Here is a 144,179-nt window from a genome sequence, read left to right as displayed (position 1 = left end):
CTTGCCCAGACTTTTTAGGGTCAATTGGTGCTGCAGAGCAATGATGGATTATCCAGGGAGGTGTGAATAGTGTCGGGAAACGTGACCAATCCTGGTGGGAACTCATTATTTATTTTTGCTCAAGTAGCTTTTTGCTGTGGGTTTGGCATAGTGTTTGGAATTTACACAAGTAAAGTGCTATTACAATGGGAAGGGGATCTGGCAACTTAAAAAAAAAAAAACAACAACCAAAGTTTGCAGAGAAATTGTGTAAAAGTTTATATCTGAATCCTAAGAAGAAACAATCAACAAAAAAGTTTAAAAAGTCATCATGACCTGGGATTAATTTGGTTAACTGCTTACTACAGTTATCAATTACTAGGTGACATGGGTAGACATGATCACTTCAAATTTTATAATAACTTCTATAAGAATTGAACTGAAGTATAAAAGAGTTATCCTAGATTTTGAGGAGTGGAGGGATTTTACTCATCAAGAGGACATTTAAAGGGAACATGATACAAGGCCACAGCAATCCTGTGGTAAGAAGAATAGTGGTTCCAAAGATGTCCACACCCTGATCTCTGTAACCTACGAATATGGTGGCTTGCATGGCAAAAAGAACTTTAGAGATGTGATTGAAACTACAGCGCTTAAGATGGGGAGATTAGTCTGTATTATCCAGGTGGGCTCAATCTAGTCACGTGAGTCTTTAAAATCAGAGAACCATTTCTAGCTGGGGTTGGTCAGCAGGTACTGTGATTAGAACAAGGGTTAGAGAACAAGGGTTAGAGAAAGGCAACTTGCTGGCTGTGAAGATGGAGGAGGGACTCAAGAACCAAGAAGTGTGGGAGGCCTCTGCAAGATGAAGAAAGCAAGGGGACAGATTCTCCCCTAGAGTCTCCAGAAAGAAACACAGCCCTGCCAACACCTTGGTTTTAGCCCAGTGAGATCTGTGTTGGACTTCTGACCTACAAAACTGTAAGAGAATACGTTTATGTTGTTTAAAACCACTAAGTTTGTCATAATTTATGATGGCAGCCTTGGAAAACTAAGGCAAATTATTTAGTAAATGTGTTTTGAAAGAATGAAATTAGTCTAAGGCATTTGTGAGAAGATCATATAAACAGGCTTCTTTTGTCTGGGCTGGTACTTAAATATGCTTGTTATTAGTGATTCAGTTTTAAACTAACTCACTGAACACTTACTCTGTAGTAGACACTTTTCTTCTTGTACTAAATTCTCACAATCAATGATATCATTACTATTAGTGGATGACATAATCTTTCCAAAGTCATACACTTAGTAAGTGAAGAAGTTGAGTTTTGAATCTGGGAAGCTGTAGAACTTATTGTTGAGTTACTACGATGGTGGTTCCCACACTTAGCTGCATATTAAAATCACCTGGGGAATTTTTATAAATCCCAATGTCCAGAACATGTCAATTAAATCTGAATGTTCAAGTTTGGAGCCAGGCAACAGTACTTTTTAAAGATCTCTTGTGATTCCAACATGTAGTGACAGTTGGGAGTCACTGCATTTGGTGTACTCTCTCTCAAGCTACAATATAACTTCCTTCTTCCATCTCACAGAAAAAAAATTAAAACTCAGTTTAAAATTACAATTTAGATTAAGTCTAACTCTAAATTGGTGGCTTTATCATTGTTAGTATGCCCACTGTCATTAGTTGGATAAAAGGGCAGTTGTTAGTTAATCCAAAGACAACAGTGGCATTGATTTTGCATGTAGACACAATCTGGATTGTCAGTCAAAATCATGGAAGGCCAGGAGTGGGGAAACCTTTCCCAAAATCAGACAGAGGAGAGAGAAACAAAGATCTTTATCTGGTATCTACAGCCAGAGCGAATGAAGAGCTGCCAGATGAGATCGGCAATCAAATTGCCTGTCTGGACATTTGTCACCACTTTTGTTAAAAGTCTGTGCCTTTATGTGTCTTCAGCATCCGTCGGAAGCAGCTCTGCTCTCCCACTAAGATTGGCACCATGCCTGAGAGCGTCCCCTACGTTGCCGTCACTGCCTTCCTGGCGCCACGCTGGATAGCTCCTCCGGGGTCGCCAGTGTCATCAGCCGTGTAGCGTCCCCCTTCTGGTCAGGAAACAGACTGTAAATCGGGGCACTGAGGGAAGTTTGGCTACAATCATCTGGCTGTCATGGTGGCACATGACCGTTCCTCCCTTTAAATGGCATTTCCATAAGGTGCAGCACCCGGACGTCCCCTTGGTCAGGACAGGCCCGCTCTGTTTCTTAATCTGCCGCAAAACTTCTTGACTTTCTCAATTAGTTTTGCAAACAGAAATCGGTTCGGCAGTTTTCAACTGGAAACAGGTGTTGACGGTGGTGACCAAATCTTCGATTCAGGTTCCCTCTCCCCTTTGCCAGTCTTTCCACGGGAGTAATGAGCAGGCCTGTGTTGGACGGAGCAGATGCACATCTCCACGTGGGCCAGAGCTTTTGCTTCAAATCACACAGATGACAGTCATAAATTAAAATGCACTTCTGTCTCACTGGTAGTAATTGCAGACCCCAGTACATCATCTTCCTGTATCTGCTAAGCCATGAACTTGCTTCAGCCAGGATTACTTCAGGATTCCTAATTGAATATAAGGCAGTCTTTTTGGTTTGAGTTTTCCCAACTGGCTATATGCTTTTTGTAATTTCACTAGAGTGTTGCCAACACTCTACTCCAATGTGGGCTATGTAGATGTGGAAGTAAAACAGCAAATCAAAAGAAGGAAAGAAGCAACTTCATAAATTTTGCATGATGAGCATTGCTGGTTTTTTTCTTGGATTTACTCCTCTTAGTAAATATTACAAGTTATAATTTGATTTTATCTTTATTGATCCTTATTTACTTTCTGGGTATTTATTTATTTATTTATTTATTATTTATTTTTTTAAATTTATTTATTCAACAGAGATAGAGACAGCCAGCGAGAGAGAGAACACAAGCAGGGGGAGTGGGAGAGGAAGAAGCAGGCTCATAGCAGAGGAGCCTGATGGGGGGCTCGATCCCATAACGCCGGGATCACGCCCTGAGCGGAAGGCAGACGCTTAACCGCTGTGCCACCCAGGCGCCCCTACTTTCTGGGTTTTTAAAATTGGTCAAGAAAGAAGTTTGGAGTTAAGAGAAATTACTCCTAAAGAGATTACAGCCTAGATGGAATAGAGACCTTATTGTTTATTTAGTGGATTCATATAGTATAAATAGGCAGACGTACCAGTCAAGAAGTAATCTTGGGGCAACTGCATAAAATGCTATTTTCTCACCACACAACACTGTCCTGGAATAAGGACTGCAGCCTTCTTTGAGTTTTAAAGATGGCTGAAACCGTCTTTAAAAATCACTGAGAATTGAAATATTTCATAAGTCATAAATTCTTTAATACAAAATAAATACTTAAACTAGGGAAACCAGGACTGTTTTCTGAGAATTCCCTTCTACATTTTCCTTGTGGTTAATTTCAAATTTCCATTTTCTCAAAACTGATTTATATTTTACACAGTTGCTAAGTGCTATTGCATACTTTGCAATTTTCAAGGAGTTATATGGATCTTCTCTTCCTTGAAGATAACTTTGCCTATAGACAGCCACGCACACACAAATACAAATTTATCAGCCAATATCAGTAAATGACTAAAGCCCCGAGGAAACTACTGAAAATTAAACTTGGTTATAGTACAATGGTATCTGCAATGTATTGGCTACTTATCCATGTTTATAAATAGGACACAAAGAGCTTAATTTTATCATAATTGAAGAGCAATTTTGAGAAAGTCATGTAATTTAATGGTTTAACTGTCTTTTATTGCTGTATGTAAATGGACTAAATAACAGCAGTAAATGTTGAACACATCTAATGCACTACAATTTCTTTGGAACACAATTTTAATTTCAAATTATGTTTAACGCTTTTGTACATATCACAGGTCTCTTTTTTAAAGCTTATCACATGGGATTGATTTATTTGAGGAAACTGGCATTTGGGAAAAATAGAGAAGTACGGTGGGTCATTTGGAAATCTGACCAGATATGTTTTAAAAAGCGAGTCATTTATTTTTAAATAATCTTTTCCTTCCATTGCTTTGAACCTGACTGGTATCTTCCTGTGCTATATATTTAGATCTCTGAATAAGACAACTTTTTCCAATTGCATTGTGTTACTTGGCCTCAAGCATTTCCTTTTTCTTTTGTATAGTTGGGCCTACAGGGAGATGTTGATGCATAAGACACAAAGTATGTATAGGTTAGGCCATTTTTTCCCTTCAAAACGATTCACTAACTGGCATTCTTTGAGTCTGTTCTTGGTGTTGGCTTTAGGACCAACCTATCTTCCTGTATGAAATAATGTTCAGTGAAGGGAGGGAGAAAATGCTGTTCTCTTTGTGTCCCATCTGATTTCAGAATGTTCCAATTAAGGTATAGACATGAAGGTCAGATAAACAGGTTAAAAAGTAAAAAGTTCTTTTGGGAGGCAGAGTTAGAAGGCTCTGATGAGATTTTAAGATAGGAGTACTAGAAATAAGCCAGGCTGTCTAACCTGCGTTTTCATGAATCGCCATCAATGATGGAGAAACATTACTCTAAAGCAGACTCATTCATGAAATTTATAAATCTTAGAAGGAGAGTACTCAAAGTATATGGTACACACAACAATATACTTCGAACTCATGAAATTTTATTTTTTAAGAAGTTCAGTTTTGTGCTCACAGGAGGACTACAGACAAAATTGAGAAAACATGGAACAAGCATGCTTTTAGGTTAAAAAAATCTACAAATCTACCAAAATAAAATTATTAAAATTCTACCATAATAAAATTATTAAAATTTTCCAGCACATAATTATTAATGCTCCAAGGAAAAGTCTTGTTTTTCCTTCAACTTTCACTTTCTCAGGGTGAAGTTTTCTCTTACCCTCCAACAACTTCTCCCCCAGGTTGGATGGTTAAATGAATAGATCCCATTCATTTATTTGTGAATTCATCCTAACGGTGTGCCAGACTTGATGGATTTAATGGTAGACCAAACAGCAATAGAACTCAAAGGCTTATGAGAAGGACAAAGAGTAAACAAATACTTATATAATTATAATAAATTCCTAAATGGAGACTGGAAGGCTGGAGTAAGAAAGGGACTTCCTTCTTTCTTTTGTTTCCTGGTTCCTGTCAAGATGAACCCAGGTCCTTGAGGTTGGCTGCAGCAGTCAGTAACCAAATGGCTCCAATTTGCCATTTTTCCAACATTCACAGAACAAGCTTCATCTTCTCCTACCAGTGGCTCTCCTCAGAGGACTGCATCCCAGCTCTTTTGCCCTCTCTGCTAAACTTCTGAGTTTTAATAATTCTAATCTCTTCCCTTCTTTCCCCAGCCCTGGTTGTGCCAGTTGCTTCCTGTAATTTTGACTTCTGTGAGGCCTTGGTGTTCCCATTTGCCTGATTTTCAGTTCCCCCATACCCAATTAACAATCTTTGTATCAAATTCTCTCTGTTAAAATAATTTGTATGAGATCTGACCGAAATTTATCTCATACAGTTATCAAAACTCTAACATTCATCACATGTACATCTTTTTTTTTTCCCCTAAAGACGTATGTTGGATATGTTGGTAACATATTCACATGTCCAGGATATCTGGAATGGTATTCAATTAAAGAAAAAAAAGTCTAATGAATAAGCCAGACACTATGGCAGGCTTTGGGAGATTAATACTGAATTTATGAGTCAGTGGAACAGATGGTAATATAAACAATTGGCTATGGAACAACTCAAGAATTGTAGGTATGAAAGGTGTTTCTAAGGCCATGCCAGCCTGATGGTAAAGACAACTTAACTGACAATGGAAAACACATTACTCTTAACCTTGCTTTCCTTACAAACTTTATCTATTAACTTAGATCCCCTTTCTGGCTTCAGGTTGGTGAAGTCTAAAAACAAATATTAAATCCTAACCAAAAAACAGGAGTAGTATTGTAAATAGGAAATGAAACAGGTAAGTGAACCTGATACATTTAAAGAGCATTAGGACAGCCACCTAAATGAATGTTGGAGATTCATAGTGACTTTGTTATGCCTTGGTGTTCGGGCATTTTGGAATAGTTGACAACCACTTTGTCCACCCCAATACTGCTGGTCTGCGTCGATGCCCCAGTTTTGCTGCAGCATTGTACTCTTTAGCATTAACGACTGGGCCTCTACTCTGTATTTCCCCTTCCAATTTCAGAGTTTTGAGTTCAGTGCTAGTTTCTGGTCCCTTATAGTCAGTCTTACTTGGTCATAACTAATTGGATAAGCTCTCTGATACCATCTTCATAGGAATATACAGTATCACATTATGCTTAATTCATAGTAAAACATCAGTTGGTGATAAGTGCTATAAAATAAAGCAGAATAAGAGTGCACTATTTTTAATAGAATGCTTGGTCAAGTTCTGATTGATAAGGGGTCAGGTGGGCAGAGACTTAAATTAGATGCACAGGCAAGCCACAAAGATCAAGTGAAAGAATATTCCAGGTAGGCGCACTTGTGTGGCTCAGTTGTTAAGTGTCTGCTTTTGGCTCAGGGCCTGATCCCAGGGTTCTGGAATAGAGCCCCGCATTGGGCTCCCTGCTCCGCTGGGAGCCTGCTTCTTCCTCTCCCACTCCCCCTGCTTGTGTTCCTTCTCTCGCTGGCTGTCTCTCTCTGTCAAATGAATAAATAAAATCTTAAAAAAAAAAAAAGAGTATTCCAGGTAGATGGAATAGCAAATGCAAAGGCCTAAAGTAGACACAGTTTTGGCCTATCTGAGAAAGTACAAGCTGAAGTGGAGTTGAAGTGGAATGAGTGAGGGATCAGTGATAGGAGATACTAAAAAGGTAGGCAGAGGGAGGTGACACAGGCTACTGCGGGTTGTCATAAGAACTTTGGATACTCTGGTCAGTGTCGTAAAAAGCCACTGGTGAGTTTTGAGCAGGAAAGTAATGTGATCTACATATTTTTTTAGAGGACAACTCTGATTTCTATGTGGAGAATGAACTGTTGATCCCTTAAGACCAGGTAGAATGTCATTGTCATGGCATTCCCGACAGGGATAATGACAGTTTGCAGTAAGGTGGTTCACAAAGCTGTTGAGAAGTGGTTGGACCTGAGATACATTTGATGGGTCAGCTGGCTGACTTTGTCAATGGTTTATATGTGAGGGCCAGGAACAGCTGAACAATTGATTGAACAATGTGCCGATTACTGAGATGAAGAAACCTGTTAGGGGAACAGAATATCTACGTGTATTGTGTCGGGGAACCATATGTTGTGTTTGAGATGCTTATCTGATATTCAAGTGAAAATGTCATCAGGCTGTTAGATATTGGAGTTGAATGAGCAGTGGGGAGTTTGGACTAGAGATATAAACGTAGATACCATTAGGTTGCCATTCACAGATTATCTAGGAGATCAGTGTAGAGAGGGAGGAAAGGGGACAAAGATGGACTCCGGGGTCACTAACATTTAGAAGCCAGGAGGAGGAGGAGGGATCAGCAATGGAGACTAAAAGGAGGGTTAAGAGAGCAGTTATTATTTTTTTTAATGGTACATAAATGTATGCATAATTTTATGCTGATGAAAATGATTTGGAAAAGAAGGGAAATTGATGATGCAGAAGAAATAAGTAAAAATGATAAGAACAAAGTCCCTGAATAGGCAGGTGGGTATAAAATGTGGTGCACGTACGTAGGGGCTTGCCCTGGAAGGTCCTGGACACTGATCCATTGTAAGGTGATGGAGAGAAGGACGTACAAGTACAGATGTAAGGAGGTCAGGAGATTTAGTGATGGGAGGAGAGGTCCTAGGACGAAGATGATAAAACCACCCAAAACAGGCAAGTGTTCCTATTTTTTGTTACTGGGGGGTGGCAGTCAAGGGTGCGTAGTTCCAAATGAGCACATGCCACATAGCATCAGAAAAACTGATATTTCTCCCATGAAGGAAGATTTCCTCACAGTTTATCCATACAGTTGGGAAGAGTTACATGTCCCCTGCCTTAGAAGAGGCATCATCCCCTTGCAGATATGTTGGGTGGGCCAGTGTGAGACAGGCATGGGAGCCGGTGGCACAGTGACTGCAGGGACAGTGAGTGTCATCTGCCCTGGGCGCAGCAACGACAGAAAACTTAAAAACAATAAGACTCACTTGGTTTTCATTATAACCATGTGCGGGCAATTCTAGACGTCAGTAACAAAATACTTCTCTCTCTTAAAAAAAATTCTTTTGGGTTAAGTTCTAAACAATTGTAAGGGTGACTTTCAATAATATATATGTAAGCTTCAAATTAGCACATTTTTATTGCTTGTCCTTTAATAAACATTGTTTTCGACGTGGAAGTTCGTTTGGAAATCTCCCAGTGACACAGTCTGTTTTCCTACATAGGACTCAGAGCTGCTTGTTTGGAGAAGTTTGTGGAGGATTCGGAATGTTCAGGAATGATTCTGTGTCTTCAATTCCTAGGGCACTACACATTCCTGTGTTTTAAACTGTGGATTTGGAGTAAATATTGATACACAGAGGGATAGAACTTGAATGATTTCAATTCCATCAGCCTATGCAACCCTTTGGATTTTTAAATCTGTGTTGAAAACGTGAAACGTGAGCTGCAAAGTTTTTCATTGGGAGGCAAATTTTAGTTCATATATGAAATATTTCATTGTGATTGAATAATACCTTTAAAATTCAATTTAACTCAGGCTCCTGGGTGGCTCAGTTGGTTAAGCGTTTGTCTTCGCCCCAGGTCATGATCTCCGGGTACTGGGATGGAGCCCTGCGTCTGGCTCTCTGCTCAGTGGGGAGTCTGCTTCTCCCTCTCCTCTCAGCTTGTGCTCTCTCTCACTGTCTCTGTCACTATCTCTGTCTCTCTCTCTCTCAAATAAATAAATAAATAAATCTAAAATTCAATTCAACTCTTTAAACTTGTTTTAAAACTAAAGAACAATAAAAAAAAAAACCAATGTTACATCTGTGGTACACTTTAGTACTTACCTAAATTGTATTTTTTACAGATGTTTCAGTTTTATTAAAATCTACTCATTAGTTACTGGACAATTGCATCCATAATTTGTATATACAATTTTTGATAAAACTTTCTGTCTACAATTCTTTTCTGAGCATTATTATTAGTTTCATTTCTTGATTATTCCTGAAAACAATTTTGTCATAGAAAAGAGGGGATGTTAAAAAAAAAAAAAAAAGATCTGCTCTGGGTGTCCTATATGCTAGATTTGCCACTAAGCAGTGCATTTCCTTTAGTAGAATAGAGATGTATGTTTTTGTCATTATATGTGGTGTGTTCCCATGGAAGATTTAGAATCAGGTTGCTCAAGCACTTCAAATTTTGGTGGAGAGAGCAGAATACTTGTATTTGGAAAACTAGGTGCTGGAGATTCACCAGCAGCATTGCTGTTTTAGTTTGTTACAGGGCATATTATAGTGAGTTTTATGTCTAGCACACTCTCAAAGGCCAAATGCTAAAACAGAGAGAGAATCTTTGGAATCATGCAGATCTGTGCTTGATTCTAAGCCCCATCTCTTCCAAGCTGGGTCATTTTGAACAACTGAATTTCCTCAGTTTCCTTTCCTATCAACATGTAAATAAAATAGATCCATCTCAGAGGACTGTGAAAATGGGATATTCTGTAAGGGGAAGCACTTAGCTGATGCTCAGTCCATAGGACATGCCTGGGAAATATTTTCTTTTCCTTTACTTCTTTTAAACACTCCATTCAGTTATGACCTCATTCTTTGCACAAATTTTCATTAGCTGGACACTTTCCTTGTATTTTGTGCTGATTTTTAAGCCCTAAGGAGGTTTTAAGTACATTTGCTAATAAGTTGTGGTATGTGGCATCAGTTTCTTAATGCCTTGGTTAAAGTTTCCACAAATTATTTATTGACTGACTTAGAGATACAATAAACGGGAAGCATTGATTTTTACTGTATTAAACATGCATATAGCTGTCAAGTATAAATGGAATCTTTCAGCCTCAAGATTGGAGGCCTGGGGAAGGCATGGGGAATGCAGGGTGCAGGGGTGGGTGGTAAGTGGGGATTAAACAAAAGTCGATCCATTGTAACAATTTTATATCACTCTCATCCTAGGGAAGATTTGTATTGGTGGCCCTGAAGCAGAAAGCTCTGTATCCCATTACCAGCCAATGAGTCATTCAGTCTCCCACAGATCCAAATAAAGTTTTACAGAATACCCTATGGCATGCCTTTCAAAATATATGAATGCCATAAAATATATCATTTATTTTACCATATGAACTGACTCTGTCCCTTTTTCACCATTTGGGATAGCAATCTCACCATGTGTTTTTGGCTCTTAGGTTATCATCAGATATATTGGAGTTCTCTGAGTTTTTCCATTCTTAGTCCCCATGGTATTTTCAGGAGTTTTATAACTTGGTTGTAAAAATTCACTCTAAACTGAAACTTGGCAAACAATATATTAATCTGGGAAGTTAATTTCTTTTATAAAGTCCAGAATCTGTTTAGCCCCTCTTTTGAGTTTTCAGAGACCTTGGAAAAATAAAGTGAGCAATTAAAGATTTTTGTATCTTAAAAAAAAATGTAATGGCATTTTTTCCAAAATCCCCTCAACCCTATTTTTACAGGTGAACAGCTTATATTATGGACTGAGTTCTGATATATTTTGAATCAGATTTTTTTTTGGGGGGGGGCATAGTGAAATAGAGTAATTAAAAAAGGAAATAGGCTGAGCCTACCCTTTACGTCACTGGAATAATAAAATATATTTAGAGACTGGAAGCTTTCTGAATTTATGAAAAGGTGTAAGATGTTAATATCATTGGATGCGCACGAACCTACAAATAAATCAGTAAGAAGCATCACTTAAAATACACGGCGTGCCCTCAGTCTTGTAAGAATTACCAAACGGTGCTGAAATTTCTGTTTGAAGTCGATTTATTGGACTTTGGGAGTGACATTGCCACTCGGCAGTGCCAGCAAGTGTGAATTAGACTTGCACATCCTCCTGGCACCAGTGATGCTGTTTCCACGTCCTTCCTTTCCGCAGGATAAAACTCTGGGATCAACTGTCCCAACAAGCTGATAGGCTAGATGGAACCTGCACTCACCACCTCCTCACCACAAAGACTGGCGCAGGGACAAAAGAAGCTTAACGAAGACAAAGGACGAAACAAAGGAGCATTTAAAATGAGGCCTTACTGGCTTTCAAATACCTCCAGGTGTATTTTACTGAGACTATGTGAATGAGAATTCAACTATAGTCTCTAGAATTAGACAGAACTGATGGCTACTGCTAGTCTTGGGGGCAGAAGGGAAGCTCCTTATCTTTGCAAGTTTCACTTTGCTTATTCCTTAAAGTAGAAACAGTAACAGTGCACACTTCTTTGGGCTCTAGTAAGGCTTAAAATAGGCAAATATACATAATACAATAGCAGAATGATTAGGAGGCAGTAATTAATACTAGTTTTTGTTACTGTTAAAACTGTTCAATTTTTTGGTTGATTTTATGAAGTACATTTCATTATTATTGCCCTTACCATTTTACAGATGAGAAATATTCAGGTTCAAAGTGGGTTTTGTGCAAGATCTCAGCTGGTAAATGTGCTTTGCTTGGTCTCAAATCTAGGTTTCCTGACAATAAACCTAGTACCTATTTGAAGGAAACTTTCTTACTCAAAAAGTCAGATAAGTAATTGTTTCATAGAGAACGTAAATGTTTTTTTATATTGATATTAATATACTGATGTGCAGGTATCAATGTGTTTACTGAGTAGAGTTTCAGTAGAGTTTCTGCCTTCGGCTCAGGTCATGATCTCAGGGTCCTGGGATTGAGCCCCATGTTGGGCTCTCTGCTCAACTGGGGAGTCTGCTTCTCCCTCTTGCTCTCCCCCACCCCTCAAATAATAAATAAAGTCTTTAAAAAAAAAAAAGAATGAAGCTGGGTTCATCAGATTAGTGGTAGATGCAGTGGGACATAGTAGTATGTCCAGATCCCCCTTCAAGACTGATGACACATTCTGGAAGAGTCTTGTACCTCTCCTTGGCAACGGAGGATTCCTCTCCCCGCAATGATTCTTAGATAAAAAGAGCTGCTTTGCCCAACGTTTCCCCCCCTTCCTGGGAGTTCCTCTGTCCAATGACTGGTTGATGTTGGGTCTTAAAGGCCTGGCCCTTTGCCTCTAGTTTGAGATAATGTTGATATGCTATCCAGCTTCAGAGCTCCTGCAGGACTGGCTGAGGCCCCTGGTGCAAAAGCAATAGAGTTCAGCTTCTCCCTCTGCCCAGCCCATCCTACTTCCCTCACTTCCTTACAAGTGATGTTCCACTGAGTGCTCCCAATAAACCTCCTACTGCAGATCTGCATCTGAGGGTCTGTTTCCTGGGAATCCCAACCTAAGGCTGTAGCCATGCACAAAAGAGCTAAGAGGCTTATCAGACAGCCTGAGGAGAATGAGCAGCTTTACCCTGACAGAGAAAGTGAGAGAGGAGGAGTCAGAGAAAAGGCAATGTGAATGAATGAATTTGAGTAGGGGCTGTGGAGTGCCATACAGAGAGGCAGAAGAAAAAACAGACCAAATAAGATGGGTTAGAGAAGCTGAGCGTGTATCACCATAATATTTTGTCATGTGATGGTCAGAGTTCAGTATGACACTGGGCTAAGTTTTTATAAAATAATATATTCCTTGGGTGGCAGCTTGATAAACCCAGAATTGGAGGTCAGGCAGCTATAGGCCTGGACTTTGGGAATGGTCACACAAGTGGCTTTTCAGTGATGCCCCGATAGGCAGTGTGACCCCTGTATGAGGTGCGGCAATTAGTGAAACTCCCCTCTGTAGCAGCAAGGGCCAGATGGTGCTCACACCACAGTGATGGGCTGATATACCAGGCACAGCATGGGGTCAACCTTCATACCAAATAGGGCAGAGTCAGGAGGCAATTAGAAGGGTGCCAGAAAGGAAGAGTAAGGGAAGGGTCCCAGCCTCAGACTAAATGAGGTAAGGGACTAAAAAAGGAGCTTAGGCACATGGCAGGGATCCAGGTGCAGAAACTGGATCATAATCAGGTCCATTGTCTGACAAATTCAGCAAGAATGGCTGGATTCTGAGTCTGTGAGAGCTAGACTAGAGTGATTTTAATTCAGTCTATATGCTGACATCTCCTAAATCTCTATGTTTAGCTCCAATAACTTTCTTTTTAACCTCTAGACTCATGTCTACACTGGACATTTTCATGTGAATGCTTTGTCAGAAATTCATATTAAACATGTACAAAACACATTTTTTTAAAAAAGATTTTATTTATTTAACAGAGAGAGACAGCCAGCGAGAGAGGGAACACAAGCAGGGGGAGTGGGAGAGGAAGAAGCAGGCTCCTAGCAGAGAAGCCTGATGTGGGGCTCGAACCCAGAACGCTGGGATCACACCCTGAGCTGAAGGCAGACACTTAACAACTGTGCCACCCAGGTGCCCCAAAACACATTTTCTTGTCCAAGCTTTACCATCCAATTCCTACCCTTGGTTAATTGCATTACTATCTTCTGGTTACACTATTTGTTCCTGTCAACATTATATAAATTGAACATAGTCAGCCTCATGAAAAAGGTCTGGATGAGGAAATTTTGGATTCTAGTGTAGGACTTAAAAGCAGAAGGAGATATGGATGTTCCTAGTTTGCCTCCAGTCCATCCCTAAGCTTTCCTGCTTTAGTTTCCAGCCAATAACCATGAGCCATTGTCACCACAGTCTCCACATCAATGCAGAGTGTGTGTTTCTGCCTCTTAGTATCTGGACTTGACCCTCAAACCCTCGAGACCATAGTAGGTGAGGCCTCTGTGTCTTCAGTCCTCTGTTTTCTTAAGTTCTGTGAATTAGTTTTACTTTGACATATTTGATCACACAAACTAAGGGGAAAGTGCTGGAGGAAAAATGTGTTGCATTTTATTGAACCTCAAACTACTCAAAAATCATTTGATGATCTCTTTGAATAGGGCAATGTTTAACTCAGTGGAGTTAAAGATAATGTAAGTAGTGGATCACTTGGCAATTGTTTCCTTAGCTTTTGTAGTGGATGAGAGGCACCATTTATCAGTGTTTCCCAATTGATTAAGTTGAAGGGCAGTGTTGATGGCAGGGAGACTCCTTAGCCTGTCACTCTGCCAGGAAGAACGTTGAGCACAAGAAAAGCCAGAGTTCCCACTGGGCTAAACTTGAGAAGTGGCTCACGGTTATCTTTTATTTATTCATTTATTTGCTAAATACCTATCAACTCTGTGCCTTTGGTGACTCTAGTCTTCCTATTTTTAATCTTTTCTCCCACATCTTCTCAAGTACTCACTGTTCTTATGTTTCTTTTTTCTCTACTGCCAACAAAATCTTCTCTCAGTTTTTTTTTTCACACACACTAACTTTGTAAGCAACTAAGATGTGATCTTTCTGTGGCAACATTGCAATTAACTTTGCAATCCAAAATCTTAAGGTACAAAATGAATTATGTGTCAATCATTGTGAGCTCAGGACATCTGGGCCTTCCTAGTCCCCCTGAAATCATATTACTTAACTGATCTATACAGTAGGCTGGCCTTAGGCCCTCATGTCCAAAGAAAAAGGCAAAGCAGAAATGGAGTACTATAGAATGAAATATGTTGGATGAGACCAGCAAAGAAATTCTCACTAAGCAGGTGGCTGTGTAGAGTAGAGTAGCATGATTCGGGGTTTGACAGAGCAGACCTTGGGGCTCAGGTGTGAAACTGGTTGTGGAGGCCAGCTATGACCTTCAGCAAACTGTAAGCCTTAATTTCTTAGTTGCACAATGAGAGTAATAACAGTACATGGCTTAGAGTTGTGAGGCTATATGATATACTCTACGCACAGCACTTAAAGGACAGGGCTGCAATACCATTACTCAAACATTCGTGAGGATGAAGAGAGGGAAAAAGGAAAAAAAAATGAAGAAAGAATAGAAGTAAGAAGAGAAAGGGAAGGGGAAGAACTTACATGTGATTGGTCCTTGAGATAATTCTATTTATGTTTCTAAAGCAAGATTGGTTACCATGTACACTTCCTTGTTTGGGCTGTTTAGCACTGCTCAGTATCGCTACTTCTCTCCAGCCCAGACTGGCATATCCTGGAGTGGCAGCAATGACCATATACTGCCTCCAAGATTCCATTCTCATCCCTGACTTTGCCTTGAAGCAAGGAAGGGACCCTTGTAATTCCTTTTGTTTCCTATCTTTTCTTTTTCTCCAAATTTTATGGAGGTTTGGCTAGCAAGACCTGAAACAAAAACTGGGTTCTTTAACTTCTTCTTGAACATAATCGTTCTCCCATTCTTTTATTTAACAATTATGTATTGAAAATCCATATGTAACAGGCACTAAGGGCTAAAGATTCAGTAGTTAACATTAACATGTAAGCCTGCTAGTAGAGCTTAAAATCCAAAGGTTCACATGAAAAAGATATTTAATATTATTAGTCATTAGGGAAATGCAAGTTAAATATAATGACTGACCACTATATACCTACTAGAATGGTAAAAAATAATAAATCACCATCATCATCACTGAAAATGCAAAGTGCCGGAGCAACTGGAACACTTGGTGAGAATGCAAAATAGTTTGCCATTTTGGAAAACAGCATAGCAATTTCTTTTGAAGTTACAAACATATATTTACATATGACCCATCACGTCCAATCCTAGTTTAAAAGCCCCCAGTACACCTGCATCCTGGTCACATGCTTTCAGGTAGTTTCTTTCCACATTGTACGAGAGTTAGTTTGTGTGACCAATGGCATGTGGCAGAACTGATGGCATGTGACTTCTAAGATTAGGTAATAAAAGACTATGACTTCTGTCTTGGTCTTTGTCTCTTTAATCACTCTTTGTAGGACATCATCTGCCACAGAGATGTCCATGAGGACACCTAGGCAGTCTATGAAGAAGCCCACCTGATGATGAACTAAGTATATGACTAATAACCAGCAAGGACCTTCCAACATTCACACATTAGCTTCGGAAGTGCGTCCTCCTCCAGTCTAGCTGTCAGACGACTACAGCCATACTGAGAGCTTGACTGCATTCTCAGAAGACGGCCTGAGCCAGGACCACTCAACTAAACCTCTCCTGGATTCCTTACCTATAGAAACTGTGAAGCACAACTTCATGAAGTATTGCCAAAATGTTACTCCAAAGGAACACTTTAAAAATCGTTTAAAATCGCCTTGAAATGCCATGACAGTGGACACAGCTGCTTCAGAAGCCCTGTCAGTCCTCACACAGCATTTTACCTATATCAGAGTCAGAAAAAACCAAACGGGATCACAGCTCACACTTCCTTGCAGAGATGATCAGGATCTTGCTATCCATCCTTGTACCTCAGTCATTGCCATGTGACTTCTCTGGTCACCCATCATTAGCAAAATCCACCCTTATCCTGCCCTGATCTAATCACCTTGGTCTCTCCTCCTTCCTAAACCCTACTACTCTGACCTGTGGGGCATCTGTTCTTTGTTCAACCTGTCCTATCCTCAAATTTTTCCTAGAACTAGCTTTCCTTGATTACTCAGCTCTAACTGAAGCTTGGCTCTCTCTTGAGGCTACTACTTTCCTGTAGCCTTCTTGGGACAAGTCTGGTTTTATCTCTCATGCTCTCATAACTCTGGGGCAGTGAGGTTGGTGTTGTTCTTACTCACTATTGCTGTTTTCAGACCATTATGACCTCTCTTTCTTCTTTCCTTCCTCCCCCTCCCTCTCTCTTTCTCTCCCCCTCTCCCTGTCTGTCTGTCTCTCACTTTCTCACCTGCATGCATACACATGTTGCTCCACTTAGGTGTATGGCATGTATAACATCCTCTTCCCAGACTCACTGCTTGCATCTACTGACCCCTAGTCACTTCATTTGTCAAAAGCCTTAGTTCCTGGCTCAGAATAATTTCCTCTTCTCTAGATTCTGTGATTATTTTTGGTGACTTGAGCATCCATTTAGATAAACTGCCTAATACCCTTTGTTCTTTGATCTGCTCACATGTGGTCTCGCCTCATCTACCCAGAGCCACACTTGAAAGTATTCCACTTTTGAAATGATGATTTCAAAACACCCCACTCTCTGATGAACTTTTTATTTTCCCCATCATGTATTCAACTTCTCACAAGGTTGTATTCTGTGACAGCATTGAGACTTCCAATCCATCGTCATCTATCCTTTTCTTTCTATCCACTAGCCTCCCCCTTGCTCTACTTCCCTTGTGGTCTGCCCAGTTTCCATAGTCCATCATCATGGTTGCTCACTGAAAATGCCCTCAGAACACTTGACATCTTCTTCTTCTGTCATTCCGCTGATAAAACTCCAACGCTGGATGAATTCTCCTATGAGTTGCCTCAATGCCAATATGTGAGAAGGTTAAATTTGCTGGAAAAAATATTACAACTGAGTGGAATATTTTCAGTTTAAATTTATAATTTAATTTTCTGTCAACATTTAACAACTATTTATTCAGCACCTGTTTTATTTATGCCACCTATTATTTTAGATATCGGAGAACAAAAAGGAGCACCAAATGTAAGATCCTGCCATCATGGATCTTGCACGGTAGTCATTGTTCTCTTTCTTCATTTCCAACATCCTCCTTGAATCATTGCAATTGGACTTTTTACTCCCTAATTTCTCTGGTCAGCAAGTCTCATGTTGTTAAATCCAGAGGACATTTCTTCGGCCTCAATATTGTTACCATGAGGACAGTGTTTTTCCAGCTCCCATTCTCCTCCTGCTGTTGCTGCTGCTGCTTCTGTTGTTCACATTCTTCTGCCTCTCCTTTCACCCTACAGGCTATGCCATCTCAGTCTTCCTGGTGATTTCTGCCTTATCTGGTACCATCCTCTCTATCTGCACTCTCTCAGTAGATGACCTTGTTTATTTCTCTGCATTTAAATGCCATCTCTATAGTGATGACTTCTAAATTTATGTCTTTAGCCAGGACTGTTCTCCTGATATCCAGATTCTCATATGCTACTTAACGTATCTGGTTGGGTCGTTCACAGATATCTCACACTTGACATGTCAAAACAGAACCTCTTCCTCTCTAAAATCTGTGCTTTCTTTCTTTGCCAGTCATTCCTGCCTTAGAAGATTGTACTATAGTTCACTTATGCAAGCCAGAAAACCATACCCATAATTCTGTAGCTATGGCTCTGTCTGGTCCCCCACCTATCCCACTCCCCTTTCTCTTTAAAGTCCAACCATCCTACATTTTTTCCGCTTCCTCAAACTCACAAATTCTTTCTGACTCAGGGACTTTTGCGTATGCCATTTCTTCTATTTGGAGTATTCTTTCTTCTACTCAGAAATGGCCATTGAATGCCCAAGGAGAAGATAGATTTCAGATTTAAAATGCTCCACAAGGCCTACATATTCCTTTTTATCTCAAGTACTGTGAGTGTATGTATTTGCATTTATTGATTCTTATGCCATATGTGAATGATTTTTATGGTGACTGTTGTCTCCTTCTAACCCTTGGTTGTGGTTACATGTGGACTGAACATACCCATTTGGACCCATGTTGGACGAACATCTAGTTAGATCTCCTCTAGTAAGTGGAAACAAGTTAAGTTTTTAGCAGTGTTTATAGTCTCCTCACTTAGTACAGGCATAAGTTGGAGATCCCAAAATGATGGAGGTTAGTTTTTAATACCATGGAATTAATATTAAACAAAGCTGATGAATAAAAAGAGTGACATCTCTAGAATAGTTAAAATCTTTAAAATGCTTTTCCCAAGGACTCTGTATCCCATATTGTATTCTTCCTGCATGGAACATCATTGGTTTTTGACAATGCTGCTCTGTAATAACGTGCAGTGCAACAATAAATTTCTTTGTGTGACTAAAAGCTGCCTGAAAGGCTTTGTAGTCATTCAACCCATCATTCTTCATAAACTTCCGCATTGCAATTCCATTTGTTTCTTGGTTATTTTGTACAGTTTCCCTTTAGTGAATGTCTGTCGACTTCTTTGCATCTGGATCCAATTAGAGACCACTCTTTATGTGAATCTAATTATCTGTCCCAACATGTGCTCAGCAGAGACACACTTATTAATAAAAGTTTGAAGGTGGCTTTCCATGTTCAAATTACTTTGTACTTTTATTAGGCAATCCTCAATAACTTGAATTCCAGCCCTAATCCTGACTCTGGCTTTTAGACATTGAGAAAACTGGGGCACCAGCAAGAAGAGTAAATTTGTTCTTATAAATGGGCCAGATCCAGTACAATCAAACAGGGCTGACTTGATTCCTCTGTGATATAATTTCAGGGGTACAAGGGAGGATCTTTGTTCAAAAATGTTCTTTGCCTTGATGGTTTAATCAGTTTTTGCTGCTTTACCACTACCTCTCCCCCAAAACCAAAAAGGGGGTAGATTTAAGCTTATATGTTGCTGTGGGTTTTTGCTAAATTTTGACTGCCACATTTCTATCTTCTTTCTTTTTGCTAACAAAACTCACATTTCCTTTTGGAGAATCACTCCTTTTACCATCCTGGGCAAGGTAAGGGTGGAGGTCCATACTCACCTCCAGGGGTGGCACATGGGACTTAAGTCTGCCCACTTAAGATTTCTTGTGTTTGTCTAGTGATTGGTTTAGTAATGAGGACACATTCTGCACTGTTCTAGTGAGAAAAAGTAAAGTCTTGAGTCTTGGGGAACAGCTACCAGAAAACAACATTGAACTTGAGAAGACATATGCTAAGATACTGGAACCACTCCCCACCCCCCCACCCCCTACCCCCTGTACATGATCAGTGCTATCAGAGAATGCAACCAACACAGAGGAAGCAAAGCTGCAAGAAGAAGAAAGAGAGAAACCATGTCTTGGTGCCACTATTTGAACTCCTGGATTGATCCAAACCTAATGTACCACTATCATTTTAACTTTTAAAATATGTGAATCAAAATATTCCCCTTATGTTTAAGAAGGTTTAGTTTAGGTTACTGTTGATTGCAACTGAAGGACTCTTAATTGACACATGGATTATTCACATTCTAATTTTCATTGTTAGGTTTTTTTTTTTTTTAATTAAGATTTGACACTGGGGAATTGAAGGAAAGAGCAAGATAGTATGGATGTATAAGCAAAAGTGGAAATAAATCTAGTGACAGGATAAAGGGAGTGAATGGAAACCCCTGAGATTCAGATTTAAAACTTAAAGTCTAAGGCTATATTATAGGCTGAACTGTGTCCTCCCAAATTCATATGTTAAAGCCCTAACCCTCAGTATCTCAGAATGTGACTTTATTTGAAGATAGGACATTTAAAGAGGTAATTAATTTAAAATAAGTCCATTAGGGTAGACCCTAATCCAATCTGACTAGTGTTCTTATAAGAGAAGGAAATTTGGACATATAAAGAGACTCCAGGGGTACGCATGAACAAAGAAAAGACCATGTGAGGACAAAGCAAAGAGGTGGTCATCTACGAGCCACGGAGAAAAATCTCAGAAACCAAACCTGCTGACACTTTGAACTTGGACTTCCAGACTTCCGAATGTTGTTTAAGTACCCAGTCTCTGGTATTTTGTCATGGCAGCCCTAGCAAACGAATACAGGATACATCTCATATTTACTGTTTACTTCAGAAGTGGACTTTAAATTCAAGAGTAAATGCAATTTTGGGGGTTGGGGGGTTGCCAATTACTTAAAAAGGTGCATCTATTATGTGAAAGAATATGGAGTAATTATGGTAGAGTGGGCATTCCCAAATATAAGACAAAATTCTGGAATACATAACATTTACAGTCATTTGGGACTTAAGCCATTTACACATGAAACAAAACAAAACAAAATAGACACAAATCAAGAAATGGTAAATGAATAATACAAACATGGGTATTCTTTCAATGTTCAGGAAGTGGAGAGGATCACTTCAAACTGGAAAGGCTAGAAAAATCTTTGCTAGAGAGGTGTCATTTGAATTGGGTCTCAATCAGAAGAGGTTTTAGTTAAGAGCTAAGAGAAGACATTCTAGGCAAGGAAAATTTCACTAAAATAAGAAAGTCCAAAAGATGTTTGGGGAATAGGAATAAACCAGTGAGGCTTGAACAGAGGGTTCTATAGAGAGTCATAGAAAAATAAGCCTAGGAAAGGAGCGTAGAGGCAGAATATACAGAATTTGTCAGATAAATTAATTTGGATTTTTTTCTTGAAGGCAAAAAATGGGAAGCCATTGATGGTTTTGCAGCAAGGAAGTGTTGATAAAAGGTCTGTTTGTCGAAGACTTCTCTTTTGGCATCCCAGAGGAGGGTGTTCGAAGGAATTCAAGGTGAGAGACTAGAGGCAGGGGATAAGCAGTATTGACTGTGGTCTACCTAGGAGAATGGTCTACCTTAACTCTCACCTAGACATATGTGCCCAAGTGTAACTTTTAGATTGATTTGCCTCAGGCAATGTGAACAGCATATTAACCCTTTCTAAACATATTCTAGATTCTCTTTTAAATGCTAAGTAAGTCCTTGTTCAGCTAACTTGTACATGAGACTTTGCAAATCCTAATAATAATATACTTTCTTGAAATAAGATCTTTATATTCTTCTGTTACTAATTCCCCCTGGTGCCCTTGCATAAAATGCATGAAATCTCCTCATTATTGCTTAAATGCCCTTGCCGATATAAAACTATTTATTTCATTGTGGGAATTTCCTTCAAACACCTGTTCTTCTTTTTTTTTAATCTACAAATTCTCTTTAGTTCAAGGTTATCCTTCCTTTTTTTTCTTTTCTTTTTTTCCTACTTTCTTTTCTTTCTTTCTTTTTTTTTTTTTTTTTTGGAAACAAGTATTCAGCCCACTGAAACAGTTTTCTCAGAGTCCACTGAGGAATGTACTGATCTGCTTTCTCTTTCCAGATGTGATTTAATTGTTTAACATAAAGACATATGCTGAGATTTAGGAAGAACTCCCTCCAGAACTCAGTATTATCATTATGTGCCAATTTAAAACCATCAATGATCAACCAGAGATCTTTTCTGCCCTTCAATTAAAATATACTAGATGGGCAGGATACGGTAAACCAGATGCAATAATTAAGAGAATAGTTTAACTGTTCATATTGCACATTGCTGTTTGCTACAGCATGACCATTAAACAAAAAGTAAAGCCAAGAAGGGTTGTAGGGCCTCATAAAAATTCCATTTGGCTTGGAAATACAGTACCATTTTACATTAATGTTAAACACTCCAAGAGATAATTACACAGTCATGAGTCAATTGTGTCAAATAATTAAATACAGGAAATGGATCAATGAAAAAAAGTCCCCCTCCTTGACTTCAACATTTTCTAAACAAATTAAAGAAAAAAAATATTCACAACCTGTATAAAAGAAGTCTTTTTGGAAGCCTGATCCCTTGGGAACTGCAGGTGGCAACAGGGAAAAGATATTAATTAGTATTACATTCCACATACACCAGAAACCATTTCTTTTGGCAGCTCCAAGATTTTGCAACAAGATCAATTATCTAGGAAAAGTAATTATTTGGCAAATTCATTAAGTGATATCAAAGGATTGCAAGCATTTATTAAATTGTATGGTGAGATAAGTTATTACTTTCTATTTAGGTGATTATGGTAAATTATTCCATGAAAATCTAATGGAAGACTTTCTGATTATACAGTATATAACAGTATAATTCTCCAGCTAATTATTTCTGAAGATAATCATATTGCCAAATATTCCATTTTTGAGTATTTATCTTGAAAATATTCATTACTTCACTTTGAAAATTTTCTTCTCTTACCCCTCCATTTCTTTCTTCCTCTGCAGAATAAAGATGTCTTTTTGCTATCTAGTTTGTTAATGACAAACTACTCTGTTTTGGAGTGGATGCATAGAAGTTTAAACACATTTGTGATATTCCTCTTACGAGGGACAGAGGTATCTAACTTCTCTTTGATAGCAGGTAGTTAAGCCCATTAAAATCTCTTTTCTTTGGGGTTTTTAAAGGTCCCTGAAATGAGAGTAGCTCAGAATTCCCTTGTCTCCAATTAAGTTGTTGAGGAAAAAGGTAACCAGGGTTCTCCTAAGAGCCTGATGTTCAGGGCAAGAACTAGCTGTTAACTTAATGAACCAATCAAAGGAATTTATAAAAAGGTGGCAGGCATGGGGGAACAAGAAAAGCAACTGAAAAGGGAATTAATCAGTTACTTGAAAATCAAAAAAGTGAATTAAATCAAATCTACTGAACTTCTAAGAAGTGATAATTTCATTTGAGTTGAATCTGACCTTAGTTTTTGAGGATTTTATAATAAAGAATTATGTACTCAGCTTCTGCTGGCTTTCTACCAGGGAGTTAAATCCCAAACCTTAAGGGTTAGAAAAGTCCTTTTCACCTCAATTATGTGTGATTCATACATTAATATTTGTACTGTCTGTTGACTTCCATTGTTTTCTTTTATAGAAAGAACATTTTAATCTAGATCAGCAACTCAACCATGTTAATGAGCCACTTGGAAGAGAGCCCAGAATCATGTAGGATGAAGAGGCACTCCTATTAGGAACTTTCCCAGTTAGGGTAATAGGCAGTATGATCCAGTGATGAGTTATACATAATGCACAGTCCCATTCTTACAATACAATTCCACAGAAACCAACAGGACCATATTCAGAGAGTGTGGATTTTCCTAATGCATTGTGAAAGCTTCTGGCAAAGATTATAAATTTATAGCATGGCACCATAGCTGGGGTCAGTTGCTATTAAGTATTATCATGAAAAGACCATCTTGTTGGAGGATAAAACAAGATTCCCTTCTATTCTCTAGTTCAGTTTATTGTCCTTCATCGTAGACATATGGTTACCCAGTCATCCTTCCATAATAATTCTGCTAGGCCTTATGGCCAGAATGGGGCTGACACCCTCAGCCCATTCTCCAGGGGTGGGCACATGACGCAAGTCAGGCCAATCAGAATCCTGCTAGGGCTTCTCTGAGCTCTTAGTAACACAGACTCACTATTTTTCAGTGAACTTGAGCTGTAAGAATGCTGTGGCCATCTTGTTGCTACATAAAGAGAGCCGTTTGGGGAAAGGAGTCCAATAGAATGAAGCAAGCAAAAAGGAGAGGAACCGGAAACAAGAGCCTGATGACACTGAACTCTAGAATCATGTTTGAATCCAGCTCATCATTTCAACTTTCTAGTGTTTTGAGCTAATGATTTTCCTTCTTTGGTTAGGTTTTTGTCATATGCATCCTAAAGGATTCTAAAACAATTTTTCAAACAAGGAACATTAATAATAGTGTTTGAGACAGGGTTATCTGTTTCTAGCTTTAAAGGACAAAACATGACTTCAGACTGCTTCCAAGGTTTCCAGTGAGTGCTAAATGCTAGTAGGGTGACAGATTCAGATTGTAGATCATTCTAGAATATGTGTCTCCTATAGCTGCCTGAGAAAATCCCCAGAGATTCTGGTTAAGTATACCCGGAGTAGGGCCAGCTCAGCTCATTTCTAATGAGCTCCCCAGATCTAGACAATGGTACTGATAAATGATAGACTGAGAAAGAAGAATTATATCATAGGATTGTATTTACTATAAAGGAGGGACTGTGTGAACAGTTCAAAGACCCTTTAAAACACAGGATGATGATAATTAATGCCATGGTAGAGGGTTTTTCTGAATTATCTCCCCACTGTTTCATTAGAATAATAGTGTATAGAGTTTGAAATGAGTTTAGAATCTTTTCATCCTAACTTCTATGTGGTGCATTAATTTACCCCATTATATCCCTATTAAGATATCATTTAGCTTTTGCTTGAACACCTCTATCAATATTTATTATCTCCAAAAATATCTCACTCCATTTGGGAAAGATTTTATTAGAAAGTTTGCCCTCATACCGAACAGATTTTTATTGCTGGTTAACTTTAACCTATTATACTAACTTAATGAGTTACAGAATAAGTCAACTTTCTCTTTCATATGATACATGTTTAAGTATTTGAGGACATCTAACAGGGCCTGACAGCTTTCTTTCCTTTTGGGTATTTTTTTTTAGTTCTTTCAACCATGACACTTACGCCGTAGCTTTCCCAAATGTTTTTATCCTGGTTGCTATTTTCTGAATGTCCTTCAATTTATTAATTCTTCTCCAGAAGTATGCTTAGAAACAAATAGTACTCTTGAGATGCAGTCTTAAAGCAGAGAAAGAAATTCTAATATCTTCCCTGATTCTGGACATTAGACTTCAATTTATGCAGTTTAAAATAACTTACTAACATGTTTCGGCAGCTTCATGACAGACTTAATTTGTTTTGAATTTGTACTTAACTAAGGCTAATGGCTGAAGCACTGTTGGATCCTTCACTCTGGTTGTCCCTTTGAGAAATTTTTGATACAATTAGGCTTACTAGGCTTGTCAGGATCTCCCTAAATAGCACAGTATATTACTAGACACCATCTGAAGTTTTGTAAGTCACTGATCACGAAAAGAGTGGCCGTATAATTTATCATCCAAATTGCAGTCCGTTTTCAGTGTGTTAAGAGTAATTATTAATAATTACTCTGGTGTAAATAGGAATTGACCCAGCCAAACTGGGATTATGGTTCCCCTAACTGTAGGGGAATTAGAACTCATATTTACACATGCTTTAATTTAAAGGAGAATGATCAAACTTAGCAGTTTGAAACTTTTGTTAACGACTACTAAAAATCTCAATAGTATGACTTTATTTACTTGACCATGATTTTAGTAGAACTGTTTTAGAATTTTTTCAATTATTCTCCTTTACTATGGGTGAGTTTAAAGGATGCTTTCTTTGACCCAGATTTCCAGGTTGGCTAACCTTCTTTCCTTCAGAGCAATATACGCTCTAAGCCAGAATCTCCAGTTTCCAGCAAGCTTTTCCAGACATCCCTTTTCCTCCCCTTGGTGCCCCCCCCCCCCCCCCGTTATCTCATGGAGTGTTGTTTCCTCCCCTGTGAAATAGTCTGGCCAGTTGAGGTCACTTGGCAAACATTTAATTAGCAATCATCAGCTGAATGCTGTGTGTCTGGGCTCCACCCATGGTCTCCAAGCTAAAGATGTGAAGAATTCCAAATCCTCCTAAAATCCCCTTTGGGTGTAACAAGGAAGAGCCTGTAGGCTGAAAGCCAACTTGTCCTTACCTCAACTCAATGCTCATCATCCACTTGGGAACAGGCAGTTTTAAAACAAAACAAACAAAAAGCACAATCCAACTCTCTCCAAATAAACTTTGTAAAGTATCAGATTAAAAAAAAAAACCTTTTGTGCTTTTCTTTGCTTATTACCCTTCCTCTCTGGATGCTGCATATGGGTTGTTTCCTGCCTTGTAGTCAGAGCCAGACTTTAGGCTTGTGTGAAACTTCAGAGGTTGAAAAGAGCATGCTTTTGGGTGGAGTTGAGGGTTAGGAAGGGAAATGGAGAGTAGGGGTGGCTTTGAAGTCAGATTCCTGTTTTCCCTACTCTGCTTGGTGTTTTGCAGCAGTGTCTTACTGATTGTAAATATCTTCTGAAAACTTGTTTATAAGAAGTAAGCTAGATTTGTGGGTCACTTTCAAATTAGAATTCATAAAAATGTTACATAAAATGTAATTTATTCCACACCATGGAAGGGAATATCCTGTTTCTGTTTCTCTTCTTTGGCACTCCAAAGACATCAAGGAAAACACATGATCTACAGGATCTTCTCAAACCCTATTTCTAAGACTATGGAGATGCATACCAGAAAAGACTAAAATTTGAACATTAATTCTTTTATTTGAAAAACCATAGACTTCCTATTGAAGAATCTGATTAACAGGAAGATAAGCTCAAAATATTTACTTGTTGTTTGATTTATTTTAAGTGCACCAAATACTTAAGAGCTCCTAAAGTCATGTATAAAGTACAAGTGATGCAGTAAAACTCAGCCAGAAGTCTGTCCTGCATGAAGCCAGACCCAAGAGATTTAATCTTATCTACATTTCTCCCAAAGTGAACACACTGGAACTAAATCTGGGTTTTCAGGAAGTCATAAAAAAAAAAAAAAAAAAAAAAAAAGCAAAAATCATAGCAATACAGTCTGCATGGTAACACTGGCTCTCTGGCTCCAATCCCAGGTCATGTTTTCCTAAATGCCCAGTTATCAGGATGGCTCTTGCTATATCTGTTATATCATCCCCATACACCTCCTTTGATACAAGCAAGGCCAAATGTCTTCCACTGCCAACATAGGTGATGCTATTATTCCATCATTGACAAAGCTATTCCTGAGAGATGTATTTTACAGTAGAAACTAAATGGATTTTTTAGATTCTAAACACAGACTGTCTTTGATGGTTAAAAAATAGCCAAGAAATGTCCCATATCTCACCTGAGAAAGCTATTGTCTTAGTAGGTCACACAGAGCCTCAAGTTCAAAACATTAATGGGATGGGGTGAGCAGAGAGTTAGTATGCTAACTCCCCATATTCAACTCCCCAGACCTATACACATACAAGGGGAATATGCGTAGACTTGAAAAATGCTGGCTACTTTTGGACAGATACTATGAAGCACTTCATGACTCAACTAGATTTTAAGGAGTCCGTACCTCATGGATAATAATGCGTTTTCTCAGTTAGACCACTTGAGCCCTCTGAGTGATGAATTTAAACATAGGTGAGTTTTCAAATACATTTTAGTTTCTCAATTTTGGCAGTTTTCTTCATTTCTTTATTACTATTCAGTGATCGTAAAAGTAGAGTTGGTATAGAAAAACTTTACCATTCCAGAATATAGAAGACTGAATAATTAACAGAAAAACACAAAACACATTTTCAGCTCTTTTGCTTTTTTTTTTTTAAACTTTTAGGAAGCTCATCTGCTCATTTATTAATTTTCTAAAGAAAAGAACATGGGATTTAGTATATAGTGCATGTATTTGCAAATAAAAAATAGAGCAATTTTATCTATTCAGAATTGTGATTATTAGCTATGATAGTGGATATGAAGGTATTTTGCAAACATTAAGCAATACATTGTTAACATCTATTATTTCATTCATCAAATACTTGTTAAATATATATTATATTACAGGCCTAGTATTCAATGCTGCCTATAAAAATATGAGCAACGCACAGTTTCGCCATAAAGAAGCTTACATCCTATTGAAGGAGATGTGTTCCATCATCCTCATTGTCATCATTGTTATTGACTCTATGCTCACTGGGAATCAGGCTTAGTTCCAGCCCAAAGAAAGAGTGATGAAGAAACCAAAGTCCCTGCCCTCTTTGTATTTAGAAATAAAATAAATAAGTAAATAATTATACATTATTAGATATACATTACTGGATAGTGATAAAAATTATGAAGAAAATAATGCAGGATAAGGGTATAAAGTAATTCATGAATATTTTCAAAGAGAAGGGCTCTTTAAAGAGGTAATACGTGAGTCACAACAAGAATGATTTTGAAGAAGATACCATGCAAAGATCTGGGATCAGTAAAATGGCCTCTGAGGTAAGAGGGAAACCAAAGAGTGTGCTGAATTGGAAACTATGAGAAGAAAGGAGAGGGCAACTCTTAAATGGTACTGACAGGCTGATTAAAATTAGGAGTGAGAATTGAGCTCTACCTGAGTAAAATGGAGATCATTGGTGGCCTTGTATGCGTGGTTAGGACACATTTCTGGGGAAAACCTTGATTGGAGTAAGTTAAAGATAGGTTGGATGTAAGGAGGCAGAGCCACCAAATGTAGACACAATTCTAGAAATCGTGCTCAAAATAACGGAAGTAGAGAAACAGTACGTTACCTACTGAGGGACATAGAATCAATCTAAAGATTTTGAAGATTCTAGTCAGTAGTTCTTAAACTTTTTGGTTTTAGAATGTCTTTAAATATAATAATTTGTATTATATAGTTATTAATATGTACTGTATTAGAATTTCAAATGTAGAAACATTTAACATATTTATTAATTCAAAAATAACAATAAGCTGTCACATGTTAACATAATAACACACTTTTAATGAAAAATGTATTTTCCAAGGCAAAAAAAAATTAGGTAAGTTTTTACACAATTTTCCAAATCCATTTAATGTTTGGCATAATAGAAAAAAGATGGATTCTCCTATCTGCCTCTCCATTCAATTTATTGTAATATATTCCTTTGGTTAAGTATATGAAGAAAATCAGGTCTCATACAGATATGCATTTTAATAGGCTTTTCTGATCGTTGTGAATATACCATATAGCCTATCCTTAGAGACTGAGAGTGAAAAATGCAAATAATGTCTTTGTATCTTTATGAAAATAATTTTGACCTCATGGACACCTGGGGTTGGGACTCTCAGAAGAGTACCACACTTAGAGAACCACCAAATGTATTTTATATCCAACGACACCTGAGTTTGTTTTGTATGAAATATTGTTAGGGTAACAAAAAGTGAAAACAACAGTAGCAGACAGCTTATGCAAAGCTGTAATTCCTTTTCTTACAAAAGCAGACTAACTATGTTGTTATATAGAGTCTCAGAGGGTACATCGGCTATGAGATTTGCTGTCTGGCAGTCTCCCCAGGTGCTAACTAAAAATGCTATAACTTAGGTGGTGACTGTTCTCCACCCCCTACTCCCAGGTTTATTAGGATAAAATGACAAATACAGATTATATATATTTAAGGCATACAACTTGAAGTTTTGATATACCTATACATTGTGAAATGCTCACCACGATCAAACTAGTCACCAGATTCATCACCTCACATAGTTACCTTTTTGTGTGTGTGGTAAAAATACTTAAGACCCATCTTCTTAGTAAATTCAAGTATACAATAGAATATTGTTCACTACAGTCACTATAGGTGATAGCTGTTCTTAAAAGAGTATTTCTGATGACTAGTGCTTTCCTATGATTAGTAATATATTTTAGAAATTGTTATTTGTCCTTTTCTTTCAGCTATGAATTATTTTGGGGTGATAGATGGATATGTGTTAAAATGCATTAATTTTAATGTGTTTCTTTATTTTTCATGTCATAAAATTAGAGATGGAAGAGACCTCATGAGTTGTGCAGTCCATCACCCTGGCATAATATCATGGTTCTTTCTAGAAAGGCTTTGTCTGGCTCAGTTTTAAATGGGAAAGGCAATTACATTGCTATTAGTTCCCTTGGGAGACTATTCCATTTACTGATAGATCTCCATTTTGAAATGTTGCCCAACATCAAACCCATGTTGGCTGAATACTATTAATCCTAGAGTGGATAAAACCCATGTGGTACTCCCTAATGGAGAACTTCACCCATGTTACTCACGTGGTACATGTTCTTCTAGCATGCAAGCAACCTGTGGTCTATGAACTGTGCAACTCAACTGGTTATTGACTGTACACTGGCTTGTAAATGCTCTCCTGTCGAATCATCTGATAGAGAATTTATTATATAGTTTTAAGATTTCTGCAAGGGCACTCATTAAAAGGTCATTGGAAATTATCATATACAGAAAATGGGTGAAAGGGCGATCTTATTTGGTAAGAAAACTTTCACACACCAAACGAATGAAGTGTTACTAGTGATTCAACATATCAATCAAACAATAGACACAAGTGATTTTTTTTTTTAGAGTCACCCTAGAAAAATGACTGTCATCTGAAATCTCAGGTATTTGTAGTAATGATGATCAAATAATTTCATAAACTTTTAAAAGATGAAATATATATTTCTATTTCTATACCAGAAAGTCAAGATGTAAATAAATCTCCAGGGGCATGTTTTTAAAGAGCATAAGATTTTTTTTTTCAGCCTTGGGGATATTTGTATGGCTTATTTAAACATTATTTTCTGAAAGCATAAAGTTTGAATTCCCGATTTCTTCATGCTTAGCTGATTGGATGATGGTTTGGGAGAGATTATGCTGTCTCCTTTCTCTTGCATTTAAAAATTTATTTCCATTTACTCTTATAAATCCAGATTATTCTGTCTTCACTTTGAAAGCAATTTCAACAGATCTCTTGATGTAGTCCAGTAAACATTCTCATGTAAAATGATCTTTAAGTTATTCCTTAAGAGGCAGAATCCTCCCTCCCTCTCCCCTTAATGACATAACTTTATGATTTGTTCAAGTTAAGAAGAGGAAAAAGCAACAAACCAGAAATGGAATTATGCTTATTTTATTATTCCAGTGCTTAGCACTTGGACAGAATGTGGTTGTTTTTTATTAATATAGAACTTTTCCTTCCCACTCCCCACATGGTTTCAGTTGGATTTTGTTGCTGTTTTGTCTTTAAAAGAGACTGTTTGGATGAGTCAGTGAAGTAATAACGAAAAATAAGAGGTTGGAAGTTCCCTCTCAGCCCTCCCAGGCATCATGAAGCAAGGCAAGTGCTCCACATGATGTTTTAGAAAGAAATCCAGCTCTTGAGATCTCTGGTAAATGCACAAGAATAAAAAACAAGCAAACAAACAAAAAAAAAAGCTAAAGGCCTTTCAGTGGCTGCTAAGAGGATCTTTATTCAATCTGGAAAGGCAAATAACTTATTATACTTTTAGAAATAGTGCTTTATCACCTTTCAGATTTGTTTCATAAAATATATGGCAAAGCCAATGCCAATACCCATTGACTCCACTATATACGTACAAACATTTATGTTCTCAGGAAGTAAATTAACAGAAATTGAAGGTGAGGTTACTAAACTCTTAGAGGATATTCAGATTCTCTTTGCTATTTCAAATAGTTTTCAACTCTTGGACATATCCTTAGCTCTACAAATTCATTTAGAAAAAAGAAATATGGAAAAAATAATTTTAACTGTAACTTTAAATTGGTGTGTGTGTGTTGATGTGCACGACACGCGTTTGTGCCTATATGCTAACTGTTGTTAGTTTCCAAACATGAATGACAAAATAATTTCCCTTTGCAAATACAAAATGGGTGGTCTCCACCGATGGCTCAACATAGAAAAATTACTAATCATTTCAGACTAAAGGCCTATAGGTAACGTTAAGTGTCTTAGGTCTATGCTATAGAAATTCCACATTTCACTCACCTGAGATTTCTCACCAATTTACACAATATTATGGAAAGTCATTATGCCAAATGTGAGACTTTAGAAAGCAGTCATTCTCTTATGGACTCTGGAAATACCAAGAGAAAACCAAAAGCTCTTCAGTGGAGCTAAAAGGGGCTGCATGTCACATACCTAACATTGCTCATTTGTTTGTTCATTCTCTTATTCATCAAATATTCACTTTTTATATACAAGGTGCTGTGCTTAGATACTGGAGGAGGAAGGGTAAATATGAATTGTGATTTTTCTCTTGTTGCCCAATTATACATAAAACTCATGTAGTTCCTACCTCCCATAGTCCTTGAATATGCCAAAAACTATAAAGAAATGAGTAAGAATGAGAACCAATTTAAGGTGGTGGTAATTCAAAGGCCACTGGTACAATTTGAAAGTATCTTTTTCAATACAGTGATGAGGTGACAGACTGAAGGAGTTTAAATTGAGAATGAGTTAAAATAAAACTGAGGCTGGGGTATAGTAATAGAGCACAGAGACTTTTTGAAATAAAAGTAAGAGAATATTTCAAAACAGAAACTATGACAAGGTTAAGGGAAATGCTTTTCCTCCCTACTAAATGAATGAGACTTGATATGTGTTCAGCTAAAGAGAGGAAAATAAAAATAATAGTGGAGAAAAATATCTGGAAGATGCTGTTGCTGGGGATGGTAGAAATGACATATATACTGTGAGATAATCTGAGTACACATAATTCCTGGAACAAGTGAGATGAAATGAATGCCAATGTTCCCCACACCTGGGGGGGGCTCCTCTGTGAGCATGGCACCATCAATAGGTAGATACCCCATGGAGATGGGGATCTGCAAAGCCCTTACCACCATGAGAAGGCCAACTATTTATCTCTTGCTTTGTATGAGTATCTCTGTGAATTTCAGAATAGGTTACTGGTTATCCTGTAGCCTGACTATGGGGCTTGGTTTCCAGATACTATACCAACTAGCAAGTTACTTAAATTCTCTATGCTTTGGGGACACTGCATGTAAAATGGGGATATTAGTAACAATCTTCATAAGTTGCTGTGATGATGATTAGACCCATTAATATACATAACTGTATTAATATACATTAATATATGTAAAGCACATAGAAAAGCTCCTGGCACATAGTAAGTGTTTTATTACTACTATGGAAGATTACACCTTCTAATTGTGTCATTGGTGTCTTTCCAACAACCATATCCCCAGTAGGTGTATTCAAATGATTTGCAAACACTCTATGGCATTTATATTCCTGAGAAGGTGGCTTTCAGAAAAATTCTGGTATAGTCCACTGTACCATTCTAAAATAATAGTTTGTTAAATGGGGCTCATAATATAGTTAAATAATTCATGTACTTCAACAGTTAGTACATGAATTCCCTTTTCACCAAAAGGCTCTAGTTTCCCTAAGGTAGGTAATTCAACTTTTATCATGGAATTCATTTTTTATCACTAAAGTCATCCCCATGATTATGTAAAAATGTTTTAAAATCTCCTCTTTAAAAGAACTCCTTTTGACACATTCCCCTCTAGCTACCATCTGTTTCTTTCTTTTCTTTATAGAAACTCCTTAAAAGAATTATTTATTACTCATTGTCTTGGATTCATCTCCTTTTGTTCTCTCATGAACTGGATGCAACAAGACTTGGGCCCCTACTATCCACTGAAACTATTCTGAATTTTTGAGATTACCTAAGAGCTTCATGTAGCGTGACCCACTGGTGAATCTCACCTTCGCCTTACTTGACCTATTGGCACCATGAGCATTAGCAGGGGCTTCCTCCCTCCTTCTGAATCAGTCTTCTCGCCTTAGCTTCCATCACCTCAGAAGCTGTTGGTTTTCCTCCTCTTTTTCAAACTTCTTCTCAGTCTCCTTTGTTAATTCCTTCTCTTTATCCCAATATTTAAAGACCTAGCTGCCCCAGGGGACAATGCCCAGAACTCTTCCCTAGTTGCAATCATTTCATTGTAAACTCATCTGGCCTCATGTCTTTAAGTACTGTTTATACCCTCATGATTCTGAAATTTACCTTCTAGACGCAGACATCTCCTTTGAACTTCAGACTTACTTCTCTAGCTGCCACCCAACTTTTTTTTCAATTGATTTTCTAATAGCAATCTCAACCAAACATGCCCCAAACCAAACTCCTGATCTTCCTTGCAAAAGTGGTTCTCCCACTGTGTTTTCTATTAAGTTCATTGCAACTCCACATTTTTGGGTTCTCAGGCCCAAAACTTTACATTCATCCTTGAATCTCATTAATTCCCTCTCATACTGTCATCTAATCCATCAACAAATCCAGTTTCTTTACCTTCAAAATATATCAGCATCATACCATTTCTCATCACTTCCACTACTGCTGCTCTGGTCCATGTCATCACCCTTTCTCTGGATTATTGCATCAGTTCCTAACTGCTCTCCTGGATGACACGCTTGCCTCCTGTGCTATTCTCTACTAGAGGTACTGTTGCTCTTCCTCTTATTGGTGTTTAATCCCCCTCAAAGTCCTTAATCAAAATCCTCAGCCAATAATTTGTCCAGGCTCAAAACATTGCATGGTATTTAATAAATGGCAAAACAGAAGATCCAATGATATAACTCTTTCTCCTCTTCTGTTCTTATGCCATGTCACTTCACTTCAAGAGAGATACTTCATGGCTGTTACAAACTCAGCCTTTGGGACTGATGATGGGGTGAGAGTGAAAGGGAAAGGCACATAAGAGAAGCTGAGATAGGTTTAGGCAATAGGATGATACAAGTAAGTATTAATGATAAAATACCCTGTGCTCATGTTCTCAAGACACAGCCTAAAACAAGGTAATTGCTGCCTAAAGACCATGTAGGCATGTTTCTTTCATGCTCTCTTACACAGTCTTGGTAGTTAACACACTAGCCCTTGAAAAGATCATCTGTTAAATGTAATCATTGTTTTTAGGGATAATCAAATAGTATTAAGTTTATACCAACACATTTGATTTATAAATATCTTTTCAAATAAGAATTTTCAAGCCCTTTTCTGTAGTGATAGGAGAAAGGCAGGAGACAGATGGCTGAGAACACACAAACTGAAGTAGGGCTGTTGAGGGCACGGAAGCTCGAAGCAGAAATAGACTATTTGTTAACATCCTATAAGAGTGCTGGGAAATGATTGTGATTGTTTTCCGTAAATATAGGAGACCCTTTCTCCCATTTATCTTCTTAAAATAATTTTGTACCAATCATTTTCTCCTTCAGTCTGGCATACTCTAAGCTTACACTAGGAGTAATTTAACTGAGATTGTAAAAAATTGTTGCTGGGTTGCTGTGTCTGAAAATTTATATAATGTTCCTGATGGTAAAAACTTTGTCCAAGAACTTTGTTTTACTTTTAAGACTTGTTCATTTTTGAGAGAGAGAGAGAGAGAGAGAGCTTGAAGGTGAGGGAGTGGGATGGGGTGGGGAGGGACAGAGGCGGGGTGGGGGGAAAAGGGAGAGAGAGAATCTCAAGCAGACTCCCTGCTGAGCACAAAGCCCAATGGGGACTAGCTCTCATGATACTGAGACCTTGACCTGAGCTGAAACCAAGAGTTGGATGCTTAACTGACTGAAGCACCCAGGTGCCCCTTGTCTAAGGATTTTAAGTAACAAAGGAGCATTTTTACTGGGCACACACTCCATGCCAAACACAAGGCTAGAAGATTTGAGAACATTTTCTCATTCTGTCCTGGCTCAGGGCATGTTTGTACGTGCCACCAGTCCTTCTAAATTTCTTTTAGTCATCCATCCCTCCAGCATTCTTGCAGGGACTTCAGAACTTTCTACTCTGCCCAGACTTCTGACCTTTGCATCTTTCCTCACTCTTGCGAAATGACTTTGCCTTCTACAGTTGTTCCAAAACAACAATATTAAGATATGCTTAGATGGTCTTCTACCCTAAAATAATAAATGGACACATAAATAATCCAAACCCTATCTCTCATCTGTATCTCTTTATTCCCCTTCAGAACTGAACTTGCCTACTCATAGTTTCCATTTTTTCACCTTTCTTCTTGTGGCCACAACTCTGTTTTCCCCAACGTCTCCCTTCTTTGACCTCCTAATTGCTAAGTCCAGTGGTTCTTTGTTCTTGCCTCCCTTGACTTCTCAGCGTCACTTTCCCCTTTCTTCTTGAGGCATTCCCTTGCATTGAATTCCACAACTATATGTTCTCCTGATTTTCCTATAAACATCCTTTCTCATTCTCCTTTGTGTAACTTTTTTTCTCTGCCCAGTTTGATGCTGCATTGATATTTCTTGGGGTTCTGGCCTAGATCTTCTCCTTTCACTATATGTATTCCCTGGCAATCTCACTTGGACAACTGAGTTTAGAATATCAATTCTTTTTCTTTCTCCTTTTGTTACTGTAAAAGTTGATGTTCAGGGAACATGACTCTTCTATACATTTTGTGAATATTTCTAGATGCTTTCTTTGTAGTGGGCAGAATTAATATTTCCTTCTGATTATAAGAACAAAAGTAGCATTTTCTTGGATGAGTTCCAGTTTGGAGGACTCTACTCAATTCTTCAAGATCACTTTCCTTTAGCTATTATTTTAGTTTCACAATTCACATCTCCTTTCATGGGGCAGTTTAGTATCAATGATTTCACCCTCTACCTCCTTCTTGCGCTCTGTGTAGATTACAGCAAAGAGAGTGTTTCCAGCCACAGATTTGCCAAACAACATGGTAGACAACTTGTCTTGATGGATTTACAGAAGCATGAGCAGAGATTCTCTTTAGGGAGGATGTATTCAGATGTTTAACACAATAAAAATGAGGACCCCGTGTGGTCAGAACAGATGGGACGCATTATGTGAACAGTGGCTCTGTAGTTTGAAATGAGTTGTGACTTAACCTATAGGCACAAATACATAAACTTGGTCTAAATCTTCAAAGATGAATGAATTTCTTGATAAGATGTTACATACTGATAACAGCTTGTAATAGTAATACTAAATTAGTAAATTTTATTGGTGACCCTCAGTATATGAAGAGTTTTAATAGGCAGGCCACTCAGTATAGAACTCATTCATCTGATTGAGTTCTCCTTTTGCAAAACTTTGTCACAAGGAGCACCTCGATATGCATTAAAAAGCTATTGAAATAGAAATAAATGATCTTGTGAGCACATCATAAACACATAGGTCATGTCTTCCGTATACAGGCTTACATTTTTCACACATTACCATATGTTCTTCACACATTGTATACCTCTTATTCAGAATCTTGGCCACCACTCAATTCTGCTCACACCTGCCTTAAACTACACGAATGTGTTTTTTATTTTTATGTACAGTGTATTATTTAGGCAACCAACATCCCCTCTTTCAAAGAGATTTACTCACTTGGGGGAGGCCTACCTTCCATTCACTGTGCATACATAACTCAAATGAAAGCTGAGGTGGGTTATGTTTTCATGTCTTGGGAAGAATAAACTTCTTAAATGCTTTACAAGGCTTTTATTTTGGCACTGGGACAGGACCACCTTGTGTTCTCCAACTCTCTAAAATATGAAATTGTCGACTCATTTCGGTTTCAGAAGGCAATTTTTTTTAACAGCCAAGAGAGGTAATCTCAGCATTGTGATGTGCTACAGTCACAGTAAATTCAAGGTAATGAGCATGTTTGAAATGGAGGCCACCAGTAACAAGAAGATCCTTAAATTAGGAGAAAAATGTCTAGTTCAGAGCCAAAAGCTGTGGTGTTGTTAGGAGCCAATAACATCTATTGTTTCAAAAAAATATATTCAAAATGATAACGTGTGAGGCAAGGAGCTGAGTTTTGTAAAAGAGGAAGTTTAAAGTGCTTCTCTTGTGCAGCAAGTGAACCTTAGATGAAAAGGCCCACTGGGGTGGAGAGAAAGGTAAGTTTTCCACATGGCTGTGCATTTTTTAATAAATAAACTAAGATCATTTATTCTTCCTGTGTCCCAATAGCCACCTCTCTGCCATCCTGCAGTTCAATTTACAGAGCCTCTGTGACATGTTATTTTTATCTTCATAGTGCAAACATATAGTAGCACAAGGCGGCAACAGAAATGCAAAATCACAGCTTTTCTAGTCCAGATCCTTAGAGTTAAAACGTGTCTGGGGCTTGCTTTTGTTAAAGCCACACTGTACTTTTTGGGCAGCAGCATTATTGCATCAGAGCCAGACGTGGTTGCAGTCTTCTGACTTCTTAGATGGCCCGCCCATTGGAGCCAAATAATTCCTCCCCTCTGAAGCCACCTTTTCCATTGCTGTCACATTTGTCTGCACCAAGACAGTAGGGCGAGTCTCATGTTAGAAGGTAAATTAACTTTCTCTTATTTTACACCTGCAAGGAGGCTAAATGGGTTCTGGTCCTTCATTATTTTGACTTTGTTATAAGCTGAATTTATAAGTCATCAGCATAACTATACATTTGGTCAAATAGATCAATAGAGCAGTGGGACAAAAAGCAAAAATAAAAAAAAATTACCATGCAATCCATTATTTTCAAAAATCAGAAGAGCCAAATCTCAACATCCAGTAATCCTGTGTCAACAGGCCCACTGAGTCTTCAACTTTCACCTGAAATCTGCCTCCCTAAAGAGAAAGGGGTCATATAACATTCATACACGCCAGCCAAGTATAGCTCCATATCACTCAGAGAGCCCTGTGTGGACTGTGTCATTTACATCCATCTTGCACAGATATATCAATAGTTTTTTTCACTGCACAAATATCACCACAGCTCCAACCAAATTAACCTTGCAGATGACACTGTCTCCGGCTATGAAGCCTAGATCTTACAGACTGCAGGAGGTACCCATGGAAAATGAGGAGAAATTAGTTTATTTTACTTACTGCAGATTGAAACATACTTTTTTTTTTTTAATGACATAAGTGTGTGTGCTAGGATTCCTGGCTACATGAACATTAAATTCCTTTATAATTATGCTTTTTATGTAATCATGCTGGGGCACAGCTCAAAATATTTGGATTCATACATGATGTACAAAGGGGAGTTTCTACACAAAGAAATACTCTAATTATATATGATGCCTGTCTCAGCTAGGTGGCATGAAAGGCAGTGGGAAGAAGCTATTGCTTGCTTTCTCAGGATTTATTGTACCCATTGGTCTATTTCATCATGAAACTTCTTTGTGCCCAGGCCATTAGGGTAAAGAAAAAAATACATATTTCAAAGTGTGTGCCAGCCAGTTGAAAGGGCATCCTCTACCAGATAAATCCTAGATCGAAACCATCAGGCAAACTCTTATCCATGCTCGGCTCACAGAACTGTGCTTTGTAGATCGGCAGAAGGGTGTCTGTTCCTCCAAAATGACCTTTCGCTCAATGCCCAGGCCTATAAGGACAGATTCTGACTACCAAGTTCCCATCTAGCGCTTGGCTTTGTCATTTTGTCCTCCTCCTTTTGACTTTTTCTCCAGATTCAACAAGGTACTTTCAAGTAAGACTTGCCCCTGCAAGGATTCAGTGACACCTTTTTGCTACTCTTATATCTTTCCTTGGCCATATTCTGAAATACCCTTTTGATGTAAGAACCGAGTCCTTGCCCATTCCTATATCTGTTTTTTGTCTGGTACTTCAATTAGGTAACAAATATTTACTAAATACCTATTATATACCAGGTATCAACTACTAAGAGTACAATGATGATTTTTATTTGCATTTCCTTGATGATGAGTGATGTTGAATATCTCTCTTTTTTTTTTTAAGATTTTATTTATTTGAGAGAGCAAGAGTGAGTGAGAAAGCACCGTGGTGGGGAAGGGGCAGAAGGGGAGGGAGAAGCAGACTCCTCCTCACTGAACAGGGAACCCAACTTGGGACTTGCCAGGACTCTGAAATCATGATCTGAGCCAAAGCCAGACGCTTAACCAACTGAGCCACGCAGGCACCCTGAGTCTCTCTTCATGTGTCTGTTGGCCATCTGTATGTCTCTTTTGGAAAAATGCCTATTCAGGTCCTCTGCCTGTTTTTTAATTATTTGATTTTTTGGTGTTGAGTTGTATGAATTCTTTATATATTTTGGATTTTAACCACTTATTGGACATTAGGATGCACATTTAATATTTTAAATTCTATGGGTTTGCACAAATGTATAATGGTACATATCAATCATTATAATATCACACAGAGTATTTTTACTACTTTAAAAATACTCCATGTTCTGCCTATTCATCTCTCCCCACACTGGCCCCTGATAATTATTGATCTCTTATTGTCTCCATAGTTTTGCCTTTTTAGGAATGTCATATTGTTGCAATCATATAATCCATAGTTTTTTCAGGTTAGCTTTTTTCACTTAGTAATGTACATTTAAGTTTCCTCCATGTCTTTTCATGGCTTGATAGCTCATTTCTTTTTAGCTTGAATTATATTCCATTGTCTGAATGTACTAAAGGTTATTTACCTATTTACCTACTAAGAGACATCTTGGTTCCTTCCAAGTTTTGGCAATTATGAATAGAGCTGCTGTAAATATTCGTGTCCAGGTTTTTGTGTTGATGTAAATTTTCAACTCCTTTGGTAAGTACCAAGGAGCATGACTGCTGGATTGTATGGTAAGAGTATGTTTAGTTTTATAATAATCCATCAATCACTCATGTGATTAGATTGAACCCACCTGGAAAATCCAGAGTTATCTCCCCATCTCAAAGTCTATAAACTTGATCACATCTGTAGAATCCCTTTTGCCATTCACAGGTTTCTAGGAATAGAGCCTGGATGTAATGGGGGCTATTATTCGCCTACCTATGTTTACTTCCCTGTCTCAGTTTCTTTATCTGTGCAATGCGATTAATAGCTCTCATTTGTGTTGTTGGGAAGATCCATTCATTTGTAGTGGATCTGTAGTGAGTATCCACTGACAAGGTACACACATACTCTGCATACTTAAAAGTAATATACAAATATGAGATATGAATGAAATTGTTACTAAATAATACATTTATCTGACTTTCTTATTTCACCTTGGATCCTTCAGCAGAGGAAGACCCAACTCTAAATAAATATTTGTTGGGTTACAGCATGAATAATTATTACTATTAGTATCTTTTATCAGGGCAGATCCCATATTTTAAGAAACAATATAATGTTATAAATGCACAGTGTGGTGTAGGTCCTTCAAAGGGGCCTGTGCAAATGAAGAGTCCTGATATCTGAAATTGAAACTTCATTATCTTTCTCCCAAATCCATCTCTACCTCTTATTTTTTCTGTTTTGTTTTGTTTGTTTTCCTTTTTACTTTTCCACAGTGCCTCCTTGACTTGCTCCTAGACTTCATTCCTAGGTTTTTAGTTTGTTTGTTTGTTGGCGCTGCCTATCCCCGCTTAAAACCCCATTTCACTGATTTCTTACTGTTTCTGGCTCATTGTGACAATAACAAGGTAAGAAACAAATGCACAATTAATGTATTTACATTTATTTACATTTATTTACATATATTTATTGAATGCCCTTAACATGCCCTGAATTAGACTCAGAGCTGTGGACACTATGATGACGCCATATGTCATATTTCACAAGTTGCCTGGTTCTAACTGAGCAAAAGGTGAAAGAGGGTCCCAGGCAGGGGATTTACCTAAAGTAACCTGAGGAAAACTAGCTGGAACAGAATTAGCACCACTATAAGAGGATATGTCTCAAACCCCAACCAGCAGAAGAATAAGCAAAAAGGGAGTCGTATATTTAAAAGTCTGAGAATATATTTAAAGGCAAGAGAGGTCTTGTACATGTAAGGAGAGGGCACAGAAGCCAATGTCAGAATTCAAGTGCTGAAGCCCCTAGGACACAAGGTGAATCTAGGCCACATGGCGTGTAGGTGTGGTGCCTAAAAAGAACTTCATAGGGCAACATGCCAATTCTAAAGTTGCTCTTTATCAATTCACCTTGAAATCTTAATTTGGCATCAAAATCTCTTTCCAGAGATTTTTTTTTCATCAATCTTTTTTTCTCATGTCAAGACAAACTTAGGTTATTAATCTCTCATAGACATTGTGATGTTTGACATATATTATATTACTGGAATAAATGGAATTATTAATAGAAATTCCAGGGAACTTGAAGGCTCTTGGGAAACATTTAAAATCAAGGAGACAGGAATATTTTATTTTCTGGAAAGCCTTTTAATAAAGTCACAGGGAGTACACACCATATAACCCTGGCTATCTCCAATACCACACATTTTGTGTTTACTATATGTTGGCACACAATATACATTTGTTTGTTAAATAATTGTGTGGGGTATTACATACTTGAGGCATTTTCATATATTTTATATTGTTTTTTTCCTATAAAAACTCTGAAAGTTAAGAAGGTGGCATTTCTTATTTTGCTTAGAGTTTGTTCTTGCCATCATTGATTTATTCTCTAAACTCCTGATACTATCTATTTTGTTCCAAAAGCTGTGCTATGATCTGAGGATGCGAAGACAAATAGATCACAATCTCTGCCTTTTAAAACTTTCTAGCCTAGTGGGGGGGAAAGACTATCAAATAGAAGAATGTTACATGTCTGGTGAAACAGACCATAGAGAAGGACAGGCTGCCTGCCTAAAGAGTCAGGGGAAAACTTCCCAAAGGCTGACATTTTAAAAGCTGTGCCCTATAAGGTGAGTGGGAATTTCCATGCAGATAGAACTAGTGGGAGAATGTAATTATTTAATCAGGGTGAATGGGAAATGGGGCTGGGGAGCAACCATGTGTAAGGGCATATAGATAGGGGTTTTCAAATAGTGCAGGTGTTTGGAAGAACAGGAGAGGGTGGCTATTATCAGGTGATAAAGTCATAAAGCTTAAGGCCTTGCAGTAATTGACAGATCTTTCAACATTGGGTTTAAATCTTTTCTCTTCTGCCACTGGACTGCCTCCTAACTAGTTTGTTTGGGATCACACCTCTAAGCCTCAGGGTCTGCCATATTGTGGGCATTCAAGTACTACTGTAGAAGAATAAACAGCTGAGGGGATGAACACCACACTGCTTCTGAACTTATCTGAAGTATCTTTTTTACTTTTGAGCTGTGGACAGACCTATTCCATTTCTCTCTTACTCTTTCTTATTATGTCCTCTCTTTCCCACTCTCTTACAAGCTCTCTTTCTTACACACACACACACACACACACACACACACACACACACACACACACACAGAGTTACCCAACCGTGTCCATTCTCATTGATAAATTCTTTATACTTCTCAAGTGTAAGTGTCTTCAGGAACTTGGAAGCTTGTTAGTCAACAATTTTATGTCAGCTCTGGATATGTGGATGGAAGAACAAGTGTTAAAGAAAATCCTAAATTACAACTTTGAACAACTTCTAAATACCGTTATAAATTGAAATACCCTGTATTTCAATAATGATCTCTTCTCTGATTCTTCTCAACTAAAGTAGAAGTGCTGAGGAAGAAACATAATATCTCCTCTTTGATTTCCTTTCCTCAGAGCTATTTTTTCACCTGGCAAAAGCAAGAAAAGGAAGAAATATCTACAGATAGAGGTCATAATAGTCCTATTGACCACACTGACTTTGATTAAAAGCTGGACATTTTCTACATATTAAAGAATATGTGAAATAACACATCCTTTGAAATTTTTCTGGCTGTGAATCATTTAATATGATACTTAATTGTTCAGGTGTTTTTCAGTAAGTCACTTTAGTTACCATGAGAAACAACCGATGTTTACAATCTATATACCCTTTGCATAGCTCCAAACATCTGAGCACATTTTTTTGAATGCAGATTTGAACAAGTTTTACCCTTCTTTTCTCCTTTTGCTCTACTTTATTCACTCTACTTTTTGATCTGACTTCTCCACATAGCGTCCCTTTCTTTAGATCTTGTTCAGCCTTCCTGCAGTCATACTTACTGTCTTATATTCCATTAACTCATAGGTTTCTCTCTGTGGAGTGATGGAATTCAGTCTGTAAACCAAACCGTGTTATAGAGTAACAGCATATGAACATGTTAGCTATCCATCCGAAAACCCAGAGTCATGGCTATCACAGTGGGAATTTTATGTCCTACTTGGCCAGGGAAGAGTACATTTTCTGTGTATCTACAGAGAAAGTGTTCTTTCTCTCCAGCTAATGCCTACATGAATAGAGGAGACATTGACTATGGCCTCAAGTTTTAGGGACACACAGAGATGCGTAGGCTGCTTTCAGATTGCAAAGCATGGAATTAAATGTTCTCTTTTGCATCCTGATGAGTGCAAATTTCTTTTCCTTACTCTGAAAGACACATTAGATTTTAGAAAATATCTGTGACCCTGAGATACTGCCATATTTCTAATGACATTTTAGCTTATACAGACCATTTGAAAAGACTCCTTTGCAATGATCTTTCCAGCTGCTTCAGCTTCAGAAAAAAATAGATGAATCACTTTACTAACAAGGGTATTTTCTTAACAGCATGGATTGAGTGGATAGGGTGGAGGGAGGTGGCAATGAAAAAGAAACTTGATTGCTTCTGTTTGAAGTAACTATCTGATTAAAACAACAGCAACAATAACAACACCAACAAAGAGGAAAATACACTCTACCACCAAAAAAAACCCACAACAATTTTCGCTTTGGATGGACCATTTCCTTTGAAATGAAAAGTAAAAATGAAGCAGTTAAACCATGGGTGTCCCTAGCACAAGATGTATCCAACCTATAACTTCTGATTACTCAGAAATTCACAGAAAGTAAATCCAGATAGGATTAAGAAAGCCCCTAGGGACTAACAAGTGAGAGAATATTTATTTGTTTGTACCAAATAGTTGACTGAATAATGAATAACTATTAGCTTAAATTGCAATAAACACAGTTATTTAACAGAGATCTAACAGTTTACATTTTTCTTTTTTTCTCCCAAGCAGCCTCTGAACAGCATCTTCAGAATACCTCACAACGAGGATGACTATGACCCCTATGTCTAAATAGCAGCATTGTTTTCAGCAATTTTCTGATTCTTCTTTTTGTTCTCTAAGATGATGCTTGTTAGGATATGAGAATAGACCCTCAGAAAAACATTTTCCTTATTTGGACAAGAGCAAAGGTTTGCTTTATCTAGACATATTCACCTTTTACAGGAAAGCGACATTTTTAGAAATAGAAGACCAGGTTCTAATGCAGAATCAGGCTTTCCAGTCACTGTTATCTTCACCCTCCCCTCCACCCATATCTTTCAGCAGTGAATATATTAATATTAAAGTTTATCAAGTTATATCAATTGATACATTTAAATATTTATTTGTTTGTTTATGTAGGATATCCCATTAGAGGATAAAATTGTAGCCAGAAAACCACCTTCAAATTTTAGGGAGCAGTTCTCCTTTAAGAGGTGGTAGGGAATGGACAAGGTCTTCTGGAATCATTGAAATTTTTTATATATACAAGAGAAGGAGCCAGGCAAGGAGGCCTATTTTGCAAAGAAAATGGAGTATAGAAAGGATATTTGTGCACAAAGATTTAGGATATTAGCTTTATGTGGAGTAAGGAGGCAGAGCTTGTAGCCCCAGTGTGATGAAGGGGTTATAATTATATTTTGTGTTTCTAGGTACATCGAGGATAATAGTTTGCAATATTAATCTAGAATCTTTTTCTCTCTGAATCACTCCTTTTTCCTTCCATCCAATTTAGGGAAAGGTGCAAAAAGGCAGAAAGTAAAAATAGGTTGCTAATCTGCTGGGTTTTTTGTTCATCTGTTTGTTTCTCAAAAGCCCCAGAGAGGAGAGAAAATTGGCAGGTCGGACAAACTATCTTGGTCGGAAGGAGCAGCTAGAGCTGACTCAGCCACTTAAGACTGGGGAGATGTGTCTTAGCCTGGATAGAGAAAGAAGATAACACGTATAAGCCCTGTGTGGGAGGGACCAAGGCCTCGGCCATCAATAGTAAGGATCAGCAGTAGTAAAATCTCGGAGAGGAAATAACTGCGTGTGGTATCTGAGAAGACAGGATCTATGCATAAGCTTAGAGAAGAGTTCTAAGTCCCAGTGTGACTGCAAGCTCGAGTGAGCCAGCAAGCCAGAAGGCATGACGTAGATTGGGGCTCAGAGCATCTGAGTGGCTATCTGTGTGGACAAATGCTTGAAGATCAGGGAGGTCCCACCCCAGAATTCCAGGGCACTCTCAGAGACCCACAAGAAGACAGAAAATTATTACCACTGAGTTTAAGTTTCCTACTACCTCTATGGGAAACGTGGGTCTTAAGATAAAAACTGAGTTTTATAAAGTATGGAATTGTGTATTTCTTGCTCAGTTGAATTTGTGGGATGAGCTTCACACATGTTAATAGGGTTAAAAAGGACAAGCACTCTAACACTGGAATAATGAAACAGGCAGTCGGCTTGAAAGGGGGAAAAAGGAAAGGAAAAAGATCATTATCTGTATTGGGTGGCAGGTAGGAACCTGAACCATTTTGTCCTGGTGCTCTGGGGCCAGCACACCCTGAACTATGCAGGAGACCGAAAAAATTGGGTACTAATTGCTTCAATCAATACAGGAAGCCCAAATGTAGTCCTGAGGGCACAAGATCAGTGTACTTCTTTGAAAGTCAGCTGGGTAACACTTAGACCAGTGAAACAATCACAGCAGGAGACCAGTATTGACTGGTGGACTGTGTGGGGCCACTTTCCATTGTCCACCTTGCTGCAGCAGGATGCAAAGGAAGTGGTTGTTTGAGAGACTGTGGGTGTGTAAGTCTGTAATACTCTCTTTTTAGTGCATATAAACTGCCACAATTATGAATAATCCAGGGGAGTGAGGAACACTGAGATATAGAAACTACTTGCTTATAAGGCAAGTAATACCTGAGCTATAGATGGGAATATAGACATGTTTATATCTGCACTCAAATTTTGTGGAGCAATTCATATAGGAGTAATCCATACAAAGTGGTTGTCTTTCGATAAATCTGTTCCACATTGCAATGCTAATCCTGAGTGTCAGAGGATTTATTTGGGTTAATTGGTATTTAATTATTTCATGTAGCAGATACAAATTCAGTTCATGTCAAGGTTGTGTGCTTTGTTGAGCCAAGTAGAAGACTGGGTTAAGAGTATGAAGTTGGAGTCTAGGCTCCAACTTTTAGGAATCAGATAATGTTGGGTATGATCTGTCTGATTATAAAACAAGAAAAAGTCTAAGCAGAGGGAAAACTGGGAATAAAGTGGAGACAGTATTTCATAGCCACTTTTTAAAAAAGGTTTTATGTTTTTAGAGCAGTTTTAAATTCACAATAAAAGAGAGGAATGTACAGAAATTTCCCATACACCCTCTGCTTTTATACATTCGTAGCCTTCCCCGTTGTCAACATCACTCATCAAATGGTACATTTATTACCAAGGCTAAACCTCTACTGACACATCATAGATTACATTAGAGTTCACTTTTGGTGGTGTACATTCTGCACTTTTGGACAAATGTATAATGACATGTATCCACCATTATAATATCATAGAGAGTATTTGCCCTAAAAAATTCTCTGTGCTCTGCCTATTCACCCACCCTTCCCCATCCCCATAACCCCTGATCTTTTTTTAATTGTGTCCATAGTTTTGCCTTTTCCAGGATGTCATATAGTTGAAATCATACAGTATTTAGACACTCCAGACTGGCTTCTTTCACATAGTAATATGTATTTAAGGTTCACATGTCTTTTCATGGCTTGATGACTCACTTCTTCTTGGTACTCAATGGTACCCCATTGTCTGGATGTACCACAGTTTATTTATCCATTCACCTACTAAAGGACATATTGGTTGCTTCCAAGTTTTGGCAATGATGAATAAAGTTACTATAAACATTTGTGTGCAAGTTTTTGTGTGGACGTAAATTTTTAACTCCTTTGGACAAATAAAGAGTGTGATTGCTGTGAGTATGTTTATTTTTGTAAAAAAAAAATGCCAAACTATCTTCCAAAATAGCTGTACCATTTTTCATTCAGACCAGCAATATATGAGAGTTCCTGTTGTTCCACATCCTTGTTACCATTTGGTGCTGTTAGTGGTCTAGATTTTGGCCATTCTAATATGTATGTGGTAGAATCTCACTTGTTTTAATTTGTATTTCCCTGATGACCTATGAAGTAGATCATCTTTCATTTGCTGATTTGACATTTCTGTATATTTTTTTGATGAGATCCCCCTTGGTAGTGGTGGCTATTTCTTTTTATACTTTTTTGGATTAGATCTGTTAATATTTTTTTGAGCATTGTTGCCTCTATATTCATGAGAGATATTGGTCTACAGTTTTGTTTTCTTGTAATGCCTTTGTCTTATTTTGGTATTTTGGTACTGCTGGCCTCACAGAATGAGTTAAGAAGTATTTCCTCTGCTTCAATCCTATAAAAGAGATTGTAGAGAACTGAAATTGTTTCCTCCTTGTTTGGTAGAATTCATCAGTGAACCTATCTGGGCCTGGTGCTTTCTGTTTTGGAAAGTTATTCATTTCTGATTCAATTTCTTTTATATAAGTTCATTCAGATCATCTATTTTTTCTTATGGGAGTTTTGGTAAATTGTGTCTTTCAAGGAATTGGTCCATTTCGTCTAAGTTATCAAATGTGTGGGCCTTGAGTTGTTCACAGTATTCCTTTACTATCCTTCCAATGTCTGTGGAGTTTGTAGTGATGCCCATGCTTTCATTTTTGATACTAGTAATTTGTGTCCTCCCTTTGTCTTAGTTAGCTTGGCTAGATACTTACTGATGTAATTGATCTTTTCAAAGAACTAAGGTTTGATTTTATTGATTTTCTCTATTTCCTGTTTTTCAATTTTATTGATTTCTGCTCTGATTATTATTTCTTTTCTTCTGCTTACTTTGGATTTAATTTGCTCTTCTTTTTCTAGTGGTAACTTAGATTATTGATTTTAGATTTTCTTCTTTTCTAATACATACATTCAATACTATAAATTTCTCTGTAAGTACCACTTTTGCTGTATACCACAAATTTTGATAAATTACATTTTCATTTTCATATACTTCAAAATATTTAAAAATTTCTCCTGAGATTTTTTCTTTGACACATGTATTATATTTAGAAGTATGTTGTTTTATTTCTATGTGTTTTAGGATTTTCCAGTTATCTTTCTATTACTGATTTCTGGTTTAATTCCATTGTGGTTTGAGAACATTGTATAATTTCTGTTCTTTTAAATTTAAAATGTATTTATGGCCCAAAATGTGGTCTATTTTGATGAATGTTTCATGTGAGCTTGAGAAAAATGTGTACTCTATTGTTGTTAGAGGTAGTAATTCATAGATGTCAATTATATCCAGTTGATCAATGCTGTTGTTGAGTTCCACTATATTCTTACTGATTTTCTTCCTGCTGGATCTGTCCATTTCTAAGAGAGGGGTATTGAAGTCCCCAACTATGATAATGGGTTCATCTATTCTTCCTTCCCATTCTATCAGGTTTTGCCTCATATAGTTTGATACTGTGTTATTAAGGGCTCCTATGTTAAGAATAGTTACATTTTCTTGGAAAATTGACCCCTTGTCATTATGTAATGGCCCTCATTATCCCAGATAATTTTCCTTAATTTGAAATCTGCTCTGTCTGAAATTAATATAGCTACTCCTGCTTTCGTTGTTTAGTGTTAGCATGGTATATTTTTCTCCATCCATTTCCTATTAATTGATATGTGTTTTTATATTTAAAGTGGATTTCTTGTAGACAGCATACAGTTGGGTCTTATTTTTTGATCCATCCTGATAATCTCTTTTTGTTGGTGCATTAGATCATTGATGTTCAGAGTATTTATTGATATATTTGGATTAATATCTACCATATTTGCTACTGTTTTCTATTTCTTGCCCTTATTCTTTGTTCCTGTTTTTGTCTTCCACTCTTTTCCTGCTGTTTGTGGTTTTAATCGAGCAATTTATTATTCTCTTTTCACTCCTTTCTTAGCATATTAGCTATACCTCGTTTTAGAAAGCAAATACTGCCGAGTTTACAGTGAAATGGGCTGGAGAAGAATTATACTAGGGAAAATAAATGAATTAAAAGTAATATTTTGGTAACACGAAACCCAAATTTGTGTACTCATAGAGAATTTGCAGAGACTGTATGACTTGGTAATTAACTGGATATGAAGTTCAGAGTGGGAGGGTATGCAGTCACTGAAGCCAACATTTTTGTTCTTGACAAACAGATAGATGATGAAGCATTCAACAAAGATAGGTAATAACGGTAGAAGAATATTCTGACTTTATGGTGTGTGTTGAAGATTCAGATGGCAACATCTAATTTTGCAATTTAACAAACACCTGTTGAATTTACTTTGAACCAGGCAATGGCGAGGTCCTAGATCTGAGAAGTCAGAGCCTCTGCCCTTACATAGCTAAACTATGTAGTGGAAAGATTATAAATGTGATACAGATTGAGAAGACTAATTATATGTGGGTGCTAGATTAAACCGTAGGAATTGATTTCTTTATCTAGTAGAAAGAGTATTTTGTCATTTCTTTAAGATAATGTCTCTAACTTGGTGGAATTTCTTTCCATAGGCAAATAGTGTTTTGGATTCAGAAAGAATGGATTGCAATATTGTGACTCTGAAAGCTTCATGCTGATATATATATTTTTTCACACTGATATTTTTAAAAAGGGGGAAAAGAAGAGGTGAATAGTCAAAAGAATTATAATGTCCCTGTTTAGGATGATGTAGAATAGTAAAACTCACAGGGCACTGTGACTTGCTATGTATTAATGGATTCTTCCCTGCTAATGTTGGTAGAACTTCAATGGCAGAGAAAATAAAAAGAAATATATTTCTTCTCTTGATGTTATTTGCCTTAGTTTGTAAATAGTAATATTTATTTGGCTTCCTGGAGAAAAAACAATGGGTGAATTGTGTTCTGAAACTCAAGGGAAAACACTAAAAATATGTCCCATGCATTGCCTAATTTGTGTGTGTGTATGGGCAATATTTTAATACAATTTAGATATCAGTAATCTTTTTTCTTTTTTTCTTTAAAGGGAGGCATCATAGCGTTCTGCCATGATAACGTACCAAACTTTCCTCAGCTTTCTGTATAATTCTTGCAAGCCTTTATTTGTATAATAGAACTAATACTGTTTTTGAATCACTTAATCATCTTTTTGAATGCCTGAGCTTTTGTGTACTGATTTATAATAATTCAAGAGATATGGAACACTGCCGATGTGAATTACATAATCTTATAGCTTCTACCATCATGGTGATTTTTTTAAATTATTGGGCTATAATTTATCTTAAATTATTAATTCCTAATATTACATATACTTATAAATTTCACTCAAAACCAAATTATCTCTCAGTATATTTACACAGCTGTCACAATTTAATGTATATCACTTCTCCCTGATTTACAATTTTTTGTTATTTCTGCAATCAATTAATACATAAGTATTTATAGAGCTTCTATTTAGAGTAACACATCTTTAGGCTTAAAGTTCAGGCCTGCTGGGGGGTTATTCCCATGGGAATGAAAACTCTGATTTAGCCATACTTTCAATAAATCTTCTAGCAGTTTGTCGGTTCCTTGCCGTTGGTGAGCAGGCACAGCTATAATGAAGTCCCCAAACAGTTTACACTGGCAAAGGAACACTTTTCAAAGAACCCAATGGGGCCTTACACTTGGCAGCTGGGAATCTTGTAGGACTTAAGATCCTGGAAGCTTTATTCCTTCTCTGTGTTGCTCCCTCCTCTGTGAGGATAAAAATCTCAACCTCACCCACATTAAAGAGATTTGTATCTTTTATGGATAGTGGTGCCTTTCTGAGAATAACATCCTCATTACCTATGTGGCAACAACACATGACCCACTTTTTGCTAAAACTCTATGTAAAAGCACTGATATGGAGTGCTGTGGAAGGCACTGAGCCATGGAATTCTCAAAAACCAGGAGCATAACAGGATTGCAGGGCTTCTCAAACTTTTGGTATCAAGACATCTTTGCAATTAAAAAAAAAAGTCACTGAAGATCTCCAAGACCTCTTTTCCTCTTTTTTCTTTTTCTGCATGTGTATCATAGCTATCTATACTTACTGCATTGAAAGAAAAGCTGGGAACTTTTTGAAATTTTATTCATTAATATATTTAAATAATAATAATAAGGTCCTTACAAGTTAAGTGTAATGCCCTAGAAGCCAAAAGAAGTGTATCAAGAAGGAATGGGCATCATAAGATTGAGCAACCTAGAGGATGTGAACTTAATAGTAATAGTTTAGGTCAAATAATGGGAGTTAAAGCCTGATTACAGCAGGATTATATGAGAAACTGGATAGATTGAGTACAAGCTACCCTTTCCAGTGTTTGTTTGTTTGTTTGTTTGTTTTGGAAAGACTGGAAGAAATAGAATGATAGCTTGTAGGAAGAGTGAGTCTGAGTATGATTTTGGTATAGTTTTCGCTTTTTAAGATAGGAGAATTCATAGCATGCTTATGTGCTGATGCAGGGGAAATACATGGGCTGATGCCTTTGAGTGGCAACAGGGCTTGGAATCTAGTATACACATGGAGGACTGGATCTAGAAAGAATGCGGAAAATGCATCTTTCAAAACAGTCAGAAGGGCAGGGTATGTACACGTGCCAATAGGTGGAGGAGATTCGGGGGGGTCCATCAGGGACCCAGTGGGGGTCTGAGCAAATTCTTTTTGAATTGCTTCACCTCTCTCAGTGAAGGAGGAAGAAAGACGAGCTAAGAATGATGATGGACAAGCAGGTATTGGAGGTTTAAAAAAAAAAGTAGGTGCAGAAGAGTCACTTAAGAGAGTAATAGACTGGGAATGGACTAGAACAGGTATTCTAAAGGTAGTTCCCCAGACCAACAGAAACAGCAGCAGCAGTACCTGGGAACTTGTTAAAAATACAAATTCTCAGGGCTTACTTCAACCCTATTGAATAAAGAACTCTGGAGGTGACCCAGCAAATCCTTCAGGGGTTCTGATGCACACTGAAGTTTGTGAGTCACTGGATGGAAAGTTACTGTATGCATTTGGGGTCACCCCAACTTTGAATGTCGAACATAGCAAAGTGAGACCAGTCAATTAGTGTATTGAAGGTTTTTCTCCAACCAAAGTCATATATTTTTTTATGGGATAAGCGAATAGTTGGATTTACAGGTTGTGGTCAATGGTTTATAAAAGATTAAATGATGGGCCTGTAAAAAATTACAGTAATAAAGATTGTTATGGGCTGGGTTGTATTCTCCCCTGCCATTTGCATGTCAAGGGTCCTAACTCCCAGTACCTCAGAATATGACTGTATTTGGACACAGGTTCTTTAAAGAAGTAATTAAGGTTAAATGAGGTCACTAGAGTGAGCCCTAATTCAATATGACTGGTGTCCTTAGGTGGAGTGGAGATTGGGACATAGAGAAGCATGAAAGAAAGAGCAGGTGAAAACAGAGATTATATGGCCATCTATTAGCCAAGGAAAGAGGCCTCAGAAGAAACCAACCCTGCCAACACCTTGATCTTGGACTTCCAGCCTCCAGAACTTTGAGACAATAAATTTTTGTTGTTTAAACCACCCAGTATGTGGTACTTTATTACGACTGTCCTATTAAATGAATATAAAGATACCAGAAAAAGTTTTTATTTTCTAAACACTTAAGATACAAAGGTCTAGCTTCACTTAGTAGATCGGTACCTTGGCCAACTGACTTACTCTATGTGTCTTTATTCCTTTCCATAAAGGGGGATGATAGTAGCATCCACCTCATAGGTCTAGTGTGAGATTAAATGAGATAATTCATGTAAAGCCTTAGCTCGGGCCCTAACCCAGGAAGTTCTTGGAAATGTTAGCATGGACAAAATGGCATCACCTCAAAAAAGCATGTGTGCTTGGCCAGGGCAGCTCTCCCTTGTGAATCCACAGTTACAACTCACACTGCAGAGTCTCTGGGGGAATCAGGCTCTGTGGCTGTCGATTGGAGGTGTCTGTTCCCGAACCTTGTGGCACTGCCCTTTTATTCTTCTCTGGGATCGATTTCTGAAGCAGTCCTAAAGGCCACAAAGCAGGGTTGGGACTCCTGGATTGATTTTCTATGTTGACACAGCAGGCCAGACCCTGTCTGGTTTATAAACTGATTCTATATTATTTCCAGGTCTCTTATGAAACTGAGCCAGGAAAATCATTCCTGCAAAACAGTTGGATTTTCTCTTGTGCAGTTTTGTTTGGGGGTCTGTGGAGGCAGCAGAGGGGCACAGGGAGGTGACTGAGAGCAATTCCTTTTCTGTTCCCAGTTTTGCATTTAGCCATTTCAAAATGTCATCACACTGAGAAAATGCTGTTTAATTGGCACTATGACAGCTTCTTATATAAGACCCAGTCTAGGCTCAGGGTGCTACTTACTGTGATTATCACTTCCAAGTGTGATGTTTTGTTGTATTTTTCCTCCACAAGCAGTGATTTGCTGGTAATGGATTTCTGTAAGCCAAATTATATCCCCCCTCTAAGGATGATTTCAACTGTGTATCTACAAACACCCTTTCCAGAAAGGGCTAATTATTATTGACAGGGATGATAGAGAGACAGATTCTCTCTGTTCTGGGCAATTAAATAACCTCTTATCCCAGTTTACTTTGCACAGATCTGTTGTTGAACCAGCATCCCGGATTTGTGCTTAAACTACAATAAAAAATAATGTGGGAAGTCTCAGTTTGTGCAAAGACCAGTGCTCCTGTAATTTTAAAGCCTTTTTAAATTTCTGCAAGTGTGCCATTTGTGGATTCCACAGCCTGATCTGAGGGTCACTCAATATAAAGTAAGCAACCCAAGTGCCATATTTGTCCATTAAGGCAGAGAAACAAACTGGTGGCTTATGGCTGAACCAGTCTTACATATTTAAGAACTTGGCTCACTTACTAGAGTTTTAGTGTTTTTCTTTTAGTTGTGTAAGACTTTGATTTCATATGAATCTCAATCCAATATGTTTTATCTTATATTTGTTCAAATTTTTTTCCCATGGTAGTCCTGGACTTTTTATTTATGGTATTTTCTGTGGTGAGTAGTATAATGTTGCTATACCCACAAATCTATTTACATTTTCCTTTTTGAAGTAAGGTGAACACTTACATTGTTTAACCCTCCCCCCCGATAGCTCAATAATTATTTCCATACCTTCCTATTTCCCCCTGATTTGAAATATGTAGTACTTTCTTATTTATGCCAAGTAATCGATATCAGATATCTGCCTAATTCCATGATTTGTGGGCTTATTCTTTTATCATTACCATTCTGAGACCGGAACCTTAGAGTATATTTTCATATATGGCAAGGATATTCCTCGTCTATTACTCTACTTTACCAAAACATTTTATTTATCCTCATCTGCTTATCATTTCAAATAAAATTTTAACATTGTAATTATATACACAAAGCATACTTTTAATTATAAAAACATATTAAATGTGGAATGACTTTAGATAAAAAGTAAAAAGCCCCCTAGATTTTTTAATCCCACACTAGAATCAAACATTTAATTCCATGAGTGTACTTCTGGATCTTTTCTAATCATTTGCACATATGTGTTTTCAAAATAGTTTGTTTTTACATGAAGTATAATAACATACATACATACTTTTTCAGTACATACCTGTGGGGCATCCACATGCAGTAAGTACTGGGATACATCAGTGACCAAGACAAGCAGACTCACTGGCCTTGTGAAGCTTACATCCTAGGGCAGGAAAACACACAATTAGCAATAACATATAATTAAAATCATTTAACATCTTAGACTATGGTAAATGTGAAACAGCAAAGCACAGTAAAGGAGGTAAGAACTTCTTGTGTGTGTAGTGAAGAGTGCTGTAGTTTTAAATAAGATGGTCAAGCAGCTCCACTGAGAGAGTAACATTTGAGTAAGACTTGTAGGAGGCATTCCAAAACTTGGGTTTAACACTTAACATATCTTGAAGGCTTTTCTTGTCAGCACACAAAGATCCCTTCATTCTTTCAATTGCCCCTTAATATCCTATAGCACTTTACTGCTTCTTTCTGGAAATAACTTAAGTATAGAAGATTTTAAATAACACAATTAACATTTATTTACTAGACACAGAAGTATGTAACACAAATTAAGAATATACATTATGTTCTAACAGTATTGAAATATCTATGAATAATTTACCATGCATTAGGCATTAATCAACATCTCAACAAATTAAAAACAACAATAAACAAAAAATTAAAAATGGGTATCATTCAGGCTATATCTTTAAACCCAATGCAATAAAGTAAAAAAAATGAACGAAATAATAGCCAACTAAATATACTCACACAGAAATTAAAAAAAAATACATAACTGTTACAATTCTTTATTGATGCATAACTGTTATAATTCCTTATTTGCTTTTAAGACCAATTTTTGATCCTCAAAATTGATATTAGAAACTCTTTGTTTTTTAAGATTTTATTTACTTATTTGAGAGAGAGAGCGTATGTGCACAAGTGTGTGGGAAAGGGACAGGGTAGAAGCAGACTCCCTGCTGAGCAGGCAGCCGGATGTGGGGCTGCATCCCAGGACCTAAGATCATGACTTGAGCCTAAGGCGGACTTAGCCAACTGAGCCACCCAGGGGCCCTGATATTAGAAACTCTTTTAAAATCAGTGAGCATACTTTTCATAATTCCTATGACATACAGTCAAAGCAATATTTAGAGTTAATTTTAGAAACCCCAAAACACTTATTTGAGAAGAACATAGTTTAAAATAAAGTACTATATACAAAATCTATAAACAGAATAAACAAAATGTAAGTAAAATAGAAGAACTTTTAGAGAAAAATAATAATATTCAAAATATATATGGTAATTTGAAAAGACCCATCCCAACTTATTTTGCAAGTTACTTGAGGGAAAGAGGATAAAGGGATATAATTACAAACGAGGAGAAAATTTTTTTTTCAATGAAAAAGAATGGCATATGTACATGTAAAGTAACACGTATATTTTTAAAATGTAGAATCCAGATAAAGTGTGTAGTTTCTACAAAAATATAAATTACTAAAACTGAGTCAAGAAGAGCAGCTAATCTTGATAGAGCAATTACAATAAAATAAGCAAAATATAGTCAAAGATATTCCTTTAAAAAAGGATGTTAAAAAACTTCTAGTTTTAATATAGCTAATTATAGTCACATTTCCACTTATTCTCTCAAATATGGGAAAGTAACCAGAAAAATAAGACATAAAAATGCAAATTCATTTTGTTGTTGCTGTTGTTGAAACAAGCAAACTACTAAATTCCTGAACAACAAAGTAGGAGGAATGGCTGCCCAAATCAGTAAACTTGAAACAAGAGTGGAGAAAGATGCAGAAAAAGGACATCTGTGACTTCAGAGCTCAGAAAATATTGGTAAAACATACCTTTCTATCCTAACTGATGTACTCTACTGCAAAAGTGACAGTTTTTTTTTCTTTATAACAACAGGACCTGGGCCTATGGACTGCCAGTGGGGACTTCCATGGAACTGGTTCTGGGGGGAAGGAGAAGAGAAAAGCTACATTGAGAATTTTCACGGACAAGCTGCATTGTAGGTAGCAGGGTGTCGAAGTAGAGGATATAAGGAAACTCTACATTGTGAGCAGCTCTGCAGAACTGATTTGGGAGGACTGGGGAGACATAAGGCTGAAAGACATATAATTCTGTCTTTCTAGGCTAGAACATGACTCTGTCCTCTCTCTACATATTCTGAAAAGAGTTGGTCCTAGATTTTTAGTCAAAAGGAAAAATATGAGTTCTAGAAAAAAAACAGCTATTGCAGTATTTATACAAAGATACTATTTTAAAAAGAAAAGAAAGAAGAGAAGATAAAAAAAACAAATGGGAGATATGAGATATGTAACACTCTTTGGAAAACAAAACTTTTTCATAAAATGGCAGAAATTCTCACTCAATAAGTCATACGAGATTGAAATATTTTGTTTTCATAAAACAAAAGCACAAAGAAAATATACAAGAGTTCAGGAAGCCATAGAAAAACTACAGAAAGAAATATGAGCTGGCAGAGTTCAGAAAAGAAATAGAAGATTATAAATAATCACAACAAACAGGGTGAAATGGAAGCAGCACAAACATGTACACAAAAATTAGACACTACTGAAATCACAATAAATAATACTAAAGAATACAGATTATGTGAGTGATACAAAGCAAGCAAGCAAAATGAGAGTGAGCAAGAATTTAAAAGGGTTAGAGAGAAAATTATAAATAAAATAAACAATCATAGCCCCACAAAACAAGCGAAAACACGAAACTGAAAACGCATTTAAAAACACTTTTCAAGAAAAGTTCCTGAAACAAGAGAAAATGTAGAGTTGCATTTTTATTTATTTATTAATTTTTTAAAAGACTTTATTTATTTATTTGACAGAGGGAGGCAGACAGAGAGAGAGAACAAGCAGGGGGAATGGCAAGCAGAGGCGGAGGGAGAAGCAGGCTCCTGCTGACCAAGGAGCCCAATGCTGGGCTTGATCCCAGGACCTGGGATCATGACCTGGGCCAAAGGCAGCTGATTAACCAACTGAGCCACCCAGGTGCCCCGAAAGTTACATTTTTAGAGGACATATTAGATCCCGGAAAAGATCAGCACAGAATAGACACCACAGCACATTTTATAATAGTTACGAGACTTGAAAGATAATGACAGACTCCTCAACCAGGAAAAAAATTAGAGTCCTCTAGAAGAAAACACCAGGGCAGCCTCATTAGCTCCACAGTAACACAAAATGCTAGAGTCAGTTGAAACGATGAGTATAACCTCTAAAGAAAAGAGAATGTGGGCACCTGGTGGCTCAGTCGGTTAAGCATCTGCCTTTGGCTCAGGTCTTGATCCTGATCAGGGTCTTGGGATTGAGCCCCACATTGACTTAAAGTAATTCTCCCTCTGCCGCTCTCCCTGCTTGTGCACTCTCTCTCTCTCTCGTCAAATAATTAAAATTAAATCTTTAAGAAAAAAAGAGATAAAAGAAAAGAGAATGTGATCCCTAAATTTTCCACCCAGAAAAACTGTCATAAAAGGCAATTTAAAAACTTTTGCCTATCACAGTGGCAAAGATCAACAAGTTTGATAACACAGTATACATTGGCAAGAGTAGGAACACAGAGGTTCTTATGCATAGCAGGTGGGGCAATCCAATGGTATAATTTCTAAGGAGAGCAACATGACAAAATCTGCTAAAATGATGCATAGTACTCTGAATCAGCAACTTCACTTGATTTTTTCCTTCAGACATAATTGCACAAAAGTACAAGGAGGTACATACAAGAATTTTCATGTAATATTTTGTTTATAGAAAATGATTGGCAGGAAACTAAATAATCACCACTAGAAGAGTGTTTACATGCATTGTTACATACCAAAAAGAATACTTTGGACAAGGTAAACACATTTCCATTGTAGAAGGCCAGATGGCAACATTTTTGGTCAAGGAATGGACCTTTCTGTTTTCTGGTTGTACAGTCAGACTCTTTAAAGCTCCTGATAATTGGGAAGAAAACTACCGTAAGCATCTCTGTCCACTTTATTTTAAATGCCTTCGCTAAGCCACGATGCCTTTCCCTAGGTACCCCCATATTCTATCTTTTGACCCATCAAAGCTCTATCTTGAGAAAGATTATGATAAATTCATTCTCTTTAAAGCATATATGTTCCATAAGCTTACTTTGTGATTTTTCTTGGGATTATTTGCTGTTTGAGAGAAGACAATATTTAAGCCAACAGAAGAAATACATAATTGCAGTTTCCATGTCAGCCTGCCTGTTGATGGGGTTTGTAGGTGGTGGTGGAAATGTAACCCTCTTCATGGTTTCCCAAATATTATACTCTGCTTGCTTGTAATCCTGGCCTTGCCCAGAAAATACACATTTGCATTCATTGGGAGAGAGAGTTTTTTTCTTTTTGAAGTTCTGTGAGGTTGTTCATCCTCTCCCTTGGGCATTTGTGTACAGAGTTTGTTTATTTGTTTGTTTTATGCCCCCTCTGCCACATTAGTGTGCCATACTGCATTCAACAAATGGCGAGGGAATTCAATACAAGATTTTTTCCAAATTCAGTATTTTATGTGCAAATCATGTATAAGCATTCTCCTGAACATTATGAAGAACTTTGGAGATTTTGCCTGAGCTCTTTCCACAGCTTAAGATTTACTGGTTCCCTTCCCACCACATTCTCTAAAATTTCCTCTTTTACTTTGTACATGCCTGTTTTTCCCTAAAAGACCAGCTAATTTTGTGCCTTCTCCACAAAGCCTGTATTACCTCTCCAAGCAGGAATCTCTCTTCTCTGAACTCATAACCCTTACTGAATGGGTCTATAGTGTGATAATCTAGCAATAGCTAGCTTATGTGTCATCTCTGTTTCTTTCTCTCTCTCCCTCTCTCTCTCTCTCTGGTGTGGCTGGTAAATATTTCTGGATTAATATTTTATGAATATGCTTCTTTGATTACAATATGTTGCATTCAGGAATATTTTTTCATTGAACTAAGTGATGTCTCTTCCACACACGAATCTTGTAAGCACTATTGGCACAATATTATATCAACACATTTAATTCTTTTAAAAAATAGACAATTAACATAATTTAGTGCTTGCTAGCAGGAAGCAAAACTGTCCCATCATTCTCATACTGGGAAATTACTACCATTGTGAGAGTTGATCAAGTTTTTCAAGATGGCGTAAAATGGGGAAATCTTACTTATGTTTCCTTGCCAGGGAGGCAGGCATTCCTGATTCCCAGAATAGAGTCCGCTCCATTCCTGTCATTGGTTGGGTGGTCCCCTCCCTCCTGACTGTTGTCTTTAGCAGCAGATTGGTTTTATTCACGGACTAAAATCTGGAAAGCATGTTCAGAAACCTACTTTATAAAGAGTGGATAGAATAGACCATATGTTTTGTTCTTAGTGTTATAATTTTCTCTTTTTTCTCCCTCATGTCAGATGTCTTTCCCCTGTGGTTTTGCTGGCAAGCACAGTGGCTATTCCATTTTCCTGTTTTTGTTTTTTCACCAACAACCAGACCACATTTCCAGTGACACCTGCTAGAGTGCCATTCATTGGTTATGCATTTGAAGTTTACTATTTTGTGTGGTAACTTGCCAACTAGATTCTGAGCACTTCCATGAAGCTAATATATCTTTGTATCCCCCTTCAACCTTGCCCAAACTTACAGAACTTACTACAGAGCTGTTACTTGACAACCAGTGCCTATATTATCAAGAGATGACATGTAGTCCATGTTTTCAGGGAAGGGTAGGCAGAATGGCTCCAAGTGTTTTGCTAAAGGTAACATGTAAGTTCTTGTTCTTCTCTAATGGTCCACCTTCCCACACAAGCTGTTAAAGTGATGTTGACAAATGTCATAGCTGGTGGCTGGTCAACTTATGGTGAATAAACACAAGCATTCTGAGGAGAAAATACACCAGGAGGTGGTCCAGATTCTTCTCCCCTCTGGGCTCAGATCTTTTACAGAATGGGGTAGAGTTGTTATTTTATTTAACCTATACTGGAAAGGTAATTAACATTTTAAAACTATTTTTACAATGTCTCAAACACCTACTGATCTAGAACCCCCATCCCTTTTATAAATCAAATCTGCTAGTAAATCATTTTCTCTTGACATAACAAACATGGTGATTTCCAAAGTTCATATTAGCCATACTTTATCAGACAGGATCTATGCCTTAAAGACTTAAGTAGATCTATATTTGTTAAAAGCAAATACACAGAAACAGCATTTTTTTTGGAAAATTTAGGAAAAAATTGTAAACCATGATTTCATTTTATAGATCAACAGGTCATGCATAGTAAACCAATAACTACTTTCTTTTTGTTTTTGCCTTTTTTTTTCTGTTAAGATGATTTTATACAAAACTCAGTTCATCTCTCTAATTCCCAGGGAAAGTGGAAATCTCATTGGATTTGAAATTTATGGATGATTTTTTGTCAGTTCATGGAAAATTTGGTAAAATAAGATTAAAATAAGATACACAGGAGTGAATTCTGTGCAGTCCTGAAGCTTGTATAATACTACATATATACAGCTCTTATTCTCAGAGGATAGCTTAGAACTGTAAGATAGTGAGACCTACAAACCTCTTTTTAAAAGAATACTGTACCCACCTTTCAACTGTATCCTCCTGGAGGAAGATTATTTATTAAAATAATTGTAAAGTTGACAATTTTTCCCCAAGAAAGTTAGAAAAGTTTCCTTTGTGTCTTATTCATAGAAGAGGCAGTCTGAGAAAAAGGTCTCTGTTGACCTAGATTCACTGTTTTCCTGTATGCCAATAATTCAAAGAACCCAAATTTATGCATATGACACCATCTCATCATAAATAACAATATTCCTGCATATATAGTATAGTACTCTTCAAGATGTGCAAATCATTTCACACACATTTTCTCATTAATCCTCCCATGTTATTATCCCCAAATTTTAAGGATGTGGAAACTGAGATGGAGAGAAGTGGAGTTACTTACCCAAAAATATGTTATATGCTAAGTAAAGTGCTTGGGAATGAATTTCCAGAGTGCTCTTTGTACTAGATGGCAGTTCTATCCTTCCCCATAGCATTATTGAGATGTCTTCCTGCATAAAGTACCACATGCTTTAAATAACTGAGGATATATTTTTAAGCCAATTAAACACCTATCTAATTTATTTACAGTAGCCACGATGTCTCATTTGGGGATCAATACCTCACCAATATTGAGCCATGAAACATAAATTCTTTTGGTTAAAAGCAAGCTGTTTCCCTTATCGATTTATGGAACTTGGCTGTTAGCATCATGGCCCTGCCATCCTTCCCATTGGAATGCGCTTTGATAATTTATTTTGCCAAGGGCAAGATTTATACACAGGAACCATTTTTGTTCCAATAATGAATGTATTACTTTCCCTCAAAGGTACAGTGAAAAATTACTATGAAGTCATTACTCAGGCTCAGCTGATGGGGCTGGGGATGAAGAAATAGATCTTTTAAGGTTTTTTTCTTTTCCCTTCTTTCTCTATCTTGAAACCCTCATTCTTCCAGAGGTGCGAGTGATATACCTGCAAGGCATTCTGAGGAGAAGCCTCATTCCATCTTCCGAAGAAATACCTTACTTAACCTCCATTTGACCCTCCTCCCATTTGGAGTGAATGGAAGGTTAAAAAGTATACTTCCTGGACTCCTTTGCAGCTAGGTTCTGTCACTTAGATTCACTTGAATGAGATTCAGAAGCCAGAGTAAGGCAGGGGCCATTTTCTTGCAGATGTAGTGGCTGACAGGTAAATTCTGACAGTTGTGAGGGATCAACATGACATAGTCATCAGTGCTACTGAAGTGAGGAGGCTATGGTGGCTACAGTGAAAAGAATGGCAGCAGCTACTGTGTGTCATTTGGGTTTTGTGTATAGTAGTATGGCCTGAAAACTGGAAGTTCAAGAGCAGTCCATGGACACCCATTCCTTTAGTCCTTCTAAAGATTTTGTAAGCATATACTTTCCTCCATGAAATCACTTTCTGCTTGATATACTCTCTGGTTTTGGAAACTGAAACTACAGTTGTTCTCCTGTTTATTTTAAGTGCTGAGAAACAGGTAATATTGGGTTGGGTCATTGTAGAGTGAAAGATCAGGCTTATTTGGGTTCAAATCCTGGTTTAGACGATTAGTAACTCTGAAACTTTGGTTCCATTTTTTCATCTTAAAAATGAATCTGTGGATATGCCCTTGGATAAAACTGTTGTCAATAAGAATGTCTTCAGAGACCCTGTTCTTAAATGCAAGGCCTGATGAGAGGCCAAGGTCAAGTTCAAAGAGAGGTAAAAGACCAGCAAGAACAAATGATTCTTCCAGAAGCTGTGGTTTTAGATCTGGTTTTTTTTCAGTCATTAAAAATACCAAAAACAAAAAACAAAACAAAACAAAACAAAAAAAGAATCTAAGAAAACCAACTTTATAAGAGTTTTGTGAATATTAGAAGTAATAATGTGTATAAAGTACTGAATCAATCAGGTTAATTTGGTTTTATAATAATTTAATTTATAAATTATTAGTAATTTAATTAAGTAATGTTTTTTATTTAAAAACCCTTTTACTAAAACTGGCTTAAATAATAAGGACATTTAACATCACAAATAATTGAAAGTTAACATGCAGGATGAACCCTAGGAATTATATGTTATGTGACTCAATAATATCAAAATGGTTCAGTGATGTAAATAGGCCAATGGTCATTTTTTAAAATAAAATTTTATTGAACCACAGTCATGCCACTCTAGTGACTTCTGCACTACATTGGCCAAGCTGAATAACTGCCATGGGAACCATGGGCCATCGAGTCAGCAAAACTAAAGTCTTTACTATTTGACCCTTTGCAGAAAGTTCTTTGACTCTTAATATAAACAGTGACACTGTTTTCCTCAGCAGTAATTTCATCCCAAGAATGGACCTCTTCTTGCCCACAAGATGGCTGCCAACAGTAGTGAGAAGAAAGGGAGGGAGGGAGAGAAGGAGAGAGAGAGATTGAGAAAGAAAAACCCCCTCCTTCAGGCATAGCACATTCTGTCCCTTCAGTTGAATTGGACTAAATTATATGACTGTTACTCCTGGACCAGTAACTGTTGTTAGGAGACATGGTGGGCATGAATTCATTTAAATTAAACAGAATGCTACTTGGAGTTAGTGATGGTCTGCTTATCTGAAAAATTTGCAGGCCTATAAGGAAGAGGAAATGTTTGTTCAGCAACACACATTTACAAGTACTTAACAAAATGCCTGAAAATATGATAGGTACTCATTATTTGTTTATCCCTTTGCCCAGCAATGCTGGTGCATGCTTGGGTAGAGTAAAACGTGCACTCAGCTAGGAGTTGGGAGACATGGCATTTCATATTGACTCAAGATAAGACTAGCTTGTGGCCTTGGGGGAAAAATCTTTCAGCTTTAATTTCTTCATTGGTATATAAAGGGCTGTGGATTAAGGAGCATTCTGGGTATTAAATGAAAGTATTCATTAAAGGATGTATATTTGTGTAAAGCATTAGAGTTTTCAAATTGATTTCCATATATATTAGCAGGAAGTTTGTTAGAGTAATAGAAGAGAGAATATCCCCAAGTTGTAAGACTAGAGTAGAGTGTAGAGTAGAGTGCATGTTTACTTTTTGATAGATGCACATCCTTGGTGGGGCTTAATGTGAAGGAGACATGGGAAATGAACACTCCTCCAGAACAACTCATTCATTCATACAACACATATCATTCAATGTCTACTAGACTGAGCTAGAGAAGGAGCACTGATCTCATAAAGTCTACATTCAAATGAGAGATGGAAAAGAGTCAGTAACCACATTAGCGCACACACACACACACACACACACACACACACACACACACACATACACACAATTCCAGATAGTGACAATGTGCTATGAAAATGAGAATGCAGTGAGTATGATAAAAAATGACTGTGGGTGTTACAATATGTCGGGGCGGGGGGGTCAAGGTAGACTTCAGTGAGAGGATTTTTTCCTCTGTTAAGGTGTGAATATGTAAATCCAGAGGAAAAGCTTCCCTTCCCTTTTTATATATTTTACCTCATTTTTAGATTCTATTTATATGGCTATAATTTTCAATTTCTCCCCTAAAAAATTTTCTCTGTTAAGAAGTTCTTGTAAGTCTTCCCTCAGGAAAACCTTCTGTGTTGGAAGAAGGAAGTTTGGGGAAGGGAAAATTTTTAAATAATTTTGACTTATTTTAGAATTATAGAGCTATGTTTTCTGAGGTTGAAAAATTCTTCTTCAGTCATTAGAAAAGTTAAGATCATGTTTTCTAACTTTGGAAACATATTTTAGGCAATAGGAACTGAAGTAACCAGAGACCTATAGCAATTTCTTAATATGCCAGTCAAATTTCATGAAAAGGCAGAGAGACAACACCCCAGATTCATCCACCTGTAGGTAACATAATTTCTTAAGCTTCAGAGTAAGGGAACAAAGTTCTTCAAGAGGTAGAAGTATCTTGCTTCGATCTAAACTGAAAATGGTTTCCTCATTCGGGGTGGGGTTGCAACACTTCTTGTTATTTCCACCTCTCCCCACCAACAGGAGTTGATGATGTTACTGCTAAATTAAACCTTTTTGAGTATAGCAAGTGTCTCTGTTACATTTAATGATCCCTAATTCATGCTTCCTATTCTTTTTCCCTAAAATCTTGTTTCTGCTTTTGAATGTGTTTTTCAAAGCAGCTTATAGCATTTAGACAATATATTGTTAATGTGACACTTGCCAAAAAAAAAAAATTGTGTTAATCTGAGAAATACAAAGCAGTGTTGGCAAGGATAATCCTACCTCGAGGCAAAATTGACCCAGTTAATGTTTGCAATGATTGGTTTGGAAGGATTTCATAAAAGTCAGTTTGTCTTATCTGTGGCTGAATATACATGGTGAAGAAGCAAATGATTAATTCAATTAATTTGGTGACTCCTTCTCCTGCCCCAGAAAAAAAGTCAACCTGTTTTGTATTACCACTCCCATGACAAAATTTTGAAACTATTATTTAATTCCTATTGTGCAAATTACTAAGTCAGTTTGAAGTCATAAAAGCCAAAAAAAATTGAAGATTAAAATACAAAAGATCAAATTGTTTGGGAAACCACATACATACATACTTATATATAAATAATATAAATAAACAATAAGATATCTTGCATGCTTGCAATACACCAGACTCCACCACTATGCAAAGAATCATTCTTGTAGATAAGCTCTTTAGAGATTCTAAATCCAAACCCTAAATAGTGCCCTCTTCCCTTGATGACACGAACAATCTCCATATCGGCCTGAGGAAAGGACAAAGAGATGTAGGTAGATACACCCGTAGAGAATGATCATAACCCTGTTTTAGACATCAAAAAACTGAGGTTTAAAGGGTTTCTAAGTAACTCCCCCACAGTCACATAGTTCATAAATGCAGTTTCAAACTCAGGTTTCATAATACCAAGCTCCCTCTATTACAGCGGGACACCTGTGCTGATACGCTTTTGCATCTCCTGTTATGTCTAGGACACACAAAACCTTCATAGTTATTTGCTGATTGAATGAAATAATTGCAATACACATGAAAATTCAATGAAATCATTAAATTATCCTTCCAGTTAAAAATCCTTAATTATCTTCACTCTCAGAGAGTTACAATCTAGATTGGATTTGACTAACTTTTTTTTTTTTTAAGGGCCAAATAGTAAATATTTTAGGCTTTGCAGCCCATACGGTTTCTGTCATAACTCCCTGTCCTTCTAGTACAAAAACCACCACAGATGATAGCAAATGAATGGGCATGGTTATGTTCTAATAAAGCTTTATTTGCAAAAACAGGGCTGGCCTGCACATGTAATTTATGACGATTGGTCTAGGTATTAAAACTCTTCTGCTTTCTATTAGTAATGAGTACTTTCTCCCCAGTATGATTCCTGTGACTTCCAACACTCACTTCCTGTATCCAGGTAGGCAGTGCTTATTTGGGTTTGAACTGTGCTTATATGCCCTGGTATTTGTGACTGTCTCTCTCATGGCCTGCTAACTGACATTATGGGCAGTGATTCCAAATTACTAACTACGAAGGACTGAAGTTTGCTCTTAAGACCATTTACTTTGTGTTGTTCTTTTTAACAAAGTGTAGAATAGGATAAGTCCTTCCCTTCATTTTAAAACAATGACCTTTTATTAAAATTTTAATTTTCCAAGCAGGTCTGATTGACTCATTCCTTAACAGTTCCTTCATCAGAATCCCCTCTGGTACATCCAGCATCCAAGATAGGATGACTTTTATTACTGCTCTTTTATATTTCTCCATATGACTCCTGGAATGCAGTAACTGGCTAAGTATCACCCAGGCAACCAGTTCACTTAAATCACCTTCTCTCTTGTCCTAAGCTTGTTCTCAGAAGAAAAGATGTACACCCAAAATCCTTATTTGAAACTTTTAGACAGGAAGCCAAACATTTGGGGAGTCACTTTGGACTCTTTGGACACCTTGAAACACAATCAAGGATAAGAAAACACTAAGAATAGGAGTGAGAAAGGAAGGTAATGTATTGGTTGGGATACCTGGTATCTGGCAGCATTTTTACAGCCACAAAGTATCTTTAATGTGTTATTTGATTTGTCCCATTCAGCTTTCTGAATTTGAAACCCTGCAATATTATGAAAACATGTAGGTTCAGAGAGAAAAAATGAGATGCCAGTGTGTTTGGTAAATGGTGGGGCTACAACTCCTTTGATATCAAAATCCATGTTGCTGTCTACATTTTCCCACAGGAAAATTTTATCCAGAATTTTCATATTAAACCAGAAACCATCACAAAGTCTATTACTAAAATTATATACATAATATATAATGTGTACGTATTAGTCCTAACTATAGTGTATTTCTCAATATTTTTTGAACAAATCTACTTATATATAATGGTCATGCATAGTCTTCTATATATAGAAAAATGATTTTCATTCTAATTCTGGGCACAAATGTGCTCTGTTCTATTAGTGATAGTGACCCCTTTCCTAGTGACATTGGAACTGAATCTCCACAGGGCAGTGAATTGAATGGGTTACGTGATATAAACATGGCAACACATAAGGAAAGAACCTCTATACTTTTAAGTCATAGAAAACACCTTTTAAATACTCTTTGGATCAATGATAGCAAATAAATGGGATTCATGTTACATTTTTTCTTTCCCTGTTCATGGCCATTATTACACCTGATAGTTGCCATGGACAGAGAGGATGTTGCAATAAGAGTGCAATTTATTTGCTGTTATGGATATTAATACTAGAGGATCAGCCATTTACGAAGTGTGTTGACAGCACTGTCATTCATCACAGAAGTGACCTCAAAATCCTTAACACAGCACTCTGGGGCTCCAAAACCAATCAGTAGAGGTTTGCATCACAGTTGAAACCTGCTTGCCAACCCCGTTGTAGATACCAAAGGTCAATTGTCTCATTATTGGGATGGGTTCTGGAAGTGATTCATTCTTGCAAACACTTGATGAATGTGAGTTTGGGCCTATCTCTATGGTGAAAAATTTTGTTACATAGAGAGGGCATTCAATTTATATTAACTATGAGTTATACCAGGAGCTATACTTAATTCATTTGGACTTCAGTTGGTCATTTGCTTTTTATATTTCGCTCAGTCTTTTTGACCAGACCGAAATAAACACATCAACAATGAACTTCAGTTTAATTTATTATGCTGGATAAGGCATCTAGAGATAAAGGGGGAGTGAAATTTTTCCATTAATCTAATTAATGGTTCTTTCAAATTATTCCCTTATTGTTTGCAACTGGTTTAATTTCATAAGCAGTATTTCTGTGAAAATGTATTTCTACATTTACTTTAGAATTACAAGGCATTTCTCAGAGATATTTTCTGTTTGTTACTTGTTTCATGTTTGGAGTTCAATTTTTGTTTTTGCTTTCAGATCTGTTCTGTTTTGATATAGTCACTAGAGAGAACTTGAACACGGAGGGTAGCCTGGCAAAAACATGAAGTATCTTGATACTGAAGTCAAAGAGTTTAAAAACTATATTTGAGATTTATGATTTCATAGTTATATAATAAGCCCCCAACCTGGAAATTAGTTTTTTCTAAAAGTATCCTTGAGAATTAGTGGTTTGACTATTATAGTTAGATTTTTATACTAACTTCCAAAGTATAATTAATACTTAATATAGCTTAGGGATTTATATGTAATGAGGAAAAAGGCAATAGTATGGCTACTCCAACTGGATGAACTAGTGTTTTATTTATTTTGAGTATGTATAGCTTAATAATAAGCTTGTTTACTTAAAAGAGAAGGAAGATTTAGTTGGGATGTTTTATAGAAATTCTGAAATAGAATTCAGAATATATTTTGAATATTTGAACATGAAGATATTCTTTTTTAAATTATATATAATTACCTTTGAGAACATGGCTTTCTTTTTATTTGCATTATTCTTGTATTTTCTGCTGAAATTCGGGCCATTTCTGGAATCTATAGAAGAAACAGAAAAACGGAATAGAAATTTAGTCAGGTAAGTGGGGAAGAGTTGAAAGGGATAAGGAAATAGGAAAGATGGTTAAATATAGATGTGGGTTTGTCTCAGGTCAAATCAACAAAGTTTTAAGTGATGGAAGTCAGAGAAGAAAGCAGAACATCTGTGCCTAATACCCTTAATTGGGAGGAAAGGGAAGGCTGAGAGAAAGATAGGGTTACTGTTCACAGTACAGTTATGGTTGATATCATTGGCTTATTAGGATGAGCTGCTACATGTCCCCAGTGAGTGATGAAGATGGCATAGAGGACACAGCCACTTTGGAAGACAGTTTGGCAGTTTCTCACAAAATTAAACATGCTCTTACCATATGATCAACAATCACACTCTTTGGTATTGACCTGAAGGAGTTGAAACTTACGTCCACACAGAAACATACACATAGATGTTTACAGCAGCCTTATTCATAACTGCCTAAACTTGGAAGTAACCAAGGTATTCTTCAGTAGGTTAATGGCTAAATAAACTGTGGTATATTCACACAAAGAAATATTATTGAGTGCTAAGAGGAAATGAGCTACTAAGCCATGAAAAGACATGGAAGAAACTGAAGTGCATGTTTCTAAGTGAAAGAAGCCAATCTGGAAAGGCTACGTACTATATAATTCCAACTATAGGACATTCTTTAAATGACAAAACTATGGAGATCTTATGGTTAAACAACAACTACAAAAAACCCCTATGATCTTATGGTGAAAAGATCAGTGGTTGCCAGGGCTTGAGGGCTGGCTGGGGAGAAAGGATCAACAGGAAGAGTACAGAGGATTTTTAGGACAGTGAAAATACTCTGAATGATATAATGATGGATACATGTCATTATACATTTCCCAAACCCATGGAACATACACCACCAAGAGTGAGCCCTAATAATAACTATGGACTTTGGGTGATTATGATGTGTCATGTAGTTTCAACAGTCGTAACCAGTGTACCACTCTGATGCATTCTGTCGACAATGAGAAAGGCTATGCACCTCTGGTGGCAGTGGTATATGGGGAAATCTCTGTACCTTCCTCCCAACTCTGCTATCAGCCTTAAATTGCTCTAAAAAAATCTTAATAAAAAATTTAAAGATGGTAGAGAGAGTACGGGAAATGATCCATTATTAGTTGTTCACAGCTAAGGAATATTGAGCTACATTTCATAACTGTGAACTAAGCTTCTGTACTTAAAAACAACAACAAAACAAATAGATCAGTCTGTACTTTTATGCCTTTATGAGTGAGTTGGGAAATGGATCACTTCATTCCTTGTAGGACCTTCAACAAGTAGTTTGCTGGCACAGAGAAAAATTGAACCCACAACACACTTCCAGGTTAGGTTGATTTACTGCAATGTCCTCTGTGTTGGTATCTTCTTAAAAAAAAATTGTTTCTCAACCACAGTTTTCTTGGTGATGACCATCACTGTTCAAAAGCTTTCATCTTTTCTTCCAGATTGAAAATCTGTTTTTTGTTCATAAATTTGTTGTCCTTGGTCCATTGCAAACTTACTGAGGTATCCCTGAGTTGTCCCCATGTTTTTTTTAAGAAGGACTAACAATTGTACAACATAAGTGACTGCATCTTTCTTTTTTTAAAGTTTTTTTAAAAAATTTATTTAAGAGAGAGAGAGAGGGCAAGAGAGAGTATGAGGGGTGGGGGGTGGGTAGGGGCAGAGGGAGAGGGAGAAGCAGACTCTCAGCTGAGCAGGGAACCAGACCTGGGGCTCGATCTCAGGACCCTGAGATCATGACCTGAGCCAAAGGCAGATGCTTAACTGTCTGAGCCACCCAGGCGCCCCATGACTGCATCTTTCACATGTGATTAATAGAAAAACCTTCCTTGAAATATTAGAGTCCTACATACATCACCATATTAGGATCATTCTCCATAGACTTTTATTGCCACTAATGAGCTATTTATATATAATCTCATTAATTCAGGCAAATGTGTTATTAAACTGCTATTGAATATATTCATTTTCTTTCATACACTCCATGTTTCTTGCAAAAACATGGAGAGAGAGAGAGATGATTTAAGTGCAAAAGATTTTTAAGAAGGCATTGCCAATTTTTTAAGTTAACTTTATAAAGAATCTATACCTGTGGTCTGGGCACTCTTTTTATAATCATGTCCTTATTAGATGAAAAACAAAAGTGGCTAAAGTGTTTTGTTTATGTCTTAAGCTTATTTAAACATCTTAAGCTTATTTTTTGGCTCTGAAGGCCTTACAGCAAAACAGTCTTGACATGCAGAACACACCTTCCATATTATATTTTATTTAAAGAATTTCAGAATAGTCAAGAACACCAAGATCTTGAGATAGATTATTTCTTCCACATTTTCTGGGCAGAGGCTTCCTTTAAAAAAAAAAAAAAAAGACAGATACAGCTATAACAAAATAAAAGAGAGACTATGCCTTTTTATCTCAACTAAAAATTGCTAAGTTAAGGATATGATTGTATTTTCAGTATATTGTCAATAAATGTTCTAAAATGGTGTGGTAAAGGGAAAATTTTCCTAGAAATAGGTTGAAGACATAGAAATTATAATTATGTATTTGTTAATTAAATAAATATTATTGGATACAAGTAGACCCTTGGTGTGCAAACTGTAATATGGATTGAGTTAATTATCAAGTCCTGAGTTAGTAGTGCTGAAGAGATACTGGTGTTTCCAGAATTTCTGTGGAGAGGCAAAAGAATATGTGTGCAGACTATGTATGCCTGATGCTTATATCAGGACAAGTGATAGAATTCTCCGTGAATAACATTCAGATGGGAGTGTGTTAGAGAGGGGAGATGATAGGATACTTGGGAGCAGAAGCCAGTCCCAGATGCTGAAGCTTGTACAGCAGTTGGGTAGGGCCACCAGTGTGATGAGGATTCATGTATTTTTTTCACCTTCCTTCTGCAGGGCCCATTCTGGGAGCTACAGAACAGAATATGAGCTTGACAGCACCCACAGGGACTCAGTATTTGCTTGAAGACGTCTAAGATTCTCCTCCTTCTTATTTAGCAAATTAATGGAAAGAATTAACACATATTTCAAAAATACCTAGTAGAGTTTGGTTTAATAGCTCTTAAAAAATACTGATTTTTTTCCTTAGTGAACAAGATAATGTGCTCATTGTCCTTCTTATTCCATGCTGTAATTACTAACCCAAAGAACCTGTCATCCTGGGAATAATAATTTTAAAGTTCCATGACCCAAATCTTATGTAGATGGACTACCCTAGACATCAGCATAATGCCCTGAAGCCAGCAAATCTTCTCTTTGGCAATATGAATGCCACTGCGCAAGGAAAGAAAGCCTTTGGAATACGGAACCAACTACATCGCGTGATTTGAAAGATGCTAGAATGTTTCCCTTATTTCTCTTAAATCCTTTCCCCATCAGGTAATGGAGTTAAAAATTCTATTATTAAATATAAATACTTTTGATTTAAAACTTTGTTTTATATTTAAATTCTCTCTTGATCTGGAGAAGAAATAATATTTTTATTAGTTATATAATTATTATTGGTAGAAATAATAATGATGATAAAACACATTAGAATCACTTATTGTTTTTATATGTCAGTTACTGGGTCCAGGTTTCCATATGGAAAGTGAAGACACTTAAGTCTTCATAAAAGTAACTATAAAGAATGCTCAGATGGGGGAAGTGTTCTTCTTATTCTCATTGCATAATTGGCAATATTACAGAATAGAGTTAATCCCCTTAGTCCAGGCCTTAGTCTAGTGATTGAAGGCAGAACATTTAGTCCCAGAGGGCTTTCTCTTGATCACTGTATAGCTTGTTTATTACTGCATGTAATCATTTTTACATTGCTAAAGATAACGTTCTCTGAGAGTATAAAAGGCTGAGAATGGAAGCATGTTCTTGCATTGGCTCATGCAGTTTTCTCCACCTTTGCTTTCTCTGTATATTGAAATTCTTTATAGTCATCCTTCCAGATCAGTTCAAATGCTATGGGCTCTGAGAAGTTTGCCTCAGCATCTTCCATCCATTCCCATCCCATTTGTTGGAATTATTCCTTCCACTTTGTCCTAAGAGCTTGTTATCTCTGCCTAAATTTAGTATATCACATTAGGTTTATTTGATCCTGTCTGTCCCATCCCTGAGATTGCATATTTGCTCAGGAGTATGAACAGTTGTTTGTTATCCTTGAACCCCCAGACCTCAGCTCTCTTATCCATTGTATGTACACAATGAACAACTGTTGCAGATTTCAATTTATTCCACAATACTAGGTGTAGGAAAGACAATGTTTCTTCATTTCCTTTGAGTCACACCCACCTATAATGGAAAATCAGTTGGGAATGTGGGGGAGAAAGGAACACAGAAAAGGAAGCTGGCAACAAGTGTACTACATTCTGATTACTTCACATTTTTGTTAAAGGACAGACCAGAAGGGAAAAAAAATCCTGTTAGTCTTGTTCCAGGAAGCAAATGACATACCGAAGAGATTAAATGACCAGATATGGAGACAACTTAGGCAGGAGACAGGCTCTCTAACCCTAGTGCTCTCTTGTTCTAAGAGTTTGGAGAGCAAATACCTGACATATAATAAGAAATTTTAGATGTAATAGCCCTTGGTGTATTCTCACTGCGCAGATAACTACAGACAAAGTTCTTAGGGTTCTTTTTTTTTTTTTTTTTTTTTTTTTTTGCCTATTTCCTTATGTCTAATGTCCTCACAGAGATTTTAGTACTATTTTAGATTTTTAGGCAAATTTTTGGGAATACTATAGGTAGCTGACGCACGATATTTATCAATAAGTAGTTCTTAATTCCTTTTTTCCTTTTTCTCTTGTCCCAAATGAATGATTCTCAAGAATTATTCTGAACAGATACCAAACCAGTTATCTTAGCAAAAATTTGCCCTTTTTTAATAACAACATTTTACACTGTACTAGATTTAGACAAAGGTTGACTTTGTTAGTTTTTGTTTGTTTCTTTGTCTTATTTGCAGTTGGTTGGTTTGTTGGCTGGTTTTTAAATAACAGCTGAACTAATTGTATTCTAGGGGGAGAAAAATGTTTCTGTAACACTGTTTCTATAGCCAACAAATACAAATACCAGTGTAACTTGACTATATTACATTCTGAAATACGGACCCATCACCCATAACATGCTTCTACTCATGAAATCACAATATCTAGCTTTCTTTCAGCAAAAAATTCAATCTGATTTTTAGCAACATTCTTCTAAGCTCTAAACAATAAGGTTCAAGGACAATCCATTAAGTGAAGACACAATGCAATATGGTAATTTTCTTTAACAAATAATGGCAAAAATAAAAAGAGAAAATATGAAACTTTATCAGGTTTATGAAAGATTGTTTGCAAATTGTTGAAGTCTTTGTAAACTTGTTTTTTTGGTGGGCAGTTGTGGGCCTTACATTTGTGAAATTTAAGTAAAGATAAAACAATTGGTGTTTGGTACATCATAAATGTTTGAACAGGGTAGTCACGGATTTCCTCACTAAATCTCAGAATATTCGAAAGTTTATATAATTTTATGGATTCCTACCGTGTTCTTAATGGAAACAAATGAGGATTGAGGTACATACCTGGCCTTTTGAAGTTAATATGATTAATTCTGCCCTCCCACAAAACTTTCCAGAATGTCTCTGTCAAAGTTAAAAATGTATAGAGTAGCCTATTTGCCTCTGAAAAAAAAACCCCAAAAAACAAAAAAGACAAATCACTTCATCTTAATGGAGATGAAAATTAAAAACACAATGATTTTTTTCAAATTGATCTCTTACATGTATAATTCACAATTTTAAGGCGGGGGGGGGTTCAAAATTTGAATCATAGCAGATGTTTAATGGAGACTTGTTGAATAAATAAATTAGTGAATAAATGGAAAAACTAAAGGAACTTTAGAGATAGGAAAGCAAGATAACCCTGTGGTACCATGTAATATTCTATTGATGAATAACCGGTGATGACAGCACCAATTTAACCATTCACAGTTACCATTTTAGGACAAACCAGTACAAAAGTGCAAATGAGGTAATGTAAGTTGGATGAAAAACTGATGCTTTATGGCCATTTGCTTTCACTATATTTATTAATTTGCTTTATCACTTTATCTACAATTACATTCCTTTTTTTGCTTACTTTATTTACTATCACCTTCCTTTATGATTTTTTGCTCTGCCTCCAGGCTGTTTCTTTGGACTTCAAGTGAAGCCCACTGTGGCATGGCCAATCCACTGGCTATCACGGCTGGTTGGAAAGTCTATAGGATATTCGACCTCGGATCTCGTGGTTGCATATGGTATACATATGCATAAGGTCTGCTTAATTATGAAGTAATTCCAAAGTACCAGTTGGACCATTTCCCCTGAAAGGAAACTTGAAATAAATGTCAAAAAAGTCATCACTTACTGAATGCAAATTCCATGAGTTCATCTCTGTGTATGTTATTCTTCCTTAAGGAATAAAATTCAAAAGACAAACTCATCTGAGATGCAGAGAGCTTTAAAGGTCTCCCTTAGCTTTATTTTTAGTTTACTCAGGCCCCATGTCTTTTGGGTTCATTCCCAGGTTTCCTGTGCTACATTTTGCTTTGCAGTATTACCATCATTCAATTCAGACTGGGGCATGAGGTCTATGTTTACAAAGCACTAATGCCTTCATTTGGGCTCCTACTCTTTCTTTCTGACCTTCATACCTGCTGTTACAGAAAGAGCCCTGCTCTTTAAACAACAGAGTCCTAGACAAACATCCATCTCCCCTCAGAAGTGTTTCTTCACAGGCCAGACAGCAAAGAAGACATTAAATATCAGATCCAAGGTTGCTTTTTCAGAAAAAGTATAAAGCCAGAATCTCGAATCTATAGTCTATTCCTAATCTTAAACAAACAGGGTTACCTTTTGAGAGGCTAGTGTTTCCAAAAAAATTTGGTTAAGAAGCAATAGCACCTATGAATAGAAAACAGACTAATCAACAAGTAAATGTTGAATTTTTCATAGGCTCTAGGTGGTCATTATTATAATGGACATTAAAAGACAAATACATCTATCATCCCATTAAAATCAATGTTATTATCCAAATGGATTCACAAACATTAAATACATCTTCCCATAAAACATAAATAAAGTGCTCTGGTTCTGACCTTTTTGAAGGTCTGTGTGAAGCAGAAGAAATGTTCGTTAATGTTACTGGCCCACATCCAGATCTGAGCCAAGAGAAGTTGGCTTATTTATAAACAAAAGTCCCAATAACTTGCTTTTGCAGGATCACGAATTCCTACCATGAATCATTCTGTATTGTCTGATACATTTTCTAAATTTAGGATGCAATTCATTATCTAAATCCTTGCATGTTTTAAGACTTCTGCCCTTTGTTCTTCAATGTGTAAAAATAAAATAAAAAGTCCCTAAATCTACAGCACAATGTAACAGGATAAAAAGCTCTTTGTTTTAGAAAATTACATGTCAGTACTGTGTAATCTACGGCACCAATTAACCAACAATGATAATTATAAGTTTTTAAAAGCTAGCAAATTTGTTGCTATATCTTGGAGATGATGTTGATTTTTTTTCATATTCTTTTGAGATTTTTCCCCTTACTTCATTTCATAAGGCCCTCTTTTTAAGAGTACAAAGCTATTTATAACAATAGATGTTTTAGGAATTGGCAAACTGTGAATTCCTAGATGGAATGGCATAATAGCCCCTCAAGGAGGGAATGGACTTTATTCTTGGTGAGTTCCAAATACACAAAAATAAAGGGCTTGCCAGTTGCCAGTGGGAAGTGAACATAATTATGACTTCACAGCTGCTTCTCCTAAAGAAAAAGGCGAGAGAGAGAAAAAAAGGAAGAGTCATGCTTTTTTTTTTTTTGTACTGCATCTAAAAAGAATATGCACAGAGGGAATATATTTATGCCAGATATAAGAAGCCATCATCAAAGTAATACTGTACTACCAAATTCATGCCAAGAAATTCAGAGATAAGAGATATGCAATACTCTAGTACTCTCGTAATTAGAGTACTCTAGTACTCTAGTAATTAGAGCAAAGTATGGAAAATCGAGGTCCCCAAATACGTTCCCACTAGCTTATTTTCCCTGACAGAGTGGAGTGGTCTTTCAGCAAAATTGTCATCATCTGCTTTCCTCATTTGACTTTTGCAAAGTGGCCTGTTAAGAGTTCAAAACTTGATGTGTGGTCTTAAGGAAGGACATTTGGAAAGTTTTACTTGGGACCTTGGAAATTAAATTTTATGAGTGCTATAAGATAGTCAAGGTTACTATTCATACCTGCCACGACTGATCTATTGTTTAATCTAGAACAGTTGTTGGCAGCTTTTTCTATAAATGGTTGGATTGTAAATATTTTAGACCTTGCAGGCCATATAGCCTCTGTCCCAGCTACTCAACTCTGCTGTTGTAGCATGAAAGCAGCCACAAACATATGCAAATGAATAAGTGAGGAGGTTGTATTCCAGTAAAACTTTGTTCACAAAAACAGGCAGCAGTTAGATTTGGTCACCGGGCCATAATTTGCAGACCCCTGAGCTAGATGCCCTCAACAGTGTTATTCATTTAATGCCATTAGGGCTTTTAAGAATCATTTGTAAGTGTGAGTAATTTCCTTGACATTTTTTGTCAGTTAGTCATGGAGAGATGGGCACCAGTAAAGAGCAGTTCTTTATCAAAAACACTGCAGAGATACTTTGGTGATTTGCTTACAAAATCATTGTATCAAACGACTGCATACAGGGACTTGTCCTGAAACCAAAACTCTAAATATTTTCTATGTTCATTGGTGTCTAGCAGATGTAACAAATAAAAAGAACAGATGAACAGTTAGCCTGATTTCAGTATAGATATTTGGGGGCAGGGAAAAAGGAGGTGCTGGCTGAACTGGAGTTAATTGGGAATCTTCCTGAGAACGCCCCGTGGAAAAATAATCTCTTTAATCTGCCTCCTACATTCATAGGCTATCTCAGTCTCCTGAAGAAATGTCAAATTATTTGAGTGATAACTATAAGTGAGTCCAGTGAGATGTCTTTTCCTGATTCTTCAAGTAATCTGCTATTGACCTCTATATGCCACTTAACTTGCATTTGATCTATTTCCCAATTTATAAAATAAAGGAGAATAAAGAGATGTCTGTAGAGTGGTTTGAAAGCCTGAGTGAAAGGTTCTCTAAAACAGAGAGCTGAGCTTTGAGCTGAGCTTCAAAGAGTCAGGAGGACACTTTGGTTATTGAGAATACATTCTAAATCATGTAAGTGGCCACAATGGTAATCTTGTGAATGTCATATTACTCAGCAGTATTCCAGAGGGTCAAAATAGATAAGGATGACATAAAAGTTTAATATTCAAGTTAAACCTTTTAATTAAAATAGATATGAGAAAATATATAGCAGGAATGAGTTTTGAATCGAAAGTTGTTATTTTGTGATGTCAGCATAGACATAACTCACCTAGATATTTTTCAAAAGTTCTTTCATATATAATTGAGACTTCAGCTTTTTTAAAATTGTGTTTTACTTACTTTTTTTCTTACTCTGTTTTCCTTCATATTCTCCTCTATTTTTGGGAGACCCTACCTTGAACATTTTTAGTAATCCTGATAATGCTATGAAGTTAATATCATAGAAGTAGCAGAAGGTAGTGGAACTGTGAGAACTCGGTATCATAATATGGATCTGTATCATTTGCTTTCTTCAACCTTTCGTTTCTCCACAAGTAAGAGATAATAAGAAGCTTACAAGAGTTCTTTTAGGGGGCTAAACAAGGTATTGAATGAGAAAGTACTTAAGGTTACAGGGGTTTAGTAGTCAGACTTGAGTTTGAGTTTGAGGGAAGGGTGGTGATTAAGTGGGGTACGCAGACTTAGTCACTTTCTCCTACAGGAAAAAGAGGAGGAACAAATAATTGCAGTTCTCCTAACAAAGGAAGTGTTGGCATTGGGGCAGAACAATTTTCACTGTGTCTTAATGTTCTCATTACAAGATATTTGACATCCTTTACCTTCATTCCAAACTGCCAAGAGTGCTCTGCTGGTCAGGTCATGGTGAAGACAAAGGAATGACTTTTATTTTCTAAAAGGTGGATACCAAATCTGGACGATAATATAAAGCATCTGTGAATCCAAAGAACACTGGATTATTTTGGCATTAAAAACATTTACAGATACGCTTGTGAATATATCAGCATACTTGGACCCTTCTCTTTAATGACCATGGAGGGTTCTTCTTAGAAGTAGGGCAGAGGTGAAAATGGAAAATTTCATAAATTAAAACAAGTACTCAAAAATAACTATAACGATTGAAAGGATACAAACACACCCTCACCCACCCAAGATGGCTCAGTAATGTAGAGCCATGGCAAAATGGTCATAGGTGTCACCTCAGTGACTCAAAGGTAGCATGGCTCAGGGCAGGTGGGCAGTCAGAGCTGGTGACAGACCATCAGAGTTGGTAGACCCTCATATGTTGGTTGACTTTAGATAACTTTCTGTACAAATGAGGGATGCAGAGGAAGCTGTAAGGGAGCAACAAAAGGAAATTCCTCTGCTCTATGCTTAGAAAAGTATGTTGTTATGAAGGAAAAGAAAGGAGGAGGGAATTAGATTTAGAACATTATTTAATCATATGATACAACTGTTGGAGAAGTACTGATTTTTTGTTCCCATTTAATTGATGGCAAAAATAAGAAAGTGAGGAAAGGTAGTTTTGGTGTTCATCACTAATTCAGGGTGGACATAAGGGAAGCTTAGACTAAATAATTTATGACTAAATTTTTCTTTCCCCTGATTATTTGGATTCTACTATGAATAAGCTGAGAATTGCTTCTGAGAGTTGATTCAGGCTGCCTTCAAACAGAAATGATCAGTCTGGTGAAAAGTGGTCTAGCTAATAGCACCCATTCGTTGGGGTCTTCATATGTCCAGTTATTGTCCAAAGAATTTTATATACTTAGTTCTAGTCTTCACGATATACCCATAAGACTGGTATAATCATTGTCTCCATTTTCATTTTTTTTTTTTTAAAGATTGTATTTATTTATTTGACAGAGATAGAGACAGCCAGCGAGAGAGGGAACACAAGCAGGGGGAGTGGGAGAGGAAGAAGCAGGCTCCCAGCGGAGGAGCCCGATGTGGGACTCGATCCCCGAATGCCGGGATCACGCCCTGAGCCGAAGGCAGGCGCTTAACCGCTGTGCCACCCAGGCGCCCCATTGTCTCCATTTTCAGATAAGAGATTGGACTTGGAAAGTCAAATATCCTCCTTGAGATCACATAGTCAGTAAGAGAAAGAACCTGGAATCACAGCCAGAGCTACCTGACAAGGAGCTCGTACCCTATCTGGTGGGAGCGCTGAGGTAGGAGAGAGGAATGGCAAGTCTAGTGAAAGCAGAGGAGTGATTCCAAATGGTTCTAAGAGGGCCCACACTACTTTCTTGGGATCTGGGACGCAGAGGACTAGAGAAGCCCACAGTTCCTAGATTGTATAGATGCCCAGATTCACTGCTTATCTAATATTTAGTTTGCTTAAAACCCTGCATTACCCCTAAAGGGAATTTGAATCTATACCACCCACAATGAGACAAAGTAAATCAGCAGATGAGAGGATTATCTGCATGGCCCTTTAAGGAAACTCCCCCATCCCTACTCTTCTCTTACTCTATCTGAAGGAAGAGACTTTTAAAGGAAGAACTCAAAGTATACAGGGTGGTCATGAATTTTCCCTTGACTCACAGGTAAAAGAAATTTGACTCCTAGTCACCAGGAAACAGGAAGTCTCCCCCATGGTCTTTTGATCTTTTGTTGCTCTGAGGAGACCCACATATCATTGCTTTGCCACTTCAGGCCATTAAACCCATTTGCTCCTTTATATATCTGCTAAACATAGACACTGAAATGAAGAAATACAGCCTAAATAAGGACACCAATAACAGCTTGCAGGAAGTATTAAAAACAATTCTGCAGAAGGTTAGGAGCCATGCTCTTTTCACTGTGCACTTTAAAGATTCTCTCTTTGATCAGCCACAAGGTCACTTCACTACAGGTACAAAATTGGAAATGTTGAGGACTGTTTGATACTGAATTTTCACAGTGAATCAGTTAGAGGTTATTAAGCAAAGAATGTTCAAGTCATAATATACTGAGAATGCAGTGTATATATACTGAGAAGGCAGAAACTCACGTGTGTCTCCTCTGTCTCTTGGTTCTGTGGGCTGTGCCTGAGCTGCTACAGAAAAGCCGAGACCTCGGAAGTCTGCCTCACAGACCAGGACTACAGACACAGAAACTTCCTCTCCAAATCGGATGATGGTGGGCCCTGACACATTGTCAAATTACTCATCAATCAAGGCTTTGGGGAGGCAGTAAGGCATAGTAGTTAAGCTCAAGGGTTTTGGAGACAAACAGAGCTAGATTTGATTCCTGATACTGCACGTGACTATTGAAGAACCACTTTATGTCTGTAAGATAACAGTACTATTTTGGAATTCATATTAGTTCTCCCTACATAGGATTGCTATGAGAACTAAATACTTTATGCAATGTCTGGCCCATAGTGAGTGCTTCATTCATGGAGGTCATCGTTATGGAGCAGCTTATTATGTACATATTACTGTTTGGAGTGTTGGAACAAATAAGAAAGGAAAAAAGCATCTGGTTTGCCCTCAGAATGCATACAGTCTAGATGAATTCACAAGAAAAGTGCATTTGCAGAAAAATTAAATAATATTAAGTAGTATACAAACACAATGTTAATTGTGTAGCATGAATGATGTGTTTTATCCATTTATTTATTCATAAAACACAAAATGAGTGCTTCCTATGTGGAAGCACTGTGCTAAACACAGAGATGGGTAATGGAGCTTAATCTTCATAGTTACCCCTATTTTTGCTATGGAGTAACTGAGACTTGGAGATAAAAAGGAGCACACTCAATGTCTCACGAATTGTAAATTGCAAGGCTGATATTTTAACCGTGGCCGGCGTGACTCCAAAGTTTATGATCTTGTAGAGCTGTTGTTAAGAGCACGCAGGTTAGAATTAGAGCAATGGCTTCACATCTGGACTTAGCTACTCATTAGTTCTGTGATGTTGGGCAAGTTACTTCTCTGAACTAGAGTTTCCTCATCGGAAAAGTGAACTTAAGATGTTACTATTTACTTCTTACATTGTTTTCTGTTTGTTTGTTTTTGAGGATTAAAGGAGTTAATACATTTAAAAACTTATCTTAGTATCTGGCACATTGCAAACACATATAAGCTCTATTATTATTTAAATAGTGAGAAATAGTGAGCATTATTATTATTTCTATCTTAACTGAATTATAACATGTATATAGAACATTATTTGGTCTATTGAAAGCACTCTATGCTATTATTATTATTATTATTATTACACAATAGGTTACACTACAATTGAATAGTGTGCCTGCCTTCAGTCAAAACTGTCATTTCCTAACCCTAAACCTCCATACTCCCTTACTCTGTTAAGTGGTATAACAATACCCCTTATAACACTATTTGAAAAAATTGATGTCTTTGTTGACTTTGATAATCACAGAAATTCTAGGATTAGAATGGGCCTAGTTTTAATTTCTAAATCATGATTTTTTTTAATGAGAATTAACGTGTGATTACACATAAATGATTCTAGCATATAATACATCCTCAATAAATGTTGGTTATCGTTAGTATGACGAGTTCATCTACTTTCTTTTAATACATCACAATCAGTGAGTTCTATCACTTTTCTTTTTAAATACTTTTCATATCATTCCTTTTTACAAATCTCCTCCTTACAAATCTCTGGGCTCTAGGTGTCCCCACAGGTACAGTCCATGCTGTCTACCAATGTTGCTGCCTTCAACACTTCAGTTAGACTAACACCACCACAGGTGGTTTCCTATTTCCCACCATGGCAGACACTCTGCCTGATGGCCAAGGTCTTTAATGCAGCTCAATTTTGTCTGACCATTTTACTTCTCATAGAGCCCCCATCCTATTCAAAGTACTCTCCTCATTATCTTCCTGTCCTATGCTGACTTTGCACTGCATTCATTGCTTTTTCATTCCTACCTCTGAGGTCTCTGTTTCACTTTCTGCTGACCAAATCTGCCCATCCTTCAAGGCCAAGATCATGTACTACTTGTCACTTGAAGCATGCCTTGACTATATCTTTCCTTGTCAATCTTTCCCTTTTCTGAAACCCTACAGCCTGACTCTTTCCTAACACAGTCCATGATGCAGGGTAACATTTTAAAGAGGTTAGTTTAAACACACAGCGTCTTGACTCCTATTATCTGGAGTCAGATCATTTCCACCTCATCCTAGTAATGGGATCTTAGGCCTCAGTTTCTTCATCTATAACGTGGACATAAAAAGACGACCTGTCTCATTGAATTATTTGTGCTTAAATAACATAAGCCATGCAAAATACTTAGCATAGAAGCTGATGTTTGATAATTATTCAATCATGTTATGATGTGGTTGTTATATTAAGGACTCACCACATGTCTGAATGAATTAATTATTCTTTTTATTTCCATTCCACGTTATAATGTCCATGTTTAGATACAATATTCAGACAGGACAAGAAATTCAATAGTGTGAAGAGGATTTATATTTATATTTATTGTTAGAGTGTTGTTAGAGTAATAGTATGCACAGTCAGAAGGTCTAAATTCTTTCTTCATCTTATTTTGGGTTTCTCATCACTCTCCCACTGATCCTTATTGCTGCTCACCCCTTACTCAATCATTGGAGAAAGGAAGAGGGTGATGGAAGACTTTAGGTCACTTCAGATAAAATGCTCAAGGACAAACCCATTTTGAGTATAGAGAATGCTTTGGGAGAACTCATTTAAGTTGAAGTCATTTTCCCTTTAGAAAGCATAGAGAGGTCAGTGGTTTAGAATCCAGAAGAACAAGAGATAGGAAAGGTGCTCTCCCTGCTCATGGAAGCAAGGGCTATCTTGCAAGGCCTTCTAATGTAGTCAGAGTTTCAAAGAGGTTATCAGCCCTTTCTCCCTAACTACCTGCTATGTTTTCTTCTAGAGGTACTTCTGCTCTTCTCTGATTTTTTTTTACTTAAAAAATTATTTTTCCCACCATTCTCTTTTCTCTTCTCTCGTCTTCTATTTATTTCTTTTTCTCTTTAATGGTCTGGCTTTGTTGTTGGTCCCAGTGTACCCTTCTAAGGACACTTAGCAGAGTGGTTGTCTCGGGCTTGGGTTTTCTCCATCTTCTGACCAGTAATAGAAGGAAGGACAAAGGCTGTCTCCCCAAGTAACAACATCTCTTTACTGAAGCATTGCTCTGCTGTCTTGGGCCTTTTCCTTCTGATTCACTGGGCTTGCACTTGGGCAACTTTTCTATTTCTCTTCTGTTACTTCCCAGTTTCCAGAATGAGTAAATTAGACATATTGTTTCTGGTTTCTCACTTCTAATAAATCATTTAACACACTTTACTAAAATTTGGGGGATATATGGGAAGATGGAAAAATCAAACCAATGTCAATCTTCATTCATATCTAGGTCCCTTGCTCTAGCATGGTGGCCAGAGCCCCAGTCCTGCACTTCCAAACCATCTCCAAGATTAGCCAAACTGCCAGAGCTACTGGAGCTAGACTAGCTGGTGGAGGAACTGGTCCTACTTTCTTAACAGTCACCTCCCTATTGGGACCCGGAAGCAGTTATGAAGGGCTGTGGAAAGGGGCCCATCAAAATTTAAGGGTGTACTCATTCTATGATTCTACCATCCTGTGCCTACTTCTCACTGCTTCCTTAGGCCTGCAGCAAGCCTAAGAATCCTGGCCCACCGCACATCTCCTTCTTTCCACATTTATTGCCTCCATCTTAATTTAAGTCTTCACTATTTCTTGACTGAAGTTTTCCAACACTTGTATTCGTTTCCTAGGGCTGCTGTAAAAAGAGTACCACAAGCTAGGTGGCTTAAAACAACAGAAATTTATCTTTTCATAGTTTTGGAGGCTAAAAGTCAGAAATCACAGTGTTAGCGGGCCATGTTTCCTCTAAAGGCTGTAGGAAGAATCTATTCCATGCCTTTTTCTTAGCTTCTGGTGTTGGTGGCAATCCTTGGCTTTCCTTGGCTTGCAGCTACATAACTTCAATCTCTGCCTCTGTGTTCACCTGGTGCCCTCATGTCTCTTTCTTTTCTTCTTACAAGAACAATGGTCATCTTGGATTAGGGCTTACTCTAAAGACCCCATCTTAATTTAATTACATCTGCAAAGACCCTATTTCCAAATAAGGTTATATTCACAGGTACTGAGGTTAGGACTTCAACATTTTTTTTGGGGGGGACATAATTCAACCCATAATAATCGATACCTTAATGTATCTCCCTGTCACCAGTGTTTCCTTCCTCTAATCCATCCTCCTTCTACCATCTAGTTAGCATTCTAAAACACGCATCAGATCATTCACACTTGAAATAATAAAAAAAAATTGTCCATTCTCCACTTCTTTCAGATAAAATCTTCAGAATTGCATTTCAGGCCCTTCTCATTTTAGATTCCATGTTTCTTGCCAGCATGTTCTTTCATTCTCTCTATCATAGACCCCATGGGCCTACCAGTATGACTGTTAAAATATTTGAGCCCTTTTGTATTTTCTAACTTTTGCTCACCCAAGCCCTATTCCCTCCTTAAAATGAATCAATCCATTCTAGGTTTATTTATAACCCTTTGTTTATGTTGCTATTATAGGATTTGTCACGTTGTTCCATTATCTTATTCACCCTGAATTTCTCACTGCCTGGTACCTATTATCTATAAATAAATGATGCTGAATAAACCATTTCAGAGAGGAGTAAACTATTTGGTAATTAATGTTGCAATTTTTTTTATTCTTACACTCTTCTTGAGTTCCAGAAACTTGAGTGTAATTTGTCAATATAAATATCTCATTCAGATATTTTTAGCATGTAGATAAGGAGACAGGTTTTGAAACCAACTTGCTTCAATTAGAAGTTATGTGATTTTGAGTCCTTTACTTAATCTCCCTGTCCTTCAATTTCTTCATCTGTTAAATGACAATGAGTCCCTCATTTATAGAGTTGTGAAGATAAAATTTAAAAAATCCTTAGAGTAGTGACTGATACAAATTAAATGGTTAATTTTCATTGGCTATCAATTTTTTAACTACTATTACTGTTATTCTTATTAGTTGTCCCTTGTGGAATGAGAATTATATGATGTGTGGCTCTGAGGTTTATTTACTAAACCTCTTTTTCCCACCAGAGATCAGAACTGAAGGTACATATAGTGACCAGACAGGCAAAAGTTAAACTTCGAGTTTCATTTCTGATAAAATTGTTGAAGAACATAGTTTAGGTGTTTGGCAATAATGAACCTCCTAATACTCCAGCCCAGAACTGAGCCTTTCCACCCAATCTCAGGCACAACTGAGAACATGGAGCTCTCTGAAGACATCTAGTGCCAAAAGAAGAGAGCCATGTATGCCTAATTCCTTCCAAATGCTCCAGTCAGATAATATCACTTCCTCTGCCCCCTTGTGCTCTTCTCTTCCACTTTCTCAACAAGTGAGTGAGAGTGAAGAGAGGCCCAGGGAGCTCTTCCACCTGGAAGTAAGAGGGAAAAGGGAGGAAACCCCCCCCCCAACATATAGAAGACCTCCTCATTTCATATGTTTTATATATATTATCTCTGATCTTTAAAATGAGTCTGTGACATAGACATAATTATTACCCTCATGCAAAAGATGAAGACTCTGTGGCCCTGAAAAGTTAATTAACTTACTTGATATAACCTAACAGCAGGTGGAAAAGGATAAATTGAATCCAAAGTCCTCTGTGATGGTATGTCACCTCCTCTCCCTGACACAAATAATAGTAAGTTATATCCATATAGATGAAGGAATTTTATTTTTTTTAATTTTTTAACTTTGGACCTTTATAATGACAACAAAAAGTATTGCTTAAAAAAATTGTCCCTATACTTTATATAGTGTATTCGTAGGTACATGGAGATACATACAAAGATATACAGTGGCCCACAGGGAATAACCAATGTGATTGATCTTTTTGGCCTGCATCTCAGCATAATTAAATTGGAAAAATTGTGGCCCTTTGTGGCTGAGAGAAATGTTTTTCTCTGAATCTTCTTTCATCATTCTGCTTCATATTATTTATTGGTCCTTACCTGTGCTTCCTAATATTCTCTACTCAATGGCAGTTCCTACTGGATCATTTCCTTGCAGAAAAATCTCTGACTGGGTCATTTGCTCAGTTTTCACTTAAGAACAATGTATACATATTGTGTTTCTATTCTTAGTTTGTCCTCTTCCAGCTTCTGATTATTTTTGGGTCTATTAGCTACCATTATCCCCAAAATAATTTTGGACTCACCCTAACCCATACTTCTGCAACTCCCATGTCTTCTTCCATTTTCTCTCACGGCTAAAGTATAAATGACATGGAAATTAATGATTTATCTGCCTTTGGCACGCTATATCTCTTGTGCCTAAGCAAAGTGCCTGGCCTAAACTGTTTATCAATACAGATGTATTGAATGAGGTAAGATGATGGTGGTGGTGATGGTGATATTATTCGTTAGCTTTTTGATAGGATCAAAATAGCTTCCAGTTTGAAAAAAAATCTTATTGTTAGGGCTCTTAATATAATTGTCATTTGTATCACATGATCCAATATTCTTTCAACTCTAGTAACTCAGAATTTTTCTCTTTAACTATTTTTCTACTTAATTTTCTATGATACATTTTATATCATTATCCTCAATTACAACTGACAATATAATATATCATTGTTTCTCTCCAACTACCCAAAAAAGTAAAATATTGAGTTTATTTTACATTCCAAGTGAGCCCTGTGAGACAGAACTACATCATGGTGGCCTTGAAGTACGGTTTTGGGTTTTGGGATGATAGCTGCAACTTGTTCCTGTAACAATGCTGTTGGGTAGTTGTTCTTACTAGCAAGAGCTACTCACGTTACATTGTCTCGGTAAGGCACTATACAAATACCAATAGAACAACAGTCTTGAGATGTGTTCTTATGCGACGATGACTGCTAATTTTTATTCATGGTTCCATTCAAGTGCCTGCTATAGAGTGCATTCTCAACAAATGGTAAATCTACATCATAATAATAATTCTGAAAACAACTGCATAACAATAATTATAGATGATGATGGCCCTGCTCCTAAGTAGGCACATATGCTCTGAGGCTCTGAATACAATTTACAAATCATACGGATGGAATCTTGGGGAAATTTTTGCATAATCATGTGTGTAGTACTAAAGATTAGATTCTGAAGGGAAAAAGCAGTATTCACATTGGGAATAGATGCAGCCTAATTTCATCAGCTTTTAACATGGGGCTCATTTTGGTTTCCCCAAAGAAAGAAGAGGCAGTGACTGAAAATTTGGTCTTACAGTCTCTTTCTTTTTCTTTCTCCTTTGATGTACATTAGTTCCCATGGAAACTACATTGGGATGGCTTGAGAGTGACATCTACAAATGTAGTGTAAGGTCATTTTTATCTAATGCTTTGAAATTTAAACCATGATTTGTGATGTACAGTGAGCCCTCCTTAACATATTCTGAAGGACTATGAAAAGACAATATTCTGAATGCAGAAACAAGACACATGACTGCATTATGCCAGTTCTCCGAAAGTTCAACATTGTTCTGTGCGGAAACAGAGAGAGCCTCAATTCCCCAGTTTGCCTTCAGGAGATCCTGGCAACGCAGCTGGCCTTCTTAACATGAAGGGGAGAGAAGCCCCTCTTTCTTCCTCCTTCCTTATTGCTAGTAGCCACTGAGGCCACCAGGGAAGAGACAAATAAGTGAGCAAGGTTTTAAATACTGCAATAAGTAACTGCACATGGACTATGATAAAGCAGCAGGGATTCTCCTTTTTCCAAGCAGTTTCTACCACAACCCCTGGCCTGCCCTTCTTAGTGCACCGATGTGATCTCCTTTATTAATTTGCCAGGGTTTCACCTATAAATTCCAGGTACATTTAGAGGGAGGTATATTTCTTAGGAGAGAAACGAGGGCCCTGGGATAAAAATGATTTGAGGTTTACTGGAATATGATCATCTCAAGCTTCTCAGGCACTCTTCAGAGAAGAAATGTCTAGATGCTGAGTCAGGAGGTCTGGATTCAAATCCTGACTCATTTCCTTTCTAGCTATATGCCTTGAGCAAGTAAAAACTTTTCTGAGCTTTAGTTTCATGATCTAAAGAATACAAAAGAAACAAAATTTAAATGGGTGAATATGTGCAGAGGAGATAATATCAAAGGAAGTACTTAGTATAAGTTACATGCTAGGAATTGCATAACTGACTTAGTTATCCCATAAAACTTTGTTTATACCTATTTTTTATCTCATTATAGTCCTTTATGCCATAAGTTGTGAAAATGTCCATCTCTTGTTTTGTGTCATAGTTAAATGTGGGTCAAATGGCTATCTCCATTTTATAATCACCATCTGAAATATGTAGCCCCCAAGGTCAACTTTTGTCAGTGAGAGAGAGGGCTCCTAGTTACCTCAACCCAGAATTGAGATATATCACCTCCACTCCGGCTACAATGATCCTAACCTAACTGCAAAGTTAGGCTGGGAGGCATCAGCAAGCATATCAATAATTAGTGCACACTAACTCTCTCCTCAACATTAAAAAGAAAATTTCAATAAATCTCATTGTTTAAAACTGATGATGAAAATTTAAAAAGAAAATCATACAGCAAGCACATTTCAAAAAATTGGCAAATGCTGTGTTCCTGATGACATTTTTGCATGATCTGCTGTTCCAACACTGCTAATTTTATCTACACGGAGAAAAAGAACAATACATTCTTCATTGATATAGTAAGTCACATTTCTTCAGGTCTCCTGCCCACAGACTTAAACTTTAAGAGGCATATAAATAAGCAACTTAGCATATGTGACCTCTGACCGTGAAGTGTTAAATTCCAGGAACTGTATTACTCCACCACTTTTATTCGTCTGTGGGAAATCACTTGATTTATGCCTGATCCCAGGATACAAGAAAAATGTGCAGGTATGCCAAACTAGAACGACTGGAACCTGTCAAATAAAAATTTTAGTTGCCCTTAAAATCTACAAATAAAAGTAACCTTTGATTAAAGATAACACGATTTATATCATATTTTATCATATTCAGACACAAAACATATCCAAATAATTGAATTTCAATATAGTACAATGCACCACAGCCTTTGGAGAGAAAGGTCCCTGTATGATGAAAAGGAAATTTTCTTATTTGGGAAGGAGTCAAAGCAGAAAGGAGGTTCTAGCCAGAAGAAGCTAAACCAGTATAGACAAAGTAGATTAACAGAAATATTCAGCCAAGCAAGGTCTGAAGCTTCTCAAGTTTGGCTTATTTACATTGACTATTCATTCTTATTTTATGGGCTTTAGAACTTCAGATGGGGGCCAGCTAAGATTATAAACCAAAGTGCCAAAAAACCCCACAAGACTTTTGGAAAGGAATGACCAGCTAAATTTTCAGATTCAAGAGGTTGGCATCATTCCAAAATGATTCTGAGCTCTTAGATATTTTAGTCAGGTCCACATTGATGCAGTGAGTCTCAAAAGCAACTGGAGAATTTCCATCTCATTAGCACTTCATTTATAGTGTACCTGTGTCAAGCCTAAGCCGTGGGGTTCTGGTCTGAGCTTAAACATGAGGAAAATAAAATCTGCTCTAGTACAAATCTGAGTACAGATTCTGTCATGTACAGTCATAGTTGAAGCATGCTCACATCACCTGTGAACTCCAACCACTTACTCTGAGTGTTCTTCAAAGGATGAAATATTTCTTCTAAAATTTTTATGCATTTATTATTTCTTTGACATTAAATGTCATATATTTGTATTCTGGTTCATTTTTCAAACTGGAAACTTTGAGATATAATTGACATATAACATTATATTAGTTTCAACTGTATAACATAATGATTCAGTATTTGTATATATTGTGAAATGATCACCACAATAAGTGAAGCTAACATCCATCACCACACATAGTTAAATTTTTTTCCTTGTGATGAAAACTTTGAAGATCTACTATCTTAGTAACTTTCAAACATAAGATACAGTATTATTAACTACATGTTGTACATTGTATCCCCAAGATTTATTTATTTTGTAACTGAAAGGTTGTACCTTTTGACCCCCTCATCCATTTCACCCACCCCAAGCCCCCTGCCTCTAGCAACTACCTACCTCTTCTCTGTATCTATGAGTTCGGAGGTTTTCTCTTGGGCAGGGGGTGCGGTTAGATTCCACATATAATGAGATCACACAGTAATTGTCTGTCTGACTTATTTCACTACTGTATTAACCTCAAGGTCTACCCATGTTGTTACATTGCAAATGGCAACATTTCCTTCTCTTTTTTTATGGCTGTATAATATTGCATTATGTAGATAGTTAATATAAATATGTGATATACGTGATACATATATACCCCATTGTCTTTATCCATTCATCCATCAGTGGACACTTAGGTTGCTTCCATGTATTGGCTATTGTAAATAATGCTGCTATGAGCATGGTGGTACAGATACCTTTTCAAGTCAGTGTTTTCATTTCCTTCAGATAAATACCCAGAAGTGAAATCAATGGATCATATGAAATTGATGGATCATTAAAAGTTCCACTTTTAATTTTTTGAGAAACTTCCATACTGTTTTCCATAGTGGCTGTACCAATTTATGTTCCCACCAACAGTGCACAAAGGTTCTCTTTTTCTCTATGTTCTTGCCAACACTTGTTATTTCTTGTTTTGTTTTTGTTAATAACCATTCTAACAGGTGTGAGATGGTATCTCATTGTGGGTTTAATTTGTATTTTCCTAATGATTAATGATGCTGAGCATCTTTCCATGTGCCTGTTGGCCATCTGTATATCTTCTTTGGAAAAATGTCTATTCAGATTCTCTGACCATTTTTCAATTAGGCTGTTTGGTTTTGGCTATTGAGTTATATGAATTATTATTTATATTTATTTATATTTATATACTTACATATTTTATATATTAGCTCCTAGTCAGATATAGGATTTGCAAATATTTTTTCTTATTTCATAGGTTGTTTTTTTTTTCATTTTGTTGATGGTTTCCATCGCTGCACAGAGCTTTTTAGTTTGATGTACAAACTGGATTTTTGATGGTCAAAGTTATTAAACAAAATCACTTGGGTTTTAGGTCATGGTACATCTTTTTAGAACATGTTCGACGTTACTCTGAAAACACCCTATACAACTTGGGGTTCAGAAAATGTCACCATGGAAACCTCAGCAGTAGTTAGACAGAGATTGTTCTTTATTCACCTTTGCACCCCAGTGCTTCATGCTGTACCTTTCAAGTCCTGATGCTCAATGTCTCAGAATGAGGAAATGAATGAATGAATGGGAATGAAATATTCTTGAATGCAACCACAGCTTATTCCAGATAGACTTTGTTCAACACTCCCCTGTGAATCAGAATAAGACCTCAATCAAGCTGCAGACTACATAAGATGGCACAGGTAAATTATCACCAGGGTTGTGGCAGGCTGCAGGGAGGCAGAGAGACCTGGACAGGTGCCAGGTGACTGTGCAGGTTATATAAGAAAGTGATTTTAGCCAATTGTTGGGTTAGAGTTCCTGTAGTTTCACATATACATAGTTTTGTAAGTTTCTAGTAACTTTCAGTTACTTGTGATTCCAGGAATGATCAGACATGCAAGGTAGCAGGCATTTACAAAGTCATTTGTATTAGGTTTGATATGCTATACATCAGATTTACATTTCTAGTTGTGACTTTCACTGGCCAAGTCTAATATCAGTTATTCTTAGTTTTTTGTTTGTTTGTTGTTTTGTTGTTGTTATTATTCTGTTTTATTAAAACTTAATTTGACTAAAGATTATTTGAGATTAAAAACATGAAAAATTCAAAGTTCAAAATATCTCTATACACACATACACATAGATGCACACCTACATAAAACATATTTATGTATGAGCACACATACATATACCCCTATAAAGCAATGCTCATATAATTCCATATTATCTATGATATATATATTTCATAGTATATATGGAAATGTATATGTGTGTACACATGTAAATATGGGATCCATATAATATGAAATTGTATGGATATTATTATGTAAGTATGTGTGTGTATATATACACATAAGCATATGCATATATATGCTATATATATGTATATCTTTTATACTGACATCATTGCTTTAGTCATCAAATATTAAATATTTATTGTATCTAGGCACTCTACTAGGCACTTAGAATACAAAAAGTGAATCTTTTCCATTCTTCAGGAAAATCACAATTTACTAGGGAATAAAAACTCACAAACCCATCAATGCAGATTAATAGCAATACAGGCAAATGCTTCCTAGAAGGCTTCAAGAAAAGAATGTTCCAAACATTCACCAGTTCTTTCCACTTATGACATGCAGGTCTTTATTCTTTTATCTAATCCATCCATCTTCCAAGTAATGAGTTTGTAGATACTTTTTACCTTGATAAAATCTCAAAATTGTTGCAAGTGTTGGTGGCAAAGTTTTGATTTATGCCTCTAAGAGCTAAAGCACCTTTTGCTTTTCCCAGCGTCACATGAAAATTTGTTGCTTGAACTTTGGAGAGGTTTCTTCCTTTTTGAATTTCTTCCCTTTTATCATGTTGCAGTTTGTGAAATGCAATGATTCATTAATGGTTTTCTTGTGGTTTTTCTATGTCATGACATTTATAAATATCTTAGCAACATTCAGAGTATATGAAACTCTGTATATACCTAAGAAGTACACACAAACATATGCATGTTCAGATGATAAAAAGTATAGCACAGCTGTCTGTATCATGATCCATGAGTGCAGGGATGGTTGGAAAATTTAATATATTCTGAACATTCTGTCTCAGGGTTTTCCATCTGCAAAATGGAACTAGCATTCCCTTCCCTTCTTATTATACAGGATTGCCATGAATTTCACATAAGATAATATGAGTAAGTGGTTTATGAGGTAAAATATACTATACAAATACATGTCTGGCCAAGATGTAAAGACCATCTGGCTGCATGTCAGATTTTCACAGGTTCCTAAACTACCAGAATGGCTTCTACAGGTGACTACAAGGAAGCTCAAGCATATATTTGATATTTATAGTTCTTTTCCAAATCACTTTTCCACCTTTTTCGAAAGCCCAAGTCTGTGCTCTTTCCTGACCTTCTTGTATGTGTTCTAGTTTCTATCTTTTGAATTTGATACTTTCTCTGGTAACAATATTTGTCCCTGCTAAGTAACATTTCAATAAGCAACACAATCTTGTCTCTCTATCACTTTTCCTGGGTTGATGCAGGATCCTCTCACCCAGAAGCTGCCCCCTTCTTTCAAGCCCAAGTTCCTGTGGTCACATGATATTTTTACTGGGTTTTCTCAAACATTTCTAAAACGGAGCCAATAGATCTGGGGAAGATGGTGGAGTAGGAAGATCCTAGGCTTACCTTGTGCCATGGATATAACTAGGTAACACCCACATTAGTATAAATAACCCAGAAAATGTCTCAAAGACTGGCAGAACAGACTCTCCATAGCTGAATGTAGAGGAGGCCATATCAAAGAGAGTAGCAAGGGCAGAGATGTGGTCAGGACCCAAACAGACCTGCGGGATTGTGGAGGAACATTGCAGGCACAGAGAAGGGAAAGAAGCAGACTCTGCATCAGGCACCTTAGGCATAGGGGCCTTGTCCTGGGAAGATGAATACCCATAATATTTGGCTTTGAAAACCAGAGGGGCTTAACTTCCTGAGTTCTTACAATCAGTGGGGCTTAACACATGGAACTTTACGTATCAGTGTGCTCAGCTCTTGGAGACTTAGAGAATGAGGGGAAACTTGAAGAGATAGAACAAACAGCCCCACTGAGATATAGCACAGAAGCAGCACTTTGAAAGATGCCCAGAGTATACTGGAGGGAGATTTGTTTGCTAATCTCACAGCCTGTCCTGGAGACAGGCAGGGATCTTTCAGAGACTTCTGTAAGAACAAAGGAGCTGGTGGGTGTCATTTCCCTTCCTGCCCCCATCAGCATAGATGCATGCAAACCTATGAGAATCAATGCAACATGAATATTCTCCACCTAGCTTGCTAACAGTGCACCCTACTCCTACATACTTCTGTGATCCATTCCCTCCAACTTGGCCTCCTCCCATAGTAGTCCTGTGCAAACCCTGCTAATGCTACAAGTCCTGCCCCTATGTTCTCTTGTTGACTTGCTCCCTCCAACACGCCCTCCATTGGAATCCATCCAAAGCTGCCCCACAAGCATGGCAGTCTGCCAGCAGCCCCAACAGGAGCCAGCAGCCCCAACAGGAGCCAGCACCACCCCAAAGTGACTCCTGCCCTGGGGAGAGGGGATGATAACCACATACACCAATCTGATTTTTGACCCCAGCAGTGGGCTGGGGGCAGATGTGGTCTGACTGCAGGGTCTGCCCACGAATGAAATCTTCTCAGGGGACAACACAGGGAAAACACCCTGCAGTTCAGTGGAACAGAGCTCTGTCAAACTCCTGAACTGACCCAACTCACACTGAAAGCAGCCCCAGTCTGGTCCACTAATATAGGGACCAAACTTTGCCCACAACAGGAAAAAAGAGACACTGCAGACAACCGGACTAAAAGTAAACATGGCTCAGCCACAATAGCAGGGCACATGCAACACACGTATGAGACACCTCTGAAGTGCCAGGTTCTGGTGAACAGGGGACTCTGTACTGCAGGGCACTACTGAACCTCTTCTTCATAAGTCCACTACTCTTAAGAGTAAGAAACAGAGCTGACTTTCTTAACATATAGAACCAGACAGAGTTAGAGAAAATGAGAAGGCAGAGGAATATGCTCTGAATGAAAGAATAAGACAAAAATCACAGCAAAATAGTTAAACTTAATAGAGATAAGTAATATGCCTAATAGAGAATTTAATGTAATGGTCATAAATACTCAATGGACTGAGAAAAGAGTGGAGGATACATTGAGACTCTCAAAAAAGAGATAGAAAACATAAAAAAACCCAAACAAACAGAGATGAAGAATTCAATAAGTGAAATTAAAAACACACTAGATGGACAGGACACCTGGGTGACTCAGTTGGTTAAGCATCTGCCTTCAGCTCAGGTCATGATCCTGGGGTCCTAGGATTGAGTCCCACATGAGGTTCTTTGCTCGGTGGGGAGCCTACTTCTCCCTCTGCCTGCCATTCCCCCTGCTTGTGCTCTCTTTCTCTCTGACAGAAAAATAAATAAAAATATTTTAAAAAATACACTAGATGGAATAAACGGTAGAATAGAGAAAGCAGAACAGATCAGCAACCTGGAGGAAAAATAATGGAAAGTAACTGAGCTGAATAAGAGAGGAAAAAATAATAATAAATGAAATTAGACTAAGGGAACTCAGTGACACCATCAAGCATGATAACATTCACATTATAGGGATCCCAGAAGGAGATCTTCTCCCAGAAGGAGAAGAGAGAAAAGGGGGCAACAAATTTATTTCAAGAAATAATAGCTGGAAATTTCCTGAATCTGGGAAGCAGAGAAATCCAGATCCAGGACACACAGAAGGCCTCCAACAAAATCAACCCAAGGAGGTCCACACTAAGACACATAGTAATTAAAATGGCAAAAAGTAGTGAGAGAATCTTAAAAGTAGCAAGAGAAAATAGATACATACAAGGGAAACCCCATAAGACTGTCTGATTTTTCAGCAGAAACTTTGCAGGCCAGAAGAGAGTGGCTTGATATATTCAAAGTATTGAAAGAAAGAAACCTGCAACCTAGAATACTCTATCCAGCAAAGCTATCAAAGCTATCATTCAGAATAGAACGAGAGATAAAGAGTTTCTCAGACAAACAAAAGCTAAAAGAATTCATCATGACTAAACCAGTCTTACAAGAAATGTTAAAAAAAAAAGGAGATAATTTGAGTGAAAAGGAAAGAACATACGTAGAAGAAAAGTAGGAAGCACAAAGCAGTGAAATTAAGTATATCTATAAAAATCAGTCAAGGTATTCACAACAGAAAAGGATATGATGTATGACACCATATACCCCAAATGTGGAGTGGGGGAAAGGAGTAAAAATTCAGTGCTCTTAGAATGAGTTCAAACTTAGGTGACCATCAACTTAATATATATGCATAGGGTATTCTATATAAACCTAATGGTAATCACAAATCAAAAACTGGTAATAGATACCCCCCAAAAAAAATTAAACAGAAAGGAATCCAAGCATATCATTAAAGAAAGTCAGCAAAAAATGAGAGAAGAGAAGAGAAGAAAGGAACAGAGAAGAACTACAAAAACCACCATAAAACAAGTAATAAAATGCCAATAATTACATACCTATCAATAATTATTTTGAATGTAAATGGACTAAACACTCCAACAAAAGACATAGGGTGATGGAAGGCATAAAAAGCAAGACCCAGATCTATAGACTGCTTAGAATAGACTCGTTTCAGACCTAAAGACACATGCAAATTGAAAGTGAAGGGATGGAAAACCATTTATCATGTAAATGGAAGTGAAAAGAAAGTCAGGGTAGCAATGCTTATATGGGTCAAAACAGACTTTAAAACAAAGATTTTAACAAGAGATAAAGAAGGACACTCTATAATCATAAAGGGAACAATCCAACAAGAAGATAAAACAATTGTAAGTATTTATGCACCCAACACGGGAACACCCAAATGCATAAAGCAGCTAATAACAAACATAAAGGAAGTAATCAATAGTAATACAATAATAGTAGAGAACTGAAAACACTCCGCTGACAGTAATAGATAGGTCATCCAAACAGAAAATCAACAAGAAAACAGTGGCTTTGAATGACACACTGGATCAGACAGATCTAACAGATATATCTAGAATATTCCATGCTAAACAGTGGGATACACATTCTTTTCAAGTGCACATGGAACATTCTCCAGGAAATACCACGTTAGACCACAAAACAAGTCTCAACAAATTCAAAAAGATTGAAGTCATACCATGCATCTTTTCTAATCACATTATGAAACTAGAAATCAACCACAAGAAAAAAAATCTGGAAAGAACACAAATACATGGAGGTTAAGTAACATGCTACTAAACAATGAATGGGCTAACCAAGAAATCAAAGAAGAAATTTAAAAAAAAAATACATGGAGGCAAATGAAAATGAAAACACAATGGTCCAAAATCTTTGGGATGCAGCAAAAGCTGTTCTAAGAGAGAAGTTTATCAATATAGGCCTACTTCAGAAAGCGAGGAAAACCTCAAATAAACAACCTAACCGTACACCTAAAGGAGTTAGGAAAAGAACAAACAAAACGAAAACCAGTTGAAGGAAGGAAATAGTAAAGATTACAACAGATAAACAAAATAGAAACTATAAAAAAATGCAATAGAACAGATCAATGAAACCAGGAGCTACTTCTTTGAAAAGATTAACAAAATTGATAAACCTTTATCTAGACTTATTTTTTTTAAGATTTTTATTTATTTATTTGACAGATATCTCTATCTGACAGCCAGCGAGAGAGAGAACACAAGCAGTGGGAGTGGGAGAAGCAGGCTCCCAGCGTAGGAGCCTGATGTGGGGCTCGATCCCAGAACGCCGGGATCACACCCTGAGCCGAAGGCAGACGCTTAACGACTGAGCCACCCAGCCGCCCCTAGACTTATTTTTAAAAAGAGAAAGAAGACTCAAATAAATAGAAATGAAGGAGGAGAAATATCAACCAACACCACAGAAATACAAAGGATTATAAGAGAATATTATGAGAAATTATATTTCAACAAGTTGGACAACTTAGAAGAAATGTGTAAATTCTTAGAAACATATAACCACCCAAAACTGAAGCAGAGGAAATGGAAAATTTGAACAGACTGGTTACCAGTAATGAACTTGAAGCAGTAATCAAAAAATCCTAACAAACAAAAGTCTAGGACCAGATGGCTTCACAGGCAAATTCGAATAGGAGAAAATATTTGCAAATGACATACCTGATAAGGAGTTAATATCCAAAATATATAAAGAACTTATATAACTCAACACTACACAAACAAATGATCCAGTTAAAAAATGAGCAGAAGACATGAACTTCTTTTCTCCAAAGAAGATAGACAGATGGCCAAGAGACATGTGAAAAGATGCTCAATATCACTAATCATTACGGAAATGCAAATCACAACTACAATGAGATAACACCTCACACCTGTCAGAAGGGTTAAAATAAAAAACACAAGAAACAACAGATGTTGGAGAGGATTAAGAGAAAAAGGAACCTTCCTGCACTCTTGGTATGAAAGCAAACTGGTGCAGCCACTGTGGAAACATATGGAAGTTCTTCAAAAAATTAAAAATAGAATTATCAGATGATCCAGTAATTCCACTACTGGGTATCTACCCAAAGAAAAGAAAAATGCTAATTCAAAACAACATATGTACCCCTATGTTTACTGTAGTATTATTTGCAATAAACAAAGTATGGAAGCAATCCAAGTGGTCATTGATAGATGAATGGATAAAGAAGCGATACACACACACACACACACACACACACACACACACACACACACACTGGAATATTACTGAGCCATAAAAAAGAAAGAAATCTTGCCATTTCCAACAGCATGGATGGATCTAGAGTTTATAATGCTAAGTGAAATAAGTCAGTCAGAGAAAGACAAGTACCACGTGATTTCACTCATGTGGAATTTAAGAAACAAAACAAATGAACAACAAAAAAACCAGACAAACCAAAAGAAGACTCTTAAATATAGAGAACAAACTGGTGGTTACCAGAGGGGAGGTAGTTGGAGGGAGGTGGGGGGTGAAACAAGTGATGGGGATTTAGAGTACACATAATGTGATGAGCCCTGAGTAATGTACAGAATTGCTGAACCACTATATTGTACAACTGAAACTAATATAACACTGTGTAATTAAACTGGAAATACAATCAATAAATACATAAGTAATAGGCAGCCAATAGTATTTATATTTTTAGAATTATCCAACCCTATTTAATAATGGCAGAAGTTCTAAGCATTTACTTTTCAAAATGGTTCAGGCCTCTGGAAAGGGCAGAGATTTTCTAGGAATAGTCACTTTAAAAAATAAAAAAAAATTACACTCTAGACTCACTTGGGGTAGGAACCTTAATGAGTCATCAGATAATTGTAGCATTGCTTCCAGTGCCCCACTGAAATAAAAAGGAAAATATCTGAGTCTGATTAGAATCATGTAGACAGGTAAAACATGGTCTTTTGGTTAAAAGATCTTCCAGGATGCATTTCGGCATTATGTTTAATATATTATTATTTCACAAAAACTTGATTGTGAGTTTTGGCCATGATAGTTAAGAGATCTGTGATATAGAACAGGTTGCTTGGCCTCCACAAATGTCAGTATTCTCATATAAAATGGTCCTGGTTGGCTACTTCTTTTCTTCAAATGTAGAAAGATATAAGAGAATGCCACCTTACCATTACATCAAGGGAAAAAAAATCTATGAAGTCATTATTCTTCCTAAAACCATTAGAGAGATGAGACTTCTAATCACATGAACTGACTCCTACAGGCTGAGAAACCCCTCCAAAAAGAGAGAAAGCAAACAAACTGTTTCCCCTTTAGAAGAGCACGGAAGAAAGAGGTGATTGCTGAGTACAGCAGGTAAGGAGGAAAGCTAAGTATGAGTTAGTACGACAGAGTAAAATCCCCAGAAGTTAGTTGCAGATGCAAGTGGAGTGTGTACATTCTCAAAAGTGTCCTTCACAGGCTCCCACTGGTGCTCACAGGAAATATTCAGGGAAGAGGAGGAAAACAGAGTGAACTGCCCTAAATGGTGCATCTTTATGTTTTTCACAAATGAAGTAAAAGTCACAGCTACCAATAAAAGGACAGGTGATCCCCTCATATCCCATCCTTCAAAAATATGAAATACTTAAGGATATAGCTAGCAATATATCTGCAAGATCTGTAAGCTAAAAATGACAAAATGTTGCTAAGAGAAATTTAAAAAGACCCAAATAAATAGCGCTATCTATTGTGTTCATGGTTCAGAAGACTCACTATTTAGATTTTCTCCAACTCACCTACCAGATTCAATGCAATCCCAATCAAAATCCCAAGGCTTTTTAGTAGAACTTGTCAAACTGATTTTAAATTTTATGTGGAAAAGTCAAGGGCCAAGAGTAGCCAAACAATTTTTTAAAAGTACAAAATTGGTAGACTCATGCTACCTGATTTCAAGGCTTTATTTACTAAAAGGGTGAATAAATTATACTTTAGTAAATCTGACTTTAAAAAGTGTACATAATGAAGCACTTACTTCAAAGGGTTGTTTCATGAATTAAATGAGGTGACGGTACCAATACAGGGGAAGTGCTCAATAAATGGTCACTGTTGTCACTGGCATTTGTTATTTGTTAGAGGGTCATAAATTGTAATTCCTAGTTCCCTTCTGTTCCCTCTCCCCTACCACAAAATGTTCTGGAATTGAAATAGGTCTTTTTATGTGTGACATTATAAGCTCTTTCTTTTCCTGGGTACTCTCTACAGATTTAAGCCATTACTATGTCTTGGATACGTATTCCGATGTATTAGCCTCAGAAGTGGGCATCCTTCATTTTACCTCATGAGTTCAACTGTGGATGCTTGGCTGGAAACATTGTTTTCATGATGAGATAAATATGGCAGCTCCCCAATTCCCTCTTGTTAACACGTAGGCACTTTGGGGGTTGAAGCAGGTTTACTATAAAGAAGCCTAAGTTTCAGATCCCCTCACTTGCACTGGTTTCTTTTAAGGTCCCTGGAAGAAGCCCTAGCAAAGTATTTACCTAATCATAGGTTGCTGTAAAATTTGTAAAAATAGAGTATTTTAACCACAATTGTGAAAACCCACCATGTCTTTCCAGTCTGCCCTGTTCTCTGTCATACTTGCCCTCATGTTGGGTGGGATTTCTTCTTCCCTCCCTCCCTTTCTCCTTCCTTCTCTCCTTTTCTTTCCTTTTTGCATTTTGCTGAGGGAAAGTTGAGTTGGAGGCACAGTTTGACATTTTTAGTCACTTCCAAGTATAAATAATTTATTGTTAATTTGAGTTTGAATGCCTTCCAGTAATACACCTGAGGTCCACTATGCTGACTTATCTATATTCTGATACAAAGGTACTGGAGGAAGATCATGTTGTGATATGGACATGAACTATAGAGCCCAGAAAAAAAAAACAGTTGGGGAGAAATAAAATTTAAAATATGTGGAGCTAGAAGCTAGTGTTTGAGAATTCTTCTGAACATCAGACATGAAAAATTGTGGGATGGGGGTTGGAATTAACTTTTTGTAGATAGCTAGTCTAAATGGAGCTTCTCTCCTATTAGAAACACACCTAAAGTGCATATAATTATATTCTCTGTATGTATATTTTATAGGATTTATGTAAAATAGAATTTATCAGATTTACTTCATTTGTAGGCACAAACCTAGAGCAGTATTACAAAGAATGGGTACATGCCTGGGTGCGAGCTTCACACTATGTCTGATCATACTGAATGTATCAGATACATCTTATCCTAATGAAACCTGTCAGTCTGCCCACCACCACCCCCTCTTCCCCCAAAAAATGTGCAAAATTGCTATAGATACATTAAGCAGCCTGAAAAAATAAGTGTCCCTGTGACAAAGCATCTGCATACATTCATCAATAAGTCAATTTGATTACATAGTTATCTAGCTTAATACAATACAGAAGACATTTAAAATGCATTTGAATTTCTCTTATGTATGTCATAATTTCAACTAATTTTATGTATTTTCAAAATTATTGGTCATATTATTAAGCAAAATAAAGAGTGAAGATAATGTATGTATACCATATTGCATGATGCAAGGCACATGGTACTTCATAAAAAGCAACTACTAATTAGTATGTCAATACTGTAAACTTGGCATATCAATAGATAGCAGCTGTTTATTCTTGATAGTGCTGCCTAGTTGATTATTAAAATTCCTTTGGGGAGTTTCCAGTGGAAGGTGGATGGAGTACACTGGCAATGGCCTTAGAGCAGCAGACATCTATTTTTTTTATATATATATTTTCCAAGTTATTTATCTTTTATTATGCTATGTTAGCACCATACAGTACATAATTAGTTTTTGATGTAGTGTTCCATGATTCATTGTTTGGCATAACACCCAGTGTTCCATGCAATACGTGCCCTCCTTAATACCCATCATCAGGCTAGCCCATCCCCCTACTCCCCTGCCCTCTGAAACCCTCAGTTTGTTTTCCAGAGTCCATAGTCTCTTGTGGTTCATTCCCCCTTCTGCTTACCCTCCCCTTCATTCTCCCCTTCCTTCTCCTACTGATCTCCCTGCTATTCCTTATGTTCCACAAATGAGTGAAACCATATGATAATTGTCTTTCTCTGCTTGACTTATTTCACTTAGCATAATCTCCTCCAGTCCCGTCCATGTTGCTGCAAATGTTGGGTAATCGTTCTTTTTGATGGCTGAGTAATATTCCATTGTATATATGGACCACACCTTCTTTTTCCATTCATCTGTTGAAGGGCATCTCGGCTCCTTCCACAGTTTAGCTATTGTGGACAATGCTGCTATGTACATTGGGGGGCATATGGCCCCTCCTTTCACTACGAGCAGACATCTATTTTTGTAGAAGACTTCTGCCTCCACAGGAGTACCCTTTCAGACTTGCCCTGCTCCCAGTGTAGTTCACAAACAATGCCTCATCTCTTACGGCTTTAGACCAGATCAATCTACTTGCTCTTGTCAAGTCCCTAAGACCATTTCCAAATGCTTCGATCTGCAAAAGCATTTCTTCTTAAGTATTTGGAATATAGGAGAAATGCCGGATGCTATTGTCATTGGTGGAAAGAAAAACAAGAAAAACAAGAGCAGAATCTCTCTCTTGTTTTCTTTTGCTGGCCAGATACTAGGTCAACAAATAAATGACACTTAATTGTGCATCCTTAGAACTCCAACTATTTTGGCACTGTAACATAACAGAATGGTTATGGAAGTAAATAGCTACTGGATAGGTTATAAAAAAGGATGAGAACTATTTTATATTCCATAACTCTTCAAATTCCTTGATAGCTTAAACCTGAAATATCTGAAGTGAGTATTCTCCAGCCTTCACATGTCCTCTTAGTAAATAATTCCAGCCTCGGGGCACCTGGGTGGCTCAGTTATTAAGCATCTGCCTTCTTCGGCTCAGGGCGTGATCCTGGGGTCCTGGGATCAAGCCCCACATCAGGCTCCTCCACTGGAAGCCTGCTTCTTCCTCTCCCGCTCCCCCTGCTTGTGTTCCCTCTCTCGCTGGCTGTCTCTCTCTGTGTCAAATAAATAAATAAAATCTCTAAAAAATAATAATAATTCCAGCCTCATTAAAGCCCACCAGTAATAAGAATGATGATGGAGACACTGAATTATCATTTATCTTTTTGTTTTGTGGCACTTTACATATAGTAATTCTGCTTTTGGCTCTATGCAGCCAGGTCTAAACTTAACAATGACTTAAACATTGGGGGGTTATTTTTCTTCGCAAGTTCGGAGATCGTCCAAGTCTCTCTAGTGGCTCCATGATGGCATTCGCGACTCAGGCTCCTATAAGCTTTCCACTCAACTCTCCTTATTTGTGGCTTTATTCTTAGAGCTACCTTAGAATTAAAAGATAGCTGTTTCACTTCCAGCATCACATTTCCTTTCTTGGCAAGAATAGAAAGAATAGTAAGGAGAAGTACAATGTGCAGGTCAGAACAGCCCCCTTCTGAAAATATCTTAAATAGCTTTCTTTTAAAGGTCTAGTCTCTGTTTCTATCTCATTGGCCACCACCGTGCTGGATATGGCATACTTGTCAGTCCCCTAGCTGCAAAGGAGGTTGGAAGGTGGAGGTCTGCGTATGTAGGTATGTATGGACACATGCATGCACACATTTTTAAGGAGAACACATTGCTGCCACAAACGGATTCTGATAGAAGGGGAGACTGGTACTTGAGTAGGAAACACATAGGGTCCATCATACATAGTAACCTTTATAAAAGTTCTAGGATGGGTGTTATATTTCCTGTCAAGAACAATAAAAGAAAAGTTAAACAATCTTTCAAATAAGTTGCAAAAATTAAGTTTGCACCTAAGAAGTCATATTGGAGGAGAACAATTACAAAGAGCTTATCATTGATATGCTTCAAAGACATAAGGAAGAATCATAAGAAACTTTCACAGGCTTAGAATTGTTTGTGCTTCACAATTTTCTTCAGCTTATGAGAGCTTTTCCGCTTCCATCCTTCTAGGCTTCTCTTGGTTGCTCTAACACTCCTGGGGGCTTTGTTTTTGTTTCCTCTGTTTTGAAATGTTTTATCTGGTGTTTATGCTGTCCAAATTCTTCTTTACCTTCAGGTTTCAGCTCAAATGCCATCTGCTCAGAAAAGCCTTCCATGAACTCCCCATCTGGGTGCCGACTATCCTTAAGTCACCATCATATTATCCTAGCGTTTCCTCCCCACGTAGCTTAGTTCAGTAGTCCGTGCCTTGTCTATGCGGGATACGGTCCAAGACCCTCAATGGCTGCCTGAAACCACAGATAGAACCGAACCCTGTATATTCTATGTTTATTTCTATGCACACATACCTATGATGAAGTTTAACTTCTAAGTTAGGCACGGTAAGAGATTAACAACAATAACTTATAAAAAATAGAACAATTATAATAATATATGGTAATAGAAGTTTGTGAATGTGGTCTCTCTCAAAATAGCTCGTACTGTACTCACTTCTCATGATGTGAAATGATAAAATGCTTTGCGATGAGATAAAGTGAGGTGAATGATGTAGGCATTGTGACGTAGTGTTAGGCTACTGTTGACCTTCTCACCACATGTCAAGGGGAGGATCACTACTTCCAGAACCTGATTGACTATGAGTAACTGAAACTGTGCAAAGCAAACTGCAAGTAAGACTATTGTACTATCCAGAATTATTGTTTATTTATTTACTTATCTCTGTATTTGTCTCCACCAGAATGTAAGTTCCTGGGAAGCACAGATTTTTGTATTTCTTTGTGTTCACTGACCTTTGCCTGGTATCAACTCCAATGCCTGATAAATGGTAGAGTCTGAAGACATGTTTGTTGAATCTGTGAACGAATATGTGAGTGGGAGTGGGCTTGTGGCAGTAGAGAGTGAGACACTAGGCTGACAGGCGTGTTTTTTCCAAGCTCTGGGTCAGTATCTGTGCTCCTGTAGAAGCATGTGTAGTGGTGAGTGGCTGGCTCTTGGCCCCAGGTAGACGGTTCTATTGAGCGCAGTAAAGGAAGAGAGTGAGTGTGAACTATTAACAGACCAAAGTCAAGCCATCAGATTCTTTTGGCATAAGAGTGGTCTGGTTCTTAATGGTGTTTACGTGGAATGGTGGGAAGAGAAAGCACAGAATGTGCTGTGTCTCTTTGAACTTTCGAGTGCTTATTGCATAGACATCCGGCATGTCTGGAAAGAAATGCACAGCTGAGCGAAAGGCACCAGTTCTTAAGACATGTGGGTGACATGAAGTATAGTTCTGAGAAAACCCTAATTCAACCCAGAAAGCTCAGGAATGAACCCTTCAGAAATATTTAATTCGATGGTTATGAAGCATTTACTTGAGTAACAACTCAAGTGTTTTCCCCTTGCATAAGAAAGGGAGCGACCTTTATATTCTTAAGCAACATTTTCTTGCCAAGCTAAGAACTGTGACCCAGCACATTGCATTTTGCCTACAGATGTTATAAGGAACAGCAGAAATCAGTGGCGCTTCCGAAACAATTTAAAAGGTTAAAATTTTGATTTAAGAACCAAGTTGGTAAACTGTGCTTTTGTCACTGATAAACATTTTATTATCCTCAGATTTGGGGCCCAAGTACTTGCTGAAAAACTGTCTCTTTGTTCTTAAATTATAAGAGATGATTTCAGTGATACCCTATCATATTATTATACTGTCTGCAGTGAGGTTTTTTAGAAGGCAAAACCACTTGCTATATTCTGTATGGAGACTTCCCTCTGGCTTGTGTTGACAGTAATCTCAAGGTAATCCTTTGAAATAAAAACCTATAAAAAATGCTGTGACAGGACAAAGAGATAACATGTGTGGCAGAGGAAATGAAACTAAAGTGTTTATTTTTCTGATAAAATAGGAGTGTCTCCTCTCTCCCAGTTGCAGCGTAGTGACTCAGTTCAGCGAACTATATAATCCTCTCTGGAGCTTAATTAGAAACCTTGTAAACTGAGCGCAAGAGGCCAGAATGTATGTTGGGTGAACACAGAAAAGGCTTTTTACAAAAACAGGAACTCCCCCTGAATCATCTTACAGTGGGATCTAATGACTTTGTAATTGAATTGCCCAGTGTGGGTTCAAGAGAGGGAAACTTCTGTTTCTACAGAAAGATGATGAGAAATGTGGACTTCACATGTTTATAACAAAGGCATTCTTCCTTCGCTCCCTAAATTTCAGAGGCATGGATCCAGATCTTCCTGGCAGCTGACTTGTGGGCTGTGAACTGAAGCCCTGCATTGGTTTCCCCGATGGTATCCTAAGGAGCTGAAAGAGTTAATGCCCAGCTTCTCTCAGAGTATAGAGACACCCTGGCCCAATAAAAAGAAAGATAATAGGCTATCAGGAAGGAATCTAAACTTGTTTTGTCCTTGAGTAATTGCAAGCAGTAGCCCCTCCTTTGGAGGGGGAGGGCACTCTCTTCAAGGGGGTCAGTAGATTTCCTATCTCTTGAAAAGACAGAATCCATTTTTCTGCCCTCAGATGGATCTCTTCTAAATATCTTTGTCCTTTAATTTTTCCATTCCCTTTTCCTTTCCTTTCCACTTCGCTCCTCCCGCCCACGCCTCCATTAGGCCCTGCTGCAGCATTTGACCTGTTTTATTCAGTCCTAATGTGAACTTTTACTGTTGTTACTGTTAGCTTATAAGTTTCCATTTTGGAGGTTATTAAGATTTAATGAAAGTTGGTCTCCATTTTGAATCCCAGCTTGATTTATTAAAAAAAAAAACCTGTTTTCTAGGACTGTATTTTTATTGAGCAAAACAGCCATATTCTTTGCCTTGGAGTTACCATCTACTGTACCTAAAGGTGTGGAAGGACTGAAACGACCGTCCTGTGATTTTAGAAGTTCTAAGTACCAGTGGTAGGAAATTATTCTCTAAAATTAAAATACATTTTACTATTCATATGACTCATATCCATTTATATATATACTAATGTATATTCAACTTCTATGACATGAATAATAGTATATAAATGGATGTATATTTCTAAGGGGCAGCTTGTGACCGTAAAGAATGCACATAAGGTTGACACCTACTCAATTCCTTCCATAAACTCATCTTTTCAACTTACTATGTCTCCCATTTTCTGAAATAGGTTGGAAGATGCTTACATTGCATCCAAATAAATGTCCTTAGAAAATATTTTTGTATTTTTTGAGCTCTTTACATCACCACATGATGGTGATGCAAGTATTTTTACATGTCTTCCAGTGCTGGTCTGGTGTTTTTGATTTTTGTTTTCTTTTTTCTTCATGCAACCGTGTAACTGTTAGGCCTGGGGAAGAGGAGAGAAAATTGATGCCCTCTTCTGATTGCAACATGCCATGTGACATTATGTACTCCACTCCCTTTTGCTAAAAAAACAAAAAAACAAAAACAAACAAAAAAACCCTTAAGTCCAATGATGATCTAAGGTGGATTTAAAAAGTTTTTCTATCCCATGGGGCACCTGGGTGGCTCAGTCAGTTAAGTGGCTGCCTTCAGCTCAGGTCATGATCCCAGGGTCCTGGGACTGAGCCCCACATGGGGCTCCCCACTCAGTGGAGAGCCTGCTTCTCCCTCTCCCTCTGCCTGCTGCTCTGTCTACTTGTGCTCTCTCTCTAGCTCTCTGTCAAATAAATAAATACAATCTTTAAAAAGAAAAACAAAAAGTTTTTCTATCCCAAATAAGCTGTTGTGGTTCTCCAAGTTGCTTCAGATGCCCTGCAAATCCTTATTTTGGCTGACATTCTTGCCTGGTGTAGTTATTCAATTAGCCATTTCCGTAGTGCATTTTATTTGTAAGCATACTATGCTAGAGATTAAGACATAATTCCTGCCCTTCATAAACTGAGGCAGAATGAAACAAGGACAAAAATGACTATACCACAAAGTAGAATATGACAGATATCATAAGAACAGGGCTAGTGAAGTAACATGTTCAAAGTGCCAGGCACAGAATTCCAAAGAATATATGCTCGGTAGATGCTGGTTCCTCTCTCCTCCCCATGATGATGACAAATGGCACATCTGGTTAGAAGAATAAGTAAAGCCCTTATGGACAAGATGCCATTTTGGTGAGAACAATGTGGGGAAATGTCTGTGGAACAGAAAGCAATTTAACTAGACTTGACAGCAATGTAAGTATAGGAAGGAAGTTGAAATGATTTTTGGAAAGGTGGGCTGTGGCCTAACGTGCATGACCTAGCATGTCAGGAGAAGACATTTTAACCTAGTTTGATCGATGTGAGGAAGCCACAGAGGGTTTCAAAGTAAAGAAAATCATACTGTGGCCTGTGTTTTAGAGAAATATTCTGAAAACTGTGTGAAGAATAAATCAGAGAAAAGGACAAAAAGATCATTTGGATTAATTATATAACAATAATAGTAATTATAATCTTTACCATTTGATTTAAAGCCTTTTGGGGGCCAGAATTTTTGCATACGCAATTTTCCATACTCTCAGCCATTTTAGAAGATAGAAAAATAGGTATCTCCATTTTTACTGGTAAAGAATTTGAAGCTCAGTGCCTTAATAAGGGCATAAGAGTTGATATACATATATATATATGTATATATATATACACTACTAAGCAGTGTATGCAATGTTTAAAGCCACAATTATCTGACTCCATCGTCCGTGATAGGAAGTAGGACCCACATTGTTCCTAATGAAATGTGACTTTGCCTAGGTCCCTCAGTTTGCGTAGGACTGACTCAGTCTCTCCATATGAGGAGGTGAATCAAACATTAAAATTCTACAATCAAACTTTAAAATTCTACAATCTATCTATACTCACACATCCAATGCTTATTATGGCCAGTATCCAAGGGAATCGGATAGAAAGCAGTATGAGATTTTATCAGAACTTATTTTCTAACTAACTGAGCAAACTCTTCAGGCTGAAGTGTAATGAGTTTTAACAAATTTTCATAGTACAATTTTTATAACTAAAATGACATGGGAAATTTACATTTATAAGCCATACAAATTCTGTAGGAATAAGATATATTTAACTATAATTTTATAAGAGGTACATTTAAAAAGATCCACTCAATGACATTTCACTTGCGGATATTCTAAAGTTAAAAAGGAAAAGTTTGTGGAAAAATATAAAGGCCCTAAGCCCTTATTACCTCAGTTCAACAAGGAATCAAGAGCAGAGTTCGTCAAAGAGATAATTGAAGACACCCTGGGAAGAGGGGACTGAGGTTTTCAAGTTTATCATAAATCATTCAATGCCTTTGGCAAAGCCTTGGTGGAAATTAGGAAACTGAATATTGTAATTTAAGGTTCCACTAAGGACTTCATTCTGATTCTGATGGGAATTTTTACCCAAGAAAGGACGGCAGAACTAAATCCCAAGAGCCAGATTCTATTGATCATGATAATGTTTTGCCTTTTGCAAAAAGGTGAGCTGCTGTTTTGAACTCAAATGAGAAGCGTTTTTAGAAGCACCCCATCTATTCCTTTTATACTGAGCAGGAGTAAACCAAGAAGACGATGTGAAATCTATTCCTCTTCTGGAAAAAGGATAAATCAGAGTACCTTTATTTGTATAGGACTGGACTTAGAAATCGTCTCTGAAATCTCTATCAAGTGTTTCTAAATAGTATAGGCGTGTGCATCAGTGATGGCTCAGTAGATCTAAACCCGTCTGAAAATCAGAGCAATTGGAAAATGTTTGTGTTCACTCACCTCCTGACAAAGGAAACAATAACTAACACAGTAGGAAGCTACAGCTATCTTCTGACACATTATGTTTCCAGCCCCAAAATGTCACCTGAAACCACTGAATGGAGATGAATGAAAACCAGCAGTGGTCGTGAAACATGCAAAAGGAGAAAAAGCCCCAGCTACAAAAAAGGCCAAGGTTCTTCAAAGCCCAACAAGCTGTTGACTCAGACCTCTGCAAAGTCGAAAGCGTATGTCCTCTGGTTAAGGCCGAGGGTCTTATAATTGACCAGGCAGGGAAACTTAAAATGTCTAATTTGAGGTTTAACTGCAACATGTGAATTCTTTGCAAGAAGCCCTCAGAGAGAAGAGCTACAGTAAACCTGAGAATGATTTTCCATTTCTCTATTATTTGAAAATGTGAAGAAAGACTCTGAAACATGTAACATTCAGAGGAAAAGGGACCCAGGAGCTTCCAGAATTCAAACTTATTCTGCCAGGGTTGATTCCACAAATTTTGCATGAAGTATCCTGTGACACTGACGAAAAAATCCTTTGCAACTTTGTAAGAGCTAAAGACAGCTGATAAGTGAAGATGAGTTATTAACTTTCTAGCAATATCCTTCTCAGAGCTTTCCCCGATCACTATTTTGGGAGTCAACATGAAATTTTTTAAAGCACAAACTGTTCTTATTGAGTGAAGCTAGAAATGCATGCTCATTTGAAACTGAAGGGGAAAATGAGAAAATGGGACGTATCCTTCATAACTTTAAAATTTTTTTTTGGCTATTTGAGCCCATAGCATAGTTTGGGACTTCGCTGAGCGAAATTACTGTGATCATACAAAGAAACATAATGGAGTTTTACGTATGTGCTGGACCTCAGAATTTCTCCATTCTCTCTAGTTTCCTATTTTTATTGACTGTTTGCTGTGAATTGGTCTAAATTAAAATCTGGTTATCTTTTGTATAGGTGCACAAGATAACATTAGTGTCTTTTGAGATCTGAGAACAACTGATCTTGCCACATTTATGTTATCAGTGTGGCCCTGGGTCAATATAAAGCACCAATTTTTGTAACTTTTCCTGTTTCAGAAAGGTGATTTAAATTATTGTTTAATTATTGTTTTTACTATTGTTTCAAATTATTATTTTCTTTTCAATAATAGTAACACACTCACAACCAGACCAATGTCACACTTTGAAAATTGTGTAGATAACCTCATTAACTGAGAAGACTACATTCAGTAAGATGACTGGTTTCAAAGGTGAGAAACTGCAAAAAGAGAAGGGAAGAGCTTCACATTAACTTTCCAGTTGGACTACCCATGCTGCTCAATTGAATAAACGAATTGCATTTTGACCGTAAAGAAAGTAGAAGAAAATAAAACAACTTTTAGGAAATTCTTATATTTGTGATAGGTCTATTTTAGGATAGACTCTTTATATTTATGCAAGAGTCCTTAGATATTTTTCTTACAACAACCTAAGATTTCATAAGATTTTTTTTCAACCCCATGGAATTTGGACACCGATGAAATATGAACAGAGACTAATATATGTGCATTTTAGCTAAAATGAAGCATTAACATTAGGCTAGGTAAATAGATTCCATAGGTTCTCATTGCCAATTTATAGTTCATAATTGGACCAAAAAAAATGGATCTTCTCTGATTTTTTTCAACACTTGGAGCTGTCAGAGCTCAGTAACTATTCCATGATTCATGATAAAGTGACTGCCTTCAAAAATGGAAGTATACTGACTTTGTTTTCCCAAGAACTTGAAATCCCTTTGGTAGGAAATTCAATATGATACATCATATGGTAAACTGAAATTCGTATGAAACATTACACATTTACAGCTTTCCCTTTAATTCTGCAAAACTTCATTTTAGTCCTGTAGTTATTATTTTCCACTATTTTAGCAGGAGTAGGCAAAATATATTGTTGGAGAAATATGCTGGAATAGTAAAGAGAACAAGGGTTGGGGCTATTAAGTTATATTAACAGCTTTCTCTAGCTTTATTTAAAAAAATTGATGCAATAAATGTCATTTTAAATATTTTATCATACATTTAATCTGGTAGAGTAGGGCTTTGACAATTTATTCTTGAACATAATGTTTCTTAATGAGGTTTTCATACATGAAATTCATTAGTATTTAGGACAAAGAAAAATAAGTGAATTTGTACTATATTGTCAAGTTTATGATTTGTTGGTACACTAAAGTAAATAAATATGGTGCATACACTAACAGATTAATTCTACATACATTATAAAAGTGAACTCAGTTTTCCTAATCTTATTTTTTGACATATGTGCTAATTATATATATGTCTAAAAAGTAATTGCTCACATTTTAATCATGTGAGGTACTAGTTTATAATGAATTTTAATCTCTTTGTTCTATGATTTTGAATGTTCCTGGATATCCAAAGATCTAAAGAGATTAATTGAACCATTCATTTATTCATTTATTCGTTCATATGAGTTGCTGGCCTAATGTGTGCCAGGTACTAATCTATGTTCTGGGAGTATGATGGTGAGAGGGCACAGGTCCTGCCCTCAACAGTGCGGCTGCCTCAGAGTATGATGGGAAGATATAATTTAAAGCTTAGCTAATGCCTAAATTCAGGGACTACACCTTCTAGGGTTGGAATGCCCTTCTTCTGGATGTATATGGTGCTATGATTGCCAAAGCCAGAAAACATGGGTCCAGGAACCAAGAAGTCCAAGATTGGTCCCTTCGTTATCATTCAGAATGGCCCAATTCTGGAGTTTGTGCTTCCCATGTCCATAATTTAGACTCTTCTTGATTAGGAGTTGGGTTGCCATGGATCAGGAGATCACTTAATTAGGGAGCATAGTAAGTGTTTCACAACCTTGAAGCTATAACTACTGCTTGGTCATTTTGGGCTTCTCATTTAAGCGGCCCCAAAAGAAGAAAAGAAAGTGATTACGTTGGTGGGGATAACTGAACCTGACAACCATGAACAGCTATGATTGCTGCTACATAATGGTGCCCTGGAAGAGTATATTTGCAATCCAGGGGCTTCGCTGGGGCTTTTCTTGTGATAATAGAAAGTTGACCATTGTAAAGACAACAGCTTAACCAGGGTAAAGTAATTAATGATTCTGACCACTTGGGGATGAAGGTCTGGGTTATCCCTCCAGACAAGTGAGTCTAAACCAAGTGGGATGACAAGTATGAATGGAGGAAACAGTGAATGGGGATGAGTGGAGAAAAAAGATGGTTAATATCAGTTATGGCCCAGGAACAAGTTGCAACAGCAGGGACTCTAGCTTTTTCTACTAACTTTTCTATATTGAGCTGATTGTAGAAACTACTGCTGGCCACTACCTTGAAGGTTCTCTGAAAGATGTGAGTCTAACATTTTTATTCCACCATTGATACAGCAACTAACTGATTGCAGGTATAAGCAGCCAGCACCCACTCCCAACTTTTGCTGGAGGGCTCTTTTGTGTGGAATACCTGCGGGACCAACTAACCAAACTCCATGGGGATGACCCTTGAACAATGGGGATAAGAGCATATGACTCAGTTAGACAATTCTGAAGTGTATTACACAAGGCTCCCCAGAGGATTCCTAATGATGCTGAGCCCTAATTATGCACACTGGTCAGCAACTTGATAACGCACTGTTACATCACTTTTCCTTTCTTTCCCATTTCACTCTTCTCATTTTCCTGCTTCTGCTTCTTGCTATTACTTCCAAAAATAAGTAACCTAAATACAAGGTCCTACCTCAGCTTTCTGGGGAGAGGTGGTGATATAAGAAAGATGGTGAGAATTGTTTTAAAGAAAAGTAAAGCAGGGAATGGGGTATTGGAGTCGAGAGAGAAAGAAAGAGAGAGATAGAGAAAGGGGAATTGGTGACATTTAAGGAGAGACCTGAGCAATAAATAAATAAATAAGCATGGGGATATTCCGCGGAACACTGAAGGCAGATGAACTATACGCACAAAAGTGCTTGGAAGTTTGTCTGACACATTTGAGGAGAAGCAGGTGCCTGGTGTGTCTGGAGCAGAATGAATGTAGAAGAGGGTAATAGGAAATCAGTAACAGGAAGTGGGCTGATGGAATAGAGGCTTTAGTGGCTCTGTCAGCATATTTAGTATCTCTAGGCTCTCATTTTAACTGGGGCTAATAGTGCTAACCTCCCATAGTCTTGAGAAAAATTCAAAAGAATGTAGTGACTAGAAAGACTAAGCTTGTTTTCTATCATCCATCCATCCATTCAACCATCTAATTTATCTGCATTTCACTTCTTAATTATTTCATTCTCTTCCATTTCCTCTTCTAGCGTAACACTCATTGATACATAGTCTACTTGGACTTTGGCCACATGGGCAATGATGGCAAGGCACTGGAGAGCTGAAAGCTTTCAGAGGATGGGATTCTCACACCTATGTATATGTCACATCACACCATTTCCCTCCTTTTTTCATCCTGTGTCTCCCTTCAGTCTCTAGAGCTCTGTCATCTGTTAGCCTAAACACACCATACTGCAAGGAAAACTTACATCCTGTTCACTTAGAGGGGCATACCCTTAATGATGTACTTTCTTTAAGAGAGCCTGTTGAACTTGTGGGGACCTTGACCCTGTCATGTATTATTAGTAGCAGGAAGGCTCTTACTTGGTTGAGTCTTGTTTTATGTTATCTTTTTCACTGGGGCAATGAAGAAAATGTGAGTCATCATTATTGGGGAAAAAAAAGAAAAAAGGTAAAGGTGAATAACTTGGGACTCATAAGAATATGTGTAAATTACTTGACATTCCTACAGCAACTGACTTCATAATCTGTTATGAAGCTACTTCCTGTTCCACGCTTTGGCTACTCACACATCTGTTTACTTTGTATCTAGTGACTTCATTCCTCCTCATACCGTGAATTTTATAGCTTATAGACTATATGAGATCCACTCAGTAATTTATTTTCCAGGTAATGTTTAATTTTATAGAGTTGTAAAAATTGTTATGATTGTGACTTGGAGAATATTCATACCTTGTCATCCTCTGCACTGTTTTTTCTGACACTTTTTACCGAGGCAGATTGGACCTCTCACTCCTTTCTTCAACAGGTATGCAAGTGTGGCCGACACATTGTCAGCTAGTGGGGCTATAACAACATAAAAACTTGAGCTTCTCTGGGATTCAGAGTCTTGGACCTGGGGTATTTGAAAAGTAGTTGTGACAAAGCAGGAGTATAGAAGTCAGAGGAGCTAATAACAGAGGGACTGGATGGGCATGGGCAGTTCTAGGAGCCTTCGTTGCACTATATTCCTCATTTATCCACTTATCCTGCCACTTAAAGTCTGCCACTGATAACTGGAGTAAGTTAGAGACTTAAGCTGAAACAAGAGGCAGTCTGCCAAAAGGCAGTGTGCTCATGGGAAACCTGGAGAAGAAGTTTAGCAATGGAAGAGCCCAGGAACCCCTTAAAGACAGGCTGCTTAGAGACTGGACTTGGGTTCTGAATCATGCAGTTGGGTTTAATCTAGAATTAAACTAACAGGCAAGTTACCAAATTGTTTTGTTCTACTTTCTCTTCCTACCTACTCCTATGTCCCCACTAAAACCCAAATCAGATGAAATATAAGCATTTTCTTAGATAAAATTGGCCTCCTATTTGGTGGTACATCAAGTTATAAAGGTACTGACACAACTTCACAATTGATGCACAAAATCATAGGCAGTAAATAAAGCCCAAATCACAAGATGTCTCTCATGGCCTAAATATTGCAGAGTTCAGACTCTCACAATGTCAGGAGTAGGATCTCTGAAGATGAGACCTTCAACATGAGAGAAACTAAACCCAGGACAAACAGAAAGTAAATGGATAGCAGGAAATTCTAAAATTGGAGAGTTTTTATAGTGTCAAATATTAAAAACTATACCTGACTGCCCCAAAGCAAGCTTACATGTATGTGCTTATATTTGATTGATGTTACATATACGTAACATTATAAAAAGATTAAGGGAATTTCAAAACAGATTTTTGGAATCTCAATAGAATTAGGATACACTTCCCGAATGTTCATGACACTATTCTAAAGAGGAGATTTCACTATCAGTTCTGTGCATGTTTTAATCAATGATTGTACAACTCAGATACTTTAGATTCCAAAGTAAAAATTTTTGTTTAAATACATTTAAATATATTCACTATGTTAAAATGCCATGCTATTTGGGAATGAATAAAAGATTTGTTTTTTAGAAATAAATACATACCTTTTATCATTTCTTTAGTGACTTTCTTCTTTTGGCTTCTAGGATGCTTCACTCTCCCAAATTCTTTCTTTCCCAACTGACCATTCTTTCTGAGACCCATCTGTTTCATTCTTCTTGTCGCCTTGAACTCTAAATAACGAGTGCCCAAGAACTTCATCCTTGGACTGCTCTCCCCTGCCTGCACTCCTGACCTCATAGTCTCAAGGATTAAGAGTTCTGTAGTGAGGATTTGCCTAACCTACAGACTCTTACTGACGACTAGCTTACTCAACCTCTCCTCCCGTAAAGCTAATGTCCAAACATCTGACCTACTTGCCCCCACTGAATGTGCTTCTCCCAGTTCTTCTCCATTTCATAAATGGCAACTCTATCCTTCCATTTGCTCAGGTTAACTTAGAAGCATCTTTGACTTTTTTCTCTCTCACATTTTTATCCAACTTGCCCACAAATCCTGTATACTCAAACTTCTAAATCTATCCACAGTCCAACTTCTTCATTCTACCTCTGCTGATGACATACACCTGTATCATCTCTTAGCTGGATTATTTTAAGAGCTTTTTAACTACCGGTCTTCACTTCCATTCTTATTCCCAATAGTCCTTTCTCAAGGTAGCCTGTGTGCTCCTAAGTCAGAAGGCAGATCATGTCACTCTTCCACTTACAATCTTTTGACGGTTTCCCACCTGACTCAGGGTAAAAGCCCCTCAATGGACCCCTCATCGCCCTCACCTCCACACACACATTCCCACTTCAACATCGTCTCTTTGACCTTATCAACTGCAGCTCCTCCTCCCTCAATCTTTCTGCCTTAACCACACTGACCTCTCCGCTGTTCTTCGGACTCTCCAGGGAGGCTCCTGTCTGGGTTTCTTTCATTTGCTTTTTCCTCCGTAGAACATTTTCTTCCAGCCACCAGCTGAGTGGCTTGCTTTCTCACTCCCTCAATACCCTTTGCTCACATGCCACCTTTTCAGAAAGGGTTTCTTCTCCCTGATCTCCCAGATCTCCACTTTTCTGCTATTTTTCTCCGTAACACTTATCAGCAGCCAACACACCACATACTGTACTGCTTCTCCCTACTACAATGTAAACTTTATTGTGGCAAATATTTGGTTAGCTTTTGTCACTGGTGTTTCTCCACATTGAACTATAATTTTAGAGAAAAGTTACTAATATGCACACACCAAGAAGCACGTATATTACACATAAGAACTGGATGGGGTGTATGGTATGGTGAGGACTGCATGTGGACTTGGCTTTGAAGCAAATCATAGGCAGTTAAGATTCATAAGATGACTTAAAGATCAAGACTTCTGCTTAAAGTCATTAAGGAGTTTAAAGGTATAATGCTTTAACGATCATGAAAAATGTCACAAAAAATGGCCTCTCTAAAAATATCATTGAAGTTTAAAATGTTTGCTACTTATGTTAACGTGATTACCAGCAGATTTCAATGTGTTAATAAGTCATCTAAAATACCCCCCAAAAGTGAAACAAACTTCCAGAGCCAAAACTGTCTTAAATAGAGTAGATAGCTGACTATCACAGAAGACGATCCACCGTATGAGACAATTTCTCACGACCATTAAAAATCTCTACAGGTCCTGGGGGACTCTAAATTGAAGCAGACCAGACATCATGGCATCCATGCAAAATTAGGTATGACAATTCATTAAAAGTATTATTTTGGGGGGGAGAACTGATGGTTCTCCTAAATTCAGGACTGCAAAATAAAAGAAAAAAAAAAAACACGATGAAATCCGAATATCATGTTTAGCTGGCTGACATCCTTTCTGGTTTTTTTTTTTTTTTTTTTTAATAAAAAAAGGATTTCCAGTGCCACAATACCATATTCATTGTCAAACATGAGAATGATGTGCATGCATAGGAAATAAGTAGACACGAGCATGGTATGTGCATCATTGTTCATGGGAAATTTGTGAAGTGTGCATATCTACAAACTCTCATAGCCCTGCACTTGGCATTCCTGGTAACAATAATCCTTGGACTTTGGGACAGTTTGTTTACAATTTAGGAATATAGTGTTTCATTTTTCCTGATGGGCCTTATTAGCAATGGCATCGTTTTATTGTGAACACAAACATTTCTCAATAAATTCACAGCTTGGTGCTTTGGCAAAGTGGAAATGCCATTTAAAGGACAGAGCCTGCAAATTGAAATATGAGGCAGAAAAACAGTGGTGAGGAAATTACTGAAAATCAAACTCATCCCATGACAAGTTTAACAGCATTATTGAACCAATCAAGACTGCGGTTTGGGGGTTGATTTCACCTGCTAATGAGCAAGCCACTCACAACTCCTAAGGTTTTGAGTTCAGATTTTGTATCTTTTACAAATTTAAACACGAAAGCAGATTGGACTGCTTTTCCCTGCCTCTCTCTGTGTCCTTAACTTAGGTGAAATCTTTCTTAGGCAGCCTGACTCTCCACTCCTAGATGAAGTCAAATTTCTGTGGAATGATAATTGCTCAGAATTGAACTATAGGCAGCTCTGTCCATACAGTGTATCATCAGACAAGTATTTCAAAGAGAATATTGAAACTTAGAGAAGCACAAATGATCTTGGCTATGGATGTCTTAGGATTTCAACTCCAATTAAAGGGAATAGGACCTGCTTAGAAATCGTCATCCCCACACGCCACAGCCTGAAGTTAGACCTGCATAATCACAGACACCCCTGTCAAGCTGGTGGAAGGCGCCCCTTAGAGCAGGAACGCACACGCGGCTCATGAGGCAGCACATGTGGGTGATTGTGGCTCAGGATCAGAAATTGCTTCAACTCGTTTGAAAGGAAAGAGCAACACACTTTAGAAAAAGCACACACAATCCCACGTGATCTTGATTCTTGGAAACACCTATTTTCTTAGTAAATGTAAAGCATGGCGGAGCGCATCGTGTGTTATTTATTCCTGCCCGGGCGTGGATGTCAGAGTGGAAGGGCTTTTTTGTGCTGGCATACAGGATTGGAATGAGACAAACAGAGCAACACAAATATTCCATTGTTTGCCTCTGTGGAGTGGCGGGGCTGCAGACAAAGGCGCTAGAATGCTGGAGAAGCACTTTTGTGGAAATGCTGGTGAGAAGCACCGAAGGCTCTCTTCCCCCTTCTTCCCAGCTCGCTTTCATATTTCTGGAGCTAAAACAAAAGAGAACTTTAAACGCGCACACATGAGATAGAAAGGTGACGTGCCAAGTCACAAACAAGCAGAGCATTCTTAGAACATTTACAAAAATGAGAACCTACTCGGAGCCCCCCTCATCACCATGCATACACCCTCAATTAAAACAATGCCCCTGATAGCAGGCAGTATAATCTGCATTTTATTTCACTCATGAGCAAAATAACAAGTTACTCAGGCCTGCGGCACTCACGAGTGATATGGGGCGTGTAATATCCTTTCCATTGAGTTTCCTATTATTAAGCTTGAAATAAGGAGTTCAGAATTAACTGTGACAATGATTTTATCTAGTGTTGGCATCACCATTAGCTTTTGCAGTTTACTGCTAATAAAACTTTAAATTTGCTATTACTTCTAATAACCTTCTTGCCACCTTAGCTGTAGAAATTAGACAAAGAACCCTGCTGACATGTGGCTAGTGACATTTTCTGGAAGTGTAGAAAACTCCGATGACAACAGTGACTGTTATTTACCAAAGTATAATAAAGCCAGGCCCTGCTGGCCTTCAGCAGCCTAATTTAAAGCACCTGTTCCTGGGGCTTGACAAGGCCTATAAAAGAACAAAGCATAAAATTTTGGTTTCTGTTATTGTTGTTCCAAGCATCAGAGTGCTCTTTCATGGCAATCCAATAGATTCTAAAGTAGAAAAAAAAAATACACTTGTGATCAGGCCTACGTGAGTGACAGGGAATATTAAAACGAGTCGTTGTCTGGTTAACTTGGAAGTAGTCACCTGAAGCACCGAAAAAATTTGCAGTGATAGACACATCTGTGGCTTGATCACTTTCCATCAAATCTCTAATCTCATTCAGCCCTTCCTCTGTGATATTAGGCATTACCCTTCCCCAATAATCAGGGTCACGAATGCTCTTGTGTTTCAGACTGTCAGCAGAATTAATATATATTTGGATGTTATGACTTTGGTCATAGGTCAGATCTTGCTGGCAGTGCCGTTCCAACAAAGTTCCCCTAAAGATATGAATGAGACAACGGACTTAAGCATTCAGAAAAAAATAGTAATAAGTCTTATAAAATATTTTTAAAGCATTTGCTTTTAATCACGGAGAAAAGAATTAGTTGTTCACCAGACTTTTCTTTGGGAATCTGTGTTAGCATTCCGTCAGTTACGGCTGGCATGGAAATTCCTTCCTTCACACATTTTCATCTCAGGGCGTGCTCTGCCCCTGGAGAGGTTACTGTTTACTCTCATCGGGCAGTGTGGCTAGTTGATGAGAAAGTCTGCATTCCTGAAAGCTGGGGAATCAAAGTGAAGCTTGTTGGCCACTGAAAAATGTGCCTTTTGCAGGGATTCCTTTCCTTTCTGTCTTCTTGGGTCAACTCTCTTCTCATTTTAAATATAATTGAATGTTATTAAGAAACATGAAGTCAAGAAGAAAAGTTTCTCCCCCAAGACACTCCAGGGGGGACGTTCTCTTTGCCACGTGAAGGCTCTGAGCAAGACCGGCTGTAAGTGGCAGTATAGCACCTAGCAAGCTCTTCAGATTTCCTGAACTGCGACTGAGTTGTTCATCATTGGAGGAAGAAGCTCAGACCATTCTCAGCCTTCACAACGTTGATAATGGCTGCAGTATATGGTGGTAGTTTCTTCCTCAAGTAACTTCAGGGTTAATCTTCTCCCCCTTGAGTACTACAATCACGTCCTGAGTGAATGTTAGGCACGCACCCATCAAGTTTTCCTCTATCAAGTCTTCCTCTTACTCATTTTCCTCTCTCGGTCCGACACTCAATGAAGATGGAGGTTCTGCTACTGCTTTTTCTGTGCTGGCCTTTTAAAAAGAGGGGATGCCAACACTAGGTCTAAGGAAGAGTCTTGAAACACTGGGGAGATGACTGGGGGGCAAGTTCTCAAGGAAGCACTTGGAACTGGACAAGACATGAAATGATATTCTCTTGTTATGACTTTCCTGGTGACCCAGGAAGTTTTCCTTATGGCTTTTGTTAAAGTTCCCAATTCCCTCTCAACTCCAGGAAATGCTATCTTGGTATTTGGAGCCAGGAAGGAATAGTATCTTTCCCTTACTGAGCCAGGACTTCATTCACTGTGAATGTGAACTATTCTTCTCACATCTGGGATTCATCTGTTCAACCACAAAATGTCGGTTAAGAAAGAAGGAATTTAGTAACGAAAGTGATATTGAGGGCCAGCCCATCTTAGCTGGCTGGGAATTTGGTTATAAGAGATAGAAAGTGACTGAGAACCAGGTGAAAAGCACTGGTGGCTCTACAGAGAGCTCCCATCCCTCAGGGCTCCCCCCTCAATTCTACTCCTTTTCCTTCTTATCTCAGAGCCCCGTCCCAAGTTTCCACCTTCATTCCAAGCCCCTGTCCCTGAAAATTCTATTTTGTTCTCTCATTTACAGACCTGAGAAGAGGGGGAAGAGGAAGGAAGAGGATATCCTGCTTCAGCACCCAGAGAAACTTGCTTCAGACATGCCCCATTTTAGGAATGATTGCAAGTTCCCAAAGTATCCTTGTTGGAAAGTTGTGTTTAGACTCAAGTCAGAGCCATTCGAAATTAAATTGTCACTAGATGTGACATTAGTCATATGAAATAATGCATCTCAGGTTTCCAAAATACTTCATTTCAATGGAGATTTGGAAAACACAACTGATTGATAAATTGCTTTTGCAAAACTCCTGGTTGTGCTAATTTCTATAGATTGCCTTGGATTTCATGATCTTTTGATAGTTGTGAGTAATTCATGTTTGTTCAATTCTTCTTTCTTATTATTCAATTGGGAAAAAGAAAAAAAAAAAACTTTTCCAAACTAGCTATCTGTCCCATAAAACAGTACTGAAATTGTATGTACTTGTTCCCAAATTGCTTTCTACTCCAGTAGCTACTATCCATTTGGACTATTCATTTTAGTTGCTGAACCACAAAAATAGGTCTCTTTTGTTATATACAAACAGCTTTCAATCTGCTAATTAGGGCTAATTAGAGGGCAATTGAACTTTACTCTCTCCGTGTCTTTCTCTTTAAACTGTGGGCTGATGGCATTTTGCAGACTAATAGAATGAGCAGCCTTCCTGAGCCTCATACTCTTCCTATTATGCTATGGCTACTATACATTTCCTCGTCAGTGTTGGTATAGAGAAACCCTAGGAGTGCAACTGTGCTTATTATACATGCTAAGGGAGACTAATTTAAGGTGACTGGATAGAGCTTGGCTGGTTCTAAAGAAAACCTTCAGCGTGGGGCGGGAGAGGGTGGCACGGCTAGGTAATCCCTCAGAGTTCACTTATTCTCTGTGTTATTTAAAGTTATTTTTCTCCCTAACAGTAAAGGCAGTAGACTTTTCCGTTACTCTGTTCCACATTAACTGACATGATTTCCTTTGTTCCTTTTATCAACCGTGTGGAGAGCACAGTTTCCTCTGTCCCATTTCTTTGAGAGACAGAGGCTTGGGGAGTTACCTGGAGAGGGAACACGGCACAGTAGAAAAAAGCACAGTCTCTGGAGCCAGACAGCCAGGCTTTAATTTTCTTTTGTATACTTTGGAATGTTACTGAAACACTTGGAGTTTTATCTTCCCTCATTTGGTTATAGAACAATAGTGTCCCAGAATTTGGTGGGACTCAGAGTCATGAGTTAAATTGAGTTGAGCTCAAGATTCATTTATTCACCAAACTCTCATTGACATTCTACTCCAATGTGCCCCTTATTTAAGCTGTTAGAAACACAAAGACAAACAGGATGCTGCCCATATCCTTGAGGGAGTTTTGATCCTGTGAAGATGGTGAAGGCAAGAGACAACCACAAGACATTGGGATAAGCACTGTGGTATGTATGGTAGCTAGAGGTGGGGGTCACCTGACTCTGGTTGTAGGAATTCAGGAAGGAATCCTGGAGAAAGTGAAGATTAAGCTGGGTGTTAAAAAGAGGGACACATTAATTAAGTCAAATGACAGGTGAGGTTAGGGCAACGATTCTCAGAAAGCAAATGAGTAATGGCAGATGGCCATAAAGAGAATTCAGGGAGTTATATAAGCCATGGATGAGAACCCAGGATTTGGGGGACTGACTAGAGAAGTAGTTGGTGGAGTAGGGTTTAGGATCATAATTAGGAAGGAGTCAGGATTTGAATATAGATTTTCTGATTTCAAATCTTATCCCTTCTCATCACAATCCCCTCCCAGCCCAGCATGTGTGTGCATACGCACATGTGAACATGCACGAGTGTGTGCATATGTGCATGTGTGTGTGTGTGGGTGTGTAGTCATATGTTTGGAATGAACACTTCACATATGTTTTTACCACTCAAGAGATAGTACTTTTCTTTACAGCTAACATGTGGATACACATTACAATCCTATTCTAATGGAACAGAAATGTCAACATACTTTGAAAGAAGCCTTTAGCTGTATTTTTACTTCCCGTTATCTGTACTTTAAAAAAAAAAAAAAAAGAACAATTCAAGCCATTAGAAGCTGTTTGTGAAATATTTCAGCTTTAAAAAGTTGTCTTTGATGAGAAAGAGTACAAGCAAAGAAAGAAAGCAAAGCAAACCTGGGCGGCATATAGCTATCATTTTATCTGAGGTGAGAACCAACCATCCTAACGGACTTAAGAACTGTAAATATTTCTCCAGTGATTGGCAATTTGTAGACAGAATTCTGCAAGTAGGCTACCTTTTGCACTTGAATAATTATAAATTTAGATTCATAGATGGATAATGGATAGGTCAGTAATTTATCTATATCAGGGAAGGGGCTGTTAACCTGTGTCCTTTGAAACACAACCAATATGTGTAACAAACGACCTGGATTCTGTATAAAATGTAAATTTTCTAGTCCAGAATGTTACTTTCCTAATGAGAATGGATAAGTGTGTATTTCAAGAGAGAGCCTGTGTTATTCTAATCTTCCAACCCAGGCCATTTGATTGCAGAAGATACAAGGAAAACACCTGAGAATGGAAAAAAAAAAATACATACACAAACAAAAATAATCTAGCCCATATCTAATACTTAAAGATTCAAGTATTTATAGTAAATGGGCTCCTTACAAGGGTGTGATTTAGAAAAAATACACTAGAGTTCATATGTGTTTTAATCTTGCTCTAGCAAACATATGACACTGATATGTCTCCCTTTATGGATATAATGAATTATTTAAAAATATAACATATGATTGAATGTCTAAAAAGAATCCATGTTTCCTGCTGTTTTCTTGTAAACTAGAAGAATATTTCCATAATCTGAATTAGAAAGTTTTTTCTTTTAAATGGGAGTGGTAAGGGGAGGTAAGGAAGAAGTTGGTCATTCCCATGGCTCCTGGAAACATTATCACAGTATTTGTACTCGCTGTCATGTTGTTTTTGCTAAGAAATAGAAGGCAGAGGTTAACAGATTCCCATCTCTTTTGTACCTCTTTGTTTAATTTTGTTTAACTTCTATTCCTCAATTTCTTAACAGTTTCTTCCATGCTTATATTCTCATTTCATACTCATAACTCCCAAAGCCAACTATCCTTCTAAACTTGGTCAGGATATGTCGTGTGTACAGTAAAAGGGTTGCATTTTCTAGTTCTACTGCAGCTCAAAAACTGCAATTATATTGCCAGCTCTGTAAACACAGAGCATATGTCTACAGTAAAATATGACTCTATGCCTTGCAGTGGGGTATTTTCCATCTGCCCCTCCAGATCATTCTCCAGGTTTCTTCCCTTACCCTATATTCCAGGAGGCTAATCTGAAGGCAGTGTGAAACAAAGTTTCTTTTCCTCTGGCTTCCGGTGGGGCTCAGCCAGTGGGAGGTCCTGGTTACAAAGTGGACAAGAGGAAGGAAACCCTGGGGCATTTGTTCCCTTAGCTCCGTCTGGCTGGTTCATGGGTTGATAGTGTCTGAGTGCCTCTTCCTTGGGCCACAGCTCCTGTCATGAGACCCTCCCATCAGACAAAGGCCCCACTCTACGCTAAACATACCTCTGTCGTTACTTCAGCCCTGGTGGTGGTTGGGAGGCTTAGGATGCCTGCTTTACCCTCCTCGGTTGGTTTCCCTTAATACCGCCCACTGTTTGAGTCTTCGTTAAAACTCTCTTTAATCTCTTCTTTTGAGTGCGCCATCTGTTTCTTGCCAGAACTCTCACTGATACAATTTCCCAAAGCCAAACATGAAGAAAACAGTGGGAAAAATATCAAATTTGGGCAGTGAATCAGCTGAAGTTTGTTTTCCTGCCTCTCCATACCCTGCATACAGCAAATACATGTGAATAGGAAGTACTTGATCTCTGAAGAAAAAAAAAAAGATTACTAGTTGAGGAATTTTAAGTTAGTCATATTATACCATGTTTAGCATTTGCTGTACATTAAAAACAGGCAAGTGGCATCAACTTGCACTGAACAGTAAATTGTTTTTCTTCTGTCCTAGACGGCCTTTTTTTTTTTCTAACATGCCAATGTTTTCACGCAAAGAGACATACAAAAGATGGAATAGCAGAAGTGAGCCCCAGATGACTTAAACTTCTCAATATTGATCATTTTAGAGGCTCTTCTCTCTCTTCTTCAGACTACTCTGATAATGGTAAAATCCTGCTCTCCGTCAATGGGCTCGTGCTTGGAAGACAAGATGCGTCGGGTAACGACTTGCCACTACCTCCATTAACGCAATCTGGGGGGCTTGTTTTGTTTCATTTGTGGCTCATTTCTTACTCCATGCTGCCGTGGTCTCCAGTGCTGCTTCCTACCATAAGTTAGAAATGAATTTTTTAAAATAAGCACTTGTACTTTGAACCATAAAACAAAATCTGAAGCTGAAATCAAAGGAAGAAGGTAAATTACTTTTAGTGCTCTGCAAAGAAACTTTCACTTGCCTATTTCCTGTTGTTTTGAAACTCTGAAAAATCAATACAGAAACATATCGTATTCTGAAGGCAGGTCAGCTGTGCGCTAGGTGTTTTTAACAGTTGGCTTTGAAGGGGATACTTATGCCCCCTTGACATGAATCTACAGTTCTTTACACTAAGTGTCCCCATGAAACTACATTTTTGCTCGGGCTATCCATCTCAATGGTTATTACTTTTTACTGTTGCAGGCTCCCATCTTCTATTATAGATTCACTGATAGATCAATATGACAGAGGCAAGATAAAAGTCAGTTAGCTGCACATGTCTATTATGAGCCTGAAAATTCAGACACACATTTCTCCCGACAAAAGCCAGGCACGTAACTGAGTTGTTACGTGTCTGGGTGGTTTTCTAGTCCTTTCTGTACAAACTCACATTTCTTGACATTTTTCTTAATTTTGAGGTCCTCATGGCCTGTCAGGGAATTAGGAATGAGTGGTTCCCTAGGGGAAAGAGTGATTTTAAAATACAATCTTCACTTTTGAAAGGAGAGAACAAAACACATTTGCTGCTACACTGAGGCAGTAAAAAGTAGTGCTGACATGCTCAGTTTCTAAACCACAGGCAAGTGGACTGTAAAACCAAGCAATGGTTCAAAGTCAAGGAAAGAATCTTTGTAGTCCTCTAGTGGGTAATGGGAATGACAAAACTGGCTTTGGGTTGGTTGGAAACCTTAGTTCCCTCTGGGGTTGATCACTTTGGCTATGAATCAGCAACCATTTTGAGAAAGAAGTAGAAATCTACTAAACACTTCAGCCACTGTCCACGCGATGGTCTACAATAGCCACGAGCATTGTAGGGAGAGAGTGCTTAAGCAACACCTCAGAGACAGAAAAAATGGGTAGCAAAAGAGGCTAAGATTCAATGGTTTCATATGTGAAGATTTTAGCTCTTATTGCAAGTACTCATGGTTAGATTCCTAAGAGAGATGAAAATTGAGAAGTCCACCAAAGGTCATTAGAAGTGCAACCAAAATTTAGACCTTTTAATTTAGACCTCTTAAGTGATAAATTATCTCATAAATGGATTTAATAAACATTTACTGAGTTCTTACTGTCTATCACTCACTGTGTTTCAGTATGCAGGGTGTTCAGGTTAGAAAGAGGCTGGTTTCCTGTCCTCAGGTGGCTTATGATTCAGATGCAGACAGACAGGTATAACAGGCAATTATGTGAAAAATACACACAGATAAGACAAGACATGACTTTCATAAGGACTTAATTGAAAATCAAGAATCCATACACATTTATGGATCCAAAGAACACATTACATTTATGGTGGAAGTAGCAGGAAGAAATGGGGAGAAGGGAATGAATGAATGAATGAATGTCAGTGAGAAAAGAAAGACATTGCACAGACTGGTAATAGTCTGCTATGGACTGAATTTGGAAAACAGAACAAAACAAAACTAGACATCATAGCACACATTGCTGCTAATAACTGGATGAGGAGAGGTACTTAGCCCAGATGGGTTTAGGAGAGACCTCCTGGCAGAAGCAGCACTCAAGGAGTTTCTGGAGGATGAGCGGGGATTATCAGGTGAACAGAGGTCAGTGAAGATATATTGTGTCTATATACACACTGATATATTTATCTATTTTTTGTTGTGGTAAAAAAATGCATACTATGAGATCTACCCTCTTGGCAAATTTTTAAGTGTATAGTTCAGGATTGTTAACTAGAAGCACAATGCTGAACAGTAGATCCCTAAGACTTTTTCATCTTATATGACTGAAACTTTATACTCATATAACAGCAACTCCCCATTTTGCCTCCCCCCCATAGGATATTTATCTATTTTCAATTTTAATTTCTTTCCCCTCCACTACCCACAAAGATAAGGGAGCACTTATTTCAAGGCACGCAGGGAGAACATGATGAGTAAGTAGTTTACCATGTCAAAAGGGAGGGCTGGCAAGATTTCATGAGATTGTCAGATCATAAAAGGCCCTACAAATTACTCTGAGAAAATTTTATTTTATCCGGAGTGAAAGGAAGCCAGTGAAATTTTTTGTTAAAGGGTATGAAATGGTAAGGATATCCCCTTCACAACTGTCACTCTGGGGACAATTGGGAGGGGGGGCACAAGAAGCATGTGAACCAGTCTGGAAGAAGTGCTGGTTGAGACAAAAATAATGAGGGCCGGAAGGAAGGTGTGGCCATGATGGGGGAGAGGAGAGGCAGTAGTACAGGATCCTAGATGAGAAAACATGTGAAGGTGGGGGCAGGACAGGTGACAGTGTTGTGGATTGTCCATTTACTCAGTTTCACAAGACAAAGCAAGTTAAACCTCAAACCTGCTGCTTGAAGAGAGGGAGTGAACACTAAATCAGGATCAGGTCTGAACATGCCCAGTTTGCCTACATTTTATACACTGAAGTTGGTCTCCATATGCAAACCCTAAAAACTTACAGGGGGTGTCCTTTCTTTTCCACAGATCAGTTTTAAGAGCAAGCAGAGCATGAGTGAGACACTCAGAAAAGAAGAAAAGGCAGAGCTGGAGCTCTGTGAAAATCAGTGTCTAGTACTGAATATCAAAAATTCTCTATTTTTTCATTTTTGAATTTGTGAAATGTAGTCAATAGCATAGTTCTAAAGAAACAATCCTAAGAGTTGCTTTTATTTTGGCTATATAGCTCTTTCAATCAATGAAAACAAATAAAGAATGACCAGGGTCCAGGAATTCGAGAGGGCTAGAATAAGAGGATAAGTAAGATAAAGATCAAACTATCCTTTGGTCAGAGATGGGGAAAGTTTTTTAAAACAGCTTTTCTGAGATATAATGTACATATACATAAAAATCACCCATTTGAAGTTCACAATCAGATAGGTTTTAGTATATTCATAGAATTGTACAAACATCACCATGATCTAATTTTATACTTTTATCACCCAAAAAGAAACCTTTCTACTCATTAGTAGTCACTCCCTATGACTCCCTGCTGCTACTCCAGTGCTGGGTAGATCATTACTTCATTCCCTTCTATTGCTGAATAATATTTCATTGTATGGCTACACCAAATTTTGTTTATTCATTCATCAACTGATAAACATTTGAATTGTTTCCACTTTTTGGCCATTTGAATAGTACTATCATGAGCATTTGTGTACAAGTTTTTGCATGGACCTAGGTTTTCATTACTCTTGAATGTATATCTAGGAGTGGAATTGCTATGACTAACATTTCAATGAACTGCAAAACTGTTTTCCAAAGAGGCTGCACCATTTTACATTCCTACTGACAATGCATGAGGGCTCCAGTTTCTCTACGTCCCAGCTAATGTTTGTTATTGTCTGTTTGATTATAGTTATTCTAGTGTGTGTAAAGTGGTAGCTCATTGTGGTATTGATTTGCATTTTCCTATGTTTGTATTTCAAATCCGTTGACTCAATCTCTTTTTCATTATTTATAGTGTATTTCTCTTGCATTTTTTTTAAAAAGATATATTTATTTATTTTGGGGGGGAGGGGCAGGGGGAGGGGGAGAGATTCTTGAAGCAGACTCCACGCTGAGCATGGAGCCTGACGTGGGGCTCAATCTCACGACTCTGAGATCATGACCTGAGCCAAAACCAAGGGCTGGACACCTAACCAACTGCACCATCCATGTGCCCCATCTCTTGCAGTTTTTTTTTTAATCTCGTAAAACTTTGTGAAAACTCACCAGTCATATATTAGTACAATAACTGCCTAATAAAAGTACAAAATTCATGAGCTTAAACTATTAAGCATCTATTAGTTTGTGAATCCATAATTTAGTCTGGGTTCAGCTAGGTGGTTCTGATCTGAGCTCATTCAGATGTTTGGGGGTTAGCTGATCACTGGCCGATCTAGGCTGGCCCCAACAGGACAGCTCCACTGTCCTCCATGTGTCTCCTGCCCTCCAGCAAGTGCTATCAGCCATGCTGTTCCCAGACAGTGGCCAATACAAATGCTTTCCATGCCTCCTTTGCTTCTGGTACAACTGCTTACACCTCATTGGCCAAGCAAGTTGCATGGCTAAACTCAGAACCAGAGGGCAAGGATATATGCTCATTTCTTAACGGAAAGAACTACAAAGTCTCATGGCAAAGGACACGGATACCATGTTGGGGGAGCATCTAGGCCACCTGTGGTATCAGTCTACCCCACATAGTATACTATCTCTCAGAAGAGAGATGGATTAAATTCGTAGGTCAGCAGCTGGTGTTCACTGACCTACACCAGGGCCACATTTGTTCTTAGGTTTGCCTGTGTGAGTAACAGAATCATTAGCTACCATTTAGGGTTAAATATTCTCCCGGTAACAACAATCTATTTTTAGAAAATAGGAAAGATATTTATGTGTCAAATGAATTTTCTATTGTTTAAAAACATCTCCAGTGCCATAATGAGAACTCAGGACAAACCTAGATCAAATAAATAGCAGCAGGTACTCTGAAATATTCTGGGAAGTGTGTAAGCCTAGGATATATGGCATTATTTAAGAATTTATAAATGTCATATCATTTGTTTTAAGAAAAGCTAATAGAATGCCTTGCAGACATTTCAGGTCCCCCCAGAAATGCTTCTGTAATCTATTTCTATAGGATCGGCAAACGTGGAAGCAGACGTATTATGGGTCAATACCAGTGAAAGGACTCTCTGCACAGATATAGGATTCACAGTCCATTAAGCTTCAGGTCTGCCCTGATGTGGATTCCTCTGATGTATTACTATTATATCCTATTTTTGTTGACTCAGTTACTATGTCAGCAAAACCAAACATTTTGGCTTGTGGCCCAGCCTCGAGCTGTCTATGAAGGGTATGTTTTTGCCTCTACCACCATGACAGTAATGAGCAACTGGCATTAGTTTGATTTGCATAATTGTGTGCTTCCAATGTAGACTCCGTGTCAGTAGGAAACAACCTATTGTGATGATACCCACAGCATATTATCTGTTTTGTGCTATCAGCATTTATTTATGTAAATTCCATCATTACAAGGGGTCATTTTCCAACCTTCTACGACGAAATCACATTCTCTGCCAATAAGCAGGAAGAAAATATTATAGCAGAAGAGCTGGGCATATTTTGTCATTCACAGCTGTTGGTCAAGGAGTCGGAAAGGGCATTATTGGTGGTTGCTTGTTTGTTTGTTTGTTTTAGCTAGTTTATTTTAAGGACTGACAGATACAGTGATGATCTGAAAGTCTGTCTCTGACCATTTAAAACTAACTCCATCAAGCAGACACATTCTCTTTTTCTCTCACACATACATATATATATATACACCACAAAGAGTGTCCAACTCATCTAAGATTTTCTTTAAGAAATTTATGGTCGAAAAAAATATTTCGTGTTCCCTAGATGATGAGTCAAATGTTTTCTTTGATAAGAAGCAGAACTCTGTAATTTATTCATGCAAGAGATAAAATGATAGAATAACTAACTACGATATCCCACTTGTGAAAGTACCTGAAAGAATGGGAAGGAACCATGTGGAACCGAGATTTTGCATACTAAACCTCACAACTATGTTCACAAAAAAATAGCCAAGGTCAATTGTGCATTTTGCCATTAGAGGTAGATGAGCATTCTAAGTGTCAAAGTAACTGGAGTTGTAATTTATACATTTCTCTGATAGTTTCGCTAGTTAAGCACAAAAAGATGTCAGCATCTAACTCTACTTAAGGAATGACGATGCAGAAAAAAAGAGGGAAAAGAGTAAGGAAGCCCAGCACTCAAGCATTTTAAATTTAGTTCAGACCTGTCAAAACGAATCCTAACTAAAAGGAGGGTAATTAGAATATTGCTTTATTGTGAGCTCATAGTTTCCAGCCTGGTCTGTATCACGCTTCAGGCTGGTCAGAGATGAGAAGGAAGAGGGAAAACAATAAAAATGAAAAAATCAACCAGAAATCGAATCTCATACTTCAGCAACCTTACATTTAACAGTTATCCTTACAGAGGCTCTTAATGGGAGCCCAGCTGATCATTTAGCCCAAAATGAACTCAGAAATGATCTTTTAAGGAATGCAACAGGAAAACCACATTTGGTAAAGTCTGTAAAGGAGAATACATGGGATTTCCCAAGAAATCTTTCTAAGCCTAAATGTTAAACTTAAAGGGGGGGAGGGGACAGAAAAAAAATCCCACCAACCCCATCTTCTTAGTATGATAATTCTTTCAAAAAGTATCCTGTTAAGTGTGTGTGTGTGTGTGTGTGTGCGTGTGTGTGTATGTGTGTGTGTTTGTGTGTGTTTTCACTTAACTTTTTCCACTTTGGGAGGTAAGAGGGCATTTATTCACGAGTGTATAATACTCAGTCACATGGACTATTCTTTCCTCCTATCTAAGCATTTAGAGCTTCAACTCATAACTAAGATGTTTCTCATGATTTTCTCCCCATTCTCTCCATTTTAATTTTCCTTCTCAATAACATTTTCTTTATTTTGTATTGTATTGATGAAATGCCTCCAAATAAAATACACAGAATCTCCTGCCACTCTGACTTCTACTTTGACCACCTGTGGCCAATGAAACTGAACGAGGAATCAGTGATCAAATGACAGCTGCTTGATGTACTGTATAAAACATGTGATTAAGAGTGATTAGACAGGATTTCACTCCCAGTCATTTGCACTATTTATGTAACATGTGTCAGCCTTTTACCATGTCGGCTCCTCAGCGTCCCCAATTGTAAAATGCAAGGGAGAGCTCTAAGGGTCCTTTTAATGTGATCTTTGAAATGACACCAGGATTTATGTTATCATGTGCTCAATTGCTTGCACTGGGGATAGAACTAGGAATGGAAAAGTGAGGTCTCTTGATGTTATTTCTTGTGTGGACAAGTTCCGAAGGGAGAGGAAAGGTACTCAAAGAAACATCAAGCCAGGCAAGCAGAACACACATTCTCATAGGAATACCTCCTCAAAAAGAGTTTAAATAAGCAACCGAGTAGAAAGGCAAAGCCGGTTGTGGAAGAAAAGCTGGGAGAAGCAAAGGTCTGGCCACTGCTTCATCTACAGTGGGGCAGTTACACCACACACATGTCAAAGGGAGAAAACAGCCTTTCTGAAGAGCCCACCATGTACCAGAGAAGTGGAAGTTGAAAGGCAATGTGGAATGTTACCTAAAAGCCACAGGGGCAGAATAGCAGCACTGGGAAAAGCAATGCCAATCCCAAAATGGGGCCAAATCCCAAAAGGATGTAGTTTAAGGAACCAAACCGAGGGAGACCCATGTGGGGGCAGTTGAGCCACAAGGACTGAAGTAAATGACAGTAGCATTTAGAAAAAAGTTAATATATTTGACCGCAGGGACTGACAGAGGCATCTGGAAACAATGAAAAAGAGAATTTATTTTTCTCTAGAAGTTTTCTTTGAAAATAACCCTCCAGTGGAACAAAAACCATAATAATATCCTTAACATTTCACTTTTTGTGTTTTAAAAATTGATGTGAGAAACAAACACAAAATTCTGGTTTTGTTAATTAAGGGGAAGTATGATTTACAAAACAATCCCTTGTAGCCTTTCTGATTTCATGAGGTCTTACTCCACTTAGAAGAAGCCCAGGGCATAAGAAGAGAGCTTAATAAATACCTTTTCTCTATATTCCCTATAGCCATGCTTTACTCTGCTCACCCTCTTTTGGACATATGGAAACATAATGGGGAATGAATAGAAGACTCAATGATGTCTTTTCTTGGGTAATGACAATGGAAAAAAACCCATGCTGATCATTTATCATATGTAATGTACTCATATCAAAGATAACATAATCAGAGGAGAGTGGGTTACAAACTACCCAATTGACTCAGCAGGTATCACCAAAATATTTGCAGGTTGCTTGGTAACCCAATTAAAAGTCTCTATTTAAATCCCAGATCATTAGTGACTGAAAATCACTATCATTTGATGGCTCATCTCAGTCCAGTTCTTAGGGGAGATTTTCCTACATCAAAAAACCACCAACATATTTGGCACTAATTGGCTCCCTTGGTGGCAATCTCAGCCTATAGGCCAAGAATTGAGTGGACCTGGGAGGCTAAGCTATTTCCCCAGCCTGAGAGTTGGTGCTTCTCAGCACGGGCTGAAGGACATTGGTGGGTTAATACGAAAATTTTACATAGATATTACCTGTCTTTGGATTAATTGAAATGTTCTATATTTAAGGATATCATATTGGTGGCAAGTTCTTTTTTTAAATTAAGGCCCATTTAGGACTCTCTTATTAAAATATCTCCTCCTCCTCCCCCTCTTTTTTTTTTTTTTTCAGGTCCTCTCCCAAACTTACAATAATTAACAGGAAGAATATGAAACTTTATCATCTCAAAATTAGAAACCTGAATTACAGATATTGATGCTATCCAAAAGACAGACCCAGATTAAAAGGGAAATTGTTTCTTCACTAAAATTAATGGGTTGATGGCCTTGTTACTATGCTGGTTATGATAGGAGCTCTGCAGCGATAGATTTCCACAGTAGTCAAATAAATATATATGAGACTTGGCATTATTTGAGTACTTTTCTTTAGAAAATCAACCTGAAATTGATCTTTTTTAGATAATGAATTTTCCATAGATTATGGTATTGAAAGTTGTAGAAAAATTCCAAATTGGTGAAGAGACATACATATGGGGAACATATAATTGCAGAATCCTAGGTTTGCTACCAGTAATGACATTTTAACTGAATATGTATATTTGGACATTTGACTATGAAGAAAAGGATGATACAGAGTATTGTAAGATAAATTCATTACATTTATGGTACAATATTTGACACAGACACAAAAGATAATAACAGCTGTAGAACAATGTTATGAAAAATAAAATCCAATACAAAAGAACTAGACTAAGAGAAAAGCTGGGCTTCAGTCATTTTATTGCTATCTCTTTGGTTCTCATTTTTTTTTTTTTTTTTTTACCTGCAAAACTGGAAATAAGGACCTACAACACCTCTTTTTAGCTCAGGAATTGCGAGATTCCTTTAGAAAAGATTCCTTTGCAATTTTCTTTCTACTGACATCTACTTTTCGTGTACTGGGATATGAAGAGTCAGTTATATTTTGTCCTCAAGAATTTCAACAAAAATTCTAAAGGGACAAAACCTGCTGAATTTATTGGATTATAGCATTTTCTAAGATGAATCTCAGAGGATTCACTATCAGAAATATTTAACCAGATATATGGATAGTTTTAGTTTCATTTGGCCACAGTGCCACAATGAAGAAAAGTGGACTTGTTGAGTAGTATTGAAAGAAATGGTGGGGAAAACCTCTAACATTTTTATAACAATGAAACTTTCTCAACACAGCAGTCAAGACCACAAAGATGCTGTGTCTGAACTGATAAAGTGCACTAGCTTCCAACCACTTACAAATCAGAAAGATTGAGTTTTTTCCTGAATTATTTACAGATCACAAAACTTTCTTATTTTCCACCTTCATTGTTAATAATTTTTGTTGAACTTGGGACTAGCATTTTGCAATTTATTTTATGCAGGCAATCTTTCATTCAATTACTTGCAGCGAAGGCTTTGAGGAGGCAAGGTTCTAAGCACTATTCTCCAACTGATGTCTATGAGAATATATATAACCCATTTAAGTCCCATAGGCATTCAAATAGACTTCTTTCTTTTTCTATGGCTGCTGTGCATACGTTCAGCTCATAGGGTAAAGATGATCCAGTGCTAGGAAAGTACTTGAATGTGTCATGAAATCATGGAAGAGACTGCAGTGGTTGTGTCAAACCATCCTTGGTTCATGAATTCCCTATAAACACAGAAGTTCACCAAGTAAAGTTTGTAAAATTCTAGTCCCAGGAGTGTCTCAATTAAAAAAAAAAAAAGTCTAGTGTTCTGTTAATCTAGAGAATGTTGTATGCTACACCCTTCCGGTTAGAGAATCACAGACCATTATAAAGTCTTTGAGAAATCCTCAAGTGGGAGGCAAGCATTGTTAATTTGCTTAATCTAGAGTAATCTAGATTATTGGCTTAATCTACACAAATTTGATCATAAATCTATTTTTCTCTTTAATACCTATGTATTTGTATTCTAAGGTCTCTAATAAAACAGCCAGGCACCCTCTGTAGTAAGAACACTCAGAGATTTTCCAGAAAATTGTGCTTTTTTGGGGGGGGGGGATTCTTCCTTATACTGAATTCCTTGTTGCCTTCACCTATCCATTGTTACCATGCATTCTAAAGACACACAGTGAATATTGACCTCGTGGCAATATTCCAAAAATTTTAAATCAAGACAAGAATTAATTTTTTTCTCTATGACACATCTCCTGCACACTAAAAATCTTCAGTCCTTTAGACATTTCTTCATGTCACAGTTTCAAGACGATTCCCTTTCTCTGAATATGCCCCCAATTTACCACTACTCTTACAGGCAGCACTAACGAAGAACACAGTATCCCTAAGGGGGTAGAACAGAGTGGAATAGAGGGAAACTATCATCTCCCCTACGGAATAGTCAGTAATTTATCATATGGTCAGGATTACTTGCTCTGCTTTTGCGAAAGAAGACTTTAACAGATGTCCAGTGCAGTAGGCAGAATTCTAAGATCGCCCCAAGATTTCCTGCCTGCCTCTTGTTCATTCCCTAAACAGTCCCTGGGACTATGAATATGATGAGTTTTACCCCTATAATTATTACTATATGGTGCAACTGACCTTAAATTAGGGTGGGCCCAACATAATCACACCAGCCTTTTAAAAGCAGGGAGTTTTCTCTGCCTGCTCCCAGACCAGTAAGTCACAGATCCAATGTGGAAAAGGATTCAAAGAGCTGTTGCTGGCTTTCAGACAGAGGGGGCCACACAGCATGGCATGTACCTGATTTTCAGGAGAGAGAACAGCCGCTGGCTGATAGGCAGCAAGGAAACAGGAACCTTTGTCCTAAAACCACAGAAACGGAGTTTGGCCAAAAAATCTAAGTGACCTTGGTGGTGGATCCTTTCTCAGTGTTTTGAGATGAAAACTTAGGCTAACAACTTGATTTTGGCATTATAGGACCCTGAGCAGAGAAGAGAGTAACACCGCACCAGATTACTAACCTTCAGAACTCTAAGCAAATAAATGGGTATTTTTTAAGCCACTAAGCGTGTAGTAATTTGTTACACAACAATAAAACCCTAATAAATCCAGATGACCCAAACTCACCATCTTTGCCATATTTTGCTTTAATAAGTGTTTTGTGATATATGTCAGTTATGCATTTTCTGTTTTCTCTGGCTGCACAGCTTTAAATACCCTACATAAATATCACTTGCATGTCCCTTTTCTTTGTTTCCAGTAAAATGCTGCCAGCATGCAGACATTCTCTGATTCATTGATTTTCCGTACAAATTCATATTTTATAGACCTAAGGATCTATCTCACTTTTTTCTTTTTTACTTTCTTTGGACTTTTTCATTAAGATATGCCATTGCAACCCTAAATTCTAAGCATGAGACACATAATATAACTGATTATTTATGATAACTATATACATTTTTCTATTAACATTAGAAGTTTACTCTGTTGATTACCCAAACCCTAGTATTGATATTCTGATTGACCTCAAGTATTGATTATGACCTCTTTTCTCATTTGCTTTTTTCTTGAGAATTACCAGGCATCTTCTCTTTCTGACTCATGTTCTTTGTCCTTAATAACTGGTAGCAAAGATTTTTTCTATTTCTTCTCCTACATTTTATTTTTGCTTGTACAGCTCTGTACCACTCATTCTCTGACCAGCTATCTTAGTCCATCATCACTGTCTTTAGTCAAGATCTAAGACGCACCTATTATCTGTTCTATGGTACACTTTGGTATAGAAAGTTCTTTACTGCCCATAACCTCATTTCTCTTTCAAAATCCCAGCCTTAAAATGAATGAAAAAGTGGAGGTGTTATCTGGGGCCCCAAATCCTTCAGTATTATATCCCTGAAGTTATTTGTTAACCCTTTTCTGTTGGTTTTCCTTGCCCTGCATAAATAAGAAATTGTAGATACTAGACAGACAGCCTGGTAATTCTCAGAAGCCTACAATATTGCATAAACCTTCTTCAAGAAGTAGCAACTTTCCATGAACAAGTCACTAAAGTATTCCAGCCACATCCTCCTACTTTTGCTTCTAAAAACACTAGCCATTCCTTCTCGGTCTCCTTTGCTGGTTCCTTCTCTAATTAAATCTCTCTGCCCACGTTTCACTGTGAGTTCAGTTTGAGCACATTCATGTATGTGTTTGGCTGGCCAACAGTAATCTTAGTAAACAATGAAATATCCCCTTCTCTTTTGTACTTTTAATGGAAATTAAGGAGTTACGCCTTCAAAATATGATTCCAACAATCTGATTTTAATATGTCTGGTGATCTAGGCTATACCACCCAAAGATTAATATCTTCATTAGACTGAATATTTACAGCTCCCCATTCATATGTTAAACCCTAATATCTAATGTGAAGGTATTGGAGATGGGAACGTTGGGAGGTGATTAGGTGATGAGGGTGGAGCCCTCATGAATGGAATAGTGCCTTATAAAAAGACCCCAGAGAGTTCTCTTACCCTTTCCACCACATGAGGACACATCAAAACACAGCTGTCTATGAACTGGGAAGTCATCCCTCACCAGACACTGAATCCGATGAACCTTAATCTTGGACTTCCCAGCCTCCAGAAATGGATAAATGAATGTTTATTGTTTAAGCTACCAGTCTACGGAATTCTTGTTACAGCAGCCAGAATAAGCTAAGACTAATCTAGTGACATTTGCCTTAAATTGCCACATGGCTTCCAGATGGCAGGAATAGCAAGAGGTTTGTCTTATTCTCCAGATAACAAGATTCAAGGAAAGTTCTATCTTTGGCCTTATCCCAAAGAGTAATTGAGTTCAAGAATCTCAATTAACCCTTGATCTACTCCAATAGTGTCTATCTTCTGTTACTACTATTTAATTGTCTAGCTGCTTTAGATCTGAAAACTTGAGTAATTGGTGGGGGGGAGTATGGCATGTGCACATGCATATATGGGGTAGTTCTCTTTTTCTAAGTATTTTTCTATGCTTCCCTCTTTGTTCATTATGAAACTCATAACTATTATTTTGCTTTCTCATTACCCCATAAATGTAGCAAATACACTTGATTTTTGCTTTAGAAATTTCCCAGTTAATCAACTTCTCCCTAATTAGTTCAACATTTTCATTAATATTTACTTTCATTAATATCTATATTCTTCAACTTCAGTTCCAAACCACAAGATCTGAAAATATTTCTTTAACTGCACAAATTTGGCAACTCATCAGTATAAATTCTCTTCTACCCTCTCTTTTCAATGACAATAAGTAAAAATGATCTGAATGTGTTTATACTGCTTATACAGCATTTTGCCCTTTCCTACGTTCTCCTGAAGAGTAACACGTCATTTTCTGTTCTGTACTTTAATCTTATAGAAAAATGATAAATTAAATGTGAGCAGGCTCTAAAATCATTGAGAAGAGAATATACATTCCCACTATTATATTTATAATTATTATATGCATATTTTGCATTATTATATCCATAAAAATCTCTTAGAGAAAGTTCACATTGAAGACTGGCAAACCAATATTTTCATTCAGGATTGGAACAGATTATTATATCCTTAGTTGAGTTTCAAATGAAATGGCTGGCTTGAATTTAGGGGGCATGTTGTACTAAAAATAAGTGTTTTTAAACGATAGAATTGTGCTTCACTCAGTGATAGACAACGACTAAATGGAAAGCCAAATCACGTCTCCATCTCTTGTTAGAAAACTCATAATTCTTTAACTGGAATAGTGGCAAAAATCTTCTGCTGTTACAGAATTGTTTTTTTTTTTTTCTTTTCTTCTTGACTTGGTTACTCTCTCCTTTTATCAAAGATAGCTGAATTTACATACTTGAATTCTGTACATCAAGTGACTACACATGCACAAAATAATATATTGATATGATCATTATTTTTTAGTTGGCTAACCTTAAAATGATGAGACAAAATAAAATATGTTTTATTTTATTTACTTTCATGATACAGTTTAAGCTTTTTGTTTTATTTTGTTTTGTTTTGTGAGAAATGAGAACATGAAGAACAGGAAGACAAAAGAGAAATTAAAGGTTTTTTGAGCATTTATTCTATGCCAGTAATTCTACATGTTGTATGCCATTAAATGTTCAAAAATAATCTCAAAAATGCATTATTTTTCCCTTCCTGTGGATAAGAAAATAGACTCGGCAAAAGCATTCGTTGAAGGCCATATAGCTAGTAGGTGCAGATGCTTCTCTTCTCTCCCTGGAAGTAGACAGGTTCCAAACCCCAAGTTCACTCCAGAGAGTCACCCACCATCCTCCCTCCTAACTTTATTCCTATTTCAAGACAAATACTTTCAGGACAGTAGGTTGAGGTTTCCAAGGCCTTATTAACTCTCCCCATAGTCCAAGTACAGCCATTTTTATGCCATTTGTAAGAAACAGGAAATTTATTTCTTGTGGTTCTGATTCATGTATACTTTACTCAGAAAGAGGTCTAATGTTTTATCAAGAGCTTTTGAACTGCAGGCCAGATTACTTTTCAATTTTTTTCAAGTTACTGGAAGTCAAATGTTGATATAAACAAAATGGAAGCACCTCAGACTACTGGATTAAAAGCAAGACTTAAATCCCTACGTTTATGCCCATAATGATATGCTATAAATATAGCAAAGCATATTTTATTGTTTATACTTTTGATTGCCATAAGTGAACATTTTAAACATAAGTGCGTTTTTTTCCCCTTAGCACTTATCAGGTGTGTGTGGAGCTTCTATTTCGTCTTGACAATTCACTGGTAAAAATACCAGTATTTCTAGGAACTTTTTTTCTGTACAAGTCAGCATTGTATGTAGGCCCATGATTAAAGTCGTACTTGAATGCAAGATGCCAATGATTTCATGCAAAGTTAAAGATGTTCGCTTTAAAACTGTAAGAAGTCTGGTAGTTCAGAAACATTAAAAGTAAATTTCCCAATTCTCTTAAAAAATAGTTGAGACTGTGGAAGAAACAAAAAATAGTCTGGACTTTGGTGAACTGAGGAAATAAATCCCACTCTGTATAGATTGGCTTCCTAATGTCACAAGTCAATTTAGAAATTATGCACAAGATAAATCTCTTTCCTCTCATTGCACCAATGTATTTAGCTTAATCACGAGCATCAGTGGAGACAGAGATTGAAAAATAAATTGTTCACTGTCTCCAAGACAAACCCCAAATAGGAAACTTGATATTCTGCATAAACTCTATCTCTGCAATATGCTTTTGAAAAAGACATGGTATAATTATATGTAGCATTATGAGACTTTTGTGTTTATAAATATTTTCAAAAGCCTTTGAAATTGTTTGTAAATCCAAAGTTTATAAATGACTTATGAAATCCACAAATTTGCTAAATATGATTCTGTATTTTTGTATTATGCTCTGTGATTTTTCTTTCTATGTGGTGTAAGTCAAAGAAAATGATATACAATATGACTAGATGGGACTAAAATTTCCAAACAAAAGAAGCATCTGTTTTTCTAATTTAGTTTTTCAATTTATGTTGGTTTCACAATTGGTTACACTGCAAACAATGTGGTTCAAATGACAATGACATTGATTACAATTCTACTTTGCACTAAGAGCACTTTTTATCCACGATTGTCAACTCCTTTAACTAGCAATAACTAAGCCTTTCTGCACCTCCCTACCTTGGATATTGTTTTATCCAATCTGAAGCACATTGAACTGT

The sequence above is a fragment of the Ursus americanus genome, chromosome 12, assembly GCF_024610735.1.
Source record: "Ursus americanus isolate L20-20 chromosome 12, mUrsAme1.1.p, whole genome shotgun sequence".
NCBI lineage: Eukaryota > Metazoa > Chordata > Mammalia > Carnivora > Ursidae > Ursus > Ursus americanus.
This window is presented reverse-complemented; position numbering follows the sequence as displayed.